General features: G+C 34.6%; 1 protein-coding gene across 1 annotated transcript; it reads right to left on the bottom strand.

Annotated features, from left to right (window-relative positions):
- Positions 1-36,116: 36,116 nt before the first annotated feature.
- Positions 36,117-98,323, bottom strand: LOC139044914 (polyadenylate-binding protein 4). The gene is given in 5 exon segments (XM_070506460.1): positions 36,117-36,230; positions 36,232-36,281; positions 36,284-36,595; positions 73,920-73,986; positions 98,306-98,323. Coding segments are annotated over 5 exon segments (561 nt in total).
- Positions 98,324-144,179: the final 45,856 nt, after the last annotated feature.

The following is a 144,179-nucleotide window of genomic DNA, read 5'->3' on the forward strand; positions in this document are numbered from 1 at the left end:
ATGCCATGCTTGCCTTGAGAGAAGATCCTTTCCTTTGGGGAGAGGATGAGAGAGGATGGGACGCAGTGACTCAGTGGAAGAAGTGACCTTAGGAGCTTGAATAGCAAATCCTCAATGTCATTAGAAAACCAAATTCATTCGATCATATTGCTAGAATAAAGCTGGGTGAGCAGCATCAATAACAGAAACCAAGAGAAAACAGGTATATATTCTATCATTTGTATATATATTCTATACATATTCTATAAAAATTACTGACCAGCTGGGGTTAGTTGTCGCCTGGTCTGTCTTGGACCGTTGCACAGTGCTACGTTAATCACCCTAGCACAGAACTGCATACATCATTCCTTAGTATATTTCACTCATGTTTGGACAAAGTTGAGCACCAGGGCTCCAGGAATGTCCAGAGGCAAGCAGAGAGTTAGCTGAGATTATTAATTAGCCGAGTGCAACAGACCAGCAGAGATTATCCCTGATTTTCTACAATATAGATGCTCCTTCACAATCTCCTTGAGTATGTAGCAACGATGATTAATCTAGTCATCCCAGCCCACAGAGTAACTCTGCTTTTGCTTGTTCTTTAAAAGGCATGAAGATTATGAAATGAATAAGTCTATGTTTACAGTTTAATGGAACATTTGCTTTGTTCTTTGATAGAAAACTCTTTGGCTCTTAAGAAAACCATGAAAATCAGCTAATTAGTCATTAGTTGTAGTAGGCTGAATAATGGCCCCCAAAGATGTCAGGTTCTAATTCCTGAAACCTATAAATGTTCCTTTATTTGGAAAAAGGTCCTTGCAGGTGTGATTAAATTAAGAATCTTGAGTTGGAAAGACTATGTTGGATTACCCAGCAAGGCCCTAAAGGCCATCACACATATCGAAAGAGGGAGCCAGAGGGAGACTTGAAACAGGTATGCAAAAGAAGGGGAAATGTGGGGATAGAATAGAGACTTGAACAAGCTGGCCTTGAAGATTGGAGTGACGCAGCCACAAGCAAAGGAATGCTAAAAGCTGGAAAAGCAAAAAACAGATTCCTCGTCCTCCTGAGGCAGCACAGCCCTATTGATACCTTGATTTCAGCCCAGTAATACTGATTTTTGACATCTGCCCTCTAGAACTGTGAATGATTAAATTTCCATTGTTTTAAATCATCAAATTTTTGGTAATTTCTTACAGCAACCATAGAAAATTAATACATTAAGTATAATCTTACTCACACTCTCAACCCTTTTTCTCAGACCCACGTATTCTAACTAAGAAAAAGAGAATATTGTATATGTTAGAGACTTCTGGAAGAATATACTGCATCTTGGAGAACTGAACCTCAGTGTCCTAAGATATTGTTTCTTGGTTTGCATCCTAATCAAGTCTTGCATAGACGAGTCCTCTAAGATCAATTGCTTTTCGATAATAAGGTACGTAATAGGAAGAGCAAGAACTCTCTCTCTTGGCCAATTTGAATAAAGGAAATTCTTGGACAAAAACAATTTTATCTGATGTGTTAAACTGCAAAACGACCCTAATTGTTCAACACATGCTTTTGTATGTTTCTCATGACCTGTGATGTCCTCCACTCTGACTCTGGGTTCACCATGACTTGCTTTACCTAATGAGATGTCAGCCAATATGATACAAGCGTATTCTTGAAAAAGACTTGAGCCGTTGTGCTTGCTTAGTCTTACCACAGATATTGTCATGAAAAAGACATGCTCAAGCTGGCCTGCTGGTCTGAGAGGAGGATATGAAATGTGTGGAGCTTTGCTTTCCAGCCCATGCCCTGCCAAAGTTAGCTGACAGCCCTTCAACCCTCAAATGCGTGATAAAACCCACCAGTATTAGCTGAGCCTAGCTAAGATTCCCCTGATCCTCAGCTATAAAAAACTGTTGTTTAGAGTCACTGATTTATAGTATAGTTTGTCATGTGGCAAGATATAACTGATACTTTTGGAGTACCAATAAGTTAACAACTGTAGTTGTTCAACAGCATGACAGGCATTGAATGTGAAATCTGCATAAGTGGTTCTTGTCCCCCCTCTTTGCTGAAAAATCATTTCCCCTTCCATAATGGAAAGGGTGCAGTGTGAACCTTTCACTAGATAGTGGCCTGGTTCCACTGTAGAAATGTATCTTATTTCTCTAGTTTGGTCACTGCTCTTGGAGAATTAATCTCTCAGCGGTGGAGGTAGCCATTGGGAAGGGGATATTTGTGTTACTGACCCCATGCCCAACCTCTGTCACTGAGACCATGAGGTATTCAACAAACTATATTTAATTTGCATTAACAGAACAAAGAAGAAAAAGCCTAATGAAGGAATGTTAGAATGTACCAAATATTGAAAAGTGATGAAAAAAGTGAACTCTGATAGCAGTGTAAGCCAAAGTGCAGGGGGACTGTCATGTATGTTTTTGAAAACACAGGTTAAAATATTTAGAAAGGTTTCTTGACTAGACTTCTTAGAACTGTAAAGTTAGTAATATATGCTGTGAATTTCCAAGAGGGTACATATTTGTGTCTGAGACTTAGTTTTACCTGCTGAAAAGCCTGTTACTGTTTCATTAATGCTGGCAGGAAACATGAGACTCTTGGGTAAGAGAAAAAAGAAAGATATTCATTTATTACTCATTTATTATATCATCTAAACAGCATAAATGTATGTATTGATTCTTCTTGTCCCCAAGTCCCACAGGCATGATGTGGAGGGGCACAGATGGTTACTGCCCTTGCAGTGGATTTTTGTCACAAATGAGGAACATTGAGTTTGGGTAATCCACTTCTTTCACAGAAAGCAGTAAGCAAGCCTGCTCCCTGTCCAAAAGGAAGATATTACCTCACTCCTCAAGGAAGCTCGCTACAAACACAACCTTGGAAATGTCCCGGGTAAAGAGTTGCCAGAGCTTGCATTCTTGACACACCCGGCAAAAACATGCAGGGAGCATGGCAGATTGCCTCTTTCAATGGTCTATTCTTGGCTCTACGTGTTCTTGGACAAATTTAAATTTTCACATAAATATGCTACTCCATTGTCCACTCTGATTAATGTGACTGACAGAGGCTGGGATCAAATCTGTTCAGTTTGTTTCATACTGCCTTTAATTATCTCATACGCCTGTAATATCAACAGAGCTCCAAGCAGTCAATGATGTCAACCTGTAGTAGTGACCTCAACCATGTTTTCCAAGTTGCCAGACTCAAACAACCACGAAAATGTCCCAGGGAGAACCAGTTGGCTGTACTTCAGACAGACAAGATGTAGTCTAAGACCAGTATATTATCCGTTATTATCCGTACGAGGGAGATAAGATCAACCTACTGATCTTTATTGCCATTGTTAATAGTTTCAGGGGGCAATAGACGGGCCAAAAAGCAATTCCCATCCTCAGTGGAGGACATTCTGAGGCCCACTCTCTCTCATATAAAAACATTTAACCTGATGAGTCACAACTCATATCAATTATTGATCTGTTGTTAAACTTTATTTGGATCACCATGCCATTGGTTCATGTGGCCAGTGGTATCAAGTAGCTATAGCCTCGGTCACCACACATATCATAACCTGAGGTCACTTGGGTATCAACAAAAGCATATGAATTCGAAGCAGTCAGATTGAAAAAGTTGTGCTGGTCTGTCTGTCTATAAACCTACAGGGGTGGAGGGAGATGTGAATTCCATGTTCAGGAGCTGCCACTAACAGTGTCAGGAACAGGTGAGTAGTTCTGGACCAGTCATGGTCACATGAATTTTTCTATTTTCATAGTACATGGACAGGGAAGACAAACCCCACAGAAGGTCAGATTGTCAGCTTCAGCTGCTGCTTCACTTAGGGACACCATATAATTGTTTTGCTAGGCTGTCATGCTAGATCTAGGAGATAAAGTAACATTAATTGTGCTCTATCCCCAAATTTGCTACATAAAGGTGTTCCCTCTCTGGGTCAAGTTTCTTGCTCTCTTTCAGAAAACACAAATCAGTGTGTTTCATTATAATAGCTAAAATCTCACCACTTTTTCTCTGTTGCTTCCTTCTGACACTCAGAAATTTTTGTCAAGATGTGTCAAGTTCAAGTGGGAAAGGGCATTTTCATAAAATTTTCAGAGCCTCATTATATGTATCACCTTGGCCTGAGAGGGCCTGCCTAGGGAGAGCCAAGGATCAGTGAACTCAATCAAAATGTCAGGGTCTGTATGATCTAGGGATGTGTCAGTCCAACAAGATGGTGCATGGGGCTGAACCAGAATTGAGTTTGAATGACGTGCACCTTCCTTTGACTGGGCTGACTCCTTAGATTGTACCAACCTGGCTGGCCTGGAGTTGCAGTAAAGAAAAGACAAACTTGGGGCTGGCCCCGTGGCCGAGTGGTTAAGTTCATGCGCTCTGCTGCAGGCGACCCAGTGTTTCGTTGGTTCGGATCCTGGGCACGGACATGGCACTGCTCATCCAGCCACGCTGAGGCAGTGTCCCACATGCCACAACTAGAAGGACCCACAACTAAGAATATGCAACTATGTACCGGGGAGCTTTGGGGAGAAAAAGGAAAAAAATAAAATCTTTAAAAAAAAAAAAAAGAAAAGTCAAACTCAACATGTCTAGGAATGGACAGAGTGAAACTTAAAATTTTCAATGTATATCTACATGGTTCCACACCCGTTTTGTCCTGATAATTACCCAAGAAGTGGGCAAGAGAAAATGAACCCTTTCTGGTGATAACCATAGTCAGTGACCCAACTACCTTTGTGAGATGTCTGGATCAGAAAGAGGTTAGGGATATAGAATTGATTTTTTTTAAATCTATTCTACCACTCAATAATGTCAACATCCTAGGATTGATAAGATATATAAGATGATCATAAAATACCATGATTATGCCCCATTGTCAGGTATCCTTTGTGACAAAAGACACACCATTGTCAGACTTTATATATTTTCTATAGCAAGAAAAATATACACAGTTTTGTTTCAAGGATCATAATGCTGTGACCAGAGTTAGCTGATCAAACTATAAAAGTGACATTGCAAACCAAAGTCTTGACCCATTTGAGGTACCTCAAATAGTCTTGAGAAAGGGTCAAAATGCAGAGTGGTCTCCTTCATGTGCAGGTCAAACAAGTCAAGTTTGGCAGGGGTGATAAGTGCAGCCTGCAGTTATTGTTTATATTGTGCCCAGTCTGTAATGGTGAATGTGTTGCCATTTCTGGCATGATGATGAATCTCTGCCAGTGGCAGAGATCTGGATGGTACAGTTTTCAGCAGCAGCTTGATTTCAATTGATCTCAACAGAGAATGAGCCCTCACTGTGGTCATCTTTATGAGTGATCCCTACCGTTTGTTCAGCTGCTATGATTTGTTTCCATAACGTGTAGCCAAATTCAAATGAGAGGTGTCTATAACCCTTCAATTGTTCTTCCAATGTTGCCACTGAGATTGGGTGACAGCTGCCTTCCAATAAACACCATCAGATTTTCACTTAGCCAAACCATTAGCAAACCAAGCCAGGAAGTTAGGGGGATCTTTGGAAATCAAGGACTCCATGGAGCAAGTGGTTTGGCTTCAAGTGGTGGAGTGGAAAGCAGTTGTCCTCACTGGTGTAGCTGCTACTTTTTCATGTAACAGCAGACCAGGTACAGTCTTAAATATACTATTTTCAAGTCACGAGTGAGACCTCTTAGGTGCTTCCCTTATTAGTCATTGAGACTAAGACGAACTCTGAAATAAGGATGTGAGGCTAGAGAACTATAAAGCCTCCGTGGATCAGACATTTAGTTTGCATAAGAGCCTAGTAGCCAGCTTAATAGTTGTCTTTGATTTCTAAAGGCTTATACTTACTGGCTGCATGAGACAGATGGTGCTGTTGTACAGTCATGTGTCACCCAGCAGTGGAGAGCAGCTCCTCATTGGTAAGCAAGGCTTTGCATTCACCTTTGCATTTGAGTGTCCACTTTCTTGCGGCTCAACCAAATAAACCTCTAATGTTTTTGGCTCACTCAAAGCTCTATACGGAATAGCAGAGTCTTATGGCTGACACCCTTTATGTCAATTCTAGGAACTCCACAGCCGCAGCAGCATTGCCTTCCAGTTATGGCAGTGGGACTTGCTGCCCCACTGTCATCATAACATCCCTTCCTTCTACTACCCAGAGGAGAATAAGCAACAACCAAATCACCACTCGAGGGTTTGTTTCAATTTTACCTCTCATTTTTCAGCCTCATTAACAAATAGAATATTGAGTGACCCTTCTCTTACCCAGCCCATCACTTGGGCGAGAGAATTTACTACCCAGGGAGTGTGACCGTATCCCCAAACTCAGTTTGTAGGGCCCTTGACTATCCTCTTATTTATAGCCATTTTAAACATCCCATAGTCATCAACATCCCATATTTGTCATCAAAATTGTTGAGTCTAGGATTTGATTTTAGCTTACTTCCAGCCTAATATGTTGGCCTATGACTACTTCACAATGAAGGCAGAAGAGATGAGACTCCCGGATTACAGTTGAATGACAGTACAGCAAGTGGCACGAGCATCAGCATTCACATCAATTCCCCTTCCCACCAAGTCCCATGAGGACAATGCAGCGGGGGCTGGGGGGAGGGAGGTGGTGGGAGCTAGATGAATCTTGTACATGCAGTGGGTTTGCATCACAGTTGAGAAAGACTGACTTGAGAAATCTGCATCTTTCGGAGCAAGCAATAAGAAAGTCTCTTTTGGGTTCCAGAGGGTGACAGTCCTTCATCCCTCATTGCTCACTGCAAGCACAACCCTGAAAAATGGCCCAGGTACAAAGACGGTCAAGCCTCGCCATCTTGGCTTACAGCTATACAGAGACGCTTTGGGCTCGTGGCAGATTGCCTCTCCCAACACATGTGATATTCCACATTTCCCCAAGAACTACAAGGCTCATTTGTCATTACTCTGGAAGAGCAAGCCAAGTAGGAAAACACAGAGAAAAATCCTGAAGTAGAAAATTGCACACGAGATAAAAAGTTTGCATTAACTTGACATAATATTTGTAAACCTGAAAAATCATCTCATCAACCCACGCTGAGGTGGCGTCCCACATTCCAAAACTAGAAGGACCCACAACTAAAATATACAAATATGTACTGGGGGGCTTTGGGGAGAATGAGGAAAAAATTTTAAATCTTAAAAAAAATATAGGAGTTGAAATAAAGTTCCATTATATGTATGTATGTGTGTATATATATATATATATATACATATATGCAAATGTATATATTTATACATATAAGTACTAAAATGTCTTATAAATATAAATATTTATAATATACATATATAAGTCATAAGCTTTTCTATATAGGAAAACAAGTCAGAAAAAATGATTTGTTTATATAGCAAACATTATTATTTTTAAAAGTTTTGTAAGAAATGTGAGGATAGACCTACATAAAGAATATAACTTCAGTTCAATAAAGAACGTAAAGGGAAATGCAAGTAAGTGGAGAGAAATATCACCTTATAAATATTTTACTTCTTCCAAACTTAATCTTTTAATTTAATGCAATTTTAATCAAAATCCCAACACGCTTCTGTACTAGAGCTTGACCTATGTATTCTAAGGTTCACTAGGAGTTATGAATTTGTGAGACTTGACACTCTCGGGCCCAGCAGAATTGACCTAGTTACCTGAATAGCGACAAGAACACATAGCGGTATGAATTTCAGGAAATGAAAATAGATTATTTGAAATTCATGCTTTCCTGAGAACAGTGCCCATCATCTGATTCCAAAGGTAAGAATGGATACTTCTTCTGGAGGCAAGTGACAGACTTCAATCTCAGATCTGATATTGCCTTTCAAAGAATCCATTATTCACACTTTCATGGACAGCCCTTCTGCGTGGGGGTATTTTACTTCTTGAAAGCAATCCTCTTAATAGACAGTTTGGTTGCATGAAAAACACAGTATATTATAATACAAACCAGTTAACTTATTGGTTAAGCAAACAGCAGCATATTCATCCTGGATTCATTTTGTTAATGCCGTTTATTCACATTGTATAGAAATCTAAACTTCCAAATGCTAAATTCCTGCTTCTCTATATATAGAAGAATGAAATGAGCATACAACCAAAAGAGCCAAAGTTTGGGGAAAAATAAAACAACATGTGTGTTGTGTCTGTGTGTCACATGCTCATTTGCTATATGACGTTACAATTAATTATATAATGATAATATGGATTAGGAAAGAGATCTATTTGATTGATAGAATGATTAACAGAAGCTTAAATAAATGTATATTAAGTGTATGTGCACATTTATATGTACTACGTATCTAAACACAGCATGATTTAATTTTGTGAAAACTGAATACATGTTTAAAGAAACATGAAATTATAACCCTAATTCAACCACTGGTAAATCAATTCTATATTTATTACATATAAATTTTTTTAATAAAAGTATTGAATGAAACCTTAGCAAATATTCACATATTAAGAAAGTGAATGTCTCTTTAAGCTCTATATCCAATTTACAAATTATAGTGAAAATACTGAAAGATGAAGCTATGTAAAATTATAAGCTATGTTCCACAAAATATTGCACATTATAAAGTCAAATGATTAAAAAAGGAAAGTAAATGAGATATGTGACTTTTATTATTTTAACAAATATTTAGGAAAATATCTAATACCTTTCAGGATTCTGAGAAAAAATAATGAATAGAGAACTTATAGAGGAAGACAACTAGTCAACAAGTCTATGTGAACATTTTCAAACTTATTCAAAAATAAATTGAAAATTAATTAAAATAAAAACAAGAAGCTAGTCTTTACTTCTTGCCTATCAACGTGGTTATTTTTTTAAAGACCATCAATGGGTGTTGATAAGTGTGATATGACAGGATTATATTTTGAATTTACGTCCTCTACACTGTTAAAACATGTCTGGAAGTCTGCGAAAATACACTGATGAAACCTTGAAATATATAATAGTTCATTTATTTCCATCGAAACTCAGAATTTCTCTTTCTTTTATTTCCTCTCACTTCTCTTTCCCTTCCTTCCTTTCTTCATTCCTTCTTTCCCAGAAAGAGAGGAAGTCACTTTTGACATATTTTTTAAAAGGCTCTTTTCTCCTTTATGTATCTCTATTTCTTACCAAATTCTAGGCATTACTACACTAAAGGAGCATCCATTTCTGAAACTTAAATTGAGACATAATGCTTTATTTCTTAATTTGGTTTTAAATTGCATGAAATCCTAGATGCCCTTTTCCGATTTATTTTTTCTCACGTTATAATTTACAGTTACATTTCCCTATCTGTCTATTTATTTATATATGTTATACAGGTGGTAGAACAGTTCCCCAATGTAACTGATGAATAGAAAAATGTTTACAACCATGCGTGGTACAATAAATGTTGGTTATGTTAAGTATTATGAGCTAAATAAATTCATGCATTTGCAAATACAATGACTGACTAGGAGAGATAAAATGAAAACTAATGGGCTTAGATATCTTCACAGATAGTGCTAGAAACCATATCATTAGAAAGAGTCCACTGTTACTAATAAGAAGCGTGTATGATATATATATATAAGATGCATGCGTGTATACTGTTCTGATGAGGTGGGTTTACCGTGAAACTAACGAAACTCAAACTTCAGGGCCTCTCACTTGCACAGGCTCTTTCAAGTCCCTGTACTTAAAATTAAAATTTTAACTACACATCGTTTCTCTTCAGCCTCCACACTCCCCATTACGTTAGTTTCAGTCTCTTCAAAACTTTGCTTCACCTCCCTGCCTAAGAGTATTCATGTTCCCATCATGAATGTCAGAGTAAAAAAGGGGAAAATGAACCCAGTAACACTTGCTTCAATCTTAAGATTGGATGTCCTAAAAACAGTTAGTCTGATTATTTGGGGAAGTATGGAATGCCACATAATGACAATCCTGGTTACTGCTAATAACTAAAAAAAATCCAAGTCAAGCTTCAGTTTTTGTTATGAAGACACAAGCAACATCAGAACAAATCAGCCAACAGTTTTTGAGGTTGCACTGCATTATCTATTTAGCCATCATATTGACAATTATAATGAAAGTGAGAAGAGAATCTAGCTACAGCATAGATGGATGCTATAGTATCAGAGTATTACATGCTCAAGCCTCAATATATGTAACTCAAAAGAGTATCATGTTTGTGCAGCTGGCCCCATGGCTGAGTGGTTAAGTTCGCGTGCTCTGTTTCAGGCGGCCCAGTGTTTCGTTGGTTCGAATCCTGGGCGTGGACATGGCACTGCTCATCAAACCACGCTGAGGCAGCGTCCCACATGCCACACCTAGAAGAACCCACAACGAAGAACATACAACTATGTACCGGGGGGCTATGGGGAGAAAAAGGAAAAAATAAAATCTTTAAAAAAAAAAAAGTATCGTGTTTGAGCCCCTTGAATAATAATCAGTTTCACCTGCTGAGGGCTATCTTTTTTGAGTCTCACAATTCATCATTTTCTCCCTTGTACTTACCAAACGTGTTTGTATCACCATAAATCCGAAGGAGCTTAGTCACTCAGTAAATCACATATGGGTCAAGAAACTTCCCCATATCTAATTCAGTTGCCATTGACTTGGCTTAAAATCAGATCCACTAAGATGTAAGTAATACCAGGGACATGTTCTACTGAATCTAAATTTTTGGAAACAGAAATTGTGATTTAACTAACAGATGATTTTTTCTGCTTGTTCCAATAAGTGTGTGATCTTTGGCAAGTAATTTAATGTTTTTTAAGTCTATTTCTTCATGGATATGATAATACTACTTACTTCATTAGATCAATGTGATGATTAAATTAGATAACATTAATTCAGGTAGATCCATATGGAAAATGTTCATAAATTTTGGCTATCATTAATCATTTAGTTATGTTTCTAATAGAAAATATGATGATTAACACTTTAAAATATTTTAGGATGGATAAACAAAGGTAAAAAGGAAGACTTGGATATAATCGAGCAGTGGGATTAAAATGTAGACTCTGACTATTTAGGGAGCTATGTTAAGACATGCAAATAAAAAGTGTTAAACATGAATTTTGGAAATTAGAGGAGACATTAAGTGAACTTGGTAGCATACTTAATTGATAAGATTTTTACAAGTGGTAACAAGCTAAATAGCAAACATTTGGGCCCCAAAGTATTCTTGATTTCTTTCCAGAAATCAGGTATATGAATGCTATATACAAATAGATAATAGTTCAGTTTGGTCATGAATAACAAAAAACTTGAAAAAATAATTGAATAAAATATGCCAAATGGGCCCATCCCATGGCATAGTGGTTAAGTTTGGCGCACTCCACTTGGGTGGCCCAGCCTCCTGGGTTCAGATCCTGGGCACAGACCTACACCACTTGTCAGCCATGCTGTGGTGGCAACCCACATATAAAGTGGAGGACTATTGGCACAGATGTAAACTCGGGGCAAATCTTCCTCAGCAAAAAGAAAATAAAAGAGATGCCAAACAAGATAAATACTTATTTTCCTTTCCTATTTAATTTCAGCTATGCATCACAAGGTTGGTATGGCTCACAATCTTTCTATCCCAGTATTTCATTATATACATTCTAAACATCATAATCCAATCTAGCAGCACCCATATTACAAGCAGTGGGTAGGAAAGAAATCAAGAGGGACCAATAATGGCCTTAGCTGTTTCTTAATGGATATGCATGGAAGCTTCTACCAAACACTTTTGCTTAGTGACATGATCATGCTTGCTGCAAAGGGGTCTGGGAAATGTGTTCTTTAATACTGAGAGAGTGATATGACCTTCTAAAATTTTTATTACTATTGAAGAAGGGGTAAAGGATTAAAGACTTAACTTATTAGTCTCTAAAAAAGCGAGACATGATCTTTCAACATTTATTAAGTACCTACTGTGTGATTGTATCCTGTGATCCCTTACCTGTGAAGGAAACTCCAAGCTTAAGCCTGAGACCCATTAACAGATGATTCCAGCAACAAGTAATTAGATTTAGAATGTCTTTAAGGACTAACAGAACTAGACAACTGAAGAACATCCCATAGATGCTTGCTTACTCAAAGAGCTGGAATCAACAAGAGAACGTAACATTTTTCATTTGCTTTTGAACGATCTGGTTAATAAACACACTGAAAGTCTTTTCTTTTAAATAACAAAATTCTTACTAAATACTGGGGAGGATGAAAAGGTAAATTCCTGGAAATGTCAACATTAACTGCAATTAATTAAAAAGGACAACGGAGGAAATAAGTAATAAATAAAAACGGTTTAAGTCAGTCAAGGAGGCACATTCTCATAAATAGATATTTCATGTCTTTTTATTAGATTTTATACTGATTTTAGTGAAAACTAGCTTTGAATTTTAACATTTTTTTAAAAACATAAGTTAATTGATTATCGATTTTTGCCTTGACCCACCTTCAACCAATTAAAGAGTACAGGGCCTAGGATATCTATAACTTAACCCGGAGTCTCAAGTTCTGTCTCTTTCTCCCTTCCTTCCTTCTGTCCTTCCTTCCTTTCTTGCTTCCTTCTTTGTTCTTTCGTTCTCTTTTCTTCCTTCCTTCCATCACTCTTTCCTTCCTTCCTTCTCCTCTTCCCTCATTCCCTCCCTTCCTCCCTTTCCCTTTATTTTTTGTTATGATCATTATTTTAATTGACTATCTATAAAGAGAAACATATTTTCAAAATTTACACACTTTTAAACTTCAACGATATTTATCTTTTTTTAAAGATACTTCGTGAGCTAGAATTTTGTTAAAATATATGTCAGCCGTATGGCATTTATCTATTTTTTTTAAATAAATAAATGTGCATTCCAAATAATGCTATCACTTGAGGAAAGAATATAACTTTCAGGGGTTTAACATAAGTAGGGGAAAAGCAATACTTCAGCTTTGGCCGCAGATAGTTTACAGGGAGTATTTGAAGGACTGAGATCCAAGGATACATTCTTCTGTAGAAGAAGCAAACCTCCTTTGTAGTAACCAATTAACATGTGTGACTCTGGAATGCCCTCAAAGTATATGTGACCAAGCTCTGTAGAGTTATGTGGGCCATTCTTTCACATGGAAATACCATTCACCTTTGATTTTCCAGAATTTTCTGTATGTTTTATTGTAAGGTCTTAACTAAATCCTCATGAGAATTTGTCCAAAGTCTCAAAATAACATCCCTACCATAATCCCTTGTTACTGCTTCATGATGGATAACTCTCTACATCAGAGGGATAGCTCAGCAGCATCTGTTTTGATACCTTCCACATTTGTATAATTAGCTGAGCTGTTTCAACAAATTTTAATAAAGTTCTGCAGTTGGGTCTTAGTATTTTGATTAGCCTCCCCCTCAGCAGCTCTTGACATTTTAATACAGGGAGAGCAACGTGTTTTTCTTTTTTGATAAATATTAATTCTGATTGTCAAAAGAAATCTTTCAGCAAGTTAACTTAAAAGCAAAAACCTCAAATTATTTTATCAATACTTTGATGCGGTGTCTTTGTTTTCTCTCTGTGATTTAATCAGAATTATGAAAAAGTAGGTATACATCTTCTCAATAGCAGCCTATGAATGAAAGTTCTGAATTAAGTGAAGAGTGTGGCCTATGGTAACACATAGTTTTGGGTTCAAATGCTGTCGCTGCTCTTCACCGGCCAAGTGACCTTGGGCACATGTTTTTATGTGTACAATAGGAATAATAATAATCTTCACCTGATATGGTTATTACAAAAAGTAAGTTAGATAACACACTTAAAAGTCCCAGCAGAGTGTCTAATATACAGTAAACACAACCGTTTGCTATTATACTTATTGTTAGTAGGAGTAACATAGTAATCGTGGTGGCAGCAGCAGTAAGAGCAGTGGTGGTACTTTTCATAGTACTAATAGTAGCAGTATGAGAAGTCCTTCATGGTTAGAAGCTCACGATTGTGAATTGGGAAATTCCTTGCAAAGTAATATTTTTCTACCTAATTCTAGAAAATTGAATATTAAATTTTTGTTTTAATCCTCCACTTTTCTCAGTTAATGCTAATCTTTGAAATCTGATAAATTGTGGATGAATATCATATTTTAGATGGCACAGAAAAACAACTTATATGAAATTGAACCAAAGTGTATGCTTTTATTTTTTTGTGCATAGGTATATATATATATATAAATTAATTCTACATAAACATTTATGGTAACATTCTTGTACCTATAGATGACTAATTCCTGAGTAAAATTATGTTATATACGTGATGATCTGTTTTGCAACATATCTTTATTCCTAAAGCAGGCAATTCATTAGATAAGCAACCACTAGGGTTGAAAAATGACACTGATTACATACCAAAGTCTCCAAGCTGTATCTGTCTATCTTGCTGTCAATAAGTGCCTTTCTTCTAATATTCTTTTTTTGGGGGGAGGGGAACTCCCCTCCTTCCCAATTTGGAGTAATATATTAAAATAGCAAATATAATGCTATCATTGTTTCATGAGTGAACATCTCCCTCACAAATATCCCTGAGAGTTTCATCATATTAGATTATCTGTTGAATCACAAAGTATGTTCCAATTTCAAAATATCACTTCCAAGCTTGTTTAATTCTTCAACATCTTCCAGCAACTTAAAACAAATTCTATATCCCTAGCGCCTTCTTTTTTGATGAATAGTAGAGCATATTTTCTGCTCTCAACCCCTTAACAGCTGTCTGGTGTTCTTTCCATCTCCACTCTAAGTTAAAACACAGATATAAATCCTTTTAATGGGTGTACTGTAGCTTTGATTTTACATTCTAACCAAGATGTTTTATGGCATGTCTGGGAATGCACACCTTTCTAAACTCCTTGCCAAATATTAATTAGTAATTTTATAACAGGGTTTCAAGGACCAAGGGAATACACTTTTAAAAAGAAATATTAAGGGACTCCTGTCATCATATTTTGGGTTTAGCTCTGCAAAGAGTACTAAACTAGCATTACATTTTTACCCATAAGGAAGTAAGGAACATGGTGCACTTCAGGCAAAACCGCAGTAATAGCCTCTCCGCTTGCATTCTCTTCCCACATTTGTCAAATATTCTCCATTCTCTCTCCTGTGAATCTATCTTCAAACATTTTACCACCTAGCTTCAATGCAGAGCATTTTAGCAAAACTAAATACATGCCACTAAAATACCTCTATCTTATTCAGCACAAGGAAATTCTGCTTTGTACTCAAAATGTTTTCTTTTTGTAGTGATAAAATCCTGTTTTGTTCCATGAAGTCCTCCCAGAATCTTTACCTCCTCCTTCCCCTTCATACATGATGTGATCAACTCCAAATGAGTCTCCATTTTTCCTCCAGGAAGCCCTCCCCTTCCACCCAAGGAAGAACTCTTCTCATTATTGTTAGTTCTTACAGAGGCCCTTGAGTTTTCATCAAAGAATAGAACAGGTCTTTGTCTTTGCCACTAGATTCTAAGATCTAAGGGGAGATTCTTGATCAGTTTTGCTCATATTGGAATTACCAAGAGTTAATATAATACACAGGCCATAGTAGCCACGTTACAGAGTGAATGAATAAATTACATAAGTTCTTATGGTGTCAAATGGTTTCTTTACTGACATCTTTCATTTTTCATAACTAAATGTCAGCTTTTCTGTAATAGCTGTGTTTACAACTAATTCCTTAAATCCACATTTGCCATAATTTGTTTTAAAAACTATAATTATAGATATCTTCAGCTTTGTTACATATTATAAATCTGCTGTTTAATTGACTAAGATTCCTAAGGCATTGCCAATATGATATGTTAAAAAATATTTTTGATTCCTTTTTCTCCAAAATCTACTCCTTTTCTAGACTTCCCCACTTAAGTAAATGATATTTCTCTTCATCCAATTGTTTATGTGAAAAGTTTTAGAGTTATCATGTTTAACTAGTGCTTTCTCTTACGCTTTCCATCCAATCCATCAGAAAATACTGGTGGCTTGCTCTTAAAAATATAGCCCACATATGCACTTGTTTTTTCTTTTATCTCTACCAATAATACCCTAGTCCAAGAAAGCATTAAATCTTTCCTGGAGAAACTGCTTAGCTTCCTAACTCACCATATGCTTCAAACTCTTGCATTACCAACCCCAGATCGTTGATTCTTCCAAAGCAGCTAGAGTGAATCTTTTTAAACCTAAACCTGATTGTGTTACTTCTTTGCTCAAATTTCTCTCATTCCTAAAATAAAATATACCCATTGGCTTATACATTTATGGATGGTCTTACACAAAAGATGAGAACATTAATTAGTATTTTTATTAATTTTTTTGATTTACAGAGAATCTACCATGATAAATATACCATGAAAATGGTATTTTTATATACGTGATGTGGCAAAATGACTGCTTCATTCAACGTAAGATGTGTAGCGTTACTTTGTATTTGCATTTTCTTCTCTAATTCAAACTCCTTACTCACTTAAATATTTTCTGTGTTTTGAGATTTAAGTAAATCAGGAAATTGCACACAAATTATTAGAAATATCATGTCATTTTATCCTCAAGAAAGCTCCTGTCCACTTCAGGTGCTCACTTTCTGGTGTTCATCATGCACTGAATTACTTTGAATTTTTCTCCATCTTATAGAATAATTTGCTTAAGGTTGTTTTTGTATAAGTAGTGTTGTCCTGGAAAGGTTATTTTAACATAGTTCTGTTATAGTGAGCAGAATATTATTCTTCCCTGTATCATAATTCAGGAAAGGGCCTTGAGTCGTTGGGCAACTGTATTCTTCTAAATGTGTTACTTAGGAGTTCTGAGGAATCATAGAGTCACATGAGAAAATTATTTTGGTGTACGTGACCTTAAGCAAAAAATAAGCCGTTTTACTGTAGGACTTTTCATCTTCTTTAATGTGATAATATACTCAAGAATATGTAATGAGGTTGTTCATTTGTTTCACGTCTTGGTGGAATAGGATTCTTCCAAATACTCTACTTGACTCAAAAGGCAACTGTGGACAAAAAGTTAACAAAATGCTTAGACATTTCAGCAAGAATTTGAGAAAGAAAACAAAACAAAACAAGATCTTCTCTTAAAGAATTATGCACAGGATAGGGAGCTGTGTGTGATGGTCTTCTGCTGTTACTGTGGTGAGGCCATAGCTTCTAGAACACATAAGTAGAAGAGGCATAACTCTTCAATTCAACTTAATATTCATAAAAACTGTTCATCTATCCTTTCAACATATGTTTGAGTTCCCAATATGCACAATGCTGGATAAGTTGCAATAAACAAGTAGAGTTGTGGGAAAAGATTTTAAACAACTATTTACACAACTTTGAATGTAACCATAATTTATGTAAGGGAAGGATAGATTTTGTATAATGTTTCTTTTTATATGAATTTTAAAGTATTTCTACACACTTTATTTTTTCATGTTATAAAGTACAGTGTGATTGATTGACTTGCACATACGATATTAAGAATGTTGAATGCTTTATTGCAGTATTTTATGTTTTTTAGCAATATCTTCGATCAAGTTATTCTAATTTGATATTAAATTAGACATAGTTTTTCACAGGAAGTTTAATCAAGATCCTATTTTTAGTCATTCAAACATTAACATATTTTCCCCGTTTAACAAAACCATATACTTGCTTTGGCAATTAGTTAACTCATGATTTATTCTATATCCAAACAGAATATGAAACATAATAATATTACTTTTACATTTTACACATTTTTAAACTTTTCAAAGTATTATGCCATGTGTGCTATAGGATGAGGTTAGAAAATGTTCCCTTTTTGTTTCAATCAAAATCAAAATCAAAATCAAAGCTAATGCAAAATTCATCTTCCTTTGAGATGAAATAGAAATATCTGTACTGATTGCCATGGGACTCTATAATAAATATTTTCTTAATTTAAAGTTGTTAAAATTATTTAGCATAGTAAGTGTTATAGATCGAATTGTTTTCCCTCAAAATTCATATTTTGAGGTTTTAACCCCCAAGGTAACTGTATTTGGAGATGGGAGGTAATTACGGTTAAATGAAGTCATAAGAGTGGAGCCCTAATCCAATGGAACTGGTGTCCTTCTAAAAAGAAGAAAAGACACCAGAGATGGCTCTCTCCACAACTGCACAGAGGAAAGGTCATGTGAGGCCATGGTGAGAAGGTGGCATCTACAAGTGAGGCTGAGAGGCTTCGCCAGATACCGACCTTGACAGCACTTTGATCTTAGACTTCTAGTTTCTGGAACTGTGAGAGAATAAATTCCTGCTGTTTAAGCCACCCAAGTCTGTGGTGCTCTGTTATGGCAGCCCTAGCTGACTAATACAGTACGACACTCAGTTAATCAGTTATCTAAATATTTGATTAGAGGTGGTAATTCAATTGTAGTACCTTTTCAAAGGATAAATATTCAATATTAGGTCCCTTAGGTTTTTGTCAAAATATACCCAAGTTACATATATAGGTGTATGTTCTTTCCATTTCCCAAGTAATAGGCTTCCTAAATATGAGCGCCTTCTCCAAAGTGCTGAATATGAAAAGTGCTGCATTTCCTCTTACATTTTACTGATCTATAATCCATAAGAAATATTAATATATTGAAGAATTTTTACCATTTATTACAGTTCAAATAATGTAATTTTAAAAAGACTTATGCAGGAACAACTAATAAGTAATAATTAAAAGAAATCATATGCAACTCTTGAAACAGTCTCTTAATTGCAACCCATTAAACTAAATTGCAGCATATTATCTCTATTATAATACCCAAAATAGAATTTGGTAATGGTCTTTCTGTCACTCTTACATGCATTTTAGCATTAATTTCTAGTATCTGATGTGAAAATAACTTTCATAATCAGGTAGCCTCTATGTTATAAATCATGCAATATAAGTTGTTTTTAAATCTCAGAAATTATTAATAGAATAATGTTTGAATTTTCAGTCAATATTAATAGCTCACTAAAGGTTATAACAGCCAAACTAGATGAATACGGTTCCTATGATTTGCATAGGCTCTTTTAAATTAACTTTTATGTTTGTAATAATTCATGTTACAGTACTTTAATATGCTATATTGCTAAGAAAAAAAAAGATTCCACTAAAAATTACAAAGTAAAAATATTATACTAATATGAGGCCTTGTCTCCCATTTTAAGTAAAGTCTTAGGCATTTAAGTAGAAATGACAAATATTCTGATATAACTCTATTTTGTGAGTTGGCTAGACTACTAAGTCTAGCAAGCATATAATGAACTTACTATTTATCCTAAATACCAATAAAATTATGCAATGACTAGGGAAATTATAGATGCACATTTACACGTGGAAGACATTATGTCTTATTGAGTTTATATGTGATATGACCATGGAAAGCCAGTGTTGACTACTGGGAAAGCAATCGAGCAAAGCAAAGAAGAGACGCCATCAAACAAAGAATGCAAATTTTCAATGGGTTTTGAATTGTCTTAAATAGTTTAATAAGTAAAGAGCCAGAGTAGCTCACACATATGAAGGCAGTCTTTGTCCACATTTTCTATCTCTGCTGACACGTTTCCTCAGGATAAGGATGAGATCTTTTAGTTTGTTTATGGTTGGGTGTTTTATAAAGTTGTTTTATTGCAAATCTTAGCATAATTAAGATCATCCTTAACATGTACATTAATATTTTTGAAAAATCCAACTGCAAGTTATGTCATGATATCATCATTTTATAATGTTTTATCGCTTTCAATTTTATCTTCCACTTCTCCAAGGAAATAAGATTAATTTGATGTGAACTTTTTCCCTTACAGTCCTGCCCACCTCTGCACATGTCTACTCCATTCCTGACCTTTATGACAGAGGGTTGATTGTGCAGACTTGTGTTCCTTTGTCTTCAACTTAACTTTTGGCAACTGTTTGTATTCTGGGTTTTTGGTGTGTGTGTTTGTGTATGTGTATGCTGGAAAAGCCAGTTAGATATCTTTCTCTTTAGAAAACAAGCACATAAAAATAAACTAAAAAGGCTTTCCTACCCTTATTTGCCACTTTAATGAAATCCTTTGCTCTCCATTTACTACATGCAGCCAGTTATTCATTTTGTGTTCTCCCTTCCCTGACTTCCCATTTCCTCGTCCGTCTACTACAGCGTCTTCCGTCCCATTGCATGTATTAAACTACTATGGATAAACTCATCAAGTGGAAAGTCCTGTCTTGATCTTAGATTCCTCTTGTGGTGTTTGATGTGGTTAATCATTTTCTCCTTGTTGAATCACAAAACTTCTAATATTCACATGATGCCACTCATCGCTCTGTCCCAGTTTACTTTGCAACTGAGTATCCTTTTATTTTTTCACTTTTTGTTGTTTCTTTCTGTCTTAAGTCATGTTATGCTCTAGAGATCTAGCCTTAGTTCTCTTGGCTTCACACTTTCTGTGAGAGATTCAACCAGTTCCATCCCATGGCTTTAGCTTCTAGTTATTGCCTGTTTACTCCTGTTAGCCTTGACCAAGCCACTGACCAAGCTATCACACACCTGGCCTACTCAGTTATTGAGTAGTATTGAGTATACTCTTCACTCATCTTCCATGTTCCACATTGATTCTTTCTCAAATTCCTATACACGATGGCCAGGAAAATCTTTTTACCTTCATTCAAAGAGAGCCCCTTCTCGCAAGGTCATGGAGGAAGCCCACATTCAACTGCAGGGGTATGAAGGCCTGGCCCCTTTGCCCCAAGCCTGGTCATTGCAGCTCCCCCACAGAACCCCTTATTGCAGCTCAACTCCTCACCTTGCACAATTCTACTTCTTTTACTCCCCTACATGTGCTGCACCTTAGATCAACTCCCCAATGGCTTCCTGCATTCAAATCTCTGTTCCATGAGAACCTGAACTAAAATACCTGTTCTGAGGTCACACATCACACAAATTTTTACCTTTCTTACTACACTGTTTGTTTTCTTGCCTTAGTAACAATATTTCAACTTGCACTGCCTTCTACTTGGAAGAAATTTCCTTCTATCTTCATCACGTAGGTCTTAGTTCCAATGTCACTTCCACAGAGAAATCCTCCCGCGGTCAATCCATCCCTTCATTGTCTTGTTTTCATATTCTACCACATCGAAACATTTTATTTTTTCAAATTGCATATCACACTACCTGAATTTACCTTGTTTATTTTTTTTCCAAATAGAATGTCAACTATCAGAGGGAAGGGAAACTACGTTTCTTGTTCACCACTGACTACAACATAGGGCAGGCATGTCTCAGTCAGATTGGGCTTCTATAACAGAATACAGACTGGGTAGCTTAAATAAAAAACAATTATTCTTACAAGTCGGGAGGCTGGAAGTCCAAGATTAAGGTGTCAGCAGATCTGGTGTCCTATAAGGACACTCTTTCTGCTTTGCGAATAGCCATCTTCTAGTTGTATCCTCACATGGTGGGGAGGTGGCTTGTCCTATCTCTTCTTATAAGGGCACTGATCCATCATGAGAACTTGATTCTCATGACCTAATCACCTCCCAAAGGCCCCGCCTCCAAATACCATCACATTGGGGGTTAGAGTTTCAACGTATGAATTTTGGAGGGGCACAAACATTCAGTCCATAGCAAAACATATGGTAGGTATTCAAGAATGGAATGGTATGAAAGAAATAAAGCAATGAATATTGAAACACGCAAATCACTCCAAAATGCCAGATTCACATTTCAAGCATCTGGAAGCTGCAAATAAATTTCAAATTCATCATGTATAAAAGTGACCTAATAATTTAATTCCCACACATCCAATTAAAATTTTTAATTTCCCTAGTTACTGGATTTCCCATCTCAAGCCACTTCACAACTTGGTCAACCAAAGCAAATTTTGAGATATTGTTGCTCGAGATAGTATATTATTAATTTTTGACCCCTCTTTCTGTCTCATCCTCTCATCTTCATAAATTGGTCACTAAATGCTATAAAATCTGTCAACCCATTATCATTTGATTCTACCCATTTTATTCATATTTACCAACAGAATATTAAATTCAACCTCATCTTCTTTCTTTTGGACTATTATAATAACTACATAACAATTTTTACTCCCTTTATATATTTTCCCAAGTTATGCCAATTATTTCCTACTTAAACAAACTCAGTGAAATTTTTTATTAACAATAAGAAAAACATCTATTTAAAAAACTAGTGTATAGGGCCCACCCGGTGGTGCATCGGTTAAGTTTGCCCATTCTGCTTCAGTGGCCCAGGGTTCACCGGTTTTGATCCCGGGTGCGGATGTGGCACAGCTTGTCAAGCTATGCTGTGGTAGGCGTCCCACATATAAAGTAGAGGAAGATGGGCATGGATGTTAGCTTAGGGCCAGTCTTCATCAGCAAAAAGAGGACGATTGGCAGCAGTTAGCTCAGGGCTAATCTTCCTAAAAAAAGAAAAAAAAAAACCTAGTGCCTGATGCCTTGTCTTTAACACTTAGGCCTCTGTATAGACTTCTTCTCTCATCCCTTGCCACTCCCATTCTCACATCCTATTCTATGGCCCCAATAATTAGCAAGATTTCATCTCACATATGCACCCACTGTTTACTTTGCCTGGGATGTTTTTCCTCCTCTTCACCTGGAAAATTCTTAAGATCTGACTACTATTTTTGGAAACATTTCCTGACTTCTCCCAATTTACAACTCTTTTCTCCATGATTTAATAGAATTTTGCTTAAATTCCCTTTACTCATATTTTGCCAAGTCTATCTCTTTCAGAGACTTGTAGATATCAAAGCAAGGATTGTGTCTTATTCATCTTTGTTTTACTAGTGCCACTTATGTGTTTGGCAGTTATATTGCACTCATAAAACACGGAGAGAATAAATGAATATGTGATGAATGAGGAGGGTGGCAGGGTCAGAGGGATGAATGTGAGGTAAGAACTTGATAAGATACATTTTATTCTCAAGAGATTGTAAAAATACTCTTGGGGGAATACAGAAAAAGATTTATGATCAAACAAAAAATAATGTAGTTATTTGTGTTTAAGGGAAGGTCAAAGATTAGTGGTGTTTGATTTAAACTTTAACAAGTGTGTATCAAGGTATATAGGAATGATATTTAAAGTTTTATTTGTAAAGGGCCTTAAAGTCAGCATTCCTGGAATACTTACACAATAAAAGCAAAATTGGATATTTCAAATTAATAAAAATAAAAGGAAATAATGGAATGATAAGTATTAGGGATATACATTGTGACATTAACTGTCGTTTGTTTTTATATGATTATTTATTTCAGGAAAGCCAAATAATAATTACTTTCTGATCTTTATCTAATATCAGAATAGATCATGATTAATTAATGTCTCAAAAGATATTTTCAATATCAATATTGCATTTTTTCCAAATATTGGCCTATGGTTAAATGAGGAGAAACTGTTATCATGATATCTCTTCAGTGCTTTAATAACTCTATATTACTATATCTCATCTCATTGTTATTGTGATGAAAACACATCTAAAATTGATTAAACAGTTGAGAAAATAAAATATATGGAAAATCATATTGTTGAATATTTGCATAGTTTATTGGTAGAAAAGAATATTCCAGGCACAAAAAATGAATAAAACATAGGAAGGATTAATTAATTTACTCTTTAAATGTTTTCTTGAAAAGCATAAATAGAATTAAAAGAAAATGATATGTGTGCATGTATACTAAAAATAAAATATGTGTGTGTATGTTTAAACACATAAATTAATGTATAAATAATTCTCAAAATCATAAAAGGGAAAACTTAGTGTTAAGTGGTAGGAATTACATGTATAAAATATCGGAATCAAATATTAATGGTTTCCAATAAGTCAGTTCACTACCTTTCCAACTGCGTAACCTTGGGGAAGTTGCATCCCTTCTCTTAGGTTCAGTTTCCTCTTAGGGAAATTGGCGACAGTAATAGTAGGTGTGTAATATGGGTGTGAAAGATGAAAGAGATGACAATGCAGGAAAAATGCTTAGTCTGGTGCCTAGTTCACAATGATATCCGCCATTAAAGTTATCGGTATTTCTGGACAGTATATTGGAGAAACATACCTTTAAGAATACAGGTTTGCTGGATTGCATTTTGACAATTGATATTAAGTAGTAAAAAGTGAATATTTTAGCCAAGCAAGTCCATCTGAAGTAATTATTTAAATTATAGTCACTATACACAAATACAACTCTTGGACTTGCCGGTTTACACACAAATCACATGCTTTGGACTTATTCATGTCTAAAGCAAACAGCAATTGCAGATGAACAGCTTCAGCAAACTTGGATGTTCTGGAATTTTACTTTTTCACAACTACACAGAAGGTTGACACTTTAGAGTTTATAAACTATGTTTTCAGGCCAAAAATTCTTGATAGGGTCAGCACTATCTGGTGTCAACCCAAAAATATTCAATGAGTAAAAGAACATAATTTCTCTGAAAATTCTGTGGTGCAGCATCTGAAATGAAAAGATTTACCAGTTGTCAATGTTAAGTTATAATGATGCAGTTAACCCCTTTCCTGCCTCAAAGGAATTGTCACAAACATATTATTGCAGATGATGCAGAATCATCTCTGTTTTTTGAAATATAACTGCTCTGAAGATCCAGGGAGCAGGAAAGACAACGTTATAGAGGACAACATGTTTGGAAATTAACAGAAAGAGAGAGAAGGCAGAGCATAGTATAGCTGTCTCAGCGGACTGAAAAGCTCAAGGAGAAATTGAAATAATCAGAAGGGGAAAAATAAAAAAAGCAGAAATAAGTGAATAAACACATATCAAAATAAACATTCTTAAAATTATAGTCCTTATATCTAAAAAGGAATGAAAACATCTAGAAGGTTCTTTCTTTCTTTTCTCCTGTATGTAGACCTGATTTCATTCGTTTTAAAGTATATCCATAAAAATAGCATTTCTTTCCATCCTAAATTGCAGAGACTTAGACCTGTTTGCAGACCCCATAAAGGAAGGGAAGATGACCTGAAGGGAACAAGGACTGGATACAATGTTCTTTTGTTTATGACCAGAGTTCAAAGCCATGCACCGAAATTGAAAATCTGATCAACCAGATCTGGTAATGCTGACCTCTCTACCCACCTCCCATCCAGGGAAGGGAACTGAAAATAAAAAAAAAAATCCAACTACAAAAAGGAATTTAAAATCAGTTTCTAGCTTTCACCTCATAATTGAGAAGTTTGGGTTCATAGAACTTTCCCGACCAAATACATACAATGGTTTTAATTTTAAGCTGAAGGAGTTTCAATAAATCACAAACCTGAGAGGAAAAAATTCCAATGCAGTGAAATATAACAGGCTATAAATTCCCACATACATTTATAAATTTTATATAAAGAGGTTTTTTCTTATTATCAGTCATTTAATCTAGTTTCTATATAAGTATTATTTTAGGCCAAGTTTTGAAATCCTAAGAGCTTCTTGTTGCAAATTATCTGTCTTGATTGTTGCTATTGATTCAAATCATTCAGAGATAGTCCTCTTGTTTTATTCAACATTCCATCTATTATTGTGTTTGTCAGTTTTCTTTTTTAATTTCTCCACAATGTATAGCAGGATCTATTGTTGAATAGCAAACAGCTAAAGTAGAACAAAGCATGCATCTTCTGATGTAAACATGTTAAAATAGTATGAAGGTAAAACATCTCTCTTAAAGTTAGGTTTGTCTTACAAAATATACCAATTACCAGGTGGAAAGTCATTGTAAAAGAGAAGCAACAGGTATTATTATTAGATATAATTAGCACATAATGGGCAAAGCAGGGTGAGTAATTCCCACCCTAATTTTTATGGTTTCTATTTAAAATTTGTACTCTTTACCTACAGTATACATTACTCAAAGATGCGTACTGAACTAAAAATCATATCGTTTGATGCCCAGTCCAAGGCTCTTAAGCAACCCGTGTTTTCTACATAAAACATTTCATTTGCTGAAAATGGTGATGATGATGGTGCTGATTTAAAACCACAAAGGTTAAGAGACAGATAAAATACTATAATGCACTGTAGAAGAATAAAGACAAGGAGCATAACAGATGAAACAAAATTGAAAACAGACAGAAATTAACGAAGCACAAATAAATTTAGTTAGAAGCATATAATATATCTTTAGATGTATTAGAATAATAGTTTTCCTGTCCTATTAATTGAAAGGTGCACAAAGGGCATAGCTTTGGACTTTTCAAAATTCTAGGTTACCCATATCACATGTGAGGTAAATTTCTAGTTTTTATTCAGGTAAATGAAGGATTAGTAGTTAGGCACAGTTGGAGAATAACATTGATTACATATATAATACTCCGCCTAATTGAAAAATGATCATTCAGTTGTTTAGAGTCCTAAACATCACATTTAACTCTCATTGATTTGTCTAAGTTTTTAAAATTTTTTATCCATACAGAGGTCAAGATCAGTGTAAAATAAAAAAGGCTTCATTTGTACAAATACAAATTTCAACTCTAAAAGGGGGGAATACCTTTTTAAATCACTTCAACAGAAATAATTTGTAGCCTCGGGTCAGGACTGCGGCAGCCTTGGTCATGCTACATTGAATAACTTGCCTTTCACTTTTTATCTGTATCCATAATTTGATTATCATTAAATGAACCAGAAAACAAATTTGCTACAACAATGAAAACCCACAGGCTAGTATGTCAGTCTTTTAACAAGATTTATTCTCTAATAGATATACAATAAGAAAAAAAATCTAATAAAAGGCAAAGTAAAAATTCTCATTACGTAGCTTTAGGCCACAGACTGAAAATTGGAGAAAAAAATGCATTAAGGCCTAATGCCTAAAACATCTAAAAAGTTTTATAATAATGTAATAGTATACACCTGGCCAAACTCTGGAAACAACTTCAGAAAAGTTTGGGAATCTTCATGGTGGCACAGAATCAGTGGCCTCAGCTCACCACCGTCTGTGTTCAGTGTGTTCAGTTTCCCGAAGGAACACGAGGGAGGGAGTGATGATCTCTTTCTGGCAGTAGTCAGCACACCTGCCATAACTGTCACTTGAGTCCTCTTGTAAGTCAAGCGCTGACAGATTCTGCTCTTTGCTAGACTCAGGTATCTTGTCTCCAAGTCACACTTGCTCTTATCTTATGCTATTGTTGCCTTTTCTATGCTTATTTCCATAGCATTTTGCCTCGTCTCTTGCCCCCATCGTCCCTAGCACAATCACACTATGCATTTGCAGCATATACTGGGCCTTTGTGGGAATAGAGAAAAAAGGACTCCCCTTCGTGGTGATCACTCTGCAGAAACAGAATGGACCCCCTACCCCAAATTTGGTTTGGATATTTAGAATGATGACAACACGTGCACCAAAAGGAAATGAATATATTTATCATACTTCATATAATAAAGAATTTGGAGGCTCACAAGCAGGACCGCAAATGGATTGACAGAATCAGGAAATGAGAATCACTTGGGAGTTTTAAAGTGACTAGGGCTTGCAGCTGGAGTGAGGGTTCCCTGTGGGCCAGGCATTGTGTAGTTTGATCTTCCCACCTGAACCAAAGGAGGATCACCCAGGATTTCTCATGGGCTTGCCCAGATGTGGAGTGAGAGGGAAAAGGGGACTGGTATGGTTGAAAGTTGTCATCAGTACATCAAAAAATGGACACCTTTTAATTCACCTTGTGAAGGAATAAATTTGACAAAAAGTGCCCCTTCTGGGAAGGCCTATTATAAAAAGCATGCCTTTCTCCAGGAGGATGCAGCCTCCCAGGATGCACAGATTGAGTAGCAATGTTGATTGGGTTTTAATCCCTAATCCTACCACCTTGGTCAATGACTTTGGACAGTGCACAACCTGCCTAACCATTCATGGAATGCTGACAAAACAAGACTTTTAAGGCGAGGAAGGGTGAAGGGCTCACGGGCTGGTTAATGAGATTTAAGACAATTTCATAGGAATTAGCAGCAACATGTTGAACCCATTGTAAGATCAACTAGGCAGTGATTGATTCTTTACTTCATTGTATATCAATGAGAGGTAATTCAGGGGATGGTTGCAGGGGAGATTTCTGGGATGTGGATTCAAAGAAAGCCGCACAAATATTGTCATGAGTATTGCTAATACTCCTCTGAGTATGGGTACTTCCTCACCAATCTATGGTCTGCCTCAGGTTGATCCTGCTGTGATAAATAGTACTACAAATTGTCCTGAATAAGCAGAAGATTCCACTCTATGCAGATGTCAGTTACAGGAACATGTACTTACACAAAGCATTAAAGGACTGAAATTTACAACTGCTGTGGGCAGAAACCAGGGAAATCATTAGAACTCTGGCTAGGTTGTTTTGAAGATGAGAGGTCAGAGAGACTAACGCCTATTAAGAATGAGTGACAATAATTAGGGCATCTTACAGCTCAGCCCCTCCTGCAGTCTGTCACAGTGGGCCTTAATGGCCCTTCAAAAATGTCAGCTAAAAGTCTCAGAGTTGTTTTTAGTGCATCCTGACTGCTAGGAAGAGTTTTCCCCTTTCAGGAAGATGTCCTGGTGATAGACAAACTTACGTGAAGTAGACCAGTAGTAGGACTCTTATTGCCTTAAACTGGATTTAAAATGGGAATGAAGGTGATAACCTAGAAAATAAGAAACTCATTAAACGTAATACCTACAGTTAACAACATTGTATATTTAAAATTGCTAAGAAGGTAAATCTTTTGTTAAGTGTTCTTACCACAAGTAATAGTAATAATAATAGTAATAATAATAAATTAAAAAGCATGGGAGGAAATTTTTGGAGGTGATGGATATGTTTATGGCATAGATTATGGTGATAGTTTCACAGATGTATACTTATTTCCAAACTCATCAAGCTGCATACATTGAATATATGTAGGTTTTTGTGTGTCAATCATATTTGAATAAAATGGTTTTCAACAAAAAGAAAAAAAAAGAAACTCATCAAAAGAAATCTAGACAAATTCTTACACCACTGAAAACTCTCCTTGCCATTATGTTAAAATCATGTGAGACTTTAGGAAATGTTGTGTTGGAAAAGGGTAGCAGATGCACCAGAATAAGTTGAGACCCCTTAAAAAAATTATCACCGTGCAAGTCAAGACTGAGAAACCAATGCACTCAAGTCCCCTGGTCCCAGCTAGAAAGCAACAAAGTGGCTCTGATAGCCAGTGGGGTTGTATTCAAGACTCCCACAGGACAGCAATAAACAAAGAAGCAGTTCTTAACTGCAAGAACCCTCTGCAACTTGGAGCAGGCTAGTGGCAGATGGCAGGGGAGTGTCCAGTGCTTTCCTAGGTCTCTGGGGAAGTTTGCAGCCAGCCACTAGGCGTGTGCTAATTAAAAGCATGACTTTCTGGAAGCAGCTTTCAAAGTGTGTAGATGGACCCCTTTCAGGGAAAGACTGGGAGATGGACATTTCTGTCTGCTCCCTCTGCACTGAATCCTGGGGGTACAGCAGCGGTGAATGCCCATCAATGACTGCTCTTTTGTTTGCTGTGGTTTTGTGGGTCTTGTGACCACAAGCCTTGTTAGCATTCAGAGCTAGAGTTTGGGGGCATATCCTTTGGATGGAATTCTTTAAAGGTGGAGTGCTAAAGGTGGGGTTCAAACCCTTTGCCTCTCCGTGGAGTTGGAAGTTCCCTCCCAATTGTAAGGCATTGTGCCCAGGTTGGGGTTTATGGGAAGAGTGTAGTTCAGCCTTTCCTATCCATTTTGCTGTAGGTATTTTCTCACTCACTTGATGTGTAGGGGCCACTCAGCTAGTTTCTGGATTTCTTTCCGAGGTAATTGCTCTGTGTGTAGCCATATATTTAGTGTGTCTCTGTTTTTTCTTTCATTGATTTCCTGCTTTGATTTTATTATTTCACCCCTTCTACTTGCTTGGGTTGAATTCATATTCTTTTTTTCTGGTTTCTTAAGATGAAATTTAAATTATTATTGATTTGAGACTTTTTTCTGTTCTAATATAGTGTTTTAAAGCTCTAAATTTTCTTTGAAGCTCTATTTTAGCTGCAGTTTAGAAATTTGAACACATCATTTTTGTTTTCTTTCAGTTCAAAATATTTTTTCTTAAAGATCGGCACCTGAGCTAACAACTGTTGCCAATCATTTTTTTTCCCCCTGCTTTTTCTCCCCCAATCCTCCCAGTACATAGTTATATATTCTTAGTTGCAGGACCTCCTAGTTGTGGCATGTGGGACACCACCTCAATGTGGCCTGATGAGCGGTGCCATGTCCGGCCCCAGGATCCAAACTGGTGAAACCCTGGACCACCGAAGGTGGAGCTCGCGAACTTAACCACTCGGCCATGGGGCTGGCCCCCAAAATATTTTTAAAAATTTTTATTGTAATATTTTTCTTTGGCCCATGTGTTATGCAGAAGTTTGCTGATTAACTGCCAAGTATTTTGAGATTTCCTAAATTTCTTTCTGTCGCTCATTTATAATTTAATTATATTATGGTTTGAGGACATACTTTGAAAGAATTCAAATGTTTTCATTTATCTATACTTGTTTATGGCCTAGCATATATCTTTCCTGGGGAGTGTTCCATGTCTTATTGAAAAAGAAGTGTTTGCTGTTGTTGGATACAGTGCCTTACTTAAAAGTCAATTTAGTGCAGATGTACGAGTCCGAGTCATCACAGACAGTGGTGAAAACAAGAATCTTGGAAGCCGATTGACACAGATGTAGAACCCCGGAAGTGGAGTTTGGACACATGGAAATCAGAGGGAAACATTTAAATTTTATAAGCCCTGTTTTCCTTATTTATAAAATGGCATAATAATAAATATACCTTGACTAAATAATGGAATTATATGAGAATCAAATTGTGTATGTGTGTTTGCATGCTAAAGTGTTTGCTTAAATAGGAAGTAAACACACGTGCTATATATTTATTACTAATTTCAGATAAAATAAAACTAATATCTTTATAAACTTCTCTTCAGCTACTCAAACGTTTAGTCCCCAATGTTGCTCACTCTAAGTCAATACCACTTAAAACCAAATGTGTGTATAAATCTGCAGATAGTGAACATATTTAACCCCTATTGTAATTATAAAGACTACACCAATAAAAAAAAAATAAGTGCATATTTGAGAGCACACAAACTATTCTATTTTGCCCTGCAATTCACAGTATGGTCAAAAATTTTAGGAAGAATTTTCCCTTTCTGGATTTTTACACCTGTGTTTTAAATATTTTAAAATAAAATCTTATCTTAAAAATAATATTTTAAAACCAAATATTTTAGTGCTCAGATTTTGCATATATTCTGCACTCCTTGCTTAAACATCCCCCCAACTCTACCGCTTGGCCCCAAATATAGCGATACACCTCACTGCCCAAACTAAAGAACGTAGACAGAAGCCTGGCTCTGCAATGCACCTTAATTATATTCTCTCTCAACAGTCTCAAGGCTGCTTTCCATCACTTCATTAAATCCTACACGGCAGCACTAAAAATGTTGTACAGAAAAAGATAACTCACTGGAATGTGTGAATTCTTTCTCATCTGCTGCCTTTCTTGGGACACATTGCTCATCTCAAGATTTCAATAAAATAAGAATCTCGGTGTGGTATGAGAAGGAAAGAAACTGCTCAGGTTAAGCAAAGCCAACAGTCAGCTTCTGTTTTGCTAAATTCCCAGAACTATTACCCTGACTGGAAGTCTTTATAGTCACAAAACAAAATAATTTATTTTCAATCCTAACTGAGCATAGCAAGATACCTAACACTCTCATATAAAGCATTGGGATGATCAGAATCCAACTGTAAGAACTCACGTTTCTCTAGCTCTTTGAAATATTTCCAGCGTCCTAAGTTCCTGTTCCTTCTTTGTGCCTCCTTTGTTTAATCAGAAAAATCTGTATTTACACGAAAAATTACCATATGAATTTCCCCATGGAATCTTACACTTCTTTGCTGAGCCTGATATAATATCCGTATTTTGAAGATTATATGTCTATGGACATGAATTTGATACCATAAACATATTTAACATTGAAAGTAGTTCCTCAAAATAGACAGATTCACCAAATCTGTCTTTCTGATCCTTTAGTTACTATATATAAACTCTTATCTCATTTTTCTACCTAGTTTTGATGGTAGTTAACTCAGTAACACCATGGAATCATCAAACAACAGCGAATATAAATTTTGTGTATGCGTAGAAAAACTTAAAGAAGATGTAGGTAAATGATGAACCCTTCCCTTTGTTTTTGACATCTTACAGTTTTATCAAAATATACTTAAAATACATATTTTAAAAACATATTTAAAAAACAAAAAAAAACCATGAGCACAACTTGGGAATAATGTTATCCAATAGATGGCACTATACTCTTTCTAATACACTATCCAATGTGATCAGAATAATTTGTTGTGAAAATCTCTTTTAGTTTCTCTGTCAAATGGCAGATACAAAAATAGGCATTTTAGTTTTTTTAAACCAAAAAGTAGTCTTTAGTAAACACAAAGAATGAGTGATTTTTCTTAGGTCTTTGCTCTGTTCTACTTAAGGCAATCATGAATTTAATCCATAGAATTGGAGTAATTATAAATAATCAGCCTTTAAATATATAGTTTAACAGGAAGGACCATAGATTCTTATATCAAAGAAGATATTTTTATTTCTGAAAAGCAGAATAGAAAATCGAAATGTCAGTAAATTAAACACTACCATTAGAAGCTTTATGTCTATTCACATATCAGACATAATTTAAGAAAATGTATAAAATGAGAGTATCTGAAAAACCAAAGAATGTTTTGTGTTTTTATTTTATTTGTTATCTGGACTCTGGGGTCCGATGATTTATTTCTTTGTGACATATGTAGTGTTTGAATCGTGTGTTTGAGTCATATGACATTATAATGTATATTGAACCTGGCCCAGATGTGGATATTAATTGAGGTTATTACGTATATTCACAGCAAAATACACGACTTGAATAAAAAAAAAACTTATACTTATTGACTTGAATATATAAATGTGAATTGAAATTTCTGGATCATGTTTAGAGATCTATAATTTAAAATTGAGAACAGGTGATAAAAATATTAAGATTGAATTTATGTTCAGCCCATTTTCCAATGTCTTACTGACCAATTGTTGTGCATTATTTGGAGTTAGAGATTTTATTCAACACATTAAAACAAACCAAAGAAGGAATGATTGTTATAATTCAAACAGACTTTTATTTCTCCTCTCCCTACCCCAGATCTCAACATTCAGGTTTTTTTGTAATCTGTGACTTTTTGCCACTTACGTGATTTTCCAGATAAGCACTAGACTGAAACCAAAGTTCATCTTCTAATTTTGTGGTAAGTATAGTGAGTATTCTATAATAGTAACTCAAAATTAAGATAACAATAGAGTGTGATTTTCAGCATTGGATATTTGTAACATACAAAAAAGTCCAAGGTATTCTGACAGCAGGATGGTCTTATGTTCTTATGTTTATAATCATATAACTAATCAAAGAGTGATTCATCCTTCAGAAAGCAAAGAAACATAGAATTATTTAGAGTTAACATCCTTTGAATAACTCAGCTGAAAACTATGAGAAGTTATTTTAACCAAACAAGAAATGAATCTAAATGAAGACCACATGGTACTGAAAGATAAAGAACATAATAAACAATGAAGATCATTGATCCTTGTAACATAAATATAGCTAAAGCTAAAAAGATAGTCATAATCCTCAGAAAATGTAATGTAAGTGCTAAATAAAGACTCCATAAAAGTAGTACAATATACAAGGAAAATTATATTAGTGATCTAAAGTAAAAATACTAAATTATCTCATAAACTCATTGTAGTGGACACAGAAATTAAGAATGACCCAAGGACCTTTCATCGGGGGAAAAGTGAGGAGAAGAGACGACAAAGGTCATTATGGTCAAGGTATCTTTTTAGTAGAGTAAAAGATGCCAGGGGAAAAGGGTTATTATGGTGGCAGAAATAAGTGATAACTTCTTTGGAATAATAAGAAAGAGTTGTGCTTCTAATTAGGACATGTTAATGGAAGACAAGCATTTAGTGAATAGACAACGTATAGAATTATTTTCAAATGAACAAGGTGACAAATTGAAAGTAATAGTAACATGATCAGACACAAAAAGTGAGGGAATAAAAAATGTGAATATTTTATAGAGACAAAACTTAAATTGAGAAGAACACAATTAGATACATGAATTGTTACACTAAACATCAATAGGCTGGATTTTTTCAGAGAGTGACAGTATGAAAGTAGCAATAATTTTTGTACAGAAGGAATATTTAAGGAAATGCAGTTTGAAAACATAGAGAAAGGAATATTAAGCAAGGGAAAATAGAAAGCAGAAGGAGAAAAATAAATATTGAAAGAATTTTTCAGGTAAAAATGGGCACCTCTAATCAACACACACACAATTAATGAAGTCCTAGCCTCAGAGAGAGATAAAATAGGCAATACCATTAAAAAAAAAAAAACTTCATGTTATTGATACATACAGACTTTCGTGTCCCATTAACAAAAACATATATTTTTCAGTTTCTTAAAGAATATTTGAAAATCTTGGCAATAGGCAAACCTGAACAATCTGAATGAAAATGGGGGATAAATTTTTCCTAGTGGAATAGTTGCCTTTTTTTAACGTAAAGCCAAGATGTTCCTGGGGTCAGGCAGGCTATGTTTTTGAGTATATCATTTACATTTCTGAACAAGAATGTTTGAGTCCTTACTATCTTGTTAGTTGTGGAGTATGAATTGACCCACTACAAATGAGAATTTCAATCCGGAGAGTAAAAAGGACTCTGTTGATGAGGTATTCAGTTTCAACAAGGGCTCAGTAGCATGCTAATAGTTGCTTTATAAAAGTAGTGCACTTGTTAGGCATTTCAGAGAGGCTGTAAGTCTAAAACTTCCAGGGGCATCTCTCAGTGAAGGCTGCCTCCCTTTGCCAGGGGCTGGAATTAGCAAAATCATCAGTTATAGAGACAAACTATCCTTAGTACCCAAAGTATCCCATAAGGTGCTAGGCCTCCCTTTTGATATTGGGGCCAAAATGATGAAGTATTTCCAATGAATATCAAAAGGATTCAGCATTGTGAATCCACCCACATAGTCTCAACCTTATTGGAAAGCAGGACTCTGAATTTTTAAGAGATTCTCAGGAACCTCTGTTGCAGAGAGAAGATTACATCACAGGACTTCTGACCTGCCAACCAACAGTACATTATTCAAACAGGAAAACCTTTGAACATCAGACAATAGACACTCAGGCAAAATCCTGATCTACCAACTAGTGGCAAATGGTAGAGGAGTTTGTTGCAATAGCATCTCTATCTGCCACTGTCTCATTGTTGAGTCAATCCTCTCTAGCGGACATGGGATGGGGAACTCAGGCATTAATACATCAATTCCTGGCATAGATTCAAATGTAGAAGCAAGGGAAACATTGCGTTTAACTGACTCAAAGATCTCCACTTTCTGGATTCAACAATCCATCAATATTTTGGTATTTCTGCACAGTTAGGTCTTTGGTAAAGAGAGCTGAACTGAGGTACAGGATGAGTGAATGGCAAAAGATCCTTCAAAGTTAAAGACAGGGGGCCCTGGCAAGATTTAGTGCCATCTTCCCTGGAGGTATTTGCTTACCTTACAAAGGATAATATGAACATGTGCCCAGAGGTGTTCGTAGCTCCGCTAAAAGCTCAGAGCTCCATAATTTTGCGGATCCCTCTTTGTGGTGTAACCCCTGTAGTCATAGGCACATCTAGTTCCCATCACCTGCCTCCTGGAGAAATGAAGCATGGGGAATAGGAACAGGACTCTCTGTAAGAAAAAGATCTAGTCCCTGATCCAGAGGTTTACCCAATTTTTTTTTAATGGAGATTTTGGTTTTTAATTGGGAAACTTAAGACCTGGGTACATCAAATAAAGTCATTTTCTGAGGGAAACAATCAAAACCCACAATAGAAAAAAGAAAAATTAACACCGTCTGGCCCACAGCAGAAGTCAGAGAATATATTCTTTCAATAGAAAACTTCATGACTTCATAATTCGCCTTTTGAAATAAAACAATTTAATTTGTGGTTCTTGGTGCTGAGGTCCACAGGACAAGCTAGGAAGTCTTCAAACTTTGTGCTGAATTCTATGAGGGGTTATTTGGCTTTTTCCTTGTCTAAGGGAGAGCAGCAGCAACAGCGCCCACCTTCTGGGCCCCTCCTTTCTTGAGGTGATGAGCGCGTGGAACCGCCACAGCTTCATCCACCTTGGAACAAAGAGATTCGGGGGGGCTTCAGCATGTGCAGCTGTTCAGAGGTGTGGATCCTCAGCAGCACTTCCATAGCTTTCCAGATGGGTTTCATTGCATTGTTGGGACGAGCAGGAACCAATGTTCTCTCAGCATCTGCTTCTGTTCTTGAGGCGGTGGTGTGGCCACAAGGGAGGTATTCAAGAGCTCCTGCCCTGGTACATAGACCACAGTCTGGGGTGGCGGCCTAAGCCATGTGGCAGGATGAGGGCTGCGGACATTGGAGGCAGATTTGTACAGTGCAACAGCCCGAGGAGCAATGGCAGCAACAGCAGCAGGCGGCGCAAAATTCTGCACAGATGTTTGCATACCTCCAGACTGCCAACTGTTGGTCAGGCCTTGGCTCTCTGTGTATTTTTATGTATTTTAATAGTATATACTGTAGTAGTTACATTATATGTATATATTATACACATACATATTAATGAATAATTGAACTGTGGCAGGCTACTTGTTAGGTGGCAAGTAGAGTGACTTCACAGACTCTTCATGGTTCTGGAGTCAACATTCCAGAAGGACACATGAGCTGCCCTCTCTCACTCCTAAACCCACCCAAACAGATCCACTGAATCCAGCAACCTCCCCTCCCTGAAGGTATGAGCAGGATGGTATGAGCAGGTGTTTGTATTCGATAGAATCTTTGAGTCCTTCTTCTCACTGACATCCCACAGAATAGTCAACTATTTTCCTTAAAGCAGAGGAGGTCAGAGCAGAAGAAAAAGGAAGGATCAGAGAGTGCAGAGAAAGCTCCTTCCTTCTTTTACGCACTGTAAGAAGTATAAGATATTTTTCAATGAAATATTAGTTTTAGTAGGGTACTTTCTATGTTTATAGACAGGAATCAATTTAAAGTAAACAGTGCATACCACAGAATAGTTAGCAATGTTAGAAGAAATAATGGAAATTTATAACTAAAAGTGGAGAGCTTCATAAAATATATTTTGAGAGAAGAAAAGCAAGTTAAAGAAATCTTACACACAGTAGGTGTTGGTAAATTATGACTCATGGAACAAGTTCAGTCCATGGCCTGTTATCGTGCGTTGCATGTGCTAAGAATGATTTTTACATTTGTTGATGGATAATCAATATGTAAATCAAAATTATGATGAGTTTATTTTGAGCCAGATTCGAGGTCTATAGCCTGGGGTCTTCCTTCCCCAAGGAAGAAAGGAAACCAAAGAAGTAGGGTGTACAGTGTGGTTATATACCATCTTGGGACAAAGATCATACATCACATATGATAGGGATATCTCTTTTACTACTGTCACAAGATACTTAACTGGCACAGCGGGTCAGTAGTCACAAGGTGAGCACAGCAGGTGGGTAATTAATCCTTAGTTCCCAGGAAGAGATGCTTATCCTTAAGGAAATGCTGATATGGGGAGAAGCTACATCTCTTGTCTTTAAACGCATCATTCTTGTCTTTGGGACATTGTAAATATTTAAAACATATGTACAGTGCATGTTCAACAGGCCACATCAGGCCCTTTTGGAAAAATAAGATCAGGCTGAATTAGTTTGGAACCAAATGGCTTCCTCATATACTCCAATATATCCTATTACTTTTCATTTATTTATCACATTTTATAGAGTGGGAAGAAGGAGGAAAAGGAGGAGGAGGAGGAAGAGGGGGATGGTCGAGGGGGATGAGAAGAGGGGGGAGGACAAAGAGGAGAAGCCATGGCCACTGAGACTGTATGTATAGCCAGCAAAACATAAAATATTTACCATCGTACTGTATGGAAGATGTTTGCAAACCCTTGGTGTGCTGCAAGATGACATTTCTGAAACACGCAAACACATCCACAAACACACACACTAATACTGTATAGTTAGCATTGGTGTCTAATTTTCAAAATGTGTGCATACTTCTAGAAGCACACGTCAAGCTCAATATCTCTTATTATCAGTAAGAGCTTTATGTGGATCCAACCTTAGCTTTCTTCCTAATATGAAAACTAGATATAAATATAGAAGGGGTCTTTAACAAATCATTATTTAAAATGAAATTATGTTTTATGTAATTTTCCATGCTTTTTCTTTCTTAATATTGCCTTATAGAAATACCTCCATTTCAATTAATACATAAAACGTATATTTAATATAAAGCATACGTGAAACATGTATTATTCTCAACCTTAATTCTGTTAATAGATATTTGGCTGTTTTTTAGTTTAGTTTTGTTTTTTAACTTAAGTAATGATGTAATAACCAATCACATACCTATATTTTCATTATTGCTGATTTTACTTATATGGGATAGATCCCTAAGAGTTAAATTTCTAGGTTGCACTGTATTTATAGTTTTAATTTTAACAGCTATTGATGTATTACTTTTCATGTTGACTATAACAATTGTAACAATTCATGTTTCCACCAGCAGTGTATGAGAGAGACTCTTTCAGTCATCCTAACAGATATTTTTATTACTCTTTTTTAATTTTTTCCTTTTTATTATTATTTTTATTATTTTTATTTTTTGAGGAAGATTAGCCCTGAACTAACATCTGCTGCCAATCCTCCTCTTTTTTGCCAAAGAAGACTGCCCCTGAGCTAACATCCATTCCTATTCTCCTCTACTTTATATGTGAGAGGCCTGCCACAGCATGGCTTGACAAAGGGTACATAGGTCCACACCCTGGATCCCAAGCAGACTGGGGCAGAATGTACGAATTTAACTGCCGTGCCACCAGGCCAGCCCCTACTCTTTTTATTTTTACCACTTTTACTCTGATTTATAAGATGTGGTTTTGCTTTATAATGTTGCTTGTATTAACACCAAACAATGAAATAAAATTAAGAAAAATGATATAATTTCCTCAGTGGTTATCTACTTACCTAAATTATTTTATGTGAATTTTGAGAATATATTTACTTAATCAAATTGACAGTTTTAAGGAGTTTTAAAATACATTCTTCTGTAGGAGAAATGCTAAATAAAACATTAACTGAGTTAACACAGGATTATAGATAGAAACGAACTCTACTATGATGAAGAAAGAGAATGAGAGGAAAAACAATTGGAAATGGAAAGAGAAAGAGAGAGAGAGAGAGGGTAAAAACAAAAGTCAAATAGAATGTTGGATCTAATTAGTAGAATAACACGTTATAATAACTGGACATCATAATATCAGACAGCACAGTGAATATGTGCCCTGCAATGAAGTATGGCATACATATGTTGTATCTTGTTTGATCAATATATTTCACAGAATCCATTTAAAAGTAGAGGATAGGGAAATCGCTATAGCTTAGGTAAAAATCAGTGTACTACAGCATATTTATTGTGTATATATATATTTATTTATTTTTGATGAGGAAGACTGGCCCTGAGCAAATATCTGTTGCCAATCTTCCTCTTTTTTGCTTGAGGAAGATTGTTGCTGAGCTAACATCTGTGGCAATCTTCCTCTATTTTTGTGAGTGTTATGCCACCGCAGCATGGCTTCAGAAGTAGTGTGTAGGTCCACACTGGGGATTCAAACCCGTGAACCCCAGGCCACCAAAGCGGAGCATACAAACTTAACAACTATGCCATTGAGCTGACCCCTACATATATCTTTAAATTAACAAGTAAGTGCCCCCCAAAATCCCAGCTTCATTCAGCTACACACTCAGCTGCCATATTCTTCATCACAAATTGATTCAGAAGGGGATTTGTGACACATTTCTGGCCAACGATGTGTGAAAGTAAGTTTGCTGAAGCACCGTTTACTTCTAGAATATAAATGCATAAAGCCTAGTGTTATTTTGCTTTGAATAGCTTTCCATCAATATTTGAAACCTGAAACATCAGCAATTATCTAAGGATAAGCTAAAACCAAAGATATCAGTGAAGAGATAGAGAAAGAACGTGAGCCCCTATTGACACACGAAAGTTATTCTCTAGAGCTGGCTCTATTGAATTCTTTGTTTTTGAAATAATATATTTCTGTGTTATTACAGCCATTTTGAAATAGTATTTCTATAATTTGTGGCCAAAATCATAGTAAACAAAATGCTCAATAAAGTTCAGCCGTCGTGTGTATTGCTGTTTAGAAAAGAACAGCAGTATTTTGTTTCCAACCATTAAAATCTCCTTGAATGTTTTGTTTTACATGGAATATAAATAATTCTATGATTTTACTTTTAAAAATTAATTAAAATAAGCTATTTTTCTTAAAACAGTAAAATATAAAATGATATTTCATTTTATATTTAGAATACTGTGTATAATTGTTAAGAGCTACGTAAACAATAGAAGAAAAAACAATGCAATGCATACATTATTCAGAGAAAAAACTATTATGGAGATTTATCAATTTTATTCATAAAAATTATACACTGGAATTATTTTCAATTGGGAAATTTAGTATAGTTAAGAATAGTTATTTTGATTAAAAGATAAAAATTTTGTCACAGTGTGAATGACAAATCTCTCTTAAACAGGACAAAGAAAGCAATAATCATAAATAAGAAAAGGAAAGATTGTCACATAGGACTGCAGTAAATTTAAAACATCTTTTCTCCGAAAGGCAGCATTTATAATGACTGGGAGAAGATGCTTAGGATACATATATCTAAAACAAAGGGCTAATATTGAGAATATATAAATAACTCCAGGGAATCCATAAGCCAGAGATGAACCACCATACAAATAGTCAAAATACTTGAACAGATATATTTCAAAAACACGTTACAAGTTTCCAGGAAGCAAATGAAAAGTGCTCAAAATAATTCCTCAAGTTAAATATAGATTAAGACAAAAATAAAATGCCCCTACATGCCCAGAATGGCTAAAGTTAAAAATACTGGTGGTATCAAGTGTTGCTACGGATGTAAACAACTGGAAACCTCATACGTTACACGTAAATCCATACAAATCAGCAAAAACACTTGGGTAACTGGAAGTATTTATTAAACATAAGCTTATGTTGACCCTGTGACCTGTCAAATCTACTCTTCCAAGTACACCTGTGGTAGCAGAATAACGACCCCCCCCCCCCAGCCAAATGTCCATGAATATGATACTTACATGGAAAAACAGACTTCACAAATGTGATTAAAATAAGGATCTTAAGATAGATTATCTGGGTGTGCCCAATGTAATCACAAGAGTCCTTAGCAAGAGCGTGTCAGGAGCGTAACTGTAAGAGTGTTACAATGGGAGAAAGATGTGACTCACTGTTAGTTTGAAGATGGAAAGAGGACAAAGAGCTAAGGAATGGGGACAGCTTATAAAAACTGGAAAAAGCAAAAAAAAACAAATACTTCCTTAGAGTTTCCAGGAAAAATGCAGTGCTCCCAACACTTTGATTTTAGCCCTATGAGCTCCATTTTGGACCTCTGACTTCCAGAAATGGAAGATAATAAACGTTTATTGTTTTACATAAGTACATTTGTGTCAATTTGTTACTGCAGCAATAGGCAACTAACAAAACGTCCAATGAATGAATGTATATGACCATCAAAAGAATGTTAAATGAATGTGTACGACCACAAAAGACATCCACAATATTCACAGTGAATTCATTAATAATTGTCTAAAACTGGGCACAATATTTATCAATGGTATAATGTAAAAGTACACTGTTATATAATAGGTACTTATACTTACAATTTGGCAACAATGACAAAAAACTGAAGCTAAAGACAACATTAACGGCTCTCATAGATACAGTTATGACCAAAAAAATCAGACATACGAGAATACTTATCGTGTGAATACATTCCTCTTTATTTCAAGAATACATAAAAAAATGATGATGATAGTAGTCAGAATAATGGTTATATTTACAAATGTGCTAATTTACTGGTAGAGAGCAAGATTGTGTATTCCTGGGGGCTGGAAATGCTCCATTTCCTGGATGAGGTTACATGGATAAATACATATGCACCAAATTACCAAATTGGACATGATATTTGTGATATTATGTATATAATCTCACGTGTGTGTGTGTGTATATATATATATGTATACATATACCCACACTTATATAACATATACACGTATATAAATGTACAACAAATAAATATATATACATTTATATATACAATTTCATTTTTCAAAAAGCAGTCATTTATTTTAAAAATCATTAAAATTTATAGAAATGTTTTAAAGTTACACATCAAAAAGTAACATATGTGTATATGTATTCAATTAAAAATAAAAAATGACTATTCTGAATATCAAATTGTGTAGCAGAAGAAAAATTTAAAATTTTGAATTCACTTAGCCTTCAAAAGTCTCCATTAAATAACACAAAATGAGAACTGCAAAAGCATTCACACATTAAACTGGAAGGAATAAACTCACAAATTCTGATGCTTTGAAATAATTATAGCACGGCAGAAAAGATAAGTGCTCTGTCACTTAAAAGTAAAAGTGTTGTCAGTCCTCTGACCTAAATGCCTTAATTTCCTGGCTTTTTGTTGGGACCATCCTGTAGTTTCACCTCTACATTTGCTGTGCTTTGGTTAATGATCACTGTTCCCAAACTTAGCTATGTAATTCTCTTAAAATCATTTAATTCAATAAACCTCGCTGATGCACCCAGATCCTTATTGCCTCAACTTAATTTCAAAGAGAATGAATGTTCATAAACTAAGACACAGATTTCTTACATTATACCACATCAAATTTCATTAATTAATATGATGATTTTCTCTAAGGCATTTGTTTTATTTTTCATATGTTTCATAGTTTCCTCAGAGAAAAAAAGCTAAATCATTGCAATTCACGACATTCTGATCTGCCATTAAACTTCATGGCTGTTATAAAAATAAACAAAGCTTCATTCTTGCACCAGTTTATTTATACTAATGTAGAACAACTCCGGATTTTCAACTTTATATTGTGCTAACATGTTTAGATGATGGTACCTATGACTGTTTTATAAACATGACTATTTTTCAATGAATGCCTTGTATTCTACTGTGGGATACCTCATAATCCATCCCAAATCATTATAGTCTAAGTTTCTTTTCATAAAAAACTATTATGGCAAGCTTTAAGTTCTTTGTCTCCTACTCTCTGTCAGTTGAATACTTCCTTAATTGTCGATGTTTTCTAAAATATGCAAATTCTTCCTCAACATCGATAATGAACTCATTTTATGTTCTTCAAATTTTATTCTATTTTACTCATTAGGCTGGTAGCCTTTATTACGTTGAATATATTAAGGCGCCTATTTACTCTACTTCAATGATGTTAAATAAATTTTATAACATAAGCTGGTAATTAGAAATAAATTCCAGGAAGAATAAGAACTAAAAGTAAACATTGACAATGATCATTACCGTAAACTATTTTCCCCTGCGTATTTATTGCAAAAGAATCATTTCAATGAGTGATATATCTTTTATCTATGTATGCAAACATATTTTTATATCAAAGAAAAAAGAGATATTAGAATATATAAATCTCTAGATTTGGAAAAATCACTAAATTCTTCAAACACTGTGACATATGTCATATAGGTTAATTTATATACTATAGTCACATATTTCTTTCTACAGAAGTATATAGACATTCACCTCTTGCATTGCTAAAATTCCTACATGTTAACAATTAGAGATATTTATTGATGTGAGTGGTGATTTGCTTAAAGAAACACAAAAACCTATAACCTTGAAATTCATTTTACTATAAACATCAGATTCAAGAAGTTTCAAAAAGCAATAGTTTATTTATTTTAACAAATGATTGCAATTTTATTAACACTTTACATGAGCTATATGTCAAAAAGTAGATTCTGTGATTTTCAAAAGAACATCAGGACATTTCTCCTAAAGGTTTTACATTTAAAAAGAACTTTTGCTCTAGGTGGCTATAATTCAGCTTTTATTTTCTTTGTGACCATAGGTGAAGTACTTGAACTGCCTATTCCTAGGTTAAATTATCAGTGATTTAGATTTAATGATGCGTATCCTTCATAACAAAACATACTTTTTAACACTCTAATGCTTCTGAAATATAACACAACTTCATACACCGTCTCCATTTTAAAACTATTGGCATTTTAGAAAGACACCACATACTAACATCTGCTCAGCCTAACATACTTAGATGCTAGCGTCAAGCCTAGACATAACTGAAAAGTGCCATTATCTGTATATCAATATATCTGTATATCTATACATCTATGTATACATATATTTATTAATCTCTATCATCTATCTATTTATCTTCTTATCTGTCTATCTATCCATATACATCTTATAAAAAGGCCTTATTTTGGAATGTATTGCAAAATGTATTTTTGTTGAATATCATTTTAACATCAATGCTAGTTATAATAGAATGAATACAGGAAATTGGAGGAATCTATAATTAATTTTTCAGGTTTCCTAGTTGGTTAAAGTACTTAACTGAGAAGTAGGAGGGTACGAAACGTATTACCCTGAATCAGCTCTGAATTATCAAAAAACAAAATCCTAGACTTTAAAAATCAACCCATAAATCAATTAATTAATAAGCAAGTAAATAATAGTGGCCTTAACAAACTGGAATATATTTAAATTGAAAAACTTCCTTGCTTTCCCAATAAGCCCCTTTACTTGCTGGCAAAGGTTTCTAATGGGTAAACTGTCGCGGTATATTTTAGTCTGCTTTCCGCTGTCACATTTGAATAAGGACCACTAAAATAAATTTTATCAAAGTTGAATTCACTCCCTTTGCTGCAACATGAAAGAATTACTACCCTGATATTGCCTCAGTAATGTCTCAAAAGGAGGAATCTGATGAAAGATATGTACAGAGTTTGAGGGTCTTGGCTTGCGGGCTTTAAAGCACATCTATAAAGGCAGGCCACTGAGTGCACTGGGCAAATTTCCTGGCACACTGTGTAGCATCAGCAGACCCAGTAGGATGAAAATCTTGAAGAGGATTCTGATGAGCAAATTTTTGTTCCAAAAAGTGAGCGGTTTGTCCAGCTGAGCAAAGCGTTGACAAGAATAGAAAGCGACTTGGCCAAGTGAACACATTATTTGCCCACATAATTGGTTTACCAGAATTTTCTAAAGCAAACAGTGAAGTTATTTACTGGTTTAGAGTCTGACTTTCCTGGTTAAGAAATCTGGGAGCAAACTGTTAATCGATGTCAACATAGTTCAACTCAGTTCACATTCCCATCAGTTGAGTTTAAGTAGATCATCTCAGCTTTCTGTCACTTTCAAGTTCATTCTCCATTTATCCTAACCTGAAACATAGGCTGATAGTATCTAGGTCTGTGTTCCATCCAGATCTGCACCGCTGTTTGAAAGGTCAGGCTCTATAGTTTCAAGTTTCCTATGATGGTTCTTTGAACACCTGTGAAAACGAAATATTTCAGTTCTTTTTGTTGGATTATCTTTTTTTTTATCTGTGGATGCACAACAATATTTAAGACAATCATTAAAGTGTATGTCTAAACTAGTTAACCCAGCTTCCAAATAACAGAACAACTGGGGAGAAGTTTCTAGATTTGGTACCAGTCTGTTTTAAAAATCACCCATTATTCTAATTTTACATTTTTATATACATTTTAGTAACAATGAAGATTGAAAAGTGATCTTTTGGAATATATGGACCACATTCCTGACAAATGACTGCAGAAATAGTCCTTAGGGAAGCTAAATGAATATCAGTGTTCATATTTTCACTACACCTTGTACCATACCAGTGGTCTTAGAAGTAACGTCCATGCTGTAAGTGTCTCGTTTTTACCATGCAATGGCAAAATGTCATTATTCTGTCTTCTTGAGCCTTTCTTTACAAATTATTGTAGTCTTTGAATTCCTTCCTATCTAAAATCTTGAGCAATGACTCTTTGATCAGGCTGAAACTAGGCTTAAAACCAATCATAAATGGTTCATCCTGCTTTTAAGCAAGTTTCACTTCAAGAGGCTATCAGATTTTGGAGGTTTCTGATTGACCAGAGAGAAAATGAAGAAGTAAAAAAGGAGGGATATGAATGGAGCATAATGGAAGATCATAGAATGGGAAGAGAAATAATATACTGAAAGCAGTTTTAAACTGTGATTTGAGGGTATCTTAAAGAAAGATATTTTGAGGTTGTTTTTTAAAAAAACAATTTTACAGTTTGAATTTCTTTTGGAAGATTCCTTATAACAAAAATAAAGCAGAGCATTGGATGTTTGAATTATTGATCCTCCTTTTTCCATGGCACCTCTCAAACAACATCGTTCATATCAAAAGTTCCCTAATGTGACTACTGAATTCCAAATTATGCTCAGTGATATCATGACACTTAGAAAGAGTCGACACATGATATAAGTTTATAGAAGCATGAGTCCAGGCCAGAGGTGGCAAGGAGTTGGCCTGAAATTAACATGGCAATCGTTGGTGATACATCTTATTTGCTTACTTTGTGTCTTGGCCCCTAACTAATGATTTGCTATCTCTAATTTCAATCTCCCAAATTTTAAATTCCCAGTAGACAGGATATTCAGAGAGGAGGTGTCTTCTGGAATCAGGCTTTCAGAAATAAGACAAGACAATAATATGGAAATTTTTCCTACACTTTGAGATGACTCCAATGCAGAATTTTCCCTATAAAGATGCCAGTGTGAAAAGACCTTCTGAACTTGTCATCTTCAAGGTCAGCCTAAGAGACGTTTGTATCAATCTCCACCTGTACTCTATCCTTGGATACTCAAAGCACAAAGTGATTAGGAGAGTCAGAAAGAAAAACGGTAATAGGTCACTCATAACATAGCAAACTTCTACTAGGAATAAGATTTTTCAAATGTTATTAGATAATCAATGAACTCACATAAAAGAGTTTTGCATTTCTATCAGACAAAATAAATTCAGGATTTTGCAGCTCAGCAAAAAAGGAATCAAAGCGCAGATCAAAGATGAGACCTTCCACACCATCATGGTCAGAGAGACCTGCACGTGATGAAGGAGGCAGTGACTGGAGGGGTATGTCTCCAGGCCAAAAGATAGCAATGAGCGATGGCAATCCCCAGAAGCTAGGAAGAGTCAAGGAGGGGTCTTCCCGGAGAGCCTCAGACGAGAGCATGGCCCTGCCAACTCCTTCATTTCAGACTCCAGCCTCTAGAACAGTGGCAGACTAATTTCTGGGTTTTTTAGAGTGTTTCTTTGTTTGTTTTTAGGTATGCTTTTTGGTGAGGAAGATTGGCCCTGAGCTAACATCTGTTGCCAGTCTTACTCTCTCTTTTTTTTTCTCCCCGATGCCCCAGTACATAGTTGTATATCCTAGTTGTATGTCATTCTAGTTTTTCCATGTGGGATGCCACCACAGCGTGGCTTGATGAGCGGTGTGTCTGTCCGTGCCCAGGATCTGAACCAATGAACCCCGGGACGCTGAAGTGAGCCCACAAACTTAACCACTCAGCCACAGGGCTGGCCCCTAAATTTCTGTTTTTAAGCTACTCAGTTTGTGGTAATTGGTTATGGCAGCCCTAGGGAACTAGCACAGTTAGTAACAAGTTTTCTGAAGCAAGCAGTGAAATTACTTATTGAGTGTGTGTTTTTTTAGTCACATTTAATGGAGTAATAATTTTCCAGAACAAATAGTTAAAGCATGTTGACAAAGGTGACCTCAGGTCTCAATCCCAATAGTTAATTATGTGAAAGCTCGTGGACTCAGTTCATATCAACTGGCCTGGTATCACGTCTTTCTTTGGATAAATTATTTTATCAGTCATTAAAGCTAGCTGATCATCAGAATCTTACAGATGGCTTAAACACACACACACACACACACACACACACATGCGTGTACTTTCCCTGGACTCACCTTCAGATATAATGAATCACAGCTTGGCAGTGACTTCTTTTATAAACATGAGATATCTTAGAATCAGAGATAATATACAGTTTTTATTGACTACCTTAAATTATTCCCCCTCCCAATAATAAATCATAGGGAAATTCTAAAATATATTTTTCCATATTCCACTAATATCTCGCTTGTCTCAAAGACTTACTTATAGCTTCCTTTCAGGTTGTTTTATTTGTGTGACCTGTCATGGTTAAATGTGCTTATATATGTATATATGTACACATGCAATAAGTTAGACAATACGAGATCTGGAATGAAAAGCATATTATTTAAGCTTTGCCTGAAACAACTAAAATATTTAGAGTAAATTTCTAAATTCTGATTTTGTAGAAAATACATTAAGTAGCTGATTTCACTCATTCTCTCTGAAGCTTAAGCGTTGAATTCACAGGAAGCTCAACATCACCACCATTTTCCTATATTCCTCTTCATACACGATACTTCACATGTACCACACAGTTTGTTTAGTGATGCCCTTCTTTTTGTCAGCACAGCCTCCCCAGACACAGCGTCTAGTGTCTTTGTTATCAGTAATTTTACGCTGAGAATCATAGAGCTCTGCATTTGGGGGCATCTCATTCTATCTCACTGCTTTGTCTACATGGAATCCACATCTCTTTGCTTCTTCCTATACTCACAAGTTTAATGTGGGTGACAGTTAATAGACAAAAGCACTCATTTTAAGTCCCAGCTCCATCCAAAAAATATCTACACAAGTTTTCAAACTGGGTGATAATTTTCCTAAAAAGTATGAAGTACATTTTCATTTAATGAAGAAAAATGGTTTAAGCCACTATCAGGGGAAAGACAATAGTAAAGAACATAGTTTTCTATTTAATGAGACTTTCCCATTTCTTAAGAAGGAGCGATGATAATATTTACTGAATATACTGCCCTACTTCCTAATAAGGAACATCTGTAGGCAACAATTCAGGAGGCTAAATTCCTCTGAATTGAGCTCCCAATATTTTGCTTACAGACGAAGCCCTGGGTAATAATAAAAAGAAATAAGAGTTTATCTTTGTTCCATCAAAGTTCCCATTCTTTCTAATATCTCCCCACAGGTAATCTAGTTTGTTTATTTCATTTTTTTATGCTTCATACAGCTTAAATTATGTCCTTTTCTTACCTATATGTTTATATTTTTAAAACCCCATTTTGAGACAAAAGTATTTCAAGCCTTGTAAATTATTGTAACCCATAGCTGGTGACGATTTTTAAGGATAATTAGGCCCATAATATTTGGCACAACATTCTTTCTCTAGTGCTTTCCCAGAGGTAATCTTGTTTTTCTTTTCTTTTCCTTTTTTTTTTTTGATATTATTTTTTTCCTTTTTCTCCCCAAAGCCCCCCTGTACATGGTTGTATATTCTTCGTTGTGGGTCCTTCTAGTTGTGGCATGTGGGATGCTGCCTCAGCGTGGTTTGATGAGCAGTGCCATGTCCTCGCCTAGGATTCGAACCAATGAAACACTGGGCCGCCTGTAGTGGAGCGCGTGAACTTAACCACTCGGCCACAGGGCCAGCCCCTCTTTTCCTTTTTTTTAATGGGACAAAAAGGGGTATGAGATGGAATCCCATCCCTTGTTCTGCAGTTACTATTTAATCCTCTTGGGCTGTCTATAAAACTGGGAATTCCGGTACTCATTGTCACGTTGACTTCCTAACACTTACGAGGTTCTTTATTTTCTCTCTCCTATAAAATACGTTTTCACCACTTCCTAATGGGCAAGCAGTCCACCACTTTGAGATCTGGGACTTCATATGTTTTTGGAACTGGAGACCACGGACAGTAAATAGAGGAACAAAGTGACAGATGTTCAATAATTGGGGCAGGGAAGTGTGGCAGAAGGGTATTTGGGGTGGAGTATGTTGGTGGGCAAAGAAAGGGACCTGGAGAACGTAAATATAGCCAGGCGTTAGAGCATCGCCTTCCACTGTGAACAACGTATACGTCAAGATGGGAAGCTATCATCACTCCCTCTTGGTACTGTGCTTTCTGGCTGAGAATTAGAGAGTCACATATTTGAAATAGTGATAGCCAAAGATGGGTGGAAGAAGAAAACTTACATATGTGCTCAAAGCTTGAGGCTTTGTAATTAGTTTGGAGAAGGTAATTAAAAGGGATGGATGAGAGAGTACACTCGTGGACAGGATCAAGGACAAGGTCTGAAAGCACTGGATGTTGTGCTTGTCTCCATCAAAACTGTTTAACTGGTGTCAACATTAGAGGACCCCACACAGACCCTACACTTGAACTTGCAGCTGATACTGGACAAACTGACACCTTCACCTGGGCAATTCGAGCCTAAATCAGACTACCTGGATGCAAACAGAATGCAAGGACTACTATTTTTAATGTGAGAGCATAAAATGAAAGATGTTGATTTTGCTGAGAACTATCAGTGTGAGAAGAAAACTCTATAGATTTCATATTTTTATAAAAGATTTCCCCTCATATATGATCCACTTATTATGTATCTCATAATTCACAGTATCTCAATGTTATGTAAGTTGTATTGATATGTTAGATTAATTTACTGGAATATTTAATTAAAATATTCAGGTTATGCATGTCAAAATTATAAACAATAATAACACCAATATTTATATTTTATCTTACAATTATTAATCCATATTTTCACAAATATTGCCCTTAAAATCTAATTCCTTTAATTACATATAAAAATTAGCTTCTGTACATCAACCTTTCTTCAGATTACATAATGTGTTGGAAAATTGTTTCTAACATCATAACATTGTTTTTCTTCAAACCGTAAAAGAAAAAAACAGAAAGTATTGTTATTCTACTCATAATTAACGACTGAGAATGCTTTAAAGGACTTAAATTTTGTGAATGGAAAGACACAATATTAAAATGTTATTTTAAAGGTACAACTAAAATGTTAACTATCGCTAAGTTAATTCTTAGTTTTCCAGAGCAGATTTAAAGTAGCGCACATTTTAATTCTAATATTTAGTACATATTCTTCAAAGCGGATGATGGGTGTAAGTATTTCACTTAAAAGCAGATAGAACGTTATTTTTAGCTGTCTGAAATGCTGCTTGTCCCTATTCACAAAGCAGCCCATATAATCAACTTCAGAACTTAATGATATTGTTCAAGTGAATAGGAATATAGGAAGCAAGACTAAAGAAAGCCAAGTTTATTGTAATAGTGCACTTTGCTTTTGCAATTGGACAGGTAATTATTATTTCTCAGGATGCCATAGTCCAGCAGTTAAACATTTGAAAATTAATTTTAGAAATCTTAATTAAAACAAATTAATGGTTCTATTGTAAAGAATTGCCAAAAATACTTTTGTAGAATAATTGTAGCATATTATCTTGGGTTTTACATTAAAAGTTAGGATAACATATTTCTGTGACATCACTGAATTTATGATATCTTAGAAAAGTATTAATATATTATTTGAAAGTACTTTGAAAATGTTTTATTCTGTTAGTGTAGTATTTGACATTCTTAAACATCCACAGTATTTACTTTTGAAATATGTCTAAAAGTAGCATATGTAAGCCAATGCATATTACAGAGATATTAATATAACATATATAAAGTATTAGTCTGTCCTAATATAATCTTTACTAACCTGTATTTCTATTCAATTACAATATAGAGATTTTTATTGATAAAAATCTAATACAACAAAATTTAACACATGTACATTTTAATTGAGCTAAAATTTACATACAGTGAAATGAAAAAATCTTAAGTTTATTAGTCAATTAGTTTTAAAAAGTGCATAGACCTGTGAAACAAATACACCTCTCAAGAAGCAGAAAACTTCTTTTGCCCTAGAAGCTATGCTGTGGCCCTCCCAGTCAAAATCTCACTCAGAAAACACTCATACTCTCATTCTTTTCAACATTGGTTGGCTTAACTTATTCTATAAATTCCTATAAATGTAATGACACAGTTTCTATTCTTTTCATTTTACTTCTGTCTTTCAGCATGTTTGCTAGATTCATTCGTATTGTTTGTATCAATATTTTTTCCCATGTATGCTGAGTAGCATTCTTCCATATGAATTTGCCACATTTTTATTATTGATTCACCAGTTGATGGGTATTTTAGGTGTTGTGGTTTGTTTATTCTGAATAAACCTACTATGTACATACACATGGATTTCTTTTTTTAGAAAGTAAACACATTTTATTATTTCAATCAAGTTGAATTTTCTGTGTGCGTTTGACATTAATGTTGAATGCTCCCTGTGCAACTGAGAAGAATACACATTCTGCACTTGGTGGCTTATTGTGCTTCACTTGTCAATTAGGTCAAGTTGGTTGATAATTGTTCAAATGTTTAATATCCTTTATACTTTTTTTTTATAATTCTATCAAGTATAGAGAGAAGGATATTAAAATTTTTAACTACAATTGTGGATTTCTTTATTTCTCTCTTTAGTTCTTTCAAATTTCACTTTAGATATTCAGAATCTCTGTATTGGGGCAAATTAATTTGATTAGTAGGTCTTCATGAGTAATCAACTATTTTATTTATCAAACGACCTTCGATACCTGTTTTAGGTCTCCTTGTTTTGATGTCTACATTTCTATTTTAATACAGCCATTTGGTTTTTGCATGATTAATATTTGCAGAGTACATATTTTTCCATCCTATTACTATTAATGTCCCTTTTTTTAATGTTTATAGAGCATCTCATAATCAACACATTTCCTCCTCTTGTTTGTAATGCAGTCTGACAAACTGTTCCTTTTAATTCTGATATGATTCTATTTATATTTAATGTAGTTGTTTATACATGGTTTGGTTTAGATCTACTATCTTCCTCTTTATTTTATGTTCGACCCCTCTGTTTTTTAGTGCCTGTTTTCCCTTTTGTTCCTTCCATATTTTGGATTAATCTGGTGTTCCTTAGTATTATATTTGATCTCTTTTATTGGTTTCTCAGCTGATGCGGGGTCGGTGAGCTGAGGAGTGGAAAGAAAGATTTCTTGGACTCTCAAGATCTGGCAGTAGTGCTCTTTTATTTAGAGAATAGTGTGGAATAGCATGGGGACAGGACCCATGGGCAGTCAGGCTGCTGCGTGGGGACAGGACCCAGGGGCAGGAGGAGCCGCTGCTGCTGCCCCTGCTACTGCTGCAAACATGGGTGGAGAGTAAGGCTAAATTTAAGGCATAGGTATGTGAGCCATGCCTTTACAAGACAAAGGAAAGAACATGTAAAAAAGTTATAATGGTATCAGTGCAGGTGGGGTCTGGCCATTGGGTGGTCCCACAACTTTTAGATAAGAATCAAATCGGATTAAGCAAGGGCCAGAAGCCACCACCCTAAATCAGTTACATGAGGTTGCCAGACAGTAACCAATTTAAGTTCTTGCCTTTGGCATTGATTAAGAGTTTCTAGAGACAAGGTCATCTCCATTCTTCCTGGCACAGAGAGGGAGGCATCCCCACAGATGGGGGTTTCCCCCACAAATGTAAATGCCTCCCAACAAAGGGCAAGCAAACTCTGCTCCTTGGAGCCTGCTTCTCATCTGCAGTTTTAAAAGTAACCAGCCTAAAATCCTCATCATCAGCCAAAGGTGTGTGTGTGTGTGTGTGTGTGTGCATGTATATGCTCTAGGGTTCAAATCTGCAACTTAACACCATCTTTCATGAAAGAATTTTATGTAACTTCATGTAAAAAGTAAGAATACTACAGCAATATACTTTAACTTACTGCTTTTTAGTTTTTGTAATTCCATCTGATACTGTGAACTTCCTTTCTCACACAATAGTTTGAGAAAGATTGGTATTCATTCTTCTCCGAATGTTTGGTAGAATACACTGGTGAAGCCGTCTGATCCTGGACCTTTCTTTGTTGGGAGTTATTTAATTACTGATCTAATCTCCTTACTTGTTATCGATCTACTCAGATTTTCTATTTCTTCATGATTCATTCTTGATAGTTTGTATGTGTCTAGGAATTTATCCATTTCTTTTAGGTTATCTAACTTGTTGAGGTATAATTATTCATAGTTGTCGCTTATGATCCTTTATATTTCTGTGGTATCAGTTGTAATGTCTTTTCTTTCCTTTCTGATTTTATTTATTTGAGTCCTCTCTTTTTTTTTCTTAGTCCAGCTAAGTTTGTCAATTTTGTTGATCTTTCAAAAAACCCAGCTCTTAGTTTTGTCAATCTTCTTCTGTTTTCAAGTCTCTGTTTCATGTATTTCTACTCTGATCTTTGTGATTTTTTCCTACTGTTAAGTTTGGGCTTAGTAAGTTCTTTCTTTTGTGACTTGAGACATAAAGTTAGGTTGTTTATTTGAGATCTTTCTTTTCCTTAATATAGACATTTATCAATCCAAACTTCCCTCTTAGAACTGCTTTCACACCATCTTATGGGTTTTGATATTTTGTGCTTTCACTTTCATTTGATTCAAGATTTTTTTTTTATTTTCCTTTCGATTTCTTCTTTAAAATCCAACCCTTTGGTAGTTTACAAAGGAGGACCTTGGGCATAGTAGTTTGGGACTTCAAAGGGGAGGAAAGCAATTCACATGGAAATGGAAAAACAAATGTTTGGTAAACAGAACTTGGATTAGAGTGGGCACCAGCAAGGATCCTCCCAACCTAGGCTTACCCAGATTTATCTATGGTGATGGCCTGTCCTAGGGACAGGTCTTTTAGCTTAAATTCTTTTAGGCAGTTAGAGGGAAGGTCAAAATTTCTTTCAGAGTCTTTTGTTCTTAAAAATAATCAAGCCAAAGAGATCCACTTTGAGGTGGTCAATTTTGATTCCCTCCAATGCCATTGTGGTTGGAAAAGATATTTAGTGTGATTTCATTTTTCTTAAATTTGCTAAGATTTGTCTTGTGACCTATCACATGATCTATGCTAGATAATGTCCTATGTGTGCTTGAGAAGAAGGTGCAGTCTGCTGCTCTGGATGGAATGTTTTGTATACATCTGTTAGGTCCATGTGGTCTAAAGTGTAGGTCAAGTCTAAAATTTCCTTGTTGATTTTCTGTCTGGATGATCTATCCATTGTTGAAAGCTGGGTTTTGAAGTCCCTTAATGTTATTGTATTGTTGTCTATTTCACCCTTCAGATCTTTATTTGCTTAATATATTTAGGTGTTCTGCTGTTGGATGTGTATATATTTATGTTTGTGGTACCTTCTTGATGAGTTGATCCCCTTAACATTGAACAATGACCATCCTTGTCTGTCATTACCTTTTTTGGCTTGAAATCTATTTTGTCTCATATAAGTATAGCTATCTCTGCTCTCTTTTGATTTTCTCTTGCATGGAATATCTTTTTCCATCATTTTACTCTGTGCTTATATGTGCCTTTAAAGTTGAAGAGAGTCTCTTATAAGCAGCATATAGTTGGGTCTCAATTTTTTTTATCCATCCAGCCACTCAATGTCTTTTGATAAGAGAATTCACTCCATTTACATTTAGAGTGATTATTGATAGATAAGGACTTATTAATACCATCTCATTTATTTTTTCTAGATTTTTTGTTGTCCCCTTGTTCCTTTCTTCTTCTCTTGCTATCTTCCTTTGTGAATCGATGATTTTCCATAGCAGTATGCTCTGATTCCCTTCTTATCTTAAATGAATCTACTGTAGGTTTTGCTTTGTGGTTACCATAAGGATTACATAAAACGTGTTATATATATAACAGTGTGTTTTATGCTGGTAATTTCAAAAGCATATAAAAAGTTTACCTTTTTACTTTTCCCTTTTATGCTTTTGATGTCACTATTTACATCATCTTTTTATATTGTGTATCTAGTAACAAATTGATGTAGCTATAGCTATTTATACTACTTGTGTCTTTTAACCTTATATTAGGATTAAGTTGTTAACACATCACCATATTAAAGTATTAGTGTATTCTGAATCTGACTATATGCTTACCTTTAACAGTGTCTTGTGTAATTTCATATATTTTCATGCTAGTAATTAGCATCCTTTCATTTAAGCTTGAAGAACTCCTTTCAGCATTTCTTGTAAAGTAGGTTTAGTTTGATTAGTTCCCTCAGCTTTTGTTTATTAGGGAAAGTCTTTAGCTCATGTTCATTTCTGAAGGACAACTTTGCTGGGTAAATTATTCTTTGTTGGCAGTTTCTTTCTTTCAGCATTTTGAATATTTCATCCCATTCTCTACTAGCTTGCAAAGTCTCTGTTGAGAAATCTGCTCATAGCCTTATGGAGTTTCCCTAGTAAGAGAGAAATATTTTTTCTTGTTGCTTTTTAAATTCTCTCTTTCTGTTGGTTATCAGGCAATTTTATTATTACGTGTTGGAGAAGATCATTCTGGACTGAAATTTTTGAGGTGACCCATTAGCTTCATGAAGTTGGCTGCTCAAATCTCTCCTCATGTTTGGGATATTTTCACGTATTATTTATTTAAATAAGCTCCCTACCCTTTTCTCCTTTGCTTCTCTTTGTGGGACTTCAAAGATGCATGAATTATCTTGATGGTGTACCATAAGTCTGCCAACAACAATATCTGTGGGATGAATGTTGACGAAGTCTTCAGAGAGTCCATGCAACTGTTCTGGCTGTGGGTTCCTTCTTTAGTGGAAAAATCTGCTGAGTTTGTCTGTAGAACAGGTCTCTGTGAACCAAAATTGCTCCTGTTACAGGGCTGCTATAAATAACCCCTGCTTTTTTCCCTTGTTTCTAGCTGCCTCTATGTATCTCAACTTTGCCAATCTGGGTGGGGTGAAACTGAAGTGGACCTTTGTGTAGTGTCCTAAAAGGCTAGAGAAGTTGGTTGCTCACCCACTTTTCCTTTACTGGAGATGAAGTCACTTTCTAGCTGGGAAGTTTCCTCTTGGCACTGAGAAATGCCAGCTTGGGGAATGGGATGATGCAGACAAAATGAAACTATCTTCCTTCTCTTCTTGTTCAATTATTCTCATTTTTTTGTTCCACTGTGTTGCTAAAATTTCTTAAGTGGCTTCTAGAGCTCTCGCAGAGCTGTTTTTGTTCATGGATGGCTGTCTAATTGTTGATCTTTGTGGGAGCACAGAGAGGCTGGGATCTCATACATCACCATTTTGGTCATTGAGCCCTGTTTTATTTTCTTTGTGGCACTTATCACCTCCCATTCACTGTCCCCTCCTGCTGGAATGGAGGCCCAGTGAAGCAGGACATTTGTTCTGCTCACTGTTGTATCTCCAGTGTTTAGAAGATTCCTGATATGTAGTCAGCACTAAATAAATAATTGCTGACTAAATAGCCAATTGAATTAGTCAGAAATTGGATGGCAATGCAAGATTATCTTCAGCCTTGATGTAGAACTGGTGTACACTCTGAATCAGATTGGAAGTATTTAGGGGAATATTAACTAAGAAACAGAATATCAGAGATGGGAATCAATCCTCTGATTAGAATTATTTGCAATTCCTTGGCAAAACAACTTCATGAATAATAAATTAGAAATACCACTTCATATGTCCTGCTCAAATTTTACTTATTTATTTATATTTTTTATACCTTGTTGCTTTTTCAACTATAGATTTTTTAAGGATAGAGTAATTCTTTCTAAAAACAAACAAACAACATTCTCTTAAAAACACATGATGAAGTTAGAATAGTTCCCTGAGAAAGATGAAAATGTGCGCCTGTTTCTAAATTTGTTTCTATTGTAATCTTGTCGGCACAAGCGAACTTTTTTCTGTATACCGCCAAAAGTATCAGCAAATGGAGAAGGATCACCATATAATACATGTGCTGGTCCATTTTTATTAATCTTACAATCCATCAACTTTTGACTACTTAAGAACAGGCAAAACTTTTTGGCTAACATCTATTGCTAATCTTCCTCTTTTTGCTTGAGGAAGATTGTCACTGAGATAATATCTGTGCCAATCTTCCTCTGTTTTGTATGTGGGATGCCACCACAGCATGGCTTGATGAGTGGTGTGTAGGTCTGCACCAGGGATCCAAACCTGTGGACTTGGGCCATCGAGGTGGAATGCACAAACTTAACCACTATGTCAGTGGGCTGGCCCCCAGGCAAAAATTTTTAATTGCCTACATAATTAAGAAAAGTGGAAGACTTTCTTTCTCAGTATTAAAGTATTTTGATTCAATGCAATGTTAAAACCAACAATAAATTTTATGATATAATTTGTTTTTTAAATTTTTCATGTCATAGGTATTAGAACATTTAATATGTGATGACATACATTTCACACTATTATTATTTTTATTTATTTATTTTTTATTTATTTTTTGTGGGGAAGATGAGCTCTGAGCTAACTACTGCCATCCTCCTCTTTTTGCTGAGGAAGTCTGGCCCTGAGCTAACATCGTGCCCGTCTTCCTCTACTTTATACGTGGGATGCCTACCACAGCATGGCTTTTGCCAAAGGGTGCCATGTCTGCATCCGAGATCCGAACAGGCGAACTCCGGGCCGCCAGAAGCAGAACGTGCAAACTTAACTGCTGCGCCACTGGGCCAGCCCCACTATTATTATTTTTAGAATCAAATTTAGACATATTATATTTAAAATATGATTTCTGTGTTAAAGGCCACTGATAAAAGAAACCTTATGTTTTCTTTTTTTATACATGCTTAAAATTATTACCTTAATGCAGTAATTGCTATAATATAATTTAGCAGGTGTTTAATATATGCTAGCTCATTTTTTACCTATATGAGATACCCTTGAAGCATGTACTTTGAATCTCCAAAATTAATATGCATATAATTTTATCAGCACTGCTAATTTATTATCTTCTTATAAGTAGCCATTAATTTAATACTCCCCTGATTTCAGGAAAACAGAAAGGAAATGCACAATCCATTTTTCACAAATAAGTATAAAAAGGATTCTTGAAACAGGAATGAGTTCATTAGCAGCAATCCAATTGCAAAAGATGAATCTCATAACAATGACTAACAAAAAGCTCCTTGCAGGGGTTAGAATACTAACAGAGCAAAGAAGGGATGCTCTTTGGCAGTTAGCAGTAATTTACTTCATCCTTTAATTCCTTAAGTGATATAGCTAAGTTGAAAATATTTTAATATTCTTAATCTCATGGGTAGCCAGTATATTTTCTTATAAAATTAGATGCGTCATAGTACCTATCGAATAGTGGATATACATATATTTTTAGATTGATAAAACCAGGTTTAAAAACCAGAAATTGTTATGACAGACTTTTATTGTTCTTTGCATTGTGAAGTTGACATATTAATGATTCCTATCAGGTGTTAGATATATTTTTTCTCTAAACTTCTGTCCTTCACATATTTTCTTGTAGGCATAACTGGAGCAAACTTACACAGGCCTCGCAGATCATCTGATTATGCTGTCATCACTTTTACTTCAAATTCACACATTTCTCTCTTACATTTCATGAAACTTCTCAAAGTTCCAAATAGCCTGTAATATTGTGTTGTGGTTGTTGAAGTGTGTTGGAGCACAATAGTATTCTTTGAGAAGAAAATCTATATTGTATTTTAATTCAAAAAGTGTTTTAGAATATCTGTCTTTTTCTATAATTTTACTGTAATTTTCTTTTTTCATAGAAATGTAAAGTGAGGAAAAGTCAATTATATAACAGATATAATGAGGAAATTAAAACAGACAATGCAGAAAGTGATTTCCCAAGGAGAATCAGTTTCTGTGTTTCCTGCTCTTTAATTTTAAAATGTAGCTCCTGAGGATTCTGGATTCAGACACTTCACTTACAGTCGGCCACACCCCTGAGGGAAACACCACCAGGAGGACTGATAATCTCTATTTTTGCATAAAAACCAAGGCATACTTCCTCTAGCCCAGGCTGGGGACTCATTCCTGGCCCGTTCTCTTATTAGCTTGTCCCAGGCTGAACTCCCTCTTGCTTCCAAGGAAGATTTCAATCCTTGCCTCCATAGGCCCCTAGAGATGTGTGTGTCAGGCAAAAATGCTGTTTCCAAGGCTCGGTGGCCAGGACAGGAGTGGACCGTGCCCGAATAACAGTCAGAGCTAGAAGCAGAGGGAAACAGGATAAAGACGCTAAGAGTTCATGGAGAGAAAAGGGAGCTATACACTGAGGAAAAAGGGAGGCATAGAGATTGAGGAAGAAAGGATGCAGAATTCTCTTTCAACAGAGTATTTCAAGGCTCACTTCACATATTACTTTTTTTCTGTTTCTCTCTTTCATTATTATTTTTTCCTTTCTCTATGCTCCCATAGCAATTTTTTCATATCTTTTCTGTAGCATGCACAATAATTTCCCTTGAGTGGCTTATTTTTTGTATGTATCTCCCTCACTCAATTATGACTGCCAGATAGTATGGATATGTTTCCACATTGTGCAGCCCTCAAGTAATCTAGGACATTATTTATTCATTGATTTAAATTGACATCTTCTGACTAGGGAGGACACATGCATGCATTTTCTGCATCTTCCTCCCAACATGCTATCACCAAGAAAACAAGTGAAGGAAAAAAGCTTGTAATCAGAGATGCATAAAACAAAATACAATCTAGGGAACGGAAGGGAAAATAAAATATGAGATAGAAAAAAAAGGAAAAGATTAAGCAACTTGATAAGGAATTAAGTCATTTGGGGGACGATATTGTCATGTCAAGTACTATGAACTGAATTGTATATCACCTCATAACTCGTGTGTTGAAGCCCTAACCCCAAAGTGATGGTAGCTGGAGATGGGGCCTTTGGGAGATAACTAGGTTTAGATGAAGTCATGAGCGTGGAGCCTTCGTGGTGGGATTAGTGCCCTTCTAATGAGAAACACCAGTGAGCTTGTTCTCTCTCTCTCTCTCCACCGTGTTAGGACACAGTAAGAAGGCAGCCTCCACAAGCCAATCAGAGGGCTCCCTTCAGAACTTAGCCATGCTGGCACCCTGATCTCAGACTTCCAGCCTTCAGAAAAGGTAAATTTCTGTGCTTAAACCACCTACTCGACGTATTTGTTATGGCAGCCTGAGCTGACCAAGACAGATTTTGGTACCAAGAGTGGAGTGCTGCGGTAACAAATACCTAAACATGTAGAAGTGGCTTTGGAACTGGTTAATAGGTTGAGGCTGGGAGAGTTTTGAGATGCGTGATAGAAACGTGGATGTTAAGGATGACTCTGATGAGGTCTCAGATGGAAAAGTGGAACATGTTATTGGAAAGTAGAGGAAAGACGATCCTTGTTACAAGTGGCAAAGAACTTGACTGAACTGTGGTCTAGTGGTGGTGGAAGGAAAGATTTGTGAGCAATAACATTGGATATTTGGCTGATGAGATTTCTAAGCAAAGTATTGCATGAGTGGTGCCTTGCTTGCCTTTGACTACTTATAGTAATGTATTCAGCATTTTATTATTTTTAATTGCTGCATTAAAACATCCCACAAATTTAGGAGATTAAAACAATGCACATTTGTAATTTCACAGTTCTGTAGTTTGAAATCTGGGCAGGCTTGACTAGGTTCTCTAATTCAAGTCTCAGAAGACCAAGATGAAGATTTCAGCCATTCTGGGCCCTTATCTGGAGGCAATGGGGATCAGTCCCTTCCCAGCTCATTCAATTCCTTGTGGTTGCAGAAGTGAAGTGCCCATTTCATTTCTATCTGTCACCTGGGCATTGCTCTCAGCTTCCTGAGGCTGCCCACAGTTTTCATCATGGACTCCTCCATATTTAAACCAACATCAACATTTAAATCTTTCTTGTTCTTCCAGTGTCTCTGACTTACCCAATTATGACCAGCTGTAGAAATCTTACTGATTTTTAAAAGCTGACGTGATTAGATTAGAACCGCCTGGTTAATCTCTTTTCGGATTAACTCAAATTTAAGTGATTAATAAGCTTAATTACATCTGCAAAAGCCCTAATTGATGCATTATGTCTCATAATATTCACCCTCCTAAGGATTAGGCAAAAAACCTTAGGAGGCCACATAAGATTCTGACCACCCCAACACTCTGTCACTCATATGTTTTGCAAATATTTTTCTTAATTTTCTTTCTACTTCTTTTCATTGTTTTTTACAACTAGTTACTTTCTTCATTTTGTGCTTATACAGTGAAATTCTCCTATGTATAAATGAAAACTAGCCACGTACATTCCATCAAAGTTGTTTAATAATCTTTTACACATGGGATTCACTTTGGTTATGGTATAAAATACAGATACTATATTTTCTTCCAAATGATGGTTATTAGCTGTTTAGAGTAATACTATCTGTAAGCATTACTCTATTCATTATAGATTTAAAATACCACATTTTTCAAAATTAGAAGGTGTTTAACTTAGAAATCTCTTGATCAAATTTGGCATTTTGGGGAAAATGTTTTTCTCATCCTGGAGCATCACTCTGATCTATTTTTTTTTTTTTTTAGTCTTCAATTATGTTTCTCCATAAAGTATTATTACTATTGTCTATATAGGTTAATATATATATATATATACGTAATGTACACATATATATATAATTATTCCCAAAAGACTTATGGCAGAATACAGAGCTTGACCTAGTTTGTAGTGTCACAGAAACAAATAGATGGAGTGCAAGTTTCTCTTCTTTAGGGTTTATTCTCAAAGAAGCAAATACAAAATGGATAGCAATACTGCCTCTATTTGTGGATAGAAAATTCTAAGAAATCCACTATTAAAACTAATAAAATTGGTAATGTTACAAAATAGAAGAACAATGTGCAAAAAATAATCGTTTTTCTATACAATAAACAATCTGAAAATAAAATCAGGAGAACAATTCTATCAATAGCTTTAAAATAATGAAGTATTTAGGAGCACATTCAACAAAATAAGTGTAAAACTTGTACTCTGAAAATTTTAAAACTTTATAGACAGAAACTAAGGAAGATCTAAATAATAAAAAATTCCCTATTGTTTATGGATCAGAACACTTATTATCCTTAAAATGACCATAATTCCCATATCGATCCATAGATTCAGCAGAATTTCTTTCAAAGTTTTAGCTGGATTTTTTTGTGGAAATTAACAAGCTGACCCTTAAAATAATGTGGAAAATCAAGTAACCCAGAATAGGCAAAATATTCTTGAAAAATAAGAATAGAGTTGTGTGTGTGAGGGTCTCACTTCCTGATATCAAAACTTACTATCCAGCTACCGCAATCACAGCAGTCTAGTACTGGCACAAGGATAGACATATAGATCATTGGGATAAATTTAGGGGTCCAGAAATAAACCCTAAACTCTAGGATCAATTGATTTGTGTGTGTGTGTGTGAGGAAGTTGGGCCCTGAGCTAATATTTTGCCAATCTTCCTCTTTTTGCTTGAGGAAAATTGTCCCTAAGCTAACACCTTTACAGATATTAGTCCATTTTATATGTGGGACCCTGCCACAGCATGGCTTGATGAATAGTGTGTAGGTCCACGCCTGGGATCCAAACCCATAAACCCCAGGCTGCTGAAGCAGAGCACACGACCTTAACCACTACACCACTGAGTCAGCTCTCAACTGATTTTTAAAATAAGGGCAAAAACAATTCCATGGGTAAAGAAAAGCCTTTTATACAAATTTTCCTGGGACAACTGGATATCCACATACAAAAGAATGAATATGTACAACTACCTCACGTCATACACAAAAATTAACTTAAACTGAATTGTAGACCTAAACATAAAAACTAAAGATACAAAACTCTTGTTAAAACAATAAAGTAAATCTCTGAGAACTTGGGTTAGGTTACGATTTCTTAGGTATGATGCCAAAAGTACATGCAGTAAAATAGAAAATTAATCATTTAGATTTAATCAAAAGCAAAAACAAACAACTTTTGTGCTCCAAAGAACATCAAGAGAAGACAATCCAAAGACAAGGAAACAATTTTGAAAATCACATATCTAATGAGGCATTTGTATCCAGAGTATATAAAGAACTATTAAAACTCAAGAAGAAGAAGACAAACAACTCAATTTGGAAAATGAGCAAATAATCTAATATATATGTCTCAAAAATATATATACAGTTGGTAAAAACTACATGAAAAGATGCTTAACATCATTACCATTAAGGAAGCATAAATCAAAGCCACGAGGAGATTCCACTTTACGGAATCCCACCAGATCTGAGGGAGAGCCCATCAGAATGACCATAATCAAAAAGACAGATAATAACAAGTGTTGTCTAGGATATGGAGAAATTGGAACCCTTATACATTACTGGTTGGGATGTAAAGTGATGCAATCGCTTTGGAAAACAGATTGGCAGTTATTCAAAATATTCAGCACAGTGGTACCATATTACCCAGCAATCTACATCTAAGTATGTACACAAGAGAAATGAAACATGTATCCACACAAATCCTTCCATGAGTATTCATGACAGCATTATGCATAATAGCCCAAAGGTGGAAAACAGCCAAATGTCTACTACAAATGAATGGATAAGCAATATGTGGTATATCCATATGATAGAATATTATTTGGCGATAGAAAAGAATGAAGTACTGATATATGTTACAACACAGATAATCCTAAAATCATTATGCTAATCGAAAGAAGTTAGTTACATACTTTATGAGACAATTTATACGAAATGTTAAGAATAAGAAAATCTATAGAGGAAGTAGATTAATGGTGGTCTCAGGCTAGCGGTAGGAAAGCAGGAGAGAGCAGTGGATTGGGAGTGTCTGCTAAAATATACAAGATTTCTTTTTGGGATGATGAAATGTGATAATATTAGATTAAGAGGATGGATGTATAAACATAAATATACTAGAAACCATTGACTTATACACTTTACAGGGTGAATTTTATGGTGTGTACTTTATATCTCAATAAGCTCTTACCTCTTGCTTCCATACTCTCTCATGGTGTTGTGCCTGGATGCTGGTGCTCAGTTCAGCCCACATCAGAGAGGCCACAGGTGTGGATTGATGCCATTTATACAGTTAGACTGCGGAAGGGATCAGGGCAGCACTCAAGGGTCTTCCTACTAATACAGCTATCCCTTCCTCTATATTTCATTTCTAATCACGTCATCAGGTCTACATTCAACACTTTTCGTTCTTTTAAGTTATTGGTAGATGGCTCTTCTCCCCATTATATTTTCCTCCCTGCTTTTTAATGTAATGTGAAAATACCAATTATTGATTATTTATTCTGTATCTGCACTACTAAAAGCTCTTATATTTCATTATTTGATCAAGTTTTCTCCACATACAACACTAATATTCTGCAAAGGAACATTTTTTCTCTTCTGGTAAACCTCAACTCTTATTTTTACTTAACACTTGGTTTGTTGTACACGAGTGATTCTCTACAGGGACAAATCTACACCAGGGGAAATGTGGCAAAGTTGGTAACATTTTCGGCTGTCACAACTGGGGGATGCTACTGTTTTCCACTGGAGAGAGGCCAAGGAGGTTGCTATACGTCCTATAATGCACAAGACAGTCCAATAACAGAGAATTGTCTGATTCAAAATGTCAATAGTGCTGATATTGAAAAACCATGGAATAGACTATTCAGATGATATTAAGTAATACAAGTCTTAGATGGCGTCTTTATTTCCTGATTTTAGAAAAATGATTTTCATGAATTATCGTCAAGTGCAATGTTGACAATTTGTTTGAAATACATTGGTTTTGTTATTTTGTATTTCTTTAAGCATGAAATGAACACATGTATATAGTTTATATGAAATGATAAACATATTCATATAACAATAATATTTCAATACCAGGTTTTTATTAGTCCTTCTATTTTTTCCTGTTCCAATACCTTAACACACCAGACACACTCAGAAAATTCATGTTACTATCCCTTTATGAGGACTGCTGTATTTTTCTCCATGTTCTTAAAATTACACACACACACACACACACACACATACATTTCTTGGTCATTTATTGGCAAAAAGGAATTATATATAAATACTACTTTGCATGTCATTTTTTACACTCTACGATACCATCTGGAAATACATCTGTGTACCAACTTGTGGAGCTTTACTTCATTCTTTAAAGGCTACATAGTATTCATGGCATGAATCGGCCAATTGATAAACAATTCCCTTATTTGCCACTATGAACAATTCTGCAGTAAACAGGCATATATACATTCAAATATATGTACATATGTGTATTATTATTGTATATATTTACGTATATAAATATATATGAATACCTATATGAATATATAAATATGTATAAAAGTGGGCTCACTTATTTTTATGTGGTTGAATTTGCTTGAGTGAAAGATATATGACATTTTTCAATTTAATAGATAGTCATAGCTTTGTAAACACCTGTAAAATTAGCATTTCAACAGTAAAATGAAAATTTGAATCTTTTTACATATCTGCTGTGCATTTGCCTCATTACGAAGTGCCCACCGTTACCTATTGCCTACAGTATTTTTAAATAAGCTTATTAGTATTCTTTATATATTATGTTTAACTCTTTATCATATGCTTTATAATTTTTAATCAAAATTGCATTTATATTACTGGAATTACTTAAGCTCTGTTTGTATTTGTGTATACTAACACATATATTTTTTAATGTCTAACGATTACTTTCTTATTCCGAAATTATACAGGTACCCTCCAAGATTTTCTTGTAAGAATTACGTTAATTCTTTTGCAACAAATTTTCTAAATCATCTTAAATTATATATAAAAATTGAAAGCAGTATAATTTTATCTTTCCTTGTTATTTTAATGGAGCTTAATAAAATTATGGATATGGTGATTGTCTATTTTTAAAATTTCTATCCTTATATATTTGCTCTTTCCTAATTAGTTATTTCTTCTTTGAACACTCTGGTTGAATAGGCTGCAGATTTAAACCTAGGGCTTTATTTGTTTCTGTTTTGTCGTTGCTATTTGTCTCTTGAATCACCATTGAGCTCCATTATTTCAATAGGTAGTATAATTTTAAAGCTATTTCTCTCTTAAGCAGGACCTGGTCAGTAAAATTGCAAAATTACAAATTGCCTGAATTTTAGTAAATAATTCTAAATGTTAATTATATTTTATATAAGAAACAAGAGACAAAAACTCAAAATATATGCACATTTTAATGATTTTTCTGAAAACATAAAATATTCTTTTCTGATTAGGCTGTTGTTTGAAATGCTCTTTTAAAAAATGTGTCAGTAATGGTATTGCATTTCAGTACAGAAAAGAAGCTGGAAAGGGACCTCAAAGTCTAAAACAAAGGACAGTGTATTCCATAATATTTATCTGATTATAAGCTGATTTTATTTCCTCCATGCCAGCATGGAAGTGGAATGAAAGAAAGTGTCCTGAGTATCAATTTACCTATTATCTCTAATGAAGTTAGATAATGCATGAGGGACTACAGATTGTAATAATAAATATGCATTAAAATTCTTAGCAATGCAAAGGATAAGGTGATCTTTTTAATTTATCTACAGACAAATAATTTGCAGCTTTTTAAAAGTTAAATTACTCAGATGATTGTATAGTTAGCCAAAGTATCAAAAAAGGTGTGTTCTTTCAGGAAGAGTAATCGGTCTAATTTTAAACCACAACCAATTTCTTATCAGATGTTTCAAAAAAGAAATTCCACAAAATATTAGATCAAAACAAACAAACAAATATTGAAGTAAGCGGCTGGTAGCCAAAGAGATAATGTTTCTGAAGGTACATTGATTATATGAGTTTAGGAAACGTGGGTTTTCTGGGTACATTATTGTTTATATTGTGGTTAAACCCTATGCTTGTAGTATTAGTTCAATGTTTTTCATCTTCTGTAGCTATCCTTGGCATAATCGATACACTTAAAATTGGTAAAATATTGCTGATCTCCAATATTACTTCCCTACTTGTTTAACACTATGCCTTCAAAATATAATTAATGATAGTGGATAATAGAATGTGATTTTGTACCACAATAGTCCTTAAACTTGAACCTCAGTGTAAAGTCGCCTATGTTACAATGATAACATATATGTGGCTAGTTACTAAATTTTATTAGAATATGACAGAAAATGGAATTTAGAAACACTAAATATATTTTGAAACTAAGTCTATAAGAAGGCTAGATAGCTTAATATATAAAACAACACTCAGATTTGACATCTGTCTGGTCAAATAATATTTGGATTGAGATTCAACTAAATCAATTTTGAAAAAAACAGTCAAAACATAAAAAAACAAATGTACTTGCTGCCATTCCCCTATCATATGCTTCACATGTGGCTTAACTGACGTAATCCTCAAGCCTGTTGCAGATTTTAATCAGCACGGACTTTGAAGCCAAGTGTTAACAGAGTTTGAGTAGCATCGCTTGCTCTGAGTGATCTTGGAGGGTAATGCTTACTTTCCTTAAGCTTCAAATTTATCACTGATAAAAGGAAGATGATCACAGGAACTGCCCCATGGGATTTTTTTTTTTTTTTTTTTAAAGATTTTATTTTTTTTTTTCCTTTTTCTCCCCAAAGCCCCCCGGTACATAGTTGTGTATTCTTCGTTGTGGGTTCCTCTAGTTGTAGCATGTGGGACGCTGCCTCAGCGTGGTCTGACGAGCAGTGCCATGTCCGCGCCCAGGATTCGAACCGACGAAACACTGGGCCGCCTGCAGCGGAGCGCGCGAACTTAACCACTCGGCCATGGGGCCAGCCCCTGCCCCATGGGATTTTGAGTGAAATCAATGACATAATACCTATAAATGTCTTAGTAGAGTCTTATGCATATTCAGTGTTCCTTAAACATCAGCCATTACCCTTTTATCATTATTCTTCTGTGTCTGTATTTTTTTTCCAATGAAACAAGTTTCTTTGGTGTATTTTGAGCCTCAGCTGAAAGAATAAATAAATTTAAAAAATTTATTAAAAGTTGAGACTAGGGAGATGAGATTAACATATATGAGGGAAGTAAAGAAGGAGGAAGGGAAGAGAGGGAGAATGAACAATAGGTACCAAAATGGTAGGTTGTATAGCAGATAGCTTATATCGAATGGGAAATCAGATGTTTGAGAATTTAGTGAAAATTGCAATGGTCTGATAGAGAAGCTGGAATTTGTGTAGTAGTGTAAATTACAGATGAGGTTTAAATTGCTAAGACCAGAAAGGGAAGGGCGATGTAGTTTGATTAATGGAGGAACTGGAAATAATGAGGAGCAATTATTATTAAGAGCAAAGATAAACAAAGTATAAAAAGATTAAGTTTGATAGTAGCATACAGTGTTGATTGAAGGGAGAGGGACTTAAGGTAGGAGATAAAATATTCCTTTAATCTAGTGACCTAGACATGCAGAGACTATCACTTCTTGACAGAGATAAAATAGAGGAAAGGATGCATCTTAAAATCATTTTAAGTGAATAAATGCAGGCTTGGATATTGACATTTAACAGAAGGAAAGGAAGAAAAGACTATGGGGTATAGAGTTAGGGGAAGTTACATGTATCCTGGGTAAATCTGAATCTTTGATTTGTCTAAATTAGCACACATGTCAGTTTTTCTGGATCGTTTTGCTGTATACCCTTTGTCTCAGCATAACTTTTAAAAGAGCTCTCCTTTGCTCCTGTAAGTGTCCTAGTTTGGATATATAGATATAGATACACACAGATATAGATACACGTAGTTATAGATACACATGAATCTAGATACCCATATGTACATGTATGTGTATATGTAATTGATCACCTATTTATAACTGCCATTCTATACAATTATGGAATACATACAGATGTTTTTAAATGTGTAATGCTTGACCTCAGTCTCTGGAGTAGAATATCCTGAATCTTACTTTTGTTTGCACTTCAATTACTCTTGCCTCTTTATATATTTTGTTCAACTGATATCATGCAATTGTATAGTTAGAAATGAGAAATATATACTTTTGGATTTTTAGTTTCTTTTTAAATTTTCTTATACTTAGGGTTAAGAGCAGAAATTCGCATTCTAGAACAAGCTGTTTACATACTCAATGTTTTGAGGTCGCTCTGTGTAAGTGAGATGGAATTCTGTCAATTTTAGGGCAGATGTTAAGACTGATGATGCCCCAAACACTAACATAATTGAGAGCAAGTTTATTCACCCAACAGATACCTGGAAGAGCAGAGCTGGCTTGAATAGTGGGAATGGATTGGGTCCTTATGAGAGGTAGAGGGTCTGACTGAGGAAAAGTTCCCATGGTATGCTAGTGAGTTGCAGGAAATTTCTCATCAGAGCCAAAGGAGGAGATTAACAAGAGCTTGTGCAGATGTAGGGTCAAAGAAGAAAAGGCACGTTAGACTCATAAATAAGTCAGTGGTAGAATATTAAAGATGAGTCAGACTTTTTATTACACTCATATATTAATTTTAATATCATAGTTACTTTGAACCATGAAATGTTAACAAAGGTAGGAAACAATAATACTATAAGTCATCTACAAGTCAAAGAGAGTGGCCTCAGAAGAAACCAATCCCACTGACATCTTGATCTAGCACTTCTAACCTCCCAGAATTGAGAAATACATTTCTGTTGTTTAAGTCTCTGATACTTTCAAGTTCTAGTTGTGTCCCTGTCTTTGGGTTCCGTGGGAAGGAGGATCTTTGGTTCTGAGGTCACTTCAGGTCATGATTTCTTCTTTTGCGCATGTCCTGGCTACGTGACTTTGCAGTTTTTCTGAAAGATAATCCTTAAGCACTTTGTTTGTAAGAGATGGGGTCTGTTTGAACTGACTCTAAGGGGGCCTGTGGTTACAAATGTGTTTGCAATCATCTCTTATACCTTATCCAAATTTAGATGTCACAAATTGTGTTTTGATGATTCTTTAATCTATAGGTTAAATATAACGTATGGTAAACTTTAGTCTTATTTTCTAATTTAAAACTGAAAAAATTTAGTCTGCAAAACATATCTATGTTATTTTCAAATTTCATTATTCTAAAGACATTTCTCTTTTCTATTCCTTCCTAGACTATGAATATCACTTTTTGAAATCCCTAGCCAAGGCTAAATTCCTTCAAGAAGCCAAACCACGTTATATTTCTCACTCCAAACTTTCCCATTGTTGAATAACAGCATCTTCATTCTTCCCTTGTTAGATAACATAAGCAGCATGTTGAATTGTCAAGAAAAAGGGATCTTGTAATGGAGGGCCTGAGTTCAAGTTCTAGCTTACAATTACTGAATTTGGAAAAATAGAAATCAAATATAAAACCAATTTTTAATATCCTTTACAATGAATGACTGTCTCTCTGAATTGTGTTGAAGCTTAATCCTGGTGAAGACAGTTTGTTAATTATAGCAGACTATAAAAATGTTAAAGATTACTGCTGTGCTGATTTGGCATTTCTGTGTTTAGTTATTTCGCATTTAAATTTATTCCTCTTTTAAATTTATGGGTCCCTTTACTATGTCAAAGACAAAACTAAGTCTGCTACAACATATACAAAGGCTGTTTATTCATAAACTTGCCACAAGGGAACCCATCTGCTATCACTTAGATGTCAGCAGGGGTTCAAGGAGTTAGAAAGGAAGGTAGGTTTTATGCAATAAAACGAGGAAAAGCTGAGACAGTCTCTGATTGGCAAGTGTTCTAGTAAAGTGGGACTTTTACAAGAAGGGAGACATTCTAATTGGTTTCCTGGTACATTTAGCAGCCTCTGATTGGCTACAAAGGGTCAAGTTATTAATTTGGGGTCATTCAAAAGAAGAAGAATTGTTTAATGTTATGGGCGGAGAGTTGTCCTGGGCCAGCTGTTTCCTGGAACAGATGGGGGTTGACAGGGTACTCTCTGCTGTCAAAATATCATAGTCATGAAGGTCCTTATATGGAGCTAGTGGCTGCCACGGCAGGCAGTTTTTCACTGACAACATCAAAATTTGTAGAAAACCGCTCTTAAAACTTTATAATTTGTGTGATATTGTAATTTATAATAAGAAATATCTATTTGGTCTTCATCCCGGTTTCTGGAGCTGAGCTCCTAAAATCCTCAGAAATTCTTAAGTGATGAGAGCAATAAAGGTGTTTTCATCATGTTAATGAGGTGACTTTTGGACCGCATCTAAGGATGGAGGCTGGTTGCCAGGAGACCCGATCCTGTGATTAGAGCTCACCTCCAGGGAGGGGAGAGAGGCTGCAGGTTGAATCAATCATCAATGGCCAATTATTTAATCAATCATGACTATGTAATGGAGCCTCTATAAAAAACAGGAAAGACTGGGTTCAGAGAGCTTCCAGGTCGGGGAACACCAGGAGATGCCGAGACAGTGGCGTGCCTGGAGAGGGTATGGAAGCTCCGAGCACTTTCCTCACACTTTGCCCTATGTATCTCTTCCATTTGGCTGTTGCTGAGTTATATCCTTTTATAATAAACCAGTGATCTAGTGAGTAAAATGTCTCTTTAAGTTCCGTGAGTCACTCTAGCAAATTAATTGAACCCCACGAAGTGGTCATGGGAACCTCTGATTTATAGCCAGTTGGTCAGAAGCACAAATAACAACATGGGCTTGTGACTGGCATGTGTCATTTGGGTGTAGAGTGGTGGGCAGTCCCATTGGACTGAACCCTTAAGGTGCGGGATATGACACTATCTCCAGTTAGATAGTGTCAGAATTGGGTTGAATTCTAAGACACTGTGCTGGTGTCCAATAATTGCTCGTTGGTGCAGGGAGAACCCCCACTCCCTACACTGGGAATTGGTCTCAGAACACTGGAAGAGCTGACAACTGCCAACTACGTGCTCAGAGTTCACCGCTCCCTAATCCTTAACATTTTCTGCTTTAGTTTATAGAGCATCGTATTTTTCTTCCTACCTCTCTGCCTCAGTTAAAGGTTTATTTTTGTCTTTCTCCAGATGTTTAAACTTTTAGAAAGTTCATCCCTTGTTTATCTGTTCTCTATACATTTTCCCTCCTTATCAATTCTTCTCTCAGTTTTACACCTGAGAAGAAAAAGCCCCCAGATTATTTAATGATTGCATTAAGATAGTTTCTAGTTAAACCCACTCAACAAATCTACAGTTATACATACGGTGAATTGTTTTCAACCTTATAGCCCAACATCAGGAGCGGCTCACCTGGTCAAAGACCCTCCATATAACTTCTATTCTTGGCTCTCTGTGGCATGGAACCTGTATGCCTTATTTAAATATACTGCAATCTACAATATGCTAGAGTGTCTTCTCTCTTCCTATCTTTACTTAGCTTTACACTTCATGTGTGTGGAACTTACGGTAAAAGATACACCCTATACCTCCCCTCAGTTTCTGCCCAGTTGCTGTTTTGAGAAAGGTTCAATCTTTCATGCCATAAAAACAGAAACAATAGAAAATTTATTTAGGACAATAGAACAAGCCCTGGATGTTTTAAAATAAAGCATGAAGGGCATGTCGCCAGTGGTATATGGCAAACAGGGAGCTTCCACCTACTCAACTTGGGGATGAGTATAGATGAATCAGCCAACAAATGTTACTTCCACAGTCGTAACTGAATTGAAGTTAGTGAAAAATCCTTGCAGGATTTTACCGTTTATTAGTTCTCAGATTTACTGTTGTCATTGTTGCTGGTTTATGTTTACCTGTGAGTTTTAGATGTTTTAGTGTGGGAAAAAAATTAAACTGTATTTGTATTATGAGAATCAAGTGAGAAATTAACTGAAAATTGTAGTTGTGTAGGTAGCACATTGTAAATACGCAGTAGGTGTCCACTGCTTCATTCAGTCACGCATTCATTCATGAAGTCAGCCAATCACTGATCCCCCAGAGCGACCCTCCACTCTAATGTTGCAGCCCTGAGGCAGGGGCTGATCCGAAATGCTTCCACCTGCAAGGAAATGCATGTGACTCCCTGAGCTTGTGATGAACGTGTCATCTTCCCAGTATCACTTCTCTCCTTGAGGAGAGAGCTTCATAGTCAAATGCTCTCCAAATAATTCTTTTTTCAATTTCTGTTTCATCCCAGATGTTGGTGAACTTTCTAAACAGTTTTTTGCTACTTACCTTGATATTTTTTGGTGGTAATCTCTCTTCTCTCTTGGAACATGCGTTTACTTTCTCCAAGTCTCACCTGTAAGTGAAATAAGGAAGCATCTCATTTTAATATTTTACCTGTGAAAAACAAATACAGGGGAGGGACTAGAAAGAAAATGTTTAAATAGTGCAATTGAAATCCACAGAAATATCAGATACTTTAATCATGGAAAAATATAAGTCTGTGAAAAGGAACTGTTATAAATCAGTAATGATCTCCTGGAAATTAAGAGTATCAGAATCAGGAAAAAAAAATAGTAATAAGGTTGGAAGATAAAATTAATGAACTGTCCCTAAATTTAAAACAAATAAAGAAACAAAAGTAAACAAAATAGGTGAAGAAAGATAGGATATTTAAAGACTGGACAAGAAGTTTCAATATTCCACTAATGTGAACTCCCTCAAAAAAACTAATAAAAAGACAAGAGCGGTGACTATGAAAAGAATATTAAAAAAAAAATCCCAGAATTGATCATCTACTCAGATAAAAGAGGCCTATCTAGTACCCAGAGAAACAACTGAATAAAAACTCACATAAAAGCCATTTAAAAAGGAAACAGAATTCTGAGGATAAGAGAAATCAGAATCGTACAAACAGCAATAATGGCAATTATACACACATGTATGAACACCCCCCCCCAGATATACAAACGCATACGTGTGTGTTTGTGTTTATGTATGTATAATCAATCAGAAGCTAGCTTATTACTTGGTTCAACAGTGATATTAATATAGTTAAATAATACAAATATTAACAATTTATTTGAGTAATATTTCTGATATAACAACTTTCTGAGGATGAAAGTAGTACTTAAGGAGCATTAAATTCTCAGCTAATATAATAGACAGTTGTTAGGAAAGTTGTTAGCTCAACTTTAAATATAAAAAATGTTAAGTATGTAAGTAATTGGATTAACATCCAAAAAAGAAAAGAAATTAAATACGTAGTTTAAACCCCTATACTTCCTCAATGATAATCAAAATAAAGATTCTTGGCTGATTTCATGAAAGCTATATATATAGTGTTTTCATTTCTCCTTCTTTTTCAATTAAGAGAAAACTTTGGAATAAGTTCATTTTTCTTCTCATAAAGAAAGACAATCTTGGAAAGCAATCTTAATTTTTATTTCACTAATGCTCATTAGGCAAGTCAAATAGATTAGGGTGTCCAATATGATTCTTAGAGACTAGTTCCGTTTTATCACTAGTCTTTTATATCTGATTATAGATTCACAATAATTTATTCCAATTGTTTCATAAGGTGAAAATTTGCTTTTGATTGACTGCTAAGTTCTCATCACATTACTGAAGACACATTCTTAGACACTGTCCGCTAATAATATTAACTGACTGTATCAAATGAGTGAGTTGAAATAGTGTTGAAAACTGATAGAAACTCTGCTGCCAGTAACTATTTCAAACAGAAAAACCACTTCAAGATGGTTTATGATTCTGATTCAGCATAAAAGTTAATGCTGGCTTTAGGCTTTTTGTTTATCTTGAACTTCTCACATCATGAAAAGAATCAGAGACATCTGACCAGGTATTATAAGGTAGGTTATAATCTAATATTTTCCACATTTTGAGAAAATGTGGGGATGGAAACAGGAAAGGGTGACAGTATGAGTAAATGCATGAGATGGGCAGTGTGTGAATAGTGAAATATAATTAGTTTAAATTTTGGAGTGAGTCAAATATTTATGTGGGAATGATCAAGTCTTATAAAACTTTAAAAATCATAACTGAAAAGTAAAATATTTATAATGCAACCTTGTAATATGTAATATTAAACACATGAATAGAATATGATTGCCGGGTAGAAAGGCTGATTTTTATTTAAGAAACTACACATCAGAAGGGCTTTAGATTATGTAATGTCCTTGTTTATTTGATACTAAAATAAACAAAGTTCTAATGAATCAGTTAATTAAAAAATAAATAGGTGCACAATCATAGATTTAGAAATTAAACTTATGCATTATATTGTTTCCCTAGAAAATTGCTAAAAGCAATTTTAACAATTTAAGTATTTCAGAAGGTATGAGTGAACTAAAATGTGAGTTATCTAAGTTTCTAATATCAAATTTTATGAAATGAAGCAATGATGGTTTGAGATGAAAATTTGGAAGAGAGACTATGGTACATCTTAAACAAAGGCCCGCACAAAACATCGGCTGGAAAACTTACAAATGTACATTATAAGACCACACTCCCATAAATTCTGATCCTGTTGGTTTGAGTAGTTTCTAGGAATATGTATTTCTTTTTATTACAGACTTTACTTTTTTAGATCAAGTTTAGGTTCATAGCAAAATTGAGATGAAGGTCCAGAGATTTCCAAAATACTACCTGCCCCCACACATGCATAGTGTCCCCCATTCTCAACATCTCCCAGCTGAGTGGTACATTTGTTAAAATTGATGAACTTACATTGAGACATCATTATCACCCAAAGTCTGTAGTTTACATTAAGGTTCACCTCTTCATGTTGTACATTCTATGAGTTCTGAAAAATGTACGATGGCATGTATCCACCAGTATAGTATCACAAAGAGTAGTTTCACTACCCTAAAAATCCTCCTGGCTCTGCCTATTTATCCCACCCTATCTTCTGAGCCCTGTCAACCACTGATCCTTTTACTGTCTCTGTAGTTTCCTGTTTTTCAGAATGTCATACAGTTGGAAACATACAGTATACAGCCATTTCAGGTTGACTCCTTTCACTTAGTAAGATGCATTTAAGGTTCCGCCATATCTTTTCATGACTTATAGCTTATTTCTTTTTAGTACAAGATAACATCCCATTGTCTGGATGTACCAGAGTTTCTATTCACCTACTGAAAGACATTCTGATTGCTTCCAAGTTTTGGCAAATATGAATAAAGCTGCTTTAAACATCTCTGTTTTTGTGTGGACATAAATTTTCCACTCCTTTGAGTAAATACCAAGGAATACAATAGCTGAATCATAGAGTAAGAGTATGCTAAGTTTTGTAAAAATCTTCCAAACTGTCTTCCAAAGTGGCTGTACCATGTTGTATTTCTATCAGCAATGAATAAGAATTCCTGTTGCTCCACATCCTCATCAGCATTTGGTGGTGTCCATATTTCAGATTTTGGCCAGTCTAATAGACATGTAGTGGTATCTTGTTGTTTGTTGTCTTAAATTGCAGTTTTCTAATGACATGTGATGTGGAACATCTTTTCATATGCTTGTTTGCCATCTGTATATCCTTTTTGCAAGGTGTCTTTCACATTTGCCCATTTTTTTTTTTTTAAAGATTTTATTTTTTCCTTTTTCTCCCCAAAGCCCCCCGGTACATAGTTGTGTATTCTTCGTTGTGGGTTCCTCTAGTTGTGGCATGTGGGACGCTGCCCCAGCGTGGTCTGACGAGCAGTGCCATGTCCGCACCCAGGATTCGAACTGACGAAACACTGGGCCGCCTGCAGCGGAGCGCGCGAACTTAACCACTCGGCCACTGGGCCAGCCCCCACATTTGCCCATTTTTAAATCAAGTTGTTCAGTTTTCTTATTGATGACTTTTATGAATTCTTTCTACATTTTGGATAACAGTCCTTTATCAGATATGTTTTCTGCAAATATTTTCTTGTATTCTGTGGCTTGTCTTCTCATTCTCTTGACAGTGTCTTTGAGAGAGCAAAGTTTTTAATTTTAATGAAGCTTAGTTTATCAATTCTTTCTTTCATGGATCGTGCCTTTGATGTTGGATTTGAAAAGTCGTCACCATGCCAAAGGTCACCTAAATTTTCTTAAATATTATCTTTTAGGAGTTTCTCTTAAGACTGCTCAGGGTGCTGTAACAAAATACCACAGACTTGGTAAAAGAAATGGATTGCTCATAGTGCTGGAGGCTGGGGTGTCCATGATCAAGGTGCTGGCTGATTCAGTTCCTGATGAGGCCTCTCTTCCTGACTTGTGGATGATTAGCATCTTGTTATGTCTTTGCATTGTAGAGAGAGAGAAATATCTGGTATTTTCATCTTTTTTGTAAGGACACTAATCCCTTCCTGGAGGCCCCACCCTCATGATTGCATCTAAATCTTATTACCTCTCAAATGCCCCAGATCTTGTATGGTCATTATATCATTTTAACATTGTTAATATTTCTAGTGTATATATACTATTTTTAAATGTAAGTTAGGTTTCCAGTCTTATTTTAATATTTATTGATTTGATGCTCATAGAATACATCAGCTTCTCCATTGTTAATTGGTTTTTTCCCTCCTTTCCTAGACTGGATTTAATGGTTGTAGTGGACCTTGCTAGCTGTCTTTCATTTACTACTCTTCCCTTCTTCTTCAGTAATAGAACTTCAGATTTTTGGCTGGATATATTTTCTGTGCTCCTTTGTAGGTTTGTATAGCCATGTGACTAAATTTTAGTTAATAGAACTCAAGCATTTTGTATGGAATTTCCCGGAAGTCTCCTTAAAAATGAGTGTGACCATCCACTTCTAGCTATGATGGAGTAATTTACAGAAGAAAAACTCTCTCTCTAAGAAAAAACAAAAGCCAAAATATATATGAAAAAAAATCTCTTTTAACACATCACAGAGATGCTGAAACAATAAGAACTTACAGGAGAAATATCTAAAATATCTTATGGTATAAACAAGATGAAACAATAAGAATGTATGGGACAAATATCTAAGAGAGGACCAATCACTTAGGTAGGTGGGCTCCTATTTTGCAGCGTTCCATCAGGGCACTTGCCAATTCCCATATAGATCTATTTCTTACACAAGTTCAAGGACCAGTTCCTCTATGGTTCCTGTGCACTTATTTTCCTGAGGGAAGATTAGAAAAGGAGATTAATGGGGTGAGTTCCCTTTACCACAGTTGGTCAACTTGGTATATGTTCCCTCTCTCCTGCAATGTAATGCAACCTGTGGAACCCATTGTCATATATTCAGTCCTGTACCTCCTTTGATGTAAAGTGGATTCCTTATTCATAATTAAGCTGTGTGGGATTCCATGCTTACAGACCAGGTATTCTCCCCTGGACAGTAGTGCTGATTGAGGTTCTGTTAGCAGAAAAGACAAACACATGCCAAGAATATGTATCTATCTGTCTTTGTGATGGCAAACCACAGTCTCTTCTTGGATAAGAGACACTCAATGTTTTTGAATTACCACAAGAGGCAGTTGTTTTCCTCAAGGAACAATGTAAAAATAGGGGTTCAATGTTATTCTTCTGTTACTTCAGAGGCTGACATAGCTAGGCAGGTCTTGATAAGGAGTCCATTCTTATCTGTTGGGACTTTTATAGCCTCTATCTCTTTTACCGTGATCAGTTTCTTCATCATGCCATTCTGAGGTGGCTAATGATGAACACTGGCTAGGCTGACACCAAATTGCCAAATCATTTTGTCTCCTTTGTTTTATCAGTGCCTCCTACATGATGGAGAATTTCTGATGGAAATTAACATCTGATATAAAAATCTTCACACTTTATGCCCATTCCTATATGTTCATTGGCATGCCTTATTGTATACTTATTGTCAGAAATCCTCACCTCCTATTTTCTAAATCTTACACTCCCAGGCTTATGACCAAATTGTCAGACTAACACACATTAATGTGTATATATTCTTAGGCCAATTCTCTGTTCGCACAAAGTTGATGACCAGGTGCACAGCTCATACTTCATCAGTTGAGATTATTTTCCCTCTCCAAGGATGAAGATCATCTTTGAATGTGATTGTAATGCAACTTATTTGTAATGCAGTATGTGGCTTACTCCCACCTACTGAGTCAACCCATTCATAAATCATATTCAGACTTTCTTCTCCCTTTGTGTTGTCATGGTAGATTTCCCAGATGGTTGGGGAGCAGCACTAATACAAATTGATGGATGATATGGGGCTCTGAGCTACCAGCTCATAACTTAGGCATGCTCTTTTGTCCTGCTTTTTCCATCTTTTAGTGGCATGCTGCTGGACCTGTCTGACTTTATGACATGAGAGGTCTGATGGAACCAAGCTCATAATGGATATCTGCAATTGTTTGAGCTTGTGGTAATCTATAGTCAGTTTTTAGGCTCCATTTGGTTTCTATAGGAACCAGACTGGAAAATTAAAAAGATACAACAGGGACCAACATCATTCATCTATTGTCTTTAATGGTGACACTAATCTCTGTTACTTCCTGGGTTGTTACACACATACATATTTATCCATATCTACCTATCTATCTATCTATCTATCTACTATCTTGACTTGGGGTGATGGGGAGTTTTAGCAGTTTCCACTTGTTCTTGCCCAGTATAATAACTCTTCTTTTCACAGGCCAAGGACATAATCTGGGGCTTACTCTAACTGCCAAGTATATTAATTAAATTAAGTGCTTGAGGACAGGAAAAATGACTACTTGATAGATCCAAGGAAGTTGTGGCTTGTTGTGAGCCAAAATTTCACGAGGACTTCATTATTACCTGGCCTCTAAGCCCATACTCGAAGGGGGGCCACGATGATGCGTTTGGTATCCAGGTGTCAATTTCAATTCAGATTCTGTGTTTAACTGTTCTCAGACTACCTGGATATTCCCATTTCCCCAGTTGACTGTCACCTTAGTAAACAGACTTAGGCCCCTTTGGGGAAAGACTAAAGACATAATTACAGTATTAATATGCCATGGTACTGGAGAGGTTTCCTGGCCAGAGACCTTACCTCTTCTTCATTCATTACGTTCTGGATGTAATATTGGCTCAGGTCCTGAAATTGGGTAAAGGATCATGACTTTTGAATTGAACTAAGTGCTCTGAAATTCCTGCTCCCCAAATTTTGGGATTGTATATGATAAGTAACACTTTTATTGACTGACTACCAATGCTTCCTCTAGGGATGATATACTGTATTAAGAATTTCTACAATACTCCATGTGCTAAGCTCCTTTGGATTCCCTTTCATTCCTCCTGGTAATTATTGTATTTGTTGCTGCCATATGACCTCTGTTACTTCAAGGCTCCACATCCTCATAGATATGTATAAACCTATCTTTGTAATTACCACAATCACCATAATCCCTGGGCTCCAGAGGAGAGCTACAAGGGAAATTCTTGGTGTAACTGGTGACTCTCTCATAATAGTGTTGGTGCATTTTGTGCCTTAATTCCTTTCCTGTGGAACATAATCGTTTGATGAGTTTTCTGGTCTCAAAATATATTATTATGTATGCCTACTTCCTTTAAGCTCTATTTTTTTTCCTCTAATATTTAATAGTGCAACTTAGGAATTTCCACCTGACTCAACATTGGCCAACACTTTCTCTAGGCTTCTCAGGGTCATTATCACAGTGAGTTCGTCCCATTCCCATGGAGTCTTTCTCAAGGTGTTAAAAATCATTTCCCAAAAATGTGTACCCAACTGAGAAAAAAATTCTTGCTTATCCAGACTTATTTTTATTTTTGACCTCTGTGATCACACATCTTCAAAGCCCATACCCAGTGTAATCCTCTGGCTACTGGCAGTGTATGCTGGCTAATCAGTAGAGAGGAAGTTTTAGCTCTTAGTAGGGAAATATGGGCCATCGCTGCAATCTCTGAGCATTCACAGGGTTCATCAGAGCCAACATCCTTAGAAACATCCTTCTCAATTACCTGGATACATATTTCAATGCCAGGCTTTTCAACAAGGGCTCCCATCTTAGCATAACAGACATGCCTTGACTGAGCATTTAATTCTCTCTGGAACTCTGAAATTCTATCTATCAGATCTTTGGTCTACTGTTCAGCTGTTCCTGCTTTTCCACTCCAGGAGATAAGGGACTCCTTGTTAGCTATGAAAGAGTTCCTCTGACTCTTATATTTACCCTTTACTTACCTTCAGTTTTTAACCATCCCTCTCTAGACAATCAATATAACTTAGGAGTTAATAGCCACATCTGATGCCTTTATTTATAGGCTTTATTGCTCCCATATATTTCAAATGTCTAGATCATTTCGACTGCAAGGATGAATACCTGGGATATTTTCCTAGGTAAGCATTGGTGAAATCACCATGAATTGGATCACCGTCTTGTCTCAGGGCTTATCTGTGTCCTACATACCACTTAGAATAACATCTTCTTTGCTTGTCTGGCAATGAGCCAGTCCCCCAACCTCATCTTACATCCTGTTTTCTTGCACCAATTTGTGTTAGTTTAGAGAAGCAGACACCAAGACAAGAGTAGATATAGAGAGATGCCTACAAGGGAAAAAGAGGGAGGTAAACAGGGAACATGGGGAGAGCCTTCAGATCCAAAAAGGATCTGACCCCTGTGAAGTTGATGGGGGATTGGGGTGCAGAGGTGGAAAGAGTCTTAAACTGCAGCACAGTTCCAAGAAAGTTTTATCCAGGCTGACATTGGGCCAAAGTCACCAAGTGGAGGACTCCTGTATTTCACAGTAATAGGCCTATGTTAGAACACTTGCTGTACTCAATCATTGCTGGGAGAACTCGGTGAAAAGAATGGCTTCAGCACAAATGTGATGGTAGACTCATAAAGGCAACAGTGTGGGCCATCAGTCAGTTATACTCCCCAGAGCAGAAGAACTCAGCAGTACATTTTCGTGGCCAGCCCACTAGAAGAATGTATTCAAAATTTCAATCTGATAATTGGCTGTAACTGTATAATATATACCTATGCATATAATCATCAATATGTTCGACTATTAGAAGAAAGACAAAATTTTCATCATTTTTTCTTCATGATTTTTCTGATATTATTTCTGATGATTAAGCTAAGTTAAAAACATCAAATTTCTCCAAAAATTTATTTGACCACAATGTAGAGAAAAAAGTAAACACCCCAACTTCCTAAGAATCTCAATTTGAAACCAAGTTTTGAAACTTTACATTTGGGTAAATTTGGACAAAACATATGAGCTCTTAAAGGTCTAAATCATAATTTTTAAAACATGTAAAGAAAAAACATTTTCTTGAACATTGTAATTTGGTAATAAAACATTTTTAAAATGTAGCACAGTACAATTTCTGGCAATTTCTTTAGTTACTACTCTTATTAATTATTAATTTAAAAGTTGTCTATAACTGGAATTGTGTATTTCTGTGTGTACATGTGTATAACTACTATATTATTAATTTTATGTTTATTTGAATATTTTAATAATAAACCTGTATTATTCAGCATGCGTGTAATTATAAGCATTTAATAGCTCCAATGTGATTAAATATGTAGGTTTGACAGTTAACCTAGGCTACAGTAAGGTCTCATAGAGGAAAGGGACTCAGAATCCTTACCTGGGGACTGCATTGAGATGGGTCCTTCACAAGATGATGCTCATACTTCTTAAGATTTACCCCTGTCTCTGCTTTAGAAAACTAACTGTGATAAAGTCTTGAGTAGACCAAACAGAGAAATACAGTTTCTGTTTTGAGAGAAAATGCTTACTCAGTAAAAGAATTGTAGGACCCAGCTAAAATGAACCTGAAAGAATTAGGAAGCAGTTGTGCGTATGGATCTTGAGCATGCTGAAACAGAAGGGGTGAAATTTAAGGCAGGACAAGGGAGTTTATTGTCATGGGAGCACTCTCCCACTGCTCAGGATTCATCAGTCTTAATACACTGGAGAGATGGCTCAGTCCTTGAGATGCAGACACTATCATCATCTACAATAAATGAGGTGGAGATCCAAAAATGCTTGTAAAGAATACTGTGGAAGGTGTCACCAGATGGAAGGAGGTAGAAATGTTTGAATAGCTTTATTATCTGAAATCAGAAAAATTGTTATTTAGCTACATTGCCAAGAAGGGGCCAGTGGATATACTTTTCAGCAAGAGAATAAAAAAGCAGTAGTGAATGTGCACCAGCAGTGTGAGAAGTCAGCAGCGGCCAGGGTTGATAGTATTTGATGCTTCACAGAACTAGGCTAGGCATCCTTGCATCAGTAGTAATGTTAGGATTCTAGAAGAGAAGAGGTCAGGTTGCTGAACTTTAGCTACAGGGACCAGTAGACATAATTACCATGGGGCAATGAGTGTGCTTTGATCCAGCAGGATCTATAGTAATGGCTAAGAAACCATATTTTCCCTGCAGGTGAGAGCTGGGGACCCTACTTGGACACTGCTTGACTGAGTATTAATGTGTCTTTTTGGATTTTGGAGGCAGCACATACAACATTTGGGAAAGATCATTAATCAAGTGACTCAAGATTGTCGGTTTGAAGTGAAACCTAGAGAGAAGGTTTAGCATCAAATCAAGGGGCTGCTATAAGATATCCTGCCATTCTAGCCATTTGCTCCAGATCCAAAGGCACTAGAGGAACTTGAGCTAGATAAGACAGATGTGGAGAGTCTTTAATATGTGCAAATCTTAAAAAGAGCATCACAACTGGACCCTTAGGGCATTCTTTCTGTCTAAAAAAATTATTCACTGTTTGAAAAGCTATTCCTCTCATACTACTAGACCATAGTAAAAGGTGAGAGGTGAAATATAAGACATTAAATGGCTGTGTGGCACAAATTGCCTTCCATCAAAAGCTGGGTACTGTAAGATCTGCCATACCAGAAGTTTCAGCAGGCACAGCAGCTATCCATTATATGATATAAATACTACCTTTAGGATTGGACCTGGGCAGGTCCACGTGACACAAGTGTGTTACAGGTACTGCTGGATCAAATCCCCATGATATCTATTACTTTTGTACATTCTCATCTTTCTGAAGTCTCACCTATGACCTCGTGGGCATTCTTTATGATTAGTTGATGGAAAAGGAAGAGGCTCAGGCCTTATATATTGGAACACACCTGAAAATGGACTCCTGCTATGCCATAATACCATTCAAGAGTGGCTCTAAATAATATCATTGAAAGGAAATTCTCTCAGTTGGACAACATGTTATAGCTGGTATTCAAGTATGTATGGAACAAGAATTGTGTGGTAAGAATATATAAGAATTCCTGAGCAATGATAAGTGGCTCACCTAGTTTTTCCAGGACCATGAAGGATCAATATGGAAAGATTGGCATAAAGGAAATTTGGAGAAGAAACTGTGGCTGGAACTACAGGAATAGATACAAAGTTTGTGGGTTTTGTGGTTCACGTTAAAGTTCACAAAACAGAAGACTACTACAGAGAAAATTCTCAACAAACATTTACAATGGATGACTTGTCCTTTATATGTCAGCCATCCTCTGTACTTGGCCATCGCATCCTGGCATAATGTGCCCATGAGTGGAGTAGCATTGGTGATAGGAATGGTATTTTACATGGATTCATCATTATCGCCTCTTTCTCACCAAGGAAATAATAACGCTCTCTCCCAGCAGTAGAGACTGTAGCTTTTCCACTAGTTCTCCTGTGTGTTGACTTTTATAGAAATTGCCAACCAGAAAACACTTTAAAACTTTTTGACAGAGGGGCCCTAACATGGCATGAATGGATCTCAGCAATGCCAAGACACAGCCTATTATATGCAGGACATTTGGCATCTTGCTTAAATTTCCAGGCTCACTATGGCTGTGATGGTCACTTTTTGTTTTCACTGTGTTTTGCAAGCTCAGACTCATGCCAACAGTATCCCCCTCAAATCTGTACGACATATCTTTTTGTGCTTAGCCCTTAGACCTGCTCTAAAAATGTGGGAATTCACTCGGCCTGCAAAAACAGGTCTCCTGGAAGTGTGAGAGACTTAGCTCTCCTAGCACACAACCTTCAACTAGTGGAGGATGGAATGAATGGTGTATCACTGCCTCAGCTTCCCCTCCTTGAGGACTATTTGAGAAGCATTCTGTGTGCTTCTCAAAGATCCCTGTAGAAATGAGCATCTTTTGTCCAGAGCTGTAACCTTGATAAATCATTCATATTTATTTGCTTAATCACTTTTCAAATCCCATTTTCCCATCTTCTTCACTTTTGCTCATTGACACCACCTCTCAAATGATGCACCAGCACGTCTCTGTTTCTAAGGGAACACAAGTGGAGTCAGGATATAAGTAGCATTTATACAATTTACATCAAGGGTTCTAAAATGAATGTTTATACGTACTTAGTTTTAAAATCGTAGATGATTCATTGCAGACCCAGAGATTCTGATTCAGTGTGTCTTGGGAAGGATCTAAAAATCTTCAATAGCAAGTAAGTTTGTGCAGGAGATCTGAGGACTGCTTTTGAGAAACACTGTTTTAGCTCTTTAAGGCTATTCCCTAAATTTAGTGGCATCTCACAATCTCATTGCAACACAGAAATAGGCATCAAAATTATACTCCAGTATGCAATGCTCAAATTAGAATCTAATGCCATATTTTTGGAAAACATACAAAATACACAATGGGGTCTGTATCCAGTGAAGTGAATAATTCAATATTGACTTTTGAAGGATTTTTAAAATGCTAAATGCTCTTAGATCTTCACAGACCCAAGTCTGCAAAGGCCTCAGAAGATGATGATATTTTTGCTTCTATTGTGATCCCCAGCAGAAACAATATCCAACTGAAAAACTAATGTGTTAAGCCATATATTCTAATAGCACTAGCAGTCAGTATACCATGGAATAGTAAATGCTTGCTTACAAAATATGTTAAATAAATTCATTAGGAGGTATGAAAAATTCATATAGAAATACAGAAGTTAGTATCAATTGACACAGCTTGATCCACATTATAGATGAACATAACCTCCGATACAATTGAACTCAGTGATGTTATGCTTGAAAGAATATTCAGTTTTGTGAAAACATAACTAGAGCTTGTGCCACTTCTTCAGATTTCTATTAATAAAACTTGATCTTGTGTGAAAATAGAAGAGTTCATTAACTCACTTTTTTCCTACTGTTTGGAGAAGCTCATCTTCCATTTTCAGTTTAAATCAACTGTTATAATTCCTCCATCAGAAAGTAAATGAGGATAACTCTAACATGTAGAGAAAAATCTACTATATTTTCATGTGATATTTTAAATTGGAGCAATTAGTTTGATCAAAACCTTGGGAAACCTGGGGAAAAATAAGCTCACCATAATGAAATTAAGGAAGTGCCTTTGTGAACCAGCCCCCAAATAAAATTACACGTATTTTAAATTGAAATATACCTTTGAAAGAGTTCCAAAGAATGTGATAAATAAGGAAAATGATCACAGATAAAAATTTATCACTATTTTCACTATTTCAAATTTACTAAATTTACAGTCAAATTAGAAATAATGGAATGTTTAGGGTGATGATCTTACTCTCTTCAAATACTTCGCCAGTTCAAAACATTGCATATATAAAACCATGCTAACTACATACTTTATTTGTAAAAATTAAAATGATATTGTTGAAGTAAGAGAAGAAAGTGATTTTCTTTATTACTACTTGAAATTTAACATAACCCAATAATAAATTATTTTAACAGAGGAAATTATTCTCTCAATTAGTATCTTCATATGAAGTGCTTTTATTTTAAATAATACAAATAAATGTGTGACATTGATGAAATTCAATGTTTTCAGATTTTGTATACACTTATAACATCTATAAATTAATTAATACTGGTAAATTTCTGAATTTTCAAAATTTTTCTGATTCAGGAACTGTAGACATATATATATATACACATACATATTCATTATGAAGAAACACTGTCTTTCGATGCTATCCACAGTTACTGAATCTATATATATATATATATATATATATACACTATTTTGGTTAAAAGAGTAAGACTCAGAGTCAGGGTTTTTCATATCTCATATTCTGGCCATATTCTGATCTCTGAAGGATAGTAAAGGAACAAGAGCTCTTGTACTGACTTCCTGTTGAATATATGCATGACCATGAAAAGTCATTTAACCTCTTCAACCTCAATTTTCCCTTTGTAAAATGAGGAACTTGGGCCAAATTGGTAGTCTCCAAAGTCTCTTTACAAGGAGCAGCTTCTAATATATCCACTTGAAGAGACAACTGACAGGGAAGCACATTCAGGAGGTCGGATGTTAGCAATGGAGAAAACGACTCCATGTTCATATGGCTATATCATCACTTCTAATGGTACTTCTTTGCCCGTCAGCAGACAGAGGAAATACTGAAAGAAGGAATGGTGTACACCAGTAGATAAATCTACAGGTTTTGAAAACTTGGATCTCTCTTTCCAAACTCTGTTTCTTTTTTTTATTTTTATTTTTTCTGTAAGAATGTGTCCCTTTCCTTTGTAACATACTTCTTTTCTGCCCCCCTATAACTTGGCACTATCAGAGAGTATGTTTTTCTATATTGCCTCTGTTTACTTCTTTCAAGCAGAGAGGCAACAATAAGCATAGGCTCTCTACTCAAATCCGATTAAAGTATATTTCTGTACTATCTTCCATGTGTATGTGGCACTGTGCTGGGTTTTGTGTGTAATCTAAAGAGGCGTAATAAACAAGATTAATGTTCAGCGGCATTGATTGTTTTTAGCTTGTTCACTCTGGGAGAATATTTCTTTCATGGCTTTCATTGGAAGCAAGAGTTAAAGAGAGACGATAAGGCAGTAGGAAGGGAAGACATTCTCCCTTTCAAACATCTTTTCCTTAGGGTTTAAAGAAACCAATATGAACTTCAGCATTTTCTCGTCTGTTAACGCCTACGCCAGTAGTAAGTTAATTTAATAATTATGACATTATATAACTCTTGCCTCGTGTTTTAGATATACTTTAGAAGAGTTAAATGTGATTAAAACTTGGAAATTTCTTTATTAAGATCAGTTACTGTGGCTTTATTCAATTTAAAGAAATAGAGTATTTTTCTATTCTTAAAATTCAAGAAAAATTAGCACGAAATATAGTACATGAAAAAAATTATTCTGCTGGCTTTACTTAAAGAATATTTCCTCTAACTTTGGGCAGTTATAATTGAAATGAAATTTGAAAATTTGGCTCATGGTTTATAAAACTGTGACTAACATGCTCCAAAGATATACAACAATTATACAGTACAATATTTTTAAAATACGACTATGTTTTGCAGCCAACATTTTTGGTATAGATATCAATTATATATATTTCTTAAACATATCACTAGATGATATAAGCTGTTTATAAAGTAGTATACCTAAAATAATATGTCTTTTCTCCCATATAACAAAATAGGGCCCAATTCTGAGCTATCATTTTGAGATACATCAAAAAGAAAATTTGGATTTTCTAATTATTTTAATTCTAATTAATACCTGAAAATAATCTTGTTTAATATACACATTTCTTGGACTTTATTTAATTTAGCTTTAATTTGTTTTGTTCTACTAGTCTATGTTACAAAAATTAATTCCAGACTCTATTGCCTGCTGTTTGAAGACAGATATTATAAATGAAGAAATCTATACTCAATATTGCTGTTTTGTGTTGATATTTAAGGCTATTTTTGGTTGGTTTTATTTTTGGAATAAATGTGTATGTACTTGAGTTTATGTAAGAAAATAGATATTCACATTTATTAATACTTTATTTGTGATGAGAAACTTACGAAAGAAAATTTACATTTTACCACAAGTTTAAAATATTTAGTACGTTGAAACAGTAGGTTAGACAGGAAAAAGATGCTTGCAATATATATTTTTTTCATTGAGGTCATACTGGCTTATAACATTGTGTAAATTTCAGGTGTACATTATTATATCTCAGCCTGTGTATAGATCGCATCGTGTTCACCACCAGTAGCCTAGCTTTTACTCGTCACCATAAATATGTGCCCCTTTACCCCTTCTGCCCTCCCCAAATCCCCTTCCCATCTGTTGACCACTAATCTGTTCTTTTTATCTATGTTTTTGTGTATCTTCACATATGAGTGAAATCATATGTTATTTGTCTTTCTTTGTCTGACTTATTTTGCTTAGCATAATATCCTCAAGATCCATCTGTGTTGTCACAAATGGCACAATTTTGTCTTTTTTTATGGCTGAGTAGTTGGAACATATTTTTTTTAATGTTTCTGATTCACGTATCTGTTTTAAAGTTTACGTAGGTCTTTATGAAATAATCAATAAATACAATTAATAAATATATACATATATATTTGCTTCTGACAAATGAACATTTGCTACTGACAAATAGAAAACTTGAGAAAACACACCCAGAGGCAAACAGCCTATTTAGGATGTGATGCAATTTTTCTTGAGAATTTTAGCAATCTGGAGAGTGTCTTATATACTATAAAAATAAATGTTGCTATGAGTCTTAAAATATAAGTTCTTTTAAAAGTCATAAAACAATATTTTTAGAAGCAATGAAACATTTTATATTATAATGAATATTCCTGATTTTATGTCAGCATCCACCCATATTCCAAGTAGCCATCGAATAAAATTTTAGTGAATATACTTAATTTTTGAGGCTAGCATTCACTCACATCTCAAGTAGCCATAAAATAATGTGTTTGTATTTTCAAAGATACAATGACTTTCCTACAGACTCCTATACTCACATTAATCTGTATAGGAAACTCTTTTATTTTAATAACACTTTTCCTTCTCATCTCTTTCTTTTTTTAGTGCGTGTGTACACACACACACTTTCTTACACATACACTGGCTTAGGATAATTGTTATTATCAGATGTATTTTTTTAACTATTTATTACGTAAATGCCTAGCCAAAAAGAATGTGAATTGTAAAATATCTTAAAATTGTTTTACGTATACATATATATGTACTTACACATCTTTAACATTTAGTTTGAAGTATAAAATACATTATATTTTGTCATTTCTATCTTTATTTATTTATCTTTTTGAGGAAGATTAGCCTTGAGCTAATATCTGCTGCCAATCCTCCTCTTTTTGCTGAGGAAGGCTGGCCCTGAGCTAACATCCGTGCCCATCTTCCTCCACTTTATATGTGGGATGCCTACCACAGCATGGCTTGCCAAGTGATGCCATGTTCGTACCCAGGATCCGAACCGGTGAACCCTGGTTGCTTAAGTGGAATATGCACACGTAACCACTGTGCCACCGGGCCGGCCCCTGCATTTCTGCTTTAAAACTAAATTGAGCACTATACACTAATGATCATGGGTTTGCTAAATCTGATAATCTTCATAGTTTGCCCCTTATTCCCTAGGAGAGAAATAAACAACTCTAATCAGTAGCCAAGGAAAAGCAAAGGAAAGCAGATGACATGGTGATGTACCACGTCACATCAAGTCAAAATCTCCTGTTTTGTAATATTTATTATTATTAATTGCATTTCACCTTTCTTTTAGGTGCAGAAAATATTACATTCAACCACTTTTAAGGAATGAAATATAGGAAACATGAGTGTTGTTAAATAAATAAATTATAACAAAACTTGTCTGTAGCCTAAACAGAAACTTTTTCATTCCAGTTGCCGTCTAGATAAATATTGGCTATTTGGAAACAAACAAACAAACATAAAAGAATATTAGCCCTAAGGTATTTAAATAATAAAACCAGAGATGAAACAAATTTTTCCAAATTCTTGAAATAACTGCTCCAATAAAGTATGGATTTTCACTATTTTATGGAAGGAGTGATGTACTAAGCATTTATTTAACTCCTATATCATAAACACTGTATAAGATTCCATTTGACTATCTGTTATAAATGTGTGTGTATCAATGAATGAATCTGAGTCTGTGTGTGTAGATATTTATATATTCAGATGCATGCACACACTAACACATAAATTGGGGAAGGGTTAGGGAAATACACAAAATGGCTAAAAAAGAAAAGCAAGAAGGATATATTAAAATATCACTGTATGTGGGGTAAAAGATAGCCATTTAACGACTCTGTATCCTTGAGGAAAATCATTTATTCTCTCGAAGATTCATCATTTTGTATTAAAACGTAAATAATAACTGTAACAGCTAAACTTTATTGGGCTGTTATTATATGCCAGACATTCTTCTGAATGCTTAATGTTTTCAAGTTATTCAGTGATCCTATGCAAACCTATGAGATGCGTACTATCGGCTGTGTTCATTCAGGGCTCTGAAGAAAAAATTCCATGAGGATAACAATAAAGCAAGCCTCATTATTCTGGATGATGGGGCAAGACTTTCTTGGGAAATTGTGTTTGATTTTAAGTTTAAAGAATGAATAGGAATAAGGCAGCCAAAGAGATAAAAACTGAGAGCATTTGACAATAAGAAAATCACACGTGCAAAGGCTCCATGGACTAAGGAGTGTGGCATATTTAATTAATTTAAATGGAAAATTACACAATCTTAGGCTGGAAAGGTGCTACGAAGTAGACACAGAAATTATAAGTCATTTCTATGTTTATGCATTCATCACAAAAGGCTCACAATCCCCTGAATTGAAAGCTTAGGAATGACAGTAGGTCAGCTATTCTAGAGTTCTATTAAGGATGAAATCAGATACATATGTAAAAACATTTTCAAGTGTGTTACTGTAAATGTGTGAGACATGACTATTGCTTTAGCTTTGAATTCAGAAAAATAATGTTTCTCTTTTTATAAAGTTTATCTCCTTCTCACCATTTGTGAATTTTTGATTTACAGTAGAAGGATAATTCTGATTTAAACTGTATTCCAATTATAAAACCTTTATACTTGTTCATACTAGTCTAAGTCTTTTGAGGAATTCTTATGTGTTCATCATATACATATTTATAAGTCATTAAAAGTCATTCGGCACCAACTAGATTAGACACAGTTACTGAATTCTATGTTTAAAAGAGAAATCTGCTTCCTGGATACTAAAGTTCAATTGATAAAATAAGCAAAAGAAGAAAAAAATAGAGTGGTCTTCTAAAATGGTGGACTTGGTTGTGAGGAAAACCCTCCTAAAGACGAAAACTAAAACATTTGGACAAATCAAAACAAAAATAACCACTATTTGTTGAAGCTACTGGGAGGCAATCAACACAGTTAAGTGTTTAGTGGTCATGGTATTATTGAGAAGGGAAACTCAAGGAAGTGAACCTTGTATTTGATGCTGTTCTTTCTCTTAAGGTATTTGTCAATTATATATCATTTCTAGAGATAAAGAGCAATGTATAATGATAATGAAATACTGTGATGAAATGTTATAATAAAATTTATCGCACCATACAGATTTAACATTTTAAGTATGTATGCCTAATAATGTGCCCTAAAATATATAAAGTTAAAATTAACAGGACAAGTAGGATTGAAAATTTTTTTTAAATGTTTGGATCTATTTAAACAGTTTTCTCAGTAACTGATAAAACAAGGTGATAAGAAACAAAACAGTAAGCCTTTATAATATATGAACCATCTGATTAATAATTTTGACCTGAGCTGAACAACTTCAAAATATACATTCTTTGTAAGTACACATGATAGAACATTAACTAAAATTTACCACATGCGGAGTCACAGAGAAAGTCACAAGAAATATCAAAGGCTTAAAATAAACATATAATCTAGTTATTATGAGATTAACTTAAAACAATATTAAAACACATAACTATCAAATTTCAATTAAAGCAGGAAATTAAAAAGCAGAATCCTAAATATCCAACACCTGAGATGAAAAAGAATCATAACACAATTAGAAAAATCTTTTTTTTAATTGAATGCCAAAAATTTTAGTTGTGGCTAGAAAAATGTTATATGCCTACTGCATATTGAAGAAAATAAAGGTGAGAAAATCAATGATCAAAGCATTCCTCTCATTTAAAAAATTAACAAAAGTAATCATAAGATAAAAAATAAAGACTAAAAATTAATCATATAAGAAATATATTTTATAATATATTACTAAAAACAATAATCCCCTTGTGAGACACATCAAGATTCTATAAAAGTCCCAATAATTGATAATAGGAGTGATAAAGGAGATTTTAATAGAGATCTTATCAATATGAAAATGGTTATAAAAGCATACTATGAACACCTTTATAGAAGCATATCTGATAACACCGATGAGATAGGAAAATGTCCAAGAAAACATAATGCATATAAAGTGACATAAGAAAGTTACAAAATCTGAGTTATTCTATATCTATTAAAATTTAATCTATTTTTTCTTTTTTGAGGAAGATTAGCCCTGAGTTAATATCTGCTGCCAATCGTTCTTTTTTTGCTGAAGAAGACTGGCCCTGAGCTAACATCCGTGCCCATCTTCCTCTACTTTATATGTGGGACGCTTACCACATCATGGCTTGCCAAGTGGTGCATAGGTCTGCACCTGGGATCTGAACCTGCGAACTGTGGGCCACCAAAGAGAAACGTGCAAACATAACTGCTGTGCCACAGGATCAGCCCCTAAAATTTAATCGTTAATAAAATCCTTCTCACAAAAGAATAACCTCAGGTTAAGATGGCTTTCCTGAAAATTTGACTAAATATCTAAGGAAAAAATAATTCCAGATATTCAAAACAATTTCAAGGAATAGATAAAGAGGAAATTACATCTAAACTTGCTTTGAAGGCTATAATAACCCCAGATACAAAACCTGACATAGATATTGCAAGAACAGTTAGTTACTGGAAAATCTTTCCCAACAACATAGACACAAACATCTTAAATTAAGTATTATTAAACCAAATTTAAATGTTTATTGTAAAGAAAAATACATCATGACAAATTTAGGTTCATTTCAGGAATGTAGGGTCAATTTAACATCCAAGAATCCATCAACATAATTTACCAGATTAATAGAATGAAAGAGAAAAGTCATATGGGGATATCAACAGATGCAGAAAAATTATTCAATACATTTTCATGTATAATTAAAATATAAAGCTTTAACAAGCTAAGAAGAAGAAAATTTTTAAAAAAGTCCAAATAAAGACATTAACAACAAAAATCTACAAACAATTCACAGGTTTTCCTCTGTAATCAGTGATGAGAAAATCATGTCTTCCATCATCATGCTTATTCAAAATTACATTAGAAGTCTTTGCCAATTCCGTAGGGCAAGAGGAATAAAAGTTATAAAATTGGGAAAAAGAAATAAGACCATCTTTAATTAACAGACTACATGTTTGAGTAGGTAGAAATCTAGAAGAATCTAGCAATAAATTATTTGAATTAATAAGTAAATTTGGCTAAGTCATTGAATGTAAGGCAAATAAGAAATCATTTCAATTATTTTACACCACCAAAATTTTCAAAAATAAAGATATCTTCATTGTTTCAAAAATGTCAAATATGAAAGGTAAGTATAAGATGTGCGAGACCTCTATACAGAACATGATATAATATCGTTGCCAAGAATTAAAGTGAATTCAAATATATGGATCAGTATATCATGTTCATTTATTAGAAAACTTGATATTCAAAAGACAAGTATTTGCACAAATTTATCATATATTCAATGCAATCTCACTCAATATCCCAACATGTTTGTGTGCATTAATGTATATAAATAAGAAATGTGGTACTGTGTCCATGCCTGGGAAAAAACAAAATAAAAAAGACAAAAGCAAGTATTGCTCAGGCTGTGGAGCAGTTGGTGCTTTCCATTTGGTGCCATCTATCTGCTGGAGGGTACGTAAATCAACACAAGTTTTTGAGGAAAAACTGTTTGGCATTATTCTGATAAGGATGTCCTATGACTCACTATTTCACTCCTGGGTTTTGTGCTCACACTTGTGTGTATCTTGAATAGATAAACGTGTACGTTCAAAAAAAGACATAGACTGGGAATTTTGTAGTAACATTATTCATTATAGCTAATAACAGGAGATGGACACATAAATGTTCATAGTGAAAAAACCTTAGATGTGTTCATAAAATAAAATATTATGTAGCAATGAAAATACACCCCATGTCTATGAAACAGTATGGAGGGGTCTCAGAAATATTATACTGACCAAAGGCCACAGGTCAAAATGAACACATGAAGCATGATTCCATTCTTCAAAGTTCAAAGACAGGCTAACTCAATTATGCTGTTAATAATCAGAATAATGGCTACCTCTGAAGAGGAGGCACAGGGAAGTGATGGGAAGGAGAAGAGGGTAGAGCTTAGGAGAGGAGTAATATTCCATTTCTGTCATGTGGATATTTGTCCTTTGTGATAATTTGTCATGCTACAAACTTATTCAATTTCTGTGTGGTTGTTATACTCCTATATAATGCTTTAGAAAATAAAACATTTTAAATTGAATGTGAGGGTTAAAATCATATCAACAAAAGAACCTATTTAAAATAAGATCTTAGTGAATAAATATGAGCTCTCCAGCCAGAAAGAGGAGTTAGGGACATATTTCAGGGGAGCAGAGGGTAGAAAGAGTCAGGGAATAACGAGTAGAGTTTTGAATTGAAGTCACAAGTCTGACAGTGAAGGTAGACAGGTACGCTGAGGTCTATATATTTATAACAAGAAAGAAGCAAAACAATCATCACCTATGGGGGAAATAATGAAGATGTACAAAGTAGAATAAGTGTAAATTCAAATTTTATTTCTAATGAAGGTCGCAATGCCTTCTGAAGGGAATGTTATGTTTATTAGTTAAAGCGTTTCTCTGTACTGTAATTTACTCTAAATTATCATATTGTGTACTATGATAAATATTTTCATGTATGATATTGTAGTGCATTAAATTTTAGAAATTATTTAGAAATTTGAGCAAGTAAAGGCAATAAAACATTCACAAAATCTTGAATACATTGTTTATAAGCCTAAAAAGCTACCATCTTTTAGATTTGCATCTTATGACATAAAGACATGGATTTAGAAGAAAATCACCTCATTATTTATCCTTTTGCTAGTTTTTTCTAAATATAAATCAATCTAACAGTTTTATATGGATCTTAATATTCAATAGACAGAAGTGTCAGACTGCATATATGATGGCACAGACATTAAACAGAGTAAAGATACATACATATTCACATATATACATATACACAGACATATACATATATACATATGTGTATGTATGTATAGTATATTATGTATATGTATATATATGTAAAATTGCAAACTGTAGTAAGTTATCTTTAGGAAATTAGTAAAATGCTATGAGAAAGAATGAAGAAAGGATTAAATTTGGGTTAGTGGTGATGGGTTTAAGAAGGAATAACTGAGCATGTGGCATTGAAATAATACAAGAAAAAGGAGGAGGGGGTAGGCAAGCCGAGAATATAGAAACTACCTTTCCAGAGAGAGAAAAAAATAACATTTTCAAAGTATATAAAACTGGAATCAGGTTAGAAGAAGAAATGATTGAGGTCAGAGTAGCTGGAGTGTATTCAAGGAATGGGAGAGAAAAAAGAAAGCCTGGACAGGCAGGTGAACAGATATTCGAGGCTTAATATTCCCAGTTAAAAGTTTAAACATCATCTCAAGGGCATATAAGCTGGAAAAATTATAAGCGGGATAATGGCATGATACCCTTCTCATTTTTAATACATCACTCAGAGTATTTTTTCCAAAATTATTTTATTGGATCATTTGATTTTTTTATCTAGAAGAATCCATGGAAGAAAGTCCACAACAATTACTGTAGAGAAAATAACTTGACTTTCAAATATCAGAGAGGACAGAAAACATTCTGAAGTCACACAGCTTCTTAACTGCCTTGAGTGCAACAAAAACTCATTTTTCTTCCTTAAGTATTACATTTAATTACCTTAGAACATTTTCCTTCCACCTACACACATCAACATCTTTGATCTGTCAAACTAATAACTAAAAACAGTTTAATAACAAGGTGAAAGTTTTTTATAAAAATAGCTTTTGGATTTCATTTAATTGTACATTTTTACATTACTTCAATTGCAGATAAAGACTTTGTTCCTCTTAACACAGTTGTGACTCGATGCATCAAGTGGCAATTTAAACATCCCCTACATTTGCTTAAAAGTTTGATCCTGAAGTGAAAGTTCATCATTTCCCTGGTAGATAATTAAGTTCTGCATACAAATGTGACTGATCAAATAAGTCCTGAAAGTTCTTTATTCAAAGAATAAGTCATTTCTGCTTCTATAATATTGAAATCTAAATCAAAATATTCTGAATTCTATAGATGGCGGACAGTGGCTTTACTTCCATTATCGAATTACACTGGAGAGACGTGAGTTCAGGTTGTCATCACTCTGTTACTTCAAAAGTTGTATGAGTTGGAACTCAATGGGTAGCAAACTCCACAAAACCGTTTCAAACATGTTTAGCAAAACCATAAGAAACAGAAGGTGAGTTTCTTAGATCAGATTATGAACAAGGCTTATTTCAGGCATAGCTGAATTAAGTGGCCCAAGAATGAGCTCTTTGATTTACCATGTCTACTTCACTAAACTCTAAATATACTCCGCACCGGTGTCATTCTCAGGTGGTCTCTCTACTCAGGACAGAGTCTTCAGAATCTGTAGTCTAGGTTCGTCTTCTTGGTAAAACCAGAAGAAAGGAGAGAAGTTTTTGTATCTCAACACATAACAAGGAAAGTCCAGACCAGAGCTTTATAATCCTAACCTGGGTCAAATACCTACCTTGAAGATAATCGCCATGACCGGGGGTAAAGAATTCACTGAGGGGCCGGCCTGGTGGTGCAGCCGTTAAGCGCGCACGTTCTGCTTCTGGGTGGCCCGGGGTTCGCCAGTTCGGATCCGGGGTGCAGACATGGCACCGCTTGGCAAGCCATGCTGTGGCAGGCGGCCCACATATAAAAAAGTAGAGGAAGATGGGCACAGATGTTAGCTCAGGGCCAGGCTTCCTCAGCAAAAAGAGGAGGATTGGCAGCAGTTAGCTCAGGGCTAAACTTCCTCAAAAGAACAAAAAGAAGAATTCACTGAGTACTGAGCTGAGAGGGGAGAAAAAGGGTCTTTTGTAATTTGGAGTCTCTTACCTGAAAAAAGAACTCTCAGTGCTGGAAGAGGAAAACATAAATGGCAGTTACACTATACTAGTTACACGGATTTTGAATCACTAATAAATTTAACATTGCAATGAGTGTGCAATAATATCATTCCATCAGAATTTTAAATAATAATGGTACAGAGTTCACTAGTAAGGTTTCAAAATCATAGTAGACTAAAATCTTTAGTACCTCTATTTTAAAGCTTAATTTTTTTTACCCTGAAGTCTGAAGCTCTTGGATTCAGGACAAAGCAAATCATATAATGAAAACAGACATTGAAAAAATTCCCAATTTCACAGATAATGTTTTTGTATTAATGAGAGATCCTTGGTGGAAGGGTTACATAATGTTTCTCTTTTTTTTTAATCTACTTTAATTTCACAAATTATGTTATCTATATGATGTACTTTTGATAGCTCTGTCACATTTCAAAATATTCTTCTTCATTTGTTCTGTGTTAAAATTTAATTAGCATGTTTAAATAGGACATGATGGGGAGGAACTTGGAATGACTAGAGACTGAAAGGAGTCAATATGGCTACATATGTGTTTTGTTTCCTTTTGGGCACTGGTGACAGACCTTGTGGTAGACAGTCTCTAAAATGGCTCCACATGATCCAAACCTCTCAGCAATCCTGCCTTTGTGTAATCTCTCCCCTTGAGTATGGGTTAGATCGAGTGACTGGCTTCTAATGAGTGGAATACAGCAAAGTGGCTGGACGTCACATCCAAGATTAGGTTGCAAAAAGAATGTGACCTCTGCTTTCTTGTCAAATCTCACTTTCTCTTTGATGGTATCCTCCTTCTGGGAGAAGCAAGCTGCCCATTGTGAGTATCCCTATGGAGAGATCCACGTAGCAAAGGACTCAGACATCTGGCCAACAGCCAGGAAGAACCTGAGGCTTGCTGACAGTCATGTGAGGGAACTGGAAGTGGATCTTCCCAGACCAGTCAACAGCCATCGAGGACCTGCAGCCTCCCTAGAGCTTTGTGAACTGGGGGTTGGATTCCCTGCAGTCAAGCCTTGAGATGATGGCAGCACAGTCAACAGCTTGATTACAGCCTTGTGACAGTCCCAGAGCTAGAGGACCCGGCTCAGACAGACTTGAATCACGGAAACTGTGAGATTGTAAACTTTTGTTGTTTTCAAACATTTAGTTTGGAGATAATTAGTAATGTAGCAAGAGATGCCTAATACGGCCATGTTGGTACGTTATTGATTTTCTATATTGTTAGTTTCTTCTACACATTCTATATCTAGACTTGGGGAATATTTCATTAGATTTTACCATATCTTAATGATATATTCTGAAGGCTCATGGCACATTTATAATTATCTAATACATTTAATATCTAAACACCATGTTTAAATGTTCAGTCAGTAGATATTAATAAAACAGTAGTCAACAGGAGCTCTGTGTTTTTCCCTAATTGAATCAGACTCCCAACAGTGTTGGAAGAGATAGCAGGAAGCAGAGGAGAAGCAGTGGTCTCGGACGGCAAGATGCTGATTACTGACTCGCTCCACGACGTTACAGTCATTTCCCTCCGTAGGGCCGCACTCAATTTCCTTATATTAAAAGTAAAGATATGAAAAAATGTTTTCTGTTGCAAATATTACCTATCTGTAAATGAGAAAAGGAGCCTTGTATTCTGATAAATAGAAAACAGGAGTCAAGAAACTGAGTTCTGATTTTCATCCCATCATTAATCTTTCTTATGAGTTTGGCTGAGTTATATAATGATCCTTTGAAATATTTTCACCTTTACAAAATGTCTCCGAAGATTTTTCAATATTTAAAGTATATGATATTATGGTTACATTTTGATTATTTTTTTGATCATATTGCTGTTTATACTTATTGGTCAAACTGCTACTGGATTAGTTTAAATCTAGGCTTGATGCCAGTGAAGAAATGTTTTTTGCTTTATGTTTTTGAATTAAAGGTATTTACATTTACCTCAATAAATTTCTTTAATCCTCTTACACAAAATTCAGTGCTAGGCAGGTTACAAAGTTATTTTCTCTCTGCTCCCAATCCACTCATCTGTGGTCTCCTTTGCCAGCCCCTCCCTGTTAGACTCTTTCCAGAGGGGGCCGTAGATGCAGACTTTGAGGCTGGAGGAGAGAGAAGAGACTTGCTCTTACCTGTTGGCTTCCTGTCTGCTTGCAGTTTCCGTGAGCATCACCCCAGCCTCGTTTGTTCAACTTGGCAGAAGCACTTCCTTCCTGGAGCAGCACCTGGATTGTTTGCAGTTTTTCCAACGTTTAAAAAAATAGCTGCATTATCTCTTTCAGAGACACCAGCACCAAGTAGCAGATGCCCCTATCTCATAGGTGGGGTCTCAGCCCCATGGGGCCCCTCCCCTGAGAGATACCACGTCAGCTGAGCGGCATCCTTTCCGCAGAGGTCTGAGTTTCAACTTCTCAGGCCCTCCTCTAAACTTCTAAATTTTAATAATGCCAATCTCTTCTCTTGTTCCTTCAGCTCGGGGGTGTTAGTTGCTACTTAAGGTTGCTACTTTCATAAATGCTTGAGTTCATCTTTTATCTATTTCTTAGTTAACAAATTTATAGTTAACAGTTATTTATATTACATTCTCCCTTACAAAATACTAAGATGGTTTCTGTCCCCTGACTGGCCTGTGAGTGATAAAATTGCTTCGTATGTCAACTTTTAACATGTTGAAAGGATGTGGACTACAGTCACTTGAATATACACCAAGAAAGCTAGAATCTAGTGTCACAGCAAAGTGGTTTATCCTATAGAATAGGCAATTTTAAATATTTGCACACATGTTAGAAAACTGTCTATTGTTTGCTTTGGTCTCCAAAGAGCTTAGCTAAGAAAAGTCTCCTTCTCCAGTGTTTGTATGGAGATTGTGTTAGTTAATTTGATTTCTTAAAAATGATTTCATTTTGTCATCTCTAAGATGCCAACTTGAATTTTAATTGCAGTGACAGGTATGTATTCTATTTGTTCTATATGCATTCCCTTGTGTTTTAACAAGCAGTTTAAGACAAAGTAGATTTTCCCTTATAATTGCAATATTCAAATATAACCTTACCCTCTCCAACAAAAAAAGCTCATAACCTAATCACGTTAATCAGATTCATGGCAATTGACTCTCTCTATATATACACACACAGTGTTAGAGGTTTTTATTTATATTTTCTCATCACTTCGTAGTCACATACAAGTGGATTTCTAATACTTTACAATCTATTACAGAAATATTAGCAAGAGAATCATGATTGATTTTCCTCTTGCAATTGCAACTTCATAATGTTCTAAAAGCTCCTTATACTACTTAGTATAAACTATTGAGTCATAAAACTTTTTATGATTTATTTTTTCTTGTGTGTTGAAGTGCTATATCACTAATTTAAGTAAATGACATTGATTATTTTTTAAATGTCTATTTGTTACCTAAATACGTATTCTGAACTAAACGTACTTTATGTAGCAAATGAAAGATATCTTTTTTATTAGCATCCTAGACTTTCTTCAGGACAACTGAAGAAACCCACTATTGTATTGTATTTCAATACAATATGTATTGAATTTCAATACAGAAACTGTATTGAAATATGCTATTTCCTGGCCAAACCACATGACATTTATTTTTTTGAGGTTCTTTCCACAATCCTCTTTTTTCAAATGTTTTGCTTTTGTTTAACTCTTATTTCTGGTGAATAAATGAGGTACAATCTTACTAAGATATATAAATATATCTTTGATTCTAGCACTTTGGTTATCTAGTAATAACTCAAATCATTTTCTTCTGTGGATCTCATATAATTAATGTGTTTATAGTACTTTTATTTTCTATTTATTAACTTCTGCTTAGAAATAAAGAGTTATAGCATAAACTCATGAACCAATGTTTCAGTAACTGAGTGATTTCATTTCTTTCTAGTTCAATCCTAATTTTGATTGACTGTGCTTACTCAGTGGATATACATTGACTGAAGCTCACTCTATTTCTTCTGGATTATTCTCCATCCCTACTGTAATTTACTTGAATTATTTGCATCTTGAATCATATTTGCTAGACTGGGTAATTTTCTGATTAAGAATATGATGCCCATATTACCCCCATAATACCTAGGACTGTGCTTTCCAGACGATCAATTTAGTATACATACTTATTGAATTGATTTGCTTACAGATATGCTCCTTACCCATAAAATAAAACAAAAAAGTAAATGATATGTCACCACATGTTATTGACCTTCATCACTTCTCTTACTTGAAAGCGCTAGATTTGTACAATCATTCTACTTCCTTACCAGTCATTTGTTTACCTTCTTTTGCTTTTCAAACTTTCGTCACCAATTATCTTTTTATTTCCCTGGACTCTCCCAGACCCCATCAAAATACATTGACCTTGCTTTTCAAATTCAGGGTATATTTCCTATAGTTTCTTTAGAATCGGTAATGATTTATTGGTAACATTAATTTTCATATTCTTACTGCCTTGTTTTTAGTTGTTTATCTTTATATATCTCTTATAATAGTCAAAACTTTATGAAGGCAACTGTCAAGTCTTCTTATTTATATATCTCCAATATGTAGAAAAATTCATAGTATAAAATAAGAAACATAATCATTTAATGAATAAAGTTGAAAGAAGAGGTTTGAGAGAGGAATTTACCAAAGCATTGGCAAAATCTGTGATTGTGTGTAATGTTTGCTATAATGTATCCAAATTCTTGCCTATAAAGTTAAGTTCTTCCTAGATTATGTATATAACGTGTGCACTGGCCACTAACTGGCAACCCAGTATATCCAAATGTAAGTTAATAAGCTAAACCTTTCCATGATATAACCAGAGAAACTCAGGATTTTTAGTACATCATCCATTAAAATATTCTCCCCTGCAAAAATCAAACACTATAAAAATAACAGCATAAAATGTTGCTTTATAATTAAGAAGGTAATATTTATCAAAATATACCACAAATTTAAAACAATTTCAACACACATATTTCTTATGACACTGGACATCTGCTATCATTAGTCACTAACTAATCTAACCTAGATCTAATTTGAAAATAAAGGTAGATTTTATCCTGTCCCTCATCATGGAGTCTAAAACTTTGGGATCTGTCATGTCGTTCTGTTGTTTACACGGATCTACTTGGAAACACCTCTACAGGTGGGCCCTAACTAGCTAGTTGTCCTTCTCAGGGAACAACAGGATGCATAATTTTGATTTCTTAGCTTCTAATTATCTCTTGATACTGCACAGAACAGTATTTCTGTTCTCTTCTGTCAAAACAGGAAAAAAAAAAGGAAAAAAAAGAAAAAGTTCTTTACAGTGCTCTCTCCATATGAGACAAGCAAAAAGAAAAGACAATTCATGGATTAGAATGCTGTGCTACTCATATGTGTGATTTTTGAAATGTATATTTTCCATCTTTCAAATATTACTCTGGCAATTGCTCATTTTAATTATTCTTTGAAGTTTACTCATGCTTCCTTTATTTTCCTCTTTTTATTCTTCCTTTTATATATACTATTGTTTTGTTAAAAATATTTTTTGTTAAAAACAAAATCCTGTTATTATCAACCACATACCAAAAATTTTAAACTTGCTAGCAAAGAAAGCAGGAAGGTGAGGGAAAAAAAAGTTCAAGGATACTTATATAAGTAGCTAATATTAAGAAAAAGAAAGCTTTGCATTTTCAATTCACAGATCTTACAAGTCTCGTGTCCATACTGGATTTTACATAGGACTTCTGGGCTTGGTGGTAAGAGATGCCAGGTGTGTGGATTGCCAGGCAATCCACGCATCTGGAGGCAAAATCAACACATTGAAGAAGCAAATGAAAAGGCAACATTTGTGTCTGAAATTGGAATAAGAGGATTCCACTCCCTAACAATAGGATCTAATAGGGCCAACAAGAATGAAGGCAAGCAATGGTACACATAGAGATCATAAGCAGAGTACCAAGCAGTCAGTTCTCATTTTCAAGAGGGCAGCACCAGCGCTTTTGTTTTCAAGCCGCAAACAATGAGGCAAAACACAGTTTGCTCATTTCTTAGTTTTAGGACAAATTTTTTTTCTTCTGTCAATATCCGACAACCCAATATTTGTATATGCTGCCTCAGCCCCTTGTTAGCAAATCTGTTTTGTTCTTTAAGAATGTTATATTAGAACGTTTCTGTAATCCATGAAAAGACAGCCAACTAGCAGCATCATGAATCTCAATCACTTCAAGCTCAGTTAAGATTTTAATACAGATTATCCTTCACCCACTCCAATATTTCACTAGACAAAACTGTGAAATTATCTTGACAGTACACCTATAAACTTTCTCCTTGTTCCATTCCATTGCATTAATCTTAACTTTTCTCAAATTTTCTTGATATTTATATCAAGATATTTATATCGTCTGATCTGTTCTCATCTGAAAACATGATGGTAGTTATCATTTTAAATAAGATAGAATTATTGTGTACATATACTTCTCATTTAATCATTATTTTTCTCTTTTTAATCTTGTAATTGGACATACCTATTGGTAGGAAAAAGAACATTTTATCTGATGTAAATTTTTCCTGAGTGTTTAGTTTTCTTAGCCATATTTTTAGTATTGAAGAATGACCTTTTGTAATGTTTACTATCTCAGAGTTTACATATGAAATCAAATAAATGTATATATCATTCATCATAGATAAGAAATTTGGGGACGGTCTTTGGGGGAAATAGCTTTTTACATTATATTGTGATTTTCTAGGTCGACCTGCGTCAATTCTCCTATAGCCGCCAGTTAATATGTACATTCACCCAGAGCTGGAATTCAGAGATTCTAGGGATGGGAATCTGCATGTGTCTCAATAACACTTTTGCATAGTAAAGTTTGAGAATTACAACTTTAATTTTTTTAATATTTCAAGTTCAGATAGATAGTCTTGGAACAGTGCTCACGTGAAAGAATCTTGCTTAATAATAAAGCCATTAACAATATGTTAAATACAAAATTGTGAAATGAAATAAGCTGAAATTGTTAAATTTACTTCCCCAAGAAAGGAAGTTTTATTTGATGACATAAAGTCATGAAAACGTCATAGATTCTGAGTTCTCTGTGTTTTGCAATATTAATCTCAAGCATAATTAAGGAACACTAGGTAGCTTTATGGCTTGCGTATCTGGCCTCGTTCTAAGTTATTTGCATATATAAACTTTCTTAGTCTTTACTACTGCCTACTGGGCTTCATACCTATTCCCCTTCATGGATGAGGAAACCAAAGCACAGAAATTTGAAGGAACTGACCAATTATAATAAAAGTGCAGAGATGGCTCCCTCTGCTCTCCAACTTATGTGCATTATCCCAAAGGAATAAGATTTAAAAAGCCTCTTAATAATGCTCATATGCTCAACATACATGAAAGTTAATTTCAATGGATTGCACAGTTGAAAATATTCTTTTGAACTTTCAAGGACTGTATTTTCAAAGACAGTTATCTGATAAAATATACTAATCTTTACAAAGATATTTACATCTATAAACTCATGTGCCATTACTACCTACGTTTTCAAAATGTTACTCATATTTTAGAATTTTAAAATATTCCTGTGTTTCAAAATTATACGTATATCCAAACATACATGAAAGAGGAAAAAACTGTCTGAAAACAGCACAAGTACAATTATTTTGTGATAGTTTTAGAATATCTTTATACCTACTTTGTAGGAAATAATGCTCATAAAAAGTATTAGGAAAACATATAATGCCTAATAAGTTATTTTTCTTACTCTCCTTCCCAAAATATTAACTCAAGTAATTGATTTACCAGCATTGTTTAAAGCATTGATGTATTTACTTTGTATTTTGTAGGTGTGTGTGTGTGTGAGGAAGCTTGGCAATGGGTTCTGAGGAAGATTGGCCCTGAGCTAACATCTGTTTCCAATCTTCCTCTTTTTGCTGAGGAAAATTATCCCTGAGCTAACATCTGTGCCCATCTTCCTCTATTCTGTACATGGGATGCGCCAGGGATGATCCGTGCATAGGTCCACACCAAGGACCCGAACCTGTGAACCCTGGGCCACCAAAGTAGAGTGCAAGAACTTAGCCACTATGCCACCGGGTCAGCCCCCATTTACTTTGTATTTTGAACATAATGCTTTAAATTAGGTTTGAGACGGGCCTGTTTGTAAAACAGGATGAAAAAGCTAAAGGTGATATGGTGAGAGGAAGGGAAATCATGTTTGAATTATATCTGAGGAAGGAGGAGAGTTGGAAGACATTACTGGAAGAGTCAAGTATCAAGTACAAAGCCCAAAGAGCGTGGGAAAGAGCACAGTGAAATTTTTTTTAAATTTTACCAACATTATTGTGGAGAAAAATGGGAATTGTTATTAAAAAATCTGTGTAAACTAGCAAAACTATCACAGTTATTGTTTTCTAAAATTAAAGTTATTTTATTAAATTGAGCATTAAAAAAAGCAAATTTTTCTGATTTTTTTAATTCTTTAATATTTACTGTATTAATTATTGACATTAATCTTGTTCCAGTAAGTGGTGTGTGTTAATAAAGACAACTATTGTTTTTTTTTTAATTTTTATTCTTTTTGGATGTACATCATATTTCAAATTCTGGATACATTACATCATGTTCACCACCCGAACACTAATTATAGTGCATCCCCTCACATGTGACCCTAATCACCCCTTTTGCCCTCCCCCCTCTTTTTGTAAACAGAAATCCTTGTGGTTTCATGATTTTCCCAAAGGCTAGTGAACTAGATATTACAAAGTCCTAAAATCAACTAATACAAGCCACGTGTACTACTGATCACATATTAAATGACTTTAACTTTCAGTTGATCTCCATTAAGAACTTATTGGAGCCAAAGAGGATTTTTCAAATACTTTAAGACAAATGACTCTGACAAGTTGGCTTAAAAGCCTGCCTCCACTGAGAATATGGAAAATGAAAGGAATTGAAAGACTTTTAAATTCAAGGTCTCTGGCCAGTTTAGCTATAGCCTTTCTCTGACTATAGTCCTATGGACTATACGCCTGTCTAAAGATTTACTTCCAGAGCCTGGTACTGATTTAGTGGCCATGGTATTAAAGCTGGGGACTTCTCTGGCATCTGTAATAAAAAATGTGACTTACTAATCGCTGCTGAATGGTCCGTGGTCTTCACTGCATGTTGCTCAGACAGAGGATACATCTGACTTGATTCCTTGTCCTTAATATGATCTAGGCACCATTATAAGCCATACACATATATTTATTCATAACCATATATTTATTGATTTAACGATTCCAGCAAATATGTAAAGAGATGTTATGAGCTATGATATCATCTGATTTTTCACAGATTTTAGGTAACATGCCCAGTACAACAAACTTGATATTGATGGATCCAGGATTCAAATTCAGGACTTCTACCTTCACAGGGTGCTTTTTCATTCCCTATACTAGTAGTTTTGAACCTTTTTAAAATGATCCACAGTGAAAAATAAATTCTTTTTACATAATAATCCAATATGCATATGCACGCACACACATCCTACTTGGGTTATGTTCTGATACTTTTTTTTCTGTCATATTCTATTCCATTGCGTTCACTACATTTTTAAAAGTGCTAATCTGGATCCATTAATAGATCTGAACCTGAATTTTGAGAAACACGGCAAAACTGTCCCCTGCCTCTATATCAGGGCATTGGTGTGCCAAGTAAGGTCTCACTGATGCTCTATGACTGATAATGAACAGGAAAACAATAACTAGGACATCCAAAGTCAAATATAGTTAGTAATTGAAAACTGTAAATAGACGTTGTTCTTTTTTTAAATGTATGCAAATATCCCATGCGCATCTCATCATTTCAACTTTTCTTCTTAAATTCCCTAATTTGATTAAAAACTTCCCCAATGCTGGGGTCAGCCCGGTGGTGTAGTGGTTGAATTCCCATGCTCTGCTTTGGTGGCCCGGGGTTCGCAGGTTCAGATCCCTGGTGGAGACCTAGCACTGCTCATCAAGCCATGCTGTGGCAGCATCCCATGGAAAGTAGAGGAAGATTGGCACAGATGTTAGCTCAGCAACAATCTTCCCCAAACAAAAAGAGGAAGATAGGCAACAGATGTTAGCTCAGGGCCAATCTTCCCCACAAAAAAAAAAAAAAAAAAAAAAAAATCACCAGTACATAATCATTATTCCAGTGATCTAGGTTTAAGAGACCAACATCATCCTAGCCATTGTCCCCTTAATATGTCAATTGCAATTTGTTTTTGATACTCTTTAAATCATTCATTCACATCGTATCTTTTCCACATTGAGTGTGGATTCACTGACTTAAACTTTACTTTCCCTGTCCTGGTCAAATGCAATACTTCCTAACAGGCATTTCAAAATCTAATCTTGATATGTTTCTTTAATTCATCCTGAGTGATCTTGCCAAATTACTCACTGCACTGTTTATTTCACTGCTGCTTCCCTAATTTAAACTAGAATTACTTATCAGACATTTAAGGCCTGTCAAATGATCTATCATTTCAACGCCACTGGCTAATTCCCTACATCCCTGTTAATCATACATCTTCCATCATGTCTTCCTTTAATTGTTTATATAGAAAAATCTTCTCTCCTTTATTTGCCAATTAAAATTTTTTCTTCAATAACTGAATGAACCACAATGCCCACAACCATATTCAACAGAAACTGCAGGAAACTGAGACTTGTCCAAGAGATTAATGAAAGATCACTAAGGGTATTTAAAAGCTTTGACAAGGTCTTTGTGTAATAGAGGAGCCATTAGCCATGAAGAGTTTATAGCTTTTATCTCAAAAAAAATATGAAAGGCTGAAGGAAGAAAGAGTACAACGGGAATTAACAATGTTCTGCATAATAATGTGAAATGGGAGCAAGTACTACCAGCTAATAAAACCTTACATACAAATTATATCATAGATAGAAACAGATATTGACTCTTTATTGCAGATGCTATCATTTACACTTGTGCAATGCAGTTCAAAAGATGAGACAAATATATCCTGCACCAAACCCTGTAGGTTATGGGTACTGTTTCCTAAATGTTGGAGGGAGATTAGAATAAGGAGAATCTTTTGGAAAGCCATGGATTCCTCCACAAGGAGCCTATTTTAAATTCTTCAAAATAAGGGATTATTCGCCTCTCTGCGTGCCATCTTACTCTGATTCATTTGTTTTTCACGATGCTATAGAAATAACAAGACACTAAAAGATAGAGACCCATCAAAGAATTTTGTTACCCCGTTATAATTTCATTTCATAAAATTTCTTAAAATGTATATTGAGTAAAAAAATATGTTAAGCTTTGCATATTTTCATTTCTACTCTTTATTCTGTATATATTCTGTCCATACATTGGACTGATTATGTGCCAAGAACTCTTCTAATACTTTAAAATATAGATTTAACTCTGCTAAATTAAAATCTTTCTATTTTAAACCAGTTTGAGTATACAAAGTTAATTCCTGATTTTCATAACATCACATCCAATATTTAAGTAACATAAAATATGAAGACATTGGTCTCAGTGTTGGGAAACATAGAAGAATTGGACTTGTAGGATATCAGTGAGAAATTTCCACAATGTATGAAGTTATCCAAAAGTTGAGCAGGATTCTACGTCCTTCCAGCACATTACACGTATGTAACAGCATAAATTCTCTCACTCAAACTGATCAAGGAATGAAAGAGACTACGATATTTTTACTCAGATTTTTATTGAAGTATTGAAATACAGTCAGCATACAGAAAAATGCACAGATCATAAATGTGCAATTAGGGAAATCTTCACAAACTAAACACACTAGGATAACCAGCACACACATCAAAAAATAGAACATTAGCACACCAGAAGCCCCCTTTGACCCTGCCCAGTCGCTTTCCCATGACAAATGTAACTGTTATTCTGAATTCTAACACCATAAATTAGTTTTGTTCATTTTGAATCTTGTACAAATGAGAATACATATTATGCTTTGTTATTTTATCTGGATTCTTTTGCTCAATATTATGTTTGAGAGCCATCCATTGTGTTTGTGTACACAGTAATAATAATACTCCACTCTATGAATATACCATCATTTATTTGGCCAGTTGAAAATTCATGGAAATTTGAATTGATTTTTGTTTCTGGCTATTAAAAATGAAGTTGTAATAGAGAATGCTGATAAACATCCACACTAAGATGCCCAATTTATTTCTGACAAAGGAATAAAAGCAATTCAACAGAGGAGGAATAATCTTCAATAAATGGTGCTAGAACAATTGGACATCAACAGTCAAATAACGAAACTTGACCTAAATCGCACTTTATATAAAAGTCAACAAAAATGAATCATGGCCTTAAATATAAAACTTCTAGAAAAAAGAAAAATGAGAAAGTCTTTAGGACCTAGGTCTGGGCAAAGACTACATAGACGACACAAAAAGCATGGATCATAAAAGAAAAATTTGCTAAGTTTAGACCTCATGGAAATCAAAAACTTTTGCTCTGCAAGAGAGCTCATTAGGACGTGAAGACAAATTACAGACGAGGATAAAATATTTGCAAATAACATGTCTGACAGAGGGCTAGTATTAACAATATATAAATAACTCTCAAAACTCAATATTAAAAAAATAAGCATCCAATTAAGAAATGGGGAAAGATTTGCAGACACTTCACTAAACAAAATATACAGAGAGCAAATAAGCATGAGAAAATACATTAAACATTACTAGGCACTATAGAAATAAAAACTAAAACTACAGTGAAATACCACTACATATCTATCAGAATAGCTAAAATAAAAATAGTGATAACATGGAATGCTGGTGAAGATGCAGTCACCGAATCACTCTGGAAAACATTTTGTTAGTTTCTTATAAAAGTACACTTGTATTTGGTGAATATGAATACGGATTTCTGCTATGTACTACAAAGAATGGAACTGCTGAATCAGAAGTAGGTGTATATTAAACTTTAGTAGATGCTGATAGCTTTGCAAAGTAAATATAAAAGATTAAACCTTCTCTATCAATTACAGACTATGATTTTTCACCAATTCTGCACCAATTCTTTACATCCTTGTCAACATATGGCATAGTTTGGATTTTTCATTTTATCTATCCTGGTGCGTATGTAGTGGCATTGCATTGTAATTTGAGTTTGCATTTCCCTGATCACTAAAATGATGTCGAATGCCTTTTCATATGTTTATTCATTATATAGCTATCGTTTTAGGAAGTTTCGTTGAAGTGTTTTGATTTCCTTTTCTACTAGTTTTTCTGCTTCTTTCTTATTTTAATTAAGATACAAAGAATTAATTAATTTAATTTAATATGAACTCAGTCCTTGTCAGACATATGCTATTAAAAACTATATTCTCAGGACCTGCAACTAAGGTATACAACTATGTATGGGTGGGGGGGAATTTGGGGAGATGAAGCAGAAAAAAAAAAAGAAGATTGGCAACAGTTGTTAGCTCAGGTGCCAATCTTAAAAAAAAAACAAAACTATATTCTCCATTTTTGTAGCTTTATTTTGTCTTAATGGCATTTTTTTTTTTTTTTGGTAAAGAGTAGTTCTAAGTGTTGATATAAGCCAATTTGCCATTTTCCCCTTTATAGTTAATTCCTTTGGAATACTTTTACAAAATGTTTGCCTACCTCATAGTCATAACCACATTATCTTATTTCTCCTAAAAATTTTTGATTTTGCTTTAAAATTTACCAACAATTTAGCTTTTTTTAATGTCAAGATTATTTTTTCCCATAATAAAATGAGCCACTTAGTAAGAAGACTATCTTTTCTTTGCCAAAAATAACATGGTTTTATATACATGAGTATGTTTCTGGCCTCTTGATTCCATACCATCAGTCTCTTTGTCAATGCTAGAATCCCACACTCTGTTAATGACCAGAGTTGAAACCTGATAAGACAAATTCTCCAGATTTCTTCTTCTTCTTCATGATTGTCTTCACTCTATTTGGCCCTTTGTTTTTCCATATAAATTTTAGAATCAGCATTTCAACTTCTTAAAGTAATTTGATATTTTGATAGGAACTTTATTGACTACACATTTGGAGAAACTTGAATTTATATACATTATGAAAGTTTCCAATCACTTAAGATGATATATCTCTCAATTTTTAGATCTAATTAAATATCTCACTGTAACATTTTATTATTCATTTTTCATTAGATTTATTCCTAACTATTCAGACATTTGTGGTACTATTATAAATAGTATTTTTACTTAATTTATTTTTATTTGGTTCAATTTACAAAACATTTTTACAGTAACTACCCAGTAACTTTATTAAATTTACTTACCAATTTAAATTTTATTAAATTATTACTATTAAATGTTAATTTGCCAATAGTCTTGGATGTTTTATATGCAAATTCATACTGACAATGAAAAATGGCAACCAATACTCTATGATAATGTTTGTTACTGTCATATCTTTCTTACGACTTTCTGCTGGCTAAGAGCTCCAATACAATGTTGAATAGAAGTGGTGCTTACTGGGCATAATTGTCTTATTCCTTATTACAGATGAAAACATTTTAATATGTTTATTTTTCTGTTACTATGGTGAATTACATAATTTAATAGTCAAATGTTAAAAAACACATTCCAGAACTATACTTCATTTGGGCATGATATGATATCTTATATATTGTTGGATGCAATTTGCTAATATTTAATGTAGGATTTTTGCAACTACATTTATGATAGATGAAACCTTGTAAATTTTCGTTTTACTTAATTATCCTGGCCAAATTTTGGCATCAAGATAATTCTGTAATTCTAGCTTCATAAAATAAATTGAAAAATAACATAAAACTTTCACAGTGTCCCAGAAAAAAAATGTTTAAAAAGGAAGATAATTTTTTTTAATTTCATATATGTCCCACATATGTATTTTGTGTATTTTTGTGTTCTTCAGGTATTTTTTTTTGTTTTCTAGACATCTATTTGATCACTTTTGTGGATTTCAATTCTCTGTTGAAAATTTCTATCTTCTTATTGATTTATTTAAACATTTCCTCTATTTACTTGAACATATAACCTTTAACAGTCCTTTTTTCATAATGCAATTTCTAGATCACCTGTGTGCCTCTTTCTTCTTTCTGTGCTTTGTTTTCTGTTGGCATTCTTTTTAAAAACTACAAGTCAGATTTTATGGATATTCCTCCACAAGAGATGGTTCAGCTTTCCTGTGCTAGGCGGATAGACAGGGCATCTATCACCATGATCCGGTTATGATCTAGGCTGACTTTAAACTGTGCTGTAATTTTAGTAAGTATCCATATGCTTCTGGTTCACTTCTAGCCAGTAGAGCATTGTTGCAATAATTTCACTTGAGATCCTCCTGTGTCCACTGGGGCCCCACTCCCTGACAGGTCCCGAATGTTAGCGTGTTGCCTACTTGGCAGCACAAGACTGCAAAAATATTGTGCTGTTCTTTCCTAAAAGGTTCAGCTTAGTTTTTCATGTGACTTCTGGTGAAGCTTTAGAAGACGGCAAATGTCTTAAGAAGAAAACTCTGCGTGTTTGATGCTCCTATCTAAAATTTTGTCACTGAAGTCCTGCAAGACTGCCAAAGAGCTGGCTGTTTTTCTTGATGCACCCAGAGGCCATGTTCTGTCCTAGGAAAGCTCTGATTTTCAGTCTCTTGCCCAGGCCCAATGAAAAAGTGATTGCCTTACCTCTAGCTCACGTCTCCGGGATTCTCTCTAAGGTAATTTTAATTCCTGTTGTCCTTGTTGTTTCACTATGTCCCGAATGCTATAAAACTGAAGATTTTTTAACTTATCCAGCTCTTCTAGCTTTTCTCAGTCGAACATTGGTAGTGTGCAAAATTACTGCACCTAACCTGGAAGCAGAATTGCAAACTAGAAGTGGATTTGCTCCACGTTTAATATACCATCTTATTTTGTTTGCTACTTGTTTCATCTTTTTCTTCTTTCAAGAATTCTTTGTTATTAATCCAGTATTTTTATTACTATATTTTATTTCTATTATGTAGTAGTATATATATCCTTGAATTATTCTATAGTACTGAAGAAGAAAATGCAGCTTACATTTTTAGATCACTACAACTTAATCCAAATCGTTACAAACGACCTCCCATCTACCCCCCCCTTTAATAACAATATCGGGCATTGCTATTATTTATGATATTTAATTTTACCTATATATTAAATTTTACAAGAAACTATTCTTTAGGCAATATTTAACCTTTATCTTTTTTTAATTTTTGAGGCAAAATTTGCATACAGTAACATGCTTACAGATCTTAAATATTATTGCGTGATGAATGATGACAAAAATATAGATATATATGTAACTCACACATACTATGATATAATGCAGCCCAATTTAGATCAGAATAAATGATGCCCTTTCCAAAAGTTCGCATAAATAGAATCATAAAATGCACTCTTATTTACCTGACTTCCTTCACTCGGCATATTTTTTAAGATGTATAGATGATGTTAAATGTAAGAATGCTTTTCTCTTTTTACTGTTAATATTCTATTATATGAACATATAACAATGCTTGTTAATTCACTTGTTGATGGACATTTGATATGGATTCAATGTTTGGCTACTAAAAATAAGCTGTAATAGCCATTTATGTAAGTCTATTTATACAATATGTGATTTCATTTCTCTTAGATTAATACTTAGGAATGAAATTGCTGAGTTATAGGATAAGTTTATGTTTAATATTATTATTATTTTTTTTTGGAGGTAGACTGGCCCTGAGCTAACATCTGTGCCCATCTCCCTGTACTTTATATATGGGATGCCTACCACAGCACGGCTTGTCAAGCGGTGCAGCGTCTGAACCTGGTATCCCAACCAGCGAACCCCAGGGCGCCAAAGCAGAATGTTCGCGCTTAACCTCTGCGCCACTGGGCCAGTCCCTAATATTATGTTTTAAAACTCTGCAAAACAGTTTTCCGAAGTTGCTATAAAATTTCACGCTCACACCAGTAGCGTAAAAGAGCCCTAATTTCTCCATATGCTCATCAATATTGATGATGCCCATTTGTTTCATTTTATCCGTTCTAGTGGATTCACATCTCATTGTGGTCTTAAATTTCGTTTGATTTATGTCAATCATGTTTAAAGATGTTGCTATTTTTTAGCCCTCCCAACACATCCCTATATATAAAAATATATATGAATATGTGTATTGCTTATTAATTGTATTTATTTATTTAATTTTTTTTTTTGAGGAAGATTAGCCCTGAGCTAACATCTGCCACCAGCCCTCCTCTTTTTGCTGAGGAAGACTGGCCCTGAACTACCATCCAAGCCCATCTTCCTCTATTTTATGTGGGATGCCTGCCACAGCATGGCTTGACAAGCAGTGCATAGGTCCGCACCTGGGATCCCAACCAGCCAACCCCAGGCTGGCAAAGCGGAATGTGCACATACAGCCACTGCGCCACTGGGCCAGACCCTGATTGTATTTCTTGATACTGCCAGTTCATGAGTGAATTCTTAATGTAATAAAGTCCTATTTCTTTCTTTTATTTTATCATTGGAATTCACTGAGTCCTATCAAAGAAATCTTTAGTTACCTAAAGTTGGTAAAGGTACTGTCATGTATATTATTCAAAAGGTTTTACAGTTTTAGTTTATAAGTTGTGATCATTTAACTTTGTATATGATTTTAGGTTAAGATTAAGGTTTTTTTTCCCCCCCATTTGGATATAGAATTGTTCCAATACTATTTGTGGTGGAGTGTCTTTTCTCATTAAATTATTATATCAATTTGAAAAAAACTTGTAAAAAAATCAAAACCACAAAAATATTAGTCTACATTTTACTCTCTATTCTATTTTATTGACACATGTTTCTATCCTTACACAAATACCACCAATGCCTTAAATATTATAGTTTTAAAGTACATCTTGAAATCAGGTAGTAGTACCTTCCAACAATAGACATGTAACTCAAGATTATTTTCCCTGTTTGAGACCCTGTTTTTTTATGATACAGTCACTTTTTTTCTCTTTCTTTTTCTTTTTTTTTGCTGGGAAAGATTCACCCTGAGCTACCATCTGTTGCCCATCTTCCTCTCTCCTTTTTTTCTTCCTCCCCAAAGCTCCAGTACATAGTTGTATATTCTAGTTGTAGGTCCTAGTTCTTCTATGTGAGCCACTGCCACAGCATGGCTACTGACAGACAAGTGGTGTGGTTCCCCACCCGGCACTGGAACGCAGGCAGTCGAAGTGGAGCATGCTGAACTTTAAACACTAGGCCATCAGGACTGGTGCTCTGAATTTTCAAATAAATTTGAGAAGAAGATTGTCAGTTGTAACTTCAAATGGGATTGTGTCCAATCTATAAAGTTATTTGAGAAAAATGGACATGTCAACAATATTAATCCCTTAATAGATAAACATAGTATGCCTCTTTATTTGTCTTCCTTAATTTCTTTCAACAACTGTTTGTAGTTTTCAGTGAAGATCATTTGAACATCTTTTATTACATTTATTCCTAAATGGTATTTTTATTTTTAATTTTGCAAGTGCTTATTGCTTTTATGCAAAAATAGCCTAGTCACCTTATTGAATTCACTTAGTTCTTGCACTTTTCTTGGTTTCTTTCTTTGTTTATGATTCCTTAGGATATTCTATGTACTCAAATATGTCACCTCTGAATAGACAATTTTATTTCTTCCTTTTCATTGTTTTAATTTTTTATGTTTTTATTTTTTGTGCTGACTACTTCCTCCAAAGTAATGTTGGATAAAAATGGTGAGATCAAGAATTCATGCCTTTTTCTTGATATTAGGGTAGTAATGTTCAATCTTTCATGTTTAGTATCATGTTGGCTGTACATTTTTGTACATATCTACATTATCAACTTGAGAAAGTTCCCAAATATTACCAGTTCACTAATATTTTTTCCCCATAGGTAAGTGGTGAATTCTACACATGATTTTTTATGCATCTATTAAGACAATTAAACGGTTTTCCCTTTTAGTATGTTAGCATGGTAAAATACGTTGACTGATTTTCAACATTAAAACAACCTTGCATTCCTGAGATAAACTCTATTTTGTCATAATACATCATCTGTTTTCTGTTCTTGTGAATTCCATTTGCTATATTTTTAAATGATTCTTGCCTCCATATTCATGATGGATATTAGTCTCTATTTTCTCCTTTTATAGCTTCCTAAACTAGTTTGGCATCAGGAATATTGTGATCTTTTAAAAATAATTAGAATTTATTCTCTTCCAGTATTTTGTGAAAAAGTTTTTGCATGAATATTTCCCATAATTTTACATTTTGTAGGATTTACAGGTAAGCCATTTAGGTCTAGATTTTTATTTTGGGAAGATTTTTAACACCAAGTTTAATTTTATTTATATAGAGCATTTAGTTTCTCTGTTTCTAATTGTGTCAATTCTGACAATTTGTGACTTTCAAGGGATCTGTCCATTTCACTAAGTTGTCACATTTATAGACATAAAGATTTCTATAATACTCTCTTTCTGCTTTTTGAATGTCTCTAAGATCTGTGATGTTTTTGCATCTGTAATGAAGATGTTTCTATTTATTTACTTGTTTTTTAGTTTTTTCTTTCTGGATGATGTTGTATTTCTCCTGTAAGGGCTTACATTGTCATCTACTAGGCAGATGGACTAAAGGATCATCCCCTTAATTCATTAGAGAGTGAGCTGAGAAGGGTAAGGTTTAGTCGACTTGCCTCTGGTTTACCTTGGCTATTAAGGTGTAACCTTGAGGAATTCCAACTGTGATGTTCACTGGGGTCTCTCTGAGTTATATTCTTTGCATCCTCAGGATTGGAAGAGTCTCAAAATTTCTGCTCTGCTTTTAAGAAGCTTCCTACTTAATTCTGTAGTCGTCTCCCTTGCATAGTTTCTGCTTACAGCCCGGGTCTTGAGGGGAAAACAGAGCAGATGATTGACTGAGTTCTCTGTCCTGCTGTTCTCATCAGGATCCTCATCCTTCTAGTTTCTAATATTGTTTCACAAACCCTCTCAAATCTTTGCTTGTTTCTCTACATCTTCACATTGGCCTTCAGCTAAGGGAACTCAGGTCATCAGCATCTCGTAGAACATACAGAATCGGCAAATGTCTCAGGAAAAATGCAGCTGCCATCAGCCAAAACGGCATCTCACTTCTTCATGTTTCACCCTTGACAGCTTGTTCGTGATCCTGTCCTTTGAAATCCTGCTTGCTTTGGCAGCTGTCTAATGCCTTTAAACAGACAAACAGAGAATTAAATTATTAAAAAGAAAATACATGCACACACGCACACACTTTATTTAACTTTTGCCTCTGGGAAATGCTCTTAATTTCTACCTTATAGTGCTTATTTGGTACACTCCTGATTTATAGTCACAAAATCCCAAACTAATAAGATTAATGCATACTCAGGCATGAAGTTTGCTTGTGATCTGACTAGTTTCAGAAGCAAAATTTTAAGTTAATACTTTGACAAGTACACATTTAGGTTTTATTTTTTTGTACAAGGTCAAAACAATGAATGACCATATTAAAAACATCTGTATGTCATGGAAGATATAACATACTAAATTAACTCTCATCAGAGTTCAGATAAAGAAAACCCTTTGTTTCTTCTCATGGTGTTAGGAGTCATTTTATTAGAAAGTAAGATCTACATAATTCACTTTGATTTCATTTTTCATAGACTGGTAGAAGGGATTGAGTTAATTTTTAAGTTCAAGAGTTTATGCTTAGGGCAACTAATGATTTTTAGTAAATTTACCTATATCTTGCTTTATTATTTGTGCTTTGCCCTTTAGTCTTTATTTTGAAAGTATTTGCTGCATCCATGATGTTATAATCAGTGTGATTGCTTTTTAATTTACTTTATGGACCTGTATGAGAGCATTTTAAAACAATTTGACATTAGTTACATAGAACTAGAGAATGTGTATCTCTACAGTCTCTTGAAAATTATACTAAACATGTTTACCCAGATGTCCAGTCAAAAGGGTTGTACTACATTGTGCAAACTTTCAACAGAAATGCTCATTTTTAGTCCAAATTAGAGTATTTCAAAGACTTAGACTAATTTGAAAGAGTTTTCCAAATTATCTAAATAACCAGGGGCAAAATAATTGTAAGTTTTCCTTTGTTTCTTACAAATAAATATAACAAGCCAAACAAAATAACTGGAAATAAGAAAGATGATAAATTTGATTTGTATATTTTATGTATTTATATATTACATATAAAGTTATGTAGATCATGTGTCTATATATAATATAGATATTTATATATACATCCAGTCTATCACTAAACTTCAAAAAGTAAAGATTATCTCAGTTTTTAAGATGAACATATTAACAAAATTCCATATAGGATATTTTAATTGGACAATTTTATCTTTAAGAAAACAATTCTTCTTGGCAGACTATTAGAAATGTGGCTAAATTGGCCTTTAGAGCAGAATGTTTTCTTGTTCTTTGAATAGTTCCAATAGGTAGCTTTGCATATCCTTATCTTTTTGTCTGTTTATTGTTTCTTAACATCCTTAAACACTAATTAATATGGCAGTTAAGTCTATACTTGTTTGTTCTTTTCAAAATTAGGATTTTGTGGATCCCTGTACCAATTTCATAATATAAAAAGCTGAAAGTGATGGTTCATTTTCACGGAAGTTATGTGTAATAGCTTTAAGAAGATGCAAGCTTGTACATGAAGTCCTGACTGAGTAAAATTTATCGGTTCTTGCTTCGCTTTCATATATCATAGCCATTAGCCACATGTGGATATTTAAATTAAAATTAATTAAAAGGAAATAAATTAATAATTCAGTTCTTCTGTGTTCACTAGCTACATTTCAAATGCTCAGTAACAAGTTGGGGCTGGCCATATTTACATAGGGAAACACATACATGAAACATTATCATCAGAGAAAGTTCTATTGGATAGTACATGACTTTATATAATTTATATTGGAAGTTTTCTCTTTAAAAGTATGGCTTTACATGACAACATTATACAAAATAAATAAAATTAGCCTGCTCTTTTCCTGTATGTTTGAGTATTTTTTAAACTGTTAAGAATGTATTTATAAATCTCCAAAAAGCAGCATAAGCAACAAAATCACTCTTGCTAATTTCTCTTCTGAAAAATATTCTATTTAAAAGTAATTGCTCAGACCTAAGAAACTGACTTCCTTACATTAACATTTTTTAAGTTTCAAACTTTTCCAAGAGAATATATTTCTTCAGTATAGGTACACATACGTACATTATAGAGATTTTATCCTCTTGGAAAGTCTTCAGTATTCACCAGATTAGAAACAGGATGTATGCCTAAATGAATAAAATATCTTTATTTAAGTTTATTTATGATAATTAAGGGATTATGTTGTTAATTTACTTGAGGGTGATTTTGTAGCTATTATAAAAATATAGAGAGCTTCTATGAGACTGAAATCATATGTATTTGAATGTTATTGTCTTCACAAATTCCCATTCAGATATCTGTTGAGTAGAGCACACAAGGCTCTTTTTTCTCCTCTACATTCCACCTATAGAGAGAAGGGTCATTATTTGTTCACTCAGCCATTTATTCAACTAAAAATGAATCAAAAACCACTGAGAAAGCATTGTGAAGGGTATGAATATTGTCAGATATAGAACCATCCTTTGGAAGTCTTATAATCCTGTCTGCAGGTTCAGATATGTAAACACACACAGAATTCAATGTAGGAGGAGTTAAGTGCCATAAGAAAGAATATATAAAGGGCATATACATATATATGTGTATATATATGTGCACATATATATATAGACACAGACGCACATACGTATCCTAAGATATATGTGTATATCTTAATACATGGTCTAGCACAAAGAAAACTCCAAATAAATTCTACTATTATGGCTTATGTTACAAAATGAGTCTTCAAAGATGAGGAGTTTATTTGTAGGTGTGTAACATGGCAGTCTTGTAGATTAAAAAGGCTGATTTGAGCTAGGAGCTAAGAAAGTTTATTAGAAATTGAACAATGGCAGTGAGACAAGAAAATTTAGTAAATCTATGGGAGTATTAAATAATACATTTCATCCATTCAAAGGAAGGGCTTTGAGATAAAAATAAAATAAGAACTGGAGCGACATTAAATACACTTCTATAATATTAGTAAGATAAAAAAGGCTTGATTTGCGTTTGATTAAATTCTTCAAATGAAACAGCTAACTGCCATTAATTCCAACACACCTTTTCTTTGTATAGCTCCAGAAGCATAGGAAAGAATCCACCGTCTTCTTCCCTAACCCGTATTCTTCATTCCATATCTCTTCATCCTCACTACCTTTATTTTATTTCATGTTACATACATTTCTTGTCCTATTTACTCCCAACTACTGGTGGAATGTTCAGACTTCTAAACAAATCTCCTTGCCTCTAGTGTTCTTTCACTTGAATGTATCAGATAAACAGATTTTATGGCGCCTACCCTGTCTTGTACCACAGCAGTGAACTTGGGTTTGGATTAACAAACTCCTGAGAAACAGTAGGCTTCACCCAGCAATAAATTTATTTTGTTTTGGAGGATAATGTGGATAGCCAACAATATCATTTTCAGAGCAACAGCATAGCAGAGTTTCCATGTCTCCAGTTCCAGACACAGATTTGATAATCAAGTCACTCCAGTTGGGAACGTGTGTCCTAAAAAGTAACAAGTATGGGTAGACATAAACTATTTCAGCTCAGAGAAGCCATCGTTTGGGGAGATTCCTTCATCTTTCTCACAAAGCTAGGCGTTCAGCCCCTTCATGGGTAGTGGACTATGTAATTCCTATTCTCTGGTTCAGATACATCTTAGCAATTCTGGTTATTCCCTACATAATAAATTATCTTGACAACGAGGTACACATGCTTGACTGCTAGAACATAGTCCTTGTCTAGAGACTCAAATATTTGCAATCTTATATATGTACCTCTTATAAATTCCTTAAGTTAATGATACAAGAAGAATTCAACCATGGGTCAAATTTTTAGGCATTCTTGAGGCTAGGAAAGACCACAGAAACAGCTGTTAACCCTTTACTTACAAATCTAAAAAGACTAATTTTGTGCTATGAATTCCATTTTAACCTTTCAATAGTTTCTCACTGCCTACACTATAAAACTCCTCAGCATATTAGACAAAGCTATCCGACCTTGATTATTGTTCCAACTTTATTTCCAACCAATATACCGGCTTCTCACCCCTACATTCAAACTTCATATACTTCAGCCATTTGGAATTTGTTTTCCCTCTTAACAGCAGGTCTTTGCAAGCAATGTGTTTCCTCTTGGAATGCCGTGCGCTTTCCTTTTAAATTATTATACCTCACTTAGTCATCTACCCCAATTCTTACTAGAACAAGGTTAATGCTGCGTTTTGCTTTCCCTGTGGCACTCCATACTTATCTTTATTGTAGCAATTATCACCATATAGTAATATTTAGTAATAGAAATTTTAAAACATTATTTAAAAGACCATATCATACTGTTTAAGATACTAGAAAATAATTAGCAGTTTTCAATTTCTACTTTCTCTAAGTTAGGGGCAGAGGGGTACTAGGATTAAATCTTTAGAAAACATAAGTTCACTAGATATCAGGGAACTCTCCCCGACAGTGGAGACTGAAAATCTATATAACTCAATTAGGAAGTGTCACTTCTAGCTCTCATTAAAGAGAATGTTAGTAGGTAAATTAAGTCAATAAAGGAAGAATAGTAGCATGTAATAGTGCTTTTTGTCAAGATCACAGACTAAGCTGATACAAGAAATTTCACCTCCTGTTCAAACACAGAAGAATGCTAGATTTAAAGAAGGAGGAGGGGGAGAAGTGGAAGAGGAGGAGGAGAGGGGGTGGGAGGAGGAGAAGGGAAAGAAGAGGAGGAGGAGTGATGGGGTAGGGGGAGTGGGGAAAGAATCAAGCTTAAAAGTTAGAAAGGCTTGGGCCCTGCCTGGTTGCCTGCTGGTTAAGTTCGGCGTGCTCTGCTCCTGTGGCCCAGATTTGCAGGCCAGATCCCAGGCATGGACCTATACCACTTGCGAGCCGAGGTGTGGCAGCGACCCACATATAAAATAGGGGAAGATTGGCACAGATGTCAACTCAGGGGGAATCTTCCTTATGAGAAAAAGGAGGATGTTTGGCAACAGATGTTAGCTCATGGCAGATCTTCCTCAGCTACAACCAAAAAAAAGTTAGAAAGGGACATCTCTCGCTCTCTCTCACTCTCATGCACCAAAACACATACAATACCTAATGTATGATAAGCACTTTTATAATTTTAAAAAGTATGAATGTTTTCCAATTATTATTTTTTCAAAACATTTATTTGAAGTTAAAAATAATAGAAATGATATTTTTAGGGAGATGAAACTCAATTATGGTAAAGTATCATAAATATATGATATTACATATTTAAGTTGGTAGCTTAGGTAGTGCCCAATTAGATTGCAAAATTCCTGTTGGTAATTTTTGAGGGGCCATTGTGAACAGGAAAGATGTTAGAAGACATAAAATTTTTAAAAAGAAATAAAAATTCTCAAAGTATTCATTGCAGAATCTCCAGAGAGGTTGAGAGTGATTTTTGAATTCTGGAAATAATTTTAAAAGATATTAGATAGCTGGCTGGTGAATATTAAGCAAGAGAAGGTGGAAATCGCTAAGATTTAACATAAATTCATAAAGTCAAGCAAAGTAAAGCCAAATGAAGCATACTTAAAGTTTTGACAGGATAGCTGGCTACTAGTGAAAGGAGTTTTGTTGGTTCATAGCTGAATATTAGATACTTGCAACAAATCTTCTAATACGTGCCCATGGAGAAAGCGAATAAATGATTGGTATATGGTAGAACACTTACCTGTGCCTATAATTGCTTCAGGAACTAGATCTCAACTTTCAGAAAACCATCTAGGAACACCACAGAATTTTGTATTTGACATGTTCTCTTCACTGTCTTTAAGAACCACGTAGAAGGAAAATATAATTTATCCTTATTAAATTGGCATGTAATAGAAAGAATTTAATAATTCATGGCATAAGCTGAACTGAAATAAAATCTCATTGGGTCACAACTAATGAAATGGAAATGTTTAGAAGGCCATAGACAAAAGTTCACATAGTTTTATAAAGCAATTGTACTTGAACAACATCTTTACTTGAATATCCATTTGTATTAAAAATACTTACAGTTGATTTAATTTATATCATGGGTACATTGTGTCAAAATATGACATAATCATCGACTCTATTTTATATTAGGCAATATTAATGCAAAAATCCTGTCTGAAATAAAGAGATGATGGTTTTATGGTACTACACATTGGCAACCTACAGCAGAAATTGTATCTCAAGTGCTGTAATATTGTTTTAATTCCTCACCCTATAAAATTCTGTAAGAATGTTCTCTACAGTAAGAGAATCCAGAAGAAAATGAAAATTCTAGAGCTCACCTGACTTCATACATATGTAAATTCATGGAGCACAGTTACAGAGAATTTGTATGTAAAATTCAAGGATTATTGACTTTTTTTTTCTTTTTTTACTACTGTATCTCCATTACTCAAGGCTCAGTAGATGTTTGGTGAATGAACAGACAAACCCATTCTATTTAGTTTGAGTCTTGATACAACTCTCAGCTACTGAAAGAGCTTAGCTCCCCCCTTGGCCTGAATGTTATTATAACGTTCTCAGACTTGAAAGTCTAGAGATAAATAAGGCTATATTTCAGGAAAGGTTTTTCTGACATGTTTAAGGGATATTTTTGAATAAAATTGTCTCTTGGTTTGATTGAGTTTGGAGGGAAATAAATATTTTGTTATTTGAAGGGATGTCATGAAAAGAGGATTTGATTGGGTCTATGTTTTGCCATAATATGTCCAAACCAGTACCAAAATCATTACCTACTAGAGGCCTTATATTTTTCTTTATAAGAGACATTTGTAAACAATATTGTTTGGTTGGTTCTTCTTTTTAATGGGCTGCAACAGTGTCCTTAAACCACATAGAATTTCTTTTCAAAGAAAATTTTCATCGAAAATGTAAGCAAAATACTTCAATGTAATGAAGTTTATAGAAAGAATTAAAGATCTGAATAAAGTATTGGTATGTAAAACTATTTTACAAGAACATTCAATGACTCAAATCTAAATAATTTATATATTTTGGGAGGCGTCCCCATGGCCAAGTGGTTAAGTTTGCACACTGTGCTTCAGCAGCTGTGGTTTGCCAGTTTGGATCCTCGGCACTGACCTACATACTGCTCATCAAGCCATGCTGTGATGGCATCCCACATAGAAGAACTAGAATTACTTACAACTAGGATATACAACTATGTACTGGAGCTTTGGGGAGAAAATAAATCAATAAATACTTTATATATTTAAAACTTGAGGGATTTTAGACTATGAAAATGAAGCTTGTGAATTCCATAAGCAAATATCCATTGAACCTCTAATTTCTGCTGAGTGTTATGTTACGTCTTGGGTGTGGCACTTCCCCATATCATATTCAATTAAATATAATTTAACGTATTATAGCTCACAAGATGTAGGAATGTTTCCTTTATATTTACGATAATTGGTATATGTTTTCTCTCTCTTTTTTGTTCTTCAAAGAATCAGCTTTCGCTTTCCTTGATTTTTCTCAAATGTCCCTTTCCTAGTTTAGTCATAGTCATTCCTTATGTCTTCCTTCTTTGTATTTATTTGGGTTTAATATGATTTTAATTTCTAGTTTCTTAAAGTAAAAGTTTCAGTATTTTATTTTTCCCTTTCTTTTCAAAATTAGGCATTTACAACTATATGTCACTCTTCATGTACTGCTTTAGCTGCATTCTATTGTGATGTGTTTTCATTTTCATTCAATTCAATTCAAAATATATATTTAAAATTTCTTTGACTATGGTTTACTTATAATTATGTTGGTTCATTTCCAAATATTTGGATTTTCTACCTAGTATTGTATTTTTTAATTCTAAATTAATCCCATCATGATCAGAGAACACAACTGTAAAATTTTAATATTTTTAATCTTATTGTGATATGTTTTATGGCCCAGTTTATGTCTATATTTGAAATCTGTTAAGTGAATAAATGTTTAATGACTGTTATTTCTAATTTGTGGATTTTAACTTTAATCAATATTAATTGTAACATTTTATGTTAATCCTTGAAGTCTGTTTTTTAATTAAATAAGTTACACCTGCAGTCTTTCATTGACATTTACCTGGTACAAAGTTTTAAATGAAAAAATAACAAATAATGACATATCTAAACCTAGAGGAAAGTTCACCAAGCACCCGGATTTAACAAATGTGAAAGCTACGTGAAAGGTGTGTGCTCTGCAAGATTTACCTCAGGTATTTTTAAAAGTAATCAAACATTGCATGTCAGCTACATCCTCCCCCCAATACCCATCCCCTTTCTTCAAAGGGATTTGCTTTGCAGAACTTCTTACTACGTACATCTGCGTCCCTAAGTGATATATGTTATCGTTTTGTTTGTTTCAAAAAGTTTATGTAATGTATATAATATATCTCTCTATGATTTCTTTTTCTTTTCGGCCAGGATCGTATTTTTTTTTTTTTTGGTGATTCTACTATTTTGGTTCCTGTAAATCCAGGTCATTAAATTAAAATTCTACAAAATATAACATAATTTTAATAAATCGCCATTTCTCTATTCTTCTACTGGGTTATTGGCTATTATTAGTATTACTTTGTAAATAACCTTGTAATAAATATGCTAACATATACCCAACCCAACAGATATGCAAGAGTTCTCTGGGATAGATTTCTAGATATGGATTTGGTGGGTCATAAGCATGTGCGTCATCGGTTTTACTAGACGTTGCTCAGTGGCTCTTAAAAAAGTCTGTTACGTATTTATCATATTCTCAGATTTTTCTCCCTTAGTAAACATTCTAGGTTTCCTTCAGGTGAGAATTCAAATTGGGGGTTACTTAACCCAAAGGAGCATGTTTCAACTCCAGACTAACAAATTTTTATGTTGCCGTTTACGGGCTTTTCATCGTGATCCAAGATTTCTCCATCTTACTCATTCTTACTCTGTCTCATTCTCTCTCTCTGTCATTAGGTTTAGGGTTATTACTGCAATTTTTGAATACAGGTTTCCCCTCAAAAAGAAACATTCTTGTTAATTGTTTTCAAAAGCAGGCTGGAGTTTTCACCAACTCCCCTTTGAATCTAGATCAGTGTAAGAATGTTAGGTTGAAGACAATCTTATTTGTGATTTGTATGGGTATTTACTATTTCATAATGTCAACGATTTCTGTCTCAATTGGGGCTCCCACAGGTAGCATAGACCATCAATTAGGATGTATATGAGCCCCATGGTTCAATTACAGAAAATAAGACAAAGGCCAAACTCACTCTCTTAATTTTATGAAGCTTGTGCCTATGACTTCTAAATGCTTCTTTTCTTTAAGACTCCATTTAAAATTTTAATTTCATTTTATAATCTCTGAGGTGATGTAAACTGCTTACACATTTGGAGTGAGAAGTCATTTAAGTATTTGATTTACTTATTTAACATTTGAATAAATTACTATGTGTTTCTAAAGCCAAGAAGTATAAAAATGTATGCAGTTAATTCCTTCCCTTTTCTCAGTTCCCTCTCTCAACCTTCCAACACCTTCACAGCAGACTTTACTACTTTTCTCAGTATCCTTCATGATTATTATTTTGCAAATATGGATATTTATTTTCAATTTTCTCCAAGCCTTGCATAAAATTATGTAAAGTGGTGGCTCCTTGCCATTACATTTAACAATCTTCTAGAGCCAACAGTTAAAAGCCACTAAGGATTTTCTCACCTTTGTGCATCCTTTGGATTACCTTCCTGCATCTTAAGCACAGATATTGATTCCTGCCTCTGTCAAAGAATTCAACCTATTCCAATAGCCCATTATCATTGCATTTTCTTATTTTATTGGGCTTGTATTGTTAAATTGTATTTTATCGCAAAGTATTAATTGCAAAGTATTAATTGGGATAAAGATTTTATGGTTTTCTATTAAACTTTTTAAAATCTCTATTTTTTATACATTTTTATTACTAATAATGTTTAGCTGCATCTTATTTTTGACCAATTTCCCAAAATTCTTACCACTTTATTAGGTTCTTCAATAATCCATCTTTTTTTAAAAAAATTAAATGTCTTTACTCTCTTTTTTTTTAACAAATATTGTCACTCCAGAATTTATTACCATCTAGAGTATTTTCAGTGAATTCTATATGTTTTTACCTTGAACAAGATAGCAGATTAGTGGGAAGTAAAGACTCTTCAGATTTCATCACAGGTCACTTCAATGCTAGCGAATCTGACATTTAAATTGGAGAATGCTACTCAAGTTCTAATTTTCATCTCCTGCATCTTGATGGATGGTAATGAGACACATGGTATCTAATAATTTTATTGGGCTGTACACTAATGAAGCTACTATACTCACATTCTTTTGAGATACATTATTCCAGATTTTCTTCCTTTATGTAACCACTATTTATTCATTTTTCTATGTATTGAAAGTGCCTGTTTATATGTACAAGTTAACTTTCTCCATGCTAGTGTGAATTTTCAAAACTAAACAACTTATGATGTCATAAAAGTATAAATGCTGGTCTCTAGAATTATTTTCATTGAAATGGTAGTGAAATAAAAATAAATATCTTGAAAATTTTTCTGCTGCTATGTATTCTAGTCACATATAAATAAGACACCTTGTGAAATGTAAAAAATTGGTTTCAAGGATGTGTGAAAATAAAATACGGGTAGTTACCTCAATCTAAATGGTAGGCGATAGAAAAATTTAAATGATTTCTACTGATTTTGAGTTTAGCTTGTGCTTTCTTTTCTAACATACTAAGGTTGGTGATTGACTTTGGATCTTCTTTTATAGTAAAAGCCCCTAAAACTATATATTTCTCTATAAGTATTGCTTTAGCAAAGTCCCATAGATTTTGTTATATTGCTGTTCAGTATCATTTAGTTCAAAATATTTTTTAAATTACATTGAGATTTCTTTTATGTAAAACCATGATTATTTAGAAATATATTCTTTAACATATAAGTGAAGTTTAAGATTTCAGTTCAAATTAGTCATATTTCAAATCTCAATAGCCACAGGTGCTAATGGCTATCATATTAGACAGTGTAGTTCTAGGGGATCATTTTTATGAAATATTCGGTAAAGCTTGACCCTAACATCTCAGATTGTGTTCTCAAATAATTTGTCTTTATTTCTTCATTCCCATGAAGCTGAAAGGAATATGAAAATTGCAAGGCAGGTCTAAACTCTCACGTAAAATATGTTTTTCCTTGTTGCATTACTAGAGGTCAGATAACATTTCAAAAATATTACCTACCTTATGTAAATAAATTTATCTGTATAGCATAGGAAAAAGTCAAGAAAAACACTTATAAACTGTTAACTTCAACTTCTTCTGGAGTAGAAGATGAGATTGAAGGGGCAAATAATATTTAATAAATACTATAGACTAAATTAGGAAATTGATAAATTTAATGTTACAATTACTACTACCACTGTTATTATCACTTAGCAAGGTTAAAGTTCTAAGATTGATATATCAGATCTTATTCTAATACCAGCAAAATAAATTCAAGTAAAAATGAAATAGTGGAGGGTATTGTTTTCGAAACAGATTATTTAAAATATATTTCCTTGCATTAGAGTTTTCAGAGAAATAAATTTTGTAACATCAGGGTTTGGCCATTCTCAACTAGTTTTGACAATCTCTTGAGCTTACCTAACGCGGTTATAGCCCAATCAAGTAAAGACCAAGACAATCTTATTCAATTGCAGTGTTTTCAATTATTGAAGGAAAAATTAGGTAAGTAAGTTCTCACATGTACAAGCACGTTGCTATTCCTCTAGAGGAAATAAGACAGAAGATGCTGTTCTCAATCCTAGAATTCCAAAGTTTTGTAATCAATTATTTGCTTGTACTCACTGATACATGTGGCAAAGTTCATCAGCATTCCAAATTTGGAAAAATGTTTTTAAATAACATATTTGCCATTTAATATCAGTAATATGTAAAGGACTTAATTTATAATCATCTAGTCTCATTTTTGTTTTGTCATAAAATATTATGTAATACAGTACATGTTTATATATATTTTTTTCACTGACAGAGACCACATACATTGAGTTCAGAGGATATAATCAATTTATGGAGCATTATTCATTGAATTTCTTTCAGTGAAATCTGGAGTTGCTAAGCAAAATAGCTACAATAATGTGGCTGCTACCACAACTCACCGTTGTGGAAATGGGGAATACAGAATTTGTTACAAAATATACCAACTGTAAAGAAAGTCATAACCCCGTCAAAAAAGTTAGAACATGCAGCAGAGAAAATATATCATAATCGTTCAGAAGAAAAGTTAAGATAGACACAATTTCACTGGGAGCAGAATTCACTTATATTCACATATTCTGGAATAAGATTTTATTCTAAAGATGTCAATAGATGTGGAAAGTCATAAACTCTGGCACAACACTCTGAAAATAATAATCTGGCATGAATGGATTGTTGGAGATTATTGGAAAATGCTACTGGAAGGAAATCCACTTCTCATGTGTTGCAGAACTTGATTGTTATAGAACATTAAAATAAGATTCAACTCAGAGAAACACAAGGCAAATTCAGAGCATGTATATGTGAATGAAGTGCTAACTTCATATAAATATATGATTTTGCCAGTTCGATCGATAGTTAGAAAACAGAATTTTCGTGAGCCACAAAAACTGATTTTAAAGATGGCCAAACAATTGTATTATGGAGATCTCAATTCTGACTATAGACTCGGCTTTGTTTCAGGCATAAGTACAATTTGCATTAAATTATAAACTGACGCTTTGTCATTTTAGATGGAACTTGCAAATAAAAAGTGTGAACTCAAGTGTCAGGAGTCCTATATTCATATAGGGCAGACTAAATGTTTAATATTTCCTTGTCACATCTCCCAGCATCTGGCAATTGTATCACCCAAATTTTAAATCAGCTAATTATGTAAAGTGCTCAAAATTATGCATGATGTATAGTAAGCACTAGGTAAGTGTTACTATTATTTTTATATTTTGCATTGCATGATCAATTAATATCTAGTTATTTCTAGTGGAAAGAAGTCAAAAGTTAATGTGTTTAGTATGTAGATATTTAAAAATACATTTGCATTGGTTGTTTTTCTTTCAATATTTCTATCAAGAAACAGAAACAAAAGAGAAGTTAATGAAAAAAGCCCTACTTGAATATTTTACCAGGAGGAGATAATGTTAGGGAAAAATAGCTTGAGATGCATGCCATTTGAGTACATAATAGTAAGTATGTTTGAAATCATGTCACGTTTATTTCCCATAATATTAGTCACTCTTCCTCTTTCAGCCTTTTATGTATTTATTAACAATTTGACTGTCTTAGCAATAGCACTCAATTTATCTTTTCCTGTTTGTTTTCTTTACTAAGTGTATTTTCTTTGACTTTTCAGCCTATTAGAGCTGTGATAAGGCCTAAGTTATTACAACGTAATGCTCTCTACTTTCTACATGTGAGTCAAAACACGTGGAGTTTCCTTTCAGTGCACAAGATAGTAAAATTGTACTGTGATATGGTCAACAGCAACCCGAGAAATTTCACCAGGCAGTATATACCAGAAGAAATATATACACCTGTGTGGCAAGAGACATGTAAAGATGTGCATACAACATAATATTTTTATTATAGTTTTGTTAAGGTATTATTTATACATCATAAATATTACCTTTTTAAGTGCATGAGGCACTGGTTCTAATATATTCACAGAGTTGCACAAATATCACCATTATGTAATTTTAGAACACCTTTAATCACTGTAAAAGAAACTCCTGTATTTTAGAATTCACTGGCAAACAATAGTTTACCTTCTGTCTCTATGAATTTGTCTTTTAAGGAAATTTGGTATAAATAGAATCACACTCAGAGCTTTTGTGATTGGCTTCTTTCACTCAGCATAAAGTTTAAGGTAAATTCATGTTGTAGGATGTACCTGAACTTCATTCTTTTTATTGATGAATGATAATTCATTTTACAGATGTACCACATTTTATTTATTCATTCATCAGTTGATGGGCATTTGTGCTGCTCCCACTTTTGGTCTATAATGAATAGCTCTACTGTGAACATTCATGTACAATTTTATGTGTTGACATATGTTTTCATTACTCTTGGTTATCCTTAAAAGTGGGATTTCTGGGTATTATGGCAACTCTGTTTTGAACATTTTGAAGAACTATTAAACTGTTTTCCAAAGTGGTGACATCTTTTTACATTCCCACCAACAAGGAATGATGGTTTCAATTTCTCCAAATCCTCACCAGCATTAGTTATTGTCTATCATTTTGATTATGTCCATACTAGTTGATGTGAAGTGGTATTTTTTTGTGATTATGATTGGCATTTCCATAACGACTGATGCTATTGTGTATCTTTTTATGCGCTTCTGGCCATTGGAATAATTTCTTAGGAGAAATGTCAATTCAGGTGCCTTCTAAATTACTTTTTAAATTAAAGATAATATTTTTAGAGCGGTTTTGGGTTCACAGCAAAACTGAGAGGAAGGTAAAGAAATTTTCCTTTTACTCCTTTGCCCCACACATAATACCCTCTCCCATTATCAACATCCCCCACCATAGTGGTACATTTGTTATAATTGATGAGCCTACATGGACACATCAAGATCACCCAAAGTCCATAGTTTCCCTTAGAGTTTACTCTTGATGTTGTACATTTTGTAGGTTTGGACAAATTTATAATGATGTGTGTTCATCATTATATTATCATACAAACTACTTTCACTGCCCTAAAAATCCTCTCTGCCTCACCTATTCATCCATCCCACCAACCCTCAACCCCTGGCAACCACTTATCTTTTGATTGACTCCATAGTTTTGTCTTTTCCAAAATGTCATATAATTGAAATCAGACAGTATGTAATATTTTCAGATTGGCTTCTTTCACTTAGTCATATGCATTTAAGATTCTTCCATGTCTCTCCATGGTTTGATAACTCATTTCTTTTAAGTTCAGAATGCAATTCCATTATGCAGATGTACTACAGTTCATTCATCTATTCACCTAAGTGAAAGACAGTTTGGTTGCTTCCAAGTTTTGACAATTATGAATAAGGCTGTCATTAAACATCAATGTACAGGATGGATAAGTAAACTGTGGTATATATTACTACATAAAAGAAGCCAAACCTATAGAATGTACACCAAGAGTGAACTTTGATGTAAACTATGGACTGTGGGTGATTATGATGTATCACTGTAGGCTGATGAATTACAACAAATGTTCCAATCTAGTGGGGGATGTTGATAATGGGGGAGGATAGGTATGTGTAGGGGGAAGGAGTAAAAGAGAAATTTCTTGACCTTCCTCTTAATTTTGCTGTGAAATTAAAACTGTTCTAAATATTTTCTTTAATGAAAAAATTAATTTTAGAAAGCACCTGAATCAACGTCTCCAAAGAAAGTATTCCAATGGTCCACAAGCATATGAAAAGATACTCAATATCATCAGTCATTATGGAAATGCCAATCATAAGCACAAAAAAAAATCACTTCACATCTACTAGTATGGTTATAATCAAAATGATAGACAATAACTAGTGTTGGTGAGGATTTGGAGAAATCAAAACTGTCCTTCATTGCTGGTGGGAATGTAAAAAGATGTCACCACTTTGGAAAACAGTTTAATAGTCCTTCAAAATGTTGAACACAAAGTTACCATAAAACCAAGAAATTCCACTCCTAAGGATAACCGAGAGTAATGAAAACATATGGCAACACTTAAAATTGTACATGAATGTTCACAGTAGCATTATTCATTATAGCCCAAAAGTGGGAGCAGCACAAATGCCCATCAACTGATGAATGAATAAGGTCTGAATTCACAAAAAGCCGTGAAGTAAAATTCATTTAACCAAGTAAAAGAAGCCAAACTGAAAACACGGCATAGTGGATGTTTCCAACTTTATGACATTCTCAAGGAGCCAAAACTACGGAGACAGTCAAAATATCTTTAGTCGCCAGGAGTTGGGGGTGGGGAGGGAGGGACGAATAGACAGAGCGAGATGACAGCAACATTAATAATTAGAACTTATTTTTATATCATATTTATATAATTATCTTTAAGATGGTCAGAAAGATAAATGAAGTAAGAACTTTCTTACATAAAATATGAATTTTGCACAACTTTTCTGAGTATTTTCAATATGAAGTATGTTTAACTGAAAAGGATTGATAACAGACATAAAAAGGCACACTACACATTGATAAGAGAAAGGAAGACTATTGAATGATAGATTTGAGTAGGTCCTTCACAAAAGAGGATATCAAAATGGTTAATGAACATATGAAAAAACATCTACCTCATTAGTTATCAATAAACACAAAAGAAACATTACCGTAATGGCTAAAATTAAAATGACTTACAGTAACAAGTGCTAGTGAAGACATGAAACACTGGGGATTATCACACACTACTAGTTAGGATTTTAAATTAGCATAACAATTTAGTGGGAAAATAAAATCCAAGAATATTTTGAAAAATAAAGGTTATTCTGTGACTTCACTTACAAGATTTTAAGATTAATGACAAATTTTTAGTACTTGTAATAAAAATTTTGTGAAAGTAATTTGAATGTTGTAATAAACAGTGTCCAAAATCTCAGGAGGTTAACACTTTGGAACAGTACTCTCTAACAGAATCTTCTGTGTTTATTAGAATATTCTGTATATGTGATGTCCAATATGATAATCACTATGATAACCACATACACCTACTGAGTACTTGAACTGTGGCTACTACGACTGTGTAACTAAAACTTTAATTTTAGTTAATTTTAATTAATTTTAACTTAAATTTAGTAGCCAATGTAGCCAGTGGCTACTGTATATGACAGCACATCTCTAGAATATTATTTCCTGCCCACCTAAATCTCCAAAACAATGGTTTGGCATCTGTGTTCCACACTGTGATTCAGAGACGAAGCTCAAAGCATCTTCTAGACTGTAGGATCTCATAATCCTCTACTTCATCCTCGGCATCTTGCTAGTAAACAGAGGAAGAAAAGATTATACACGAGAACTTCTTATGAACCAAGGTTCAAGATGACACACATCACTGTTCACTGTCCATTGGTCCGAACACAATCACACAACCATATCTTGCTAAGAAGGAGGCTGAGGAATTAGAGGTTATTACTAAATCAAGAGGAAAATGCGCTGGGTCTTGGTGAAACATAGCAGTGTCTCTCACAGACCAGATGATGTTAGACTGGCAGGAGAGCTGTAGGGTTAAAAGTCTAAACTCTGGAGCCAAATGTCTGTGTTCAAACCTGACTCTATTATGTACTGTGTGATTTTAGGCAAATTATTTAAACTCTCTGCCCCTCATCCAATAAACGGGGATATTAATTACCTACCTCATAGGATGATTGTAAGATTAAATGATTAAGTATTTATAACATGATTAGAACAGTATCTGACACATTAAAAAGTCTGAAGTTGAATTATTATCATTATTATTATTAGTCTTAGGATACACAAATGGATAAGTAGCTAAGATTAAAAAGCTCAGAATCAGAAAAACATGTGGAAACTTGTTATATGACAAATGCAAAATTAAATGTCAATAACTATTCTGAGACAACTGGTGATACATAAAGAAAAATAAATTTTGATTCATTCAACATACCACAAATAAAATAAATTTCAATGGTTGTCATAATGAATAGAGACAAAATTTAAATGTAAAAGAAAACAGAAGATAAGCTATGTGATATGTAAGTAGGAAAACTTTTCTTTGACAAACCACCAAAGCAAAAATCACAATAGCAAGATTGATGAATTTGATTGGTATTTGCTGAAATCAATTAAAATTGAATAGGCTTGCACCCTTGTATCTGAAGATTTCATTTCTGTATGTATTCTATAGAAAAAGTAGCAAATGAGCACTAGAATTAACATGCACTTATATTTCAATGTAACATTGTTTATAAAAGAGAAATTTTCAAATACCTTTAATGCCCCTCAACAGTTACTGGATAAATATGTGTTTTAATATCCATCCAATAGAATTCTATTGAGGAATTAAAACTAATTAGCATTACATCTATTAACTTGGAATCTCTGAAAAGTACCTTTGAATGAAAGAAAGCGAATTTAGAATGGCACACTCGGTAGGAATACTTTATATAAAGATTTAAACATACATAACAATGCCAGATTATGTTTGCATATGAGTAAAAGTATATAAACATCCAGGGGGTAATGAACTCTGAATTCATCATAACAATGACTTGAGGGAAGGGAGAAACTGTCAGGGGGTTTGGCACAATGCAGAGGGGCCTCTGAAGATGTTTTTTTTTTGAATAAACAAAATGCTACATATTGAGCAGATTAACAAGCTGAATATATTATGATGTTCTAGATACTTAAATTATTACCCAAAATAGAAAATGATGTTAGGCCAAAAACAAGCACACGGAACATTTATCATAAATCCAAATGAAAGCACAGAGGGAGCATCCTACTGTGCTGAGGTGCATTTTAGAAACATAGACCAACATCACCAGTGGCTTCTTCCCACTCTTGTTAAAGTTATACTACCTTGAACTTAAAATATGACAGTGAAATAAATGCAATTCTGTTTCCCAGAGTTTGTTAATACAAAAAGTGCCATCTTGTGGCCAGCACGGTGGCGTAGTTGGTAAGTTCACACGCTCTGCTTCAGTGGCTGGGGGTTCACAGGTTCAGATACCAGGTGTGGACCTAGCACAGCTCACTAAGTCGTGCTGTGGCAGCATCCCACATAACATAGATTGCCACAGATGTTAGCTCAGGGCCAATCTTCCTCACCAAAACAAAAGAAGAGAGAGAGAAAAAAATTCTTTCTATATATACATATCTATCTATCCATTTGTATTTTAAATATCATCTACTGGATATATATGTTCAGGGGAAAAAACAAATGTTGACCAAGCCAAAGAATGTCAGAGGCATCTTTTTGGGAAAAATGTTATCCAAATTTTGAAATCTGTCCTTTTACATAAACACTGTGATTCATAAAGAAAATATCCTTTCATTTTCATGACACTTTATTCATAACACATTTGTATTCCATTTTAACTTTTATTTATCCAACTAATTCCTAGTCTTAGTTAATTTAGGCAAAAATATACACCTATCTACATACATGCAAACAAAAACTCATTTAATTTACTTCTTAGCTTTTTCCTTCTGAGACTTTATCTTATTATTGTGTTTGTTTATTTGTTTTATTCATTTTCCTTTTAAACTGGAGAAAAAATAATAAAAGCAATGACATCTTTTTATACATAATACATATATACATGTAAAGTTACAACTACATATTTAATGTGAGACAGTTTTGTTGTATTCGTCTAATCCATATATCAGCATAAAATTAGAATATTTCATTCATTATTTCTGACAGTTGTAATATGCTTAGTTTAGCAATAAAATTTCATAATGTGTAAAAGGAGAATATTATTTAACACAATTAACAATGAGACCAAAAAAAAGACTCAGTTTTGGCAGCCTTCCAGAACTGCAGAAATCAGCAGAACTCAACTAATTCTATATTATGGTAGAATATTTTAGGGAAATAAATGTTAGTCTGCATAAATCTCAGATGAGTCCATTACAATCAGTTAGTATCATAGTCATTAAAGTGTTACTAATGGGTCTTATGACTATTATTGCAACAACTGGAAAAAATTATTTACAATCCATCAAAGATTAATGATTTTTGAAAAATGGCTAAAACATGTTACGTATCAAACAGTGACCTTTGAAGTTAAGATATTGATAATAATGTTTACTTGTCAGAAGAAGCAAGTTAGATATATGGGTAAAACATCTTTACTAAATGTAAAATCTCTAAGAGACATAATCTATTCGTTAGTGGAGATTCATAATCTATTCATTATAATCACTCAGGTCCTGGGAGGTGAAATGCATGATGGGACAGCCAAATTTGGGAGAGCTAATCGGGCGTGCTCATCTCAACTCGGACCATCTTTGTCTTGACGTTGACAACGGACAGAACAGCTCTGCTCTCTGCCTCTAAAGGGCAGAGCCCTGTTAGGTCAAGCACCGCTTTCTGGGGAGGATAAATATGCTTAATGCTATGTGGCTTTTCCACTAAGCACTGTCCTTTGACCTGGCCTCTGTCAGAAATATGTTTGACATTTTAGTTTCTATTTTACTCCTCTGATTTATTTCTCAGTATGAAGAACTTGGTTGAAATGGAGATATAGCATGTTTGGAGGTATCAGAGATGTCAACACTGCTCAGTTAGTGTTATAATCTATAAGACTCGACCAAGTTTCCTTAAACATTTACCCATATTTAAACTCGTTTCTGAACTTATTTTAGGAAATAGAAAATAGCTTTTACAATTACAGCATTGACTTATCAGCTCTGGTACTAATATAATCTAAATATTCCTAAATTTAGGTAAGACAAGCATAAAGTATATCAGCCCTAAGGAATGTTCAAGTACTGTTAGTTTCCTAATGATAATTTAGGACAAGGGTAAGTACAATCGGTGGGCCAATTCCAGCCAGCCTCCTGCTTTCGTTACGAAGTTCGTATCAAAATACAGCCACACTCATTCATTTATTACTAGCTCTCCTGTGTGAAAAGAAAACTAACATAACTGAAACAAACATACAAAAATGGGACAGAAAATGAGTGCTGGAAGGAAAGTCTGAAAATAAATTAATGTTTTTGACTGCTTTCAGACTACAGTGGCAAAATTGAATAATGTGTCAGAGATGACATGGCCTGCAAAGGCTAAAATATTGACTCTCTGGTCCCTTAGAGAAAAAGTTGGCTGACCTCTGATTTAAAAGAGCAGCCTAAAGACACGAAGACTAAGTTTTCTGTGTGGAACTTTCAGTTTATGTGAGAGATCTTGTTCGCCCACATAATATGACATTTAGCCTGGCCTACTCTCCTTCCTTACTGGTCATTTGCATCGAAGACTCATTGATCAATCTCTAGATCATCAATTATGCTAAGATCTGTTAATATATACTTCAATTGCAAAAATAATGGTGTTTATACAATCTATATATTTTAACCATATACAAATTTGAATATATATTCCAAAGCCATTGGTTTGTCTTCAATGATTGACAAGCATAGAATCCTGGTGTATTATCTGGTGGGTGGTAACTAGTTTTGAAAGTTAATCAGTTGCTGCTGAGGGCCAAAAAAGTGAGACAAAATTGTAATTTAGGGGGTATTTGTTTTTTCTATAGTATGACCAAATTAGCTTTTTCTATATTATGCTAATGTAACCTGCAGAAGACAAGCCACCTTCCCAGCTTGAAGTGATATTTTCCAACAGAGTTTCATAACACACTGCCCAAATTAATTTTGTTAAATTCAATTCCTATCAAATGTCCTGAGTGTAAATTTGGCCAAATAAAATTTATTAGCTAATGCTACCTAGAGAAGTCCTATAATAATAATTAGTGTGAAAAAAGATATCTCTAATCAATATCACCTTCTTGAATTCCTTTCATGCTGTATCCCTCAAAGGATACTAGATTAACTAGAACTTCTAGTTAATTACTAGCTAGTAAACTCCAAAAAAGAAGTATTTTCCTTTTTTAATCAACTTTATTAAAGTCTGACTTACAAATAATAAATGTACTCATTGTTTGATGAGTTTTGACAAATGTCTACATCCACATAATGACAACCTCAATCAAGATATAGAGCATTTTTATTCACCAAAAAAGTTTACTTCTACTCCTTTGCAATTAATCTCTTGCCCCCATCCTAGGAAATTCTGACTAGTGCTATTTTGTAATTGTAGAAAAGGTTTTACTAAGGTTTCCATGTGGGAATTCCTTACTGGAATTTTACATATATATATACATATTACATATAATATGCTAGGTTGACATTTCAGGAACCACGGTTGGGAGCACATGGAAGAGAAGAGGTCAGGATGGAATCAGTCAGTTTTGTTGGTCACTTTTGCCACATTATAAATGTATGTGTACTTTTCTGCTGTTAAAGGTGAACCATTCTTACAGATAAAATAAATGTTCTTTTTGTTGTTGTTGAGGAAGATTGGCCCTGAGCTAACACCTATTGCCAATCTTCCTCTTTTTGCTTGAGGAAGATTAGCCCTGAGCCAGCATCTGTGCCAGGCTCCCTCTATTTTGTATGTTCGTCACCGCCACAGCATGGCTGGAGAGTGGTGTAGGTCCATGCCTGGGATCTGAACCTGTGCTGCCAAACTGCGGCACTCCAAACTTAACCACTACCCCACAGGACAGGGCCCAAAAAGAAATATTCTTAAGTTTATAATTCTAGTACACATTATACAAATCTATGGATAATATTAGAAGAAACAACATATTTTGGAATCAAAAGATGCCTTTAGGGGCTGACCCAGTAGCGCAGCGGTTAAGTTCACACCTTCTGCTTCAGTGACCCTGGGTTACTGGTTTGTGTCCTAGGTGTGGACATGGCACCGATTGTCAAGCCATGCTGTGGCAGGTGTCCCATATATAAAGTACAGAAAGATGGACACAGAGGTTAGCTCAGGGCCAGTCTTCCTCAGCAAAAAGAGGAGGATTGGCAGCAGATGTTAGCTCAGGGCTAATCTTCCTCAAAAATAAAAAGATGTCTTTAAATGGATCATTTTGACACGTCATTCTGTAGAGTGCTATTAACATTGCTAGATCATAATGCTATGTTATTCAAATACTCCCAATGTGTTAATTGAAGATTGCATAACCTTGACTCCAAACTCCACAAAGGACTGTAGAGAAAATGAAATCTATAAGCCAATCTCACTTACAAGATAGGACACAAAAATTATAAGCAAAATATTAGCAAATGGAAACAAGCAATATATAAAAATGGATACTAATTATATTGAATTTGGGTTTCTACCATAACTGGAAAGTGGTTAAATAGTAGAAAATAAATCAGCAGAAAACTCATTTTACAAACTCAATTTTGCAGAAAAATAATTTGATGCAATTCAACACTTACACACGATTAAAAAAAAAAATTAAAGCAAGATTTGTTAGCAGAATGCAGCACGCACTCACGCACCATTGTGTTTCTGTTATTGCCTTGAGGAAAGCTTCCAGGGCTAACTGCTTTTCCTTCAGTCCAGGGCGGAGAATGAAGACAGCTTTTGCAAAGCTGCTCTGCCACTGTCCGGCCACACACACATTTGAAATAAATGTTTAGTGTTCCATGCCACTGAAAGCTTGTGCTTTGTGATCTTGCAGTAAAAACTGAGACACACTTTTCTATCTTTATCTTCCCACTTTCTTCGTTATTAAAATTCTCTTTAACTCATACAAACTTTGTGCTTTCCAATCTCTTGACTCAATACCCTTGTAAACGCATACTAAGATTAAGACAGATTTTTTTTTCATAATAGGCATGGACATCCACCCTTACTTCTGCCTTTCATAACTGGTAATATATAACATGTTATTTTGAAATATACAATTTGGAATATATTGCTATAAAAGTTATTTCCATCCAGTGGGTGGTGAGGGCTGCTTAGAGAAGTTGAAATGTGTTAAAATAGAGTTTCTTGTACAATGTATTATACAATATATCTTGAATTCGACTGTATCTAAAATAAATATTTGTCCAAAAGAATTAAATCTCAATTTTGAATATGATTCTCTTTCTGTGTAAATATATTTGGCATAAGTCTATACTGATTTTGGTTCAATTATATATATAAAGATAAGAAGGAAAATTAACTAATCCAAAATTTTCAAAATCAATATATATTTTATATCATTTAAATGATAAATTTCACTTAAGTAAAAAATGACAGTCTGTGAAAAGAACTATAAAAATTTCACAATGGTCTGATGGTTTTGAGAGGTCTCAAATTATTTATAATTTGATTCATCTACTGCTTTCTTACTAGAATGTTTTAATTTTTTATTCAGGGTTTATGGGAAAATTAATTATTAACTTTTCTTTATATATTGATCATTTTTTAATGTAATGATCAAAAAAGACTGCTCAAATTGATCATTATAAAAAAAGTTTCTACTGTATATATGTCCTGAATGATGTAACTTTCCCTCAAGCCTGATCTTTCAATAGTTTTGAAGAATTTTCATTTTCTTAGTGAATCCTCAAAATATCTCTTGAGTTTATTCTAGGTGTTTTATATTAAATATTCTGTTTAAACAATCCATTATCAAATTTCTTAATCAACCTGTCTTTAATATAATAAACAAATATTTTCTGAGTCTCCACAGTGTATCAGCTATCGTTGAACAAGGTAGATAAACCAGTAAATAACAAGCCACGGTCCCTCATCCGGCTGTGTTTACATCACCTGTGAAACTTACAATCTGGAGGCAATCTACAATAATAATTAAGGGAAAAGATAGAAAGTCTGTGTTTGAATTCTGCCTCTGAAACTCATAGCTGAGTGATTGTGGAAAAATTGCTTAAATTCTATGCACTTAGGTTTCCACAAATAAAATAGGAATGATTTTGTGGATTAAATAAATTAATAGGGGCAAAGCATTATAAAATTCTGCTGTTTGTATGTTTTTATTACTGAGACAGACAATAAACATATTACATAATTATGTAATGATAGTTAAAGTTTGGGTGCATCAGGGTGCATGGCAGGGCTGCAATTTTTGTTAAGGTATTTGGGGTAGAACTCATGAGGAATGTGTTATTTAAACAAAGAACTGATGGAGGTGAAGGAAGTGGATGTTTAGGGGTAGATCATTCTAGACAAAGGGTATAGCCAATTTGCAAAGTCCTGACTTGCGTTTGAGAAACAATGAGGAGCCCAAATGGCTGAGTCACAGTGAGCTAGAGAAAAGATAGTAAGAGATGAGTTAATAAAACCCTAGATACTACAGGGCCTTGTAAACCACTAAAAGACAATGGTTTTTACTGTGGTAATTGGGGAATCATGGAGGATATTTAGGAAAGAAGCAACATGATAATCACTTCTGTTTAAATAAATACGTCTTGGGCTGGCCCCGTGACCGAGTGGTTAAGTTCGCACGCTCCGCTGCAGGTTTCGTCGGTTCGCATCCTGGGCGTGGACATGGCACTGCTCATCAAACCACGCTGAGGCAGCATCCCATGTGCCACAACTAGAAGGACCCACAACGAAGAATATACAACTATGTACCGGGGTCTTTGGGGAGAAAAAGGAAGAAAATAAAATCTTTAAAAAAAATTTTTTTAAAAATAAATGGATAACTCTTGCTATTCTGTGAAATATATGATAAAGGAAACAGAGTAATTAGGAGCTATCACAATAATCCTCATAAGTATTTATGGTGCTCAGACAAGAGAGTTAGTCATTTAAGTTCCAAGAAG

The sequence above is a fragment of the Equus asinus genome, chromosome 3 (genome assembly GCF_041296235.1).
Source record: "Equus asinus isolate D_3611 breed Donkey chromosome 3, EquAss-T2T_v2, whole genome shotgun sequence".
In the NCBI taxonomy this organism is placed as follows: domain Eukaryota; kingdom Metazoa; phylum Chordata; class Mammalia; order Perissodactyla; family Equidae; genus Equus; species Equus asinus.